The 144179-nt window shown below is 30.2% G+C and overlaps 15 protein-coding genes across 22 annotated transcripts in view; 8 read left to right on the plus strand and 7 right to left on the minus strand.

Annotated features, from left to right (window-relative positions):
* The first annotated feature begins 10125 nt into the window (after positions 1–10125).
* Positions 10126–21097, plus strand: MLH3 (MUTL protein homolog 3). Of its 5 annotated transcripts, XM_083066743.1 has the most exons (26): positions 10126–10426; positions 10507–10558; positions 10684–10731; positions 11664–11818; positions 11911–11968; positions 13653–13710; positions 13823–13915; positions 13993–14158; positions 14265–14280; positions 14402–14622; positions 14913–14982; positions 15069–15149; positions 15383–16756; positions 16877–16958; positions 17052–17161; positions 17620–17693; positions 17796–17993; positions 18922–18966; positions 19039–19092; positions 19193–19299; positions 19558–19606; positions 19774–19833; positions 19932–20004; positions 20351–20388; positions 20481–20566; positions 20647–20786. In XM_083066743.1, exons 1-25 carry the CDS (start codon positions 10301–10303, stop codon positions 20529–20531), a joined length of 3459 nt encoding a protein of 1152 aa, XP_082922869.1. In that variant the 5' UTR covers positions 10126–10300; the 3' UTR covers positions 20532–20566; positions 20647–20786. The 5 variants fall into 5 exon arrangements, with proteins under 5 accessions (XP_082922869.1, XP_020216010.1, XP_020216007.1 ...); XM_020360421.2 differs by lacking the exon at positions 20351–20388 and having other exon boundaries at positions 10129–10426; positions 15072–15149; positions 20647–21097; XM_020360418.2 differs by lacking the exon at positions 20351–20388 and having other exon boundaries at positions 10130–10426; positions 20647–21097.
* On the minus strand, positions 20644–23782 carry LOC109799794 (phosphatidylinositolglycan-like protein). The gene is made up of 7 exons (XM_020360423.3): positions 23634–23782; positions 23237–23361; positions 22697–22874; positions 22510–22594; positions 22299–22353; positions 21747–21885; positions 20644–21581 (listed from the first exon to the last, which is right to left on the minus strand). Exons 3-7 carry the CDS (start codon positions 22871–22873, stop codon positions 21486–21488), a joined length of 552 nt encoding a protein of 183 aa, XP_020216012.1. The 5' UTR covers position 22874; positions 23237–23361; positions 23634–23782; the 3' UTR covers positions 20644–21485.
* Positions 23783–26027: 2245 nt separating this feature from the next.
* On the minus strand, positions 26028–32080 carry TRM26 (RB1-inducible coiled-coil protein). Its single transcript, XM_020361527.3, has 6 exons — positions 31772–32080; positions 30746–30950; positions 29823–29899; positions 28007–29716; positions 27728–27896; positions 26028–26962 (listed from the first exon to the last, which is right to left on the minus strand). Exons 2-6 carry the CDS (start codon positions 30825–30827, stop codon positions 26328–26330), a joined length of 2673 nt encoding a protein of 890 aa, XP_020217116.1. The 5' UTR covers positions 30828–30950; positions 31772–32080; the 3' UTR covers positions 26028–26327.
* A 20516-nt stretch (positions 32081–52596) lies between these two features.
* Positions 52597–64082, plus strand: DAW1 (Transducin/WD40 repeat-like superfamily protein). Of its 3 annotated transcripts, XM_029271728.2 has the most exons (25): positions 52599–52793; positions 55652–55776; positions 55944–56028; positions 56171–56224; positions 56582–56673; positions 56765–56868; positions 56972–57044; positions 57179–57569; positions 58059–58379; positions 58491–58694; positions 59280–59375; positions 59485–59545; positions 59662–59786; positions 60263–60509; positions 60676–60830; positions 60927–61051; positions 61199–61322; positions 61402–61460; positions 61651–61747; positions 61835–62021; positions 62295–62396; positions 62747–62868; positions 63564–63623; positions 63759–63879; positions 63998–64082. In XM_029271728.2, the coding sequence occupies exons 1-24, from the start codon at positions 52752–52754 to the stop codon at positions 63858–63860; spliced, it is 3153 nt and encodes a 1050-aa protein (XP_029127561.1). In that variant the 5' UTR covers positions 52599–52751; the 3' UTR covers positions 63861–63879; positions 63998–64082. The 3 variants fall into 3 exon arrangements, with proteins under 3 accessions (XP_082923298.1, XP_029127561.1, XP_020218072.1); XM_020362483.3 differs by having other exon boundaries at positions 52600–52793; positions 63759–64082; XM_083067172.1 differs by lacking the exons at positions 63564–63623; positions 63759–63879; positions 63998–64082 and adding an exon at positions 63005–63260 and having other exon boundaries at positions 52597–52793.
* Positions 64083–64148: 66 nt separating this feature from the next.
* Positions 64149–65987, minus strand: LOC109800047 (uncharacterized). Its single transcript, XM_020360728.2, has 6 exons — positions 65917–65987; positions 65764–65848; positions 65595–65682; positions 65048–65132; positions 64727–64883; positions 64149–64481 (listed from the first exon to the last, which is right to left on the minus strand). Exons 1-6 carry the CDS (start codon positions 65956–65958, stop codon positions 64366–64368), a joined length of 573 nt encoding a protein of 190 aa, XP_020216317.1. The 5' UTR covers positions 65959–65987; the 3' UTR covers positions 64149–64365.
* Positions 65988–67162: 1175 nt separating this feature from the next.
* Positions 67163–71521, plus strand: LOC109794313 (tail-anchored protein insertion receptor WRB-like protein). The gene is made up of 7 exons (XM_020353767.3): positions 67163–67413; positions 67678–67757; positions 68264–68334; positions 70016–70074; positions 70173–70254; positions 70460–70509; positions 71276–71521. Exons 1-7 carry the CDS (start codon positions 67300–67302, stop codon positions 71345–71347), a joined length of 528 nt encoding a protein of 175 aa, XP_020209356.1. The 5' UTR covers positions 67163–67299; the 3' UTR covers positions 71348–71521.
* A 2360-nt stretch (positions 71522–73881) lies between these two features.
* On the plus strand, positions 73882–80575 carry REP (Rab escort protein). Its single transcript, XM_020360727.3, has 9 exons — positions 73882–74699; positions 75816–75938; positions 76055–76154; positions 77080–77118; positions 77225–77471; positions 77556–77631; positions 78811–79003; positions 79373–79453; positions 79917–80575. Exons 1-9 carry the CDS (start codon positions 73996–73998, stop codon positions 80046–80048), a joined length of 1695 nt encoding a protein of 564 aa, XP_020216316.1. The 5' UTR covers positions 73882–73995; the 3' UTR covers positions 80049–80575.
* A 623-nt stretch (positions 80576–81198) lies between these two features.
* Positions 81199–83679, minus strand: LOC109801101 (pentatricopeptide repeat-containing protein At4g13650). Its single transcript, XM_020362091.3, has one exon. It carries the CDS (start codon positions 83592–83594, stop codon positions 81294–81296), a length of 2301 nt encoding a protein of 766 aa, XP_020217680.1. The 5' UTR covers positions 83595–83679; the 3' UTR covers positions 81199–81293.
* Positions 83680–95400: 11721 nt separating this feature from the next.
* Positions 95401–100766, plus strand: RKD5 (RWP-RK domain-containing protein). Its single transcript, XM_020362167.3, has 5 exons — positions 95401–95736; positions 95893–96142; positions 98625–98872; positions 99553–99767; positions 100320–100766. The coding sequence occupies exons 1-5, from the start codon at positions 95682–95684 to the stop codon at positions 100530–100532; spliced, it is 981 nt and encodes a 326-aa protein (XP_020217756.1). The 5' UTR covers positions 95401–95681; the 3' UTR covers positions 100533–100766.
* Positions 100767–105786: 5020 nt separating this feature from the next.
* On the plus strand, positions 105787–108391 carry LOC109799876 (putative serine/threonine-protein kinase PIX13). The gene is made up of 6 exons (XM_020360522.3): positions 105787–105903; positions 105982–106271; positions 106506–106641; positions 106736–106878; positions 107612–107735; positions 107836–108391. Exons 1-6 carry the CDS (start codon positions 105864–105866, stop codon positions 108198–108200), a joined length of 1098 nt encoding a protein of 365 aa, XP_020216111.1. The 5' UTR covers positions 105787–105863; the 3' UTR covers positions 108201–108391.
* A 4323-nt stretch (positions 108392–112714) lies between these two features.
* LOC109801051 (putative serine/threonine-protein kinase PIX13) lies at positions 112715–115823 on the plus strand. 2 transcript variants are annotated; one of them, XM_020362021.3, is made up of 6 exons: positions 112715–112936; positions 113101–113393; positions 114412–114547; positions 114664–114806; positions 114976–115099; positions 115205–115823. In XM_020362021.3, the coding sequence occupies exons 1-6, from the start codon at positions 112885–112887 to the stop codon at positions 115525–115527; spliced, it is 1071 nt and encodes a 356-aa protein (XP_020217610.3). In that variant the 5' UTR covers positions 112715–112884; the 3' UTR covers positions 115528–115823. The 2 variants fall into 2 exon arrangements, with proteins under 2 accessions (XP_020217610.3, XP_029127559.1); XM_029271726.2 differs by lacking the exons at positions 112715–112936; positions 113101–113393 and having other exon boundaries at positions 113401–114547.
* A 2020-nt stretch (positions 115824–117843) lies between these two features.
* LOC109801651 (dirigent protein 2) lies at positions 117844–118774 on the plus strand. Its single transcript, XM_020362768.3, has one exon. It carries the CDS (start codon positions 117917–117919, stop codon positions 118508–118510), a length of 594 nt encoding a protein of 197 aa, XP_020218357.1. The 5' UTR covers positions 117844–117916; the 3' UTR covers positions 118511–118774.
* A 3526-nt stretch (positions 118775–122300) lies between these two features.
* LOC109800610 (phosphoinositide phosphatase SAC7) lies at positions 122301–132989 on the minus strand. The gene is made up of 21 exons (XM_020361395.3): positions 132800–132989; positions 132325–132490; positions 132100–132183; positions 131413–131540; positions 131235–131326; positions 130180–130237; positions 129523–129579; positions 129389–129422; positions 129222–129302; positions 128289–128395; positions 127078–127164; positions 126924–127001; positions 126662–126732; positions 126457–126555; positions 125995–126094; positions 125801–125909; positions 125584–125656; positions 125106–125199; positions 124571–124663; positions 123921–123987; positions 122301–122812 (listed from the first exon to the last, which is right to left on the minus strand). The coding sequence occupies exons 2-21, from the start codon at positions 132470–132472 to the stop codon at positions 122685–122687; spliced, it is 1788 nt and encodes a 595-aa protein (XP_020216984.1). The 5' UTR covers positions 132473–132490; positions 132800–132989; the 3' UTR covers positions 122301–122684.
* Positions 132990–138722: 5733 nt separating this feature from the next.
* Positions 138723–140051, minus strand: LOC109799859 (uncharacterized). Its single transcript, XM_020360496.3, has 2 exons — positions 139246–140051; positions 138723–139097 (listed from the first exon to the last, which is right to left on the minus strand). The coding sequence occupies exons 1-2, from the start codon at positions 139625–139627 to the stop codon at positions 138871–138873; spliced, it is 609 nt and encodes a 202-aa protein (XP_020216085.2). The 5' UTR covers positions 139628–140051; the 3' UTR covers positions 138723–138870.
* Positions 140052–143279: 3228 nt separating this feature from the next.
* Positions 143280–144179, minus strand: part of LOC109800474 (uncharacterized) — a 3788-nt gene continuing 2888 nt past the window's right edge. Inside the window, exon 2 of the mRNA XM_020361254.3 lies at positions 143280–144179. This exon is cut by the window's right edge and continues 1156 nt beyond it. The gene's annotated coding sequence lies outside the window, so the exon portion shown is untranslated.

Below are 144179 nucleotides of genomic sequence, written 5' to 3' on the forward strand. Positions count from 1 at the left end.
TTTTTATTTATAGATGAATTTATTTTAAAATATTAAAATTTAATTCATAAATCATTATGATAAGTAAAAATTAAATCAGATAAAAAATAAAAATATTCTCATAAAATAATCATTCATATTTAATATTTTATTGATTTAGCAAAATTATCCGTTAAAATAATTGATAAACATAATAATAAAAAATATACCTGTTTATACTTTCATAAAAAAAAACTAATTGGTGTATTGATAAAATAGTTTTGGGTAATCAAAATTTTAATTTTTAATTCATTTGAATTCTTATATTTTTTATTTAGAGATCGATTATTTTGGTTACATTTATAATTTCAACTATTATATTTTTCATATTGTATATATCATGTTTATAATACTATTATATTTTGGTGAAACAAGTTTTTTCACTTTAAAAAATTGTTTACGGAACTTTTAATACGATGATAACAGTTGTTCAGTTAATAAAAAAAGTTAGAAATAGTCACTCACACACTTTCTTTAATACATCTTTCTTGATTGAAATCTATTAAAATTATAATATATATATATATATTAACATAATATGTACAATTTTAATTATACTAAAATATAAATAATTTAATTATTTTCAAATTATTGTTAACAAAATTTGACATTAACAAACAAGATAATATAAAGTTATAATTCAATGGTTGAATCAACAAAATTCATCATATTTATTATAAAGTTATTGAATAGTATAATAATTAGTAAAAGTACGTCAATATCATTTGATCTCTCTCCACTAGGGGTGTTCACAAAACTATTTAAAACTAAACTTTTTAAATAACTAAACTAAACTAAACTAAAATAAACTAAATTATTTTTTAATAGTTTAAACCAAACTATTAATTTTAGTATAGTTTATAAAACTAAACTATTAAAATTAATAGTTCAGTTCACTAAAAGCAAATAGAAGCACTGAAGCAGCGGAGACTACAGTACCAGACTACCAGTTCGGACTCGCGGAGACCTGAAGCGGCGGAGACTACAGTACCAGACTACCAAACAACAAAGACTTTTCCAAGTTTGCCAACTGTTTAAAACTATTTATCATATTCACACAAAGATGTGTTTTTGTAACATTGTAAAAAAAAAAAAAAAAAAAAGAAGAGAGGCTGATTCAGTAGCCAGAACGGGCCGTTCCCAAACTGGAACGGGCCGTTCCACACTACTGAATTGAACTACATATTGTAGTTGAGAACGGGCCGTTCCGGGAAGGAGAACGGGCCGTTCCGGAAGGAGAACGGGCCGTTCCGGAGGGAGAACGGGCCGTTCCGGAGGGAGAACGGGCCGTTCCGGAGGGAGAACGGGCCGTTCCGGAGGGAGAACGGGCCGTTTCAGAGGGAGAACGGGCCGTTCCAGATGAGTCCCGAAACGGGCCGTTCTGTTTTCAGAACGGGCCGTTCTGGACGTGGATTTTGTGCGTGATCTGGGAGTTCAGAACGGGCCGTTCCGGTACCGGTACGGGCCGTTCTGGCCACTCCGGATTGCCTATAAATAGGGGGTTGGGGGCCTTCAGGAGTTTTGGAGTTTTTAGAGAGAAGTTTTAGAGAGAAGGTCTCTGGGTCAGTGAGCTCCTTTCTCTCCCAAATTTCTCTGTTTGACTCCTTTTCTCCTCTAGATCACTAACTCCTTCTGACTTTTCTTGAAATTCAGATTAGAAAGCTTGTTTTGGAAGGACTGAAGTTCCGAGTTGAGCCTCGAGGGGAAATTATACTTTTGTTCAGTCTTTGGCTATCTGAGCCAATCTTCAGGTAAGGGAAGCTAGATTGTTTACATGTGGCTGAATTTGTTAGTTTGGATGAGAGTTTTGAACTCTCTGAATAGTTTTAGGCCGGGCACAGGTTGAGCGTGTCAGGCGTGGAAGAGCTTAGAGCTCTTGGGTTGGTGTTAGGCCAGGCGCGAGTTGACGACACTGTGCTTGAATATATTTATGAATGAATTGATGCTTATGCATGTTTAAAGTTGGAGTTTAAGATCATGTATGTATGATATATGATGTATGGTGAGGTGTGATTCATATGTATGCTTTGTGATGATATATATGAATGTTTGAATATGATATGTTTATATGGTATGTATTGATCATAATGGTAGGTAGACCATTTATGATGTATGATGCATTATTGCATGTGATGTCTTATGACATGTGTATGGTTGTTGATCATGATGGTGGGCAGACCATTATGATGTATGATGCATGATTGCATGCGATGCCTATGGCATGAGTCTAGCCTAGGACTTGAGGAGAGGAAAAATATTTTCGAACTGGAAGAGCTCACATAGAGTCTCTTGAGAGTGGTGCTTGGATAGACCACTGATTTATGAGAGTGGTGCTCTGGGAGGCCACTGGATTTGGGAGAGTGGTGCTCAGACAGGCCACTGGGTTGGGTGAGTCTCCTCTAAGTCCTTAGCTAGTGTTGGAGCGGGGTATGAGGTCGAGGGTTATTCCCTTAACCAAGTACTCGGGAAGGTGCGTGGATCCTTGCGGATAGTCGGTGGGCGAACTCCACAATTGACTTGGTCAATGCATGCCAAGGTCGTGGTAAGCCCGTACCCAGCTGTGCTATACCTGACGGTGGATCTGGACTTCCAAGTGTGTAAGTGACATCATCCGAGTAAACCCGAGTGAGGATTATATATCCTGTTTAGCTGTGACCGAGCAGGCGCATTGGGCGTGAAAACGGTTGGGGTGGTTTCGGTAGGATGGAATGTCACTTATACAGCTCTATTGTTGTGGAGATCTCCTAGGTGTATGCGTGACGACGCATTAGATGATTGATATGCATTGATATCTGTCATGAGATGCATTTATTGTATGATTATTAATATGATGAAGTGTGGTGTTTGACTTCATGATTGGTGGATTGTATTTTATGCATGAGTAGTATTGGATAGAGTGTATGGTGTGACTCTATGAATACGATTGTGTAATATAGATTATTATGATTCATTTGTGAATTCTAGCTTACCCTTCTGTTTTCCATGTGGTGGAACTGCGATGATCATACTTGGTATGGGAGCAGGTCAGGGTTAGCTTGGGAGTAGAGATGATCGTTGTGAGACGAGAAGCTGAGTCTCGTGTTTTAAGTTACCATTCTGGGTAACATTATTTTTTTTTTTTTTGTCAGTGCTTGACCGACACTAAGGAATATTTTGGGATGACTGTACATATATGGTGCTATATTTTATATACAGAAACTTAATTATTTCGATCTTTATATTTTTGTCTGTATGTATGTGTTATCCAGTTTAATATTCTCTTAGTTAACTAATTGTAGTGCGATTCCACTAAGTGTAGAGACCGTGGCGGGTCGTTACACTTTTAACTGAAAATAATATTAGTGAGATATTAATTATTTTTTTTAATTTAAGATTAACTTTTTGTTGTTGTTGTCAGGGTATCCTTTGATTGAGAATCAAACACTAATTCCTTGAGTTGCAGAGTATATAGGTTCATTCACACAAATCTTTCAATAATATAATAAAAAAACAATATTTTTTTTCACTAAAACACTTGACATAAATGAAAAAATATGCGGATAATCAAATAACATAAAAATATAAGGAAGGATCCACTTATTCTAAAAGTAAGTTTACCTACACTTATTTCATTCAATAATTTATTTACTATATCAAGTTTTAATGATTTAATTATTAAATTAAAATTTCTTAATATATAGATAAAGTCTGCAAATTTATAAAAGTTTAAAAATTATTTGATACTTTATTTCATAAATTCAAATTAATAGATAATCATAGAAATATTTTATGCGTTAATTTGAATTAATGAAACAAAATACTAAGCAATTTTCAAATTTTTAAAAAAATTACAAACTTGAACTATACACTAAGAACTTTTAATTTAATAGTTGGATCATTGAAATTTGATGTAAAATATGAGTTATTGGGTGAAGTAAGTATATGTAGACTTACTATACTCAATAACTTTTGTTGTATATCAAATTTTAACTATTTAATCATTTAATTACTCATTAATTCAAATTTGAAAATCATTTGATACTCCTTTTCAACAATTCAAATTGACAGATAGATCAAATTACTCAAAGAGTAACTATTGTTAAAATTATTTTACTTAATAACTTATTGTGTATTGAATTTTAACGATTTAACTATTAAATTAAAAGTTCTTAATGTATAGACCAAATTTATAAATTTTAAAAAGATTTGAAAACTACTTGATATTTCATTGCATAAATTCAAAATGATGGATAATCATAAAAACATTTTATACGATGATTTGAAATTACGCAACGAAGTATTATATGGTTTTTAGATTTTTATAAATTTTTAGACTTGATATATACCTTAAAAACTTTCAATTTAACACACACTATGAGTTATTAAGAGAAATAAATTTATCAAGAGTTATTTTTAGGGGACATTTGACCGATGATGAGATTTTGTCATACTTAGGAATCATGATTCATGAAAATTACAAATCCCGAGAATTATAATTCATGTGAATGGTTAAAACCTGTTTGATTACTCATAAAGATTCTTGGAAATATTCATATAAAATTTTCAAGAATTAAATATTTTCATGTTTTATTACAATAGGATATTTATGGGTATATAAAATAATTTTTTTACAATAATACCTTTTATTGAAATAATCTCATTAGATATGATTATTTATTCAATTCTTATTACAAATATGATGTTAAACTATTTTGAAAAGTTAAAAATTTATAGTTAAAATTATTTAAATACAAAATTGAACAAAAGAAATAAACAAATAAAAAATGTTACATAACACATAAGAAGGATAAAAACATATTATTTCATTTCATTTGAATATAATTAAATAAATAAGTGTTAACGAATACCATTAAACTATAAAAATAAAACAAACTTTAATAATATTATTAAAAATGACAAGGTCAAAAAATATTGAGATACAAAAAAAAAAAGATATGGGAGGAAGAGATATAGGGGGAGAGAGGAAGAAAAGGGGAGTGAAAGTGAGAGAGGGGGGAAAGAGAAATAGAAGGAGAGAGACAGGGAGAGTGAGATAGAAAGGGAAAGGCGGTGAAAGGAAGAAAGGAGGAGTGAGAGTAAGAGGACAAAGAGAGGGAGGGAGAAAGAGAAATAGAGGGACAGAGAGGGGGAGAAAGTGGGGCGGGGGAGGGGGGGTAAGAGAGCGAGAGAGACAGAAAGAGGGACTCTGTTTTAAAAAGAGATTTTGTGATTTTTTTATATATAAATTTTTCTACGTAATTTTGGAAAGTTGGATTCTTACTCCCTTCATGAGAATTTTTTGTGAAAAAGTGAGATAAAATGGTTCACAAAAAACTATATTCCTATAAAAAAAATTAAGTAACTACCAAATATGGGAAATCAAGATTTTCAATTTAAAATTTATAGGAAAGTAAAACATTTTGCATACCAAATACTCCCTTAAAATAATTTAATTTATCATATCTTTATATATCTATTCATTTATCTATTTATATATATTTAAGTTGCAAATTATATTTAATGGACTCTTTAATACTTTTGTAGTTTCCAAAATAAAATTGTCTATAAAAAATAGTTTATTAGTAAAAGTGTATTAAAAAACTGTGTCGTAACACTCATCAATAAAAAAAATAGAAAATAACTATAAATATGTGTGAAACATACTCGGTGTATTTACTAGACAAACTTATTCTAGTAGTATGTAATGTCGTGTGAGACACTACTTCATGCAATGTTTAACTTCTAGTTTTTTTATGTTTTATTTATTTATACTTTTAAAATATTTATTATTTGTACTTTATACATTTTTTTACATAAGATGTGGTTTTATTATCATACTAATGTAAATATTATTGTATATTTTGAAATATTTTAAAAAGTTAATTTATTCATAAAATTATTTTAATTTTAAATTTAAATTTAAAATAATTATTTTATTAATTTCAAGTTTTAAAGTCTAATTAACATTAGTTTTAATAAGATATAATAATATGATTATTGTAATTTTAGTTATTAAACTTTGAAATTAATTATTTTTAATTTTTGTGATTAATTATGATCACAATGGTAAGTATTTTCCTTCTATAAATACCAAAAATCAATAGAGTTAGATGTATTGAACATTGTTATCTTTTCTCTATGTTCTCTCTTTTTGGGTATTCTAATCCCTAGTCTAGTAAAAAAAAATATTGTTATATTATAGGGGACTTGCATAAGAGTCTGTGGATAAGTCCATTAGCACATCTTAAGAATTCATATTAGTTTATGCTCTCAATATTTTATGGACAATAGTCTAAATGACTTACAACTATCCATTGAAATTTGTTTGGCATTTTGTTCAAACAAAATCATTTACACGCTTTAGAGGATTTAGGATTTTTGATCAAGTCATTAGTGTGAAAGCTGAGCACGGGATTGCAATGGCGAAGGAGAACGCGATGTACGCACTATTGTAGCTCTTGCAGATAGAAGAAAACAAGACATCAATTGGATGATCTGATGTGATTTTACTGTTGGTGAGCCTCTTAGAGAGCAACGAGTTATTGCCAAAGCGCATATTCACACTTTTAAACTTTATAAAAAAAAAAGTTTTGTGGATGTGTTAGGAAATTTACTCCTGAGGAAGTACACATGTTTAACTTATTTATTGTGTATGTACATGTTAAAGTTAACCTATAAGAAAAAAATATGAGGTGCGGTGAACGAGTGAAGAAAATAATTGCGAAATGTCATTTAGATAACGGTGTAGGTAATTAATATTGGAGAATATCTCTCTATATAGTGAGAGGAGCTATTCATTATGAATGAGAAAAGGTAATGAGCATTTTGCTATGAATTTTAGAGATATTTATGATTATATGTTTTATTTGCTTTTGAGATAATATGTTGATCCGTATGGCATAACATAAGAGATAACTAGTTACAATTGAGTATCATTTAAGTATCCTAATTAAATGCGTAATCGTATAATAAATGTTAACTTTATATATATTACTCCAATTATCACCACCAAATTAACTTTAGTAGTACAACTTAGCTATATAAATATATTCACTTTCAAACACATTCTTGTATTTAATGTTTATATTATAATTTTTTTAAATGATTATGCGGTATAATTTTTTTTTCTTCATCCAATTGATATATATATTCATATTGTCTTTAAGTTAGGTTTATTTATTCCGTATGTATTTGAAATGTAGAAAAAATCATATCTTTATTTTGTTTTGGATGTGAGATTATTGTTTTCTTAAATCTTTGAGATATTGACATATTTGCACAAGAAAAAAATTGGTTGGAGGGTCCAGAGTGTTTGAGAAAAAAACATATAAAAAATATAATTGATGCAATTAAATAAGATCATAATAAATAAAATGTTCTAAAGTTGATAAAGTGGAAACATGGTAGTGTAAAAAGTATAAGACTTGGTAATGGACTAGCATCCATTAGAGTCAAATGAAGAGTTGTTTGTCACTTATATCAATGAAGTTAAGTGGTGAAGAGGTATATAATTAAGAGGGATGAGACAAGGAAAATTAAAGAAAGTTAATGGGGGCCATGGAAACGGAAGAGTATAAGGGTTGATGGGTTAAGGATAAAGATGAACATGTAGGAAGAGAGTGAGAAAAAAGGTAAGTCTTGCAACCACATAAACTAACATGGATTGTATTTAAAGGTTTGTTTTTCATTTTCTAATAGAAACATATTGATGAGAAAATAGGTGAGAAAGGGGTATATAAGTCATGAGGTTTTGTTTGACACAAGTTGTCCTAATAAAATTGTGTTTAGTTTTGAGTAATGATATTTGAATATTTCAAAATTTTAAACACTTTATAACATAGGGAAAATTCATATAGCTTAAAATGTTTTCAACCAAATTTAAAATATAATAAAAAATAACATACATTTAATAAAATACCTCTAAATGTTTTATCCACGTATTCCTACATAAGTTTCTTAAAACTAAGGATATATAACATAGAGAGAAGATAGTAGTGTTCAATACACGAGACTCTCTTGGTTATTGGTATTTATAGAAGAAAATATTGATCATTGTCACTATAATTAATTATAAAAATTAAAAAAAATTAATTTTAAAATGTTCAATAATTAAAACTACGATGATTATGATATTATATCTCATTAAAATCAATATTAGTTAGGTCTGAAAACTTGTAATTAATAAAATAATTATTTTGAATTTAAATTCAAAATAATTTTGTAAATAAATTAACCTTTTGAAATACCTCAAAATATTTAATAATGTCCTACATATTTAAAAAGGTTTTAAAAAATTATGAATTTTCATATAGGATGTGATGCATTAGACATGGTGTATCAAGCTATTAAACCAAACCTAAATTGATAAAATTTAACATACAATGTAGTGAGTGTAGCAAACTATTGAACCAATAGCACTTAGTGTGTGTTAGAGGTTAATCAATCATAATACATTCCTACAATCCTTGTCATTATTGTTGTGTTGCATTTTAAGGCCATATGCGTGCTCGACATTCATGATTGTTCCAAAGATTTCACCAAGATTTAATGCAAGTAGATTCATTTGACATTCATATAGGTAATTTCATCACATGTCTATTGCAAATCATACTCCGCCAATAAGAGATATAAATATCATTCAATTTTTTTTTATAAGAGTTTGAGCTTTCTCTTAATCACACAAAGTTTTTATCACAAATATTGTTCTATTGTTAATATGCAACTTTAACACTTTCTCACACCATAGGTATTAAAATCAATTAAAATTAATTTTAGAGTGTTAACAAAAGTAGCACGTGACTTGTTCTTCCAACTAAACATTCTTCATAGGATCTCCAATTACAAATGTTAAGTTACGTTCACTATTTGTTTCAAGGAATTTTTATTATTCATTGAAATTACGATGACAACATCATAATTCAAACTTAAGACTTATGTATTTTAACTCTCCACCACTAGGTTAGTTCTTAATGTTCAAACTTTATAATCATTTCTATAATATTTTTAACTATAAAAAAGTTGATAAATTACTAATTTTTGTTTCTAATTTATAATTATGAAGAGAAAAATTATGGTATTTATTTTATATGGAAATGATAGGACTAAGATGATTTCTTTCCCTTTCCTCTCGGGAGTATGTTTGGGAATAGGAAAGTGAAAAAGAAGAAAGAAGTGAAAAAAAGTGATGAGAAATTAAAAAATGTGATGTATACTAATAAGAAAAATAGGTAAAGTATTTGTAATTTTTTATGGGCCCCATAAATCAAAACTTTCCTTTAATATATTTATCTTCAAATATAAAGACAATCTCCTTTGAATTTTGAAAAACATAAATATGTGATATTCTCCTGTGAAGTTCAACCCAAGTCGATAATTTCCTCCAATATCATTAGAAGTGTGTGGAAATCATTGTTAAACGGGTATGTCAATACTTATGTTATGTCATTATTATTTTTTATTTATCAAAATTTGTACATGAAAAATCTTTCACTATTAAGTCAATCCTAATAATTATGTTATGTTATTTATATTGTAAAAGTATTTTACTTACTATTTTTTAAAAATTATTTATAAAAAATTGATTTTAATTTTTTATTATATTTTTCATGTATTTATTTTATTTTATTTTTTCTTTATTTCTTATATATTTTTATGGATTTTTCAGACTTTTTCTCGTTATTTATTTTTTCTTTGCGCAGCATTATCAAAACAGGAACTATCTTGGTAATATATAAATGTGATATTCTTTTTGGTAACTATCTTAGTCTCCACTTTTTTAGATCGTTATACCCTTTTATTTTAAAAATTTAAAAAAATATTTTTTAATTAAATTTAAAAACTTAAAACTAATAAATTTATATTAATATATAAAGAAGATATCACTTTCAATAATTACTTTTAATTTTTTTTTACATAAACTATTTTATTTTTTATATGTAATTTCTCATTTATTTATTTATTTATTTTAATATAATGGCTGAAGTGCCTATTTTCTGCTAGTAAATGATAATGACAATTTGCTCCACCTAAATAAAGAACTGAAGCGATATAGTACGTGTCAACGCATCAAGGATTCAAATGACATTAGGCAAAACCTTTCGCGGGTGAGAATATCATACCCTCCACGTATATAAGCGGCACACTTCCCTCAGCCGTTTCAGTTGGCACGCTTCTGCAAACCGCCATTTGTGCAGAATTCGAAAATAGAAACAAGGTGAGGTCTCTCCGATCAAACGCCACCGTCCAACCAGAAACCCTAGGATCCGTTTGGGCATGTTCGTTGTAGTCGCAGCGGCGGAGCTTGATGGCGAGCATAAAGCCTTTGCCGGAGGCTGTTCGTAGCTCACTGCGTTCTGGCATTTTCCTGTTCGACTTCACTCGTGTCGTCGAGGAACTGATTTTCAATAGCCTCGATGCTCGTGCTACAAAGGTACCACTCGAAAGAGAGGGAGGGAGAGAGAGAAGTGAAAGTGCATTAGCTTTGAAAATTCGTGTTGTTTTTTGTTTCAGGTATCGGTGTTTGTGAGTACTGGGAGCTGCTATTTGAAAGTAGTTGACGATGGTAATTTTTTTATATTCATTTTGTTTATAGAAATGTCTGTTTATCTTTTTGTGCTCATAATTTAAAGCTGTTTGGCAAATTGAGGTTTTCGTCTATCTTTATGCTTTTGATAAATGTGTTTGTAGGAAGTGGAATTACTCGAGATGGGCTGCAATTGGTGGGAGAAAGATATGGTATGTATTTTTGTGTCTTCGTATTTGTGTGTCTTCGTTTTTATTGCTTTCTTTTCTACCTTGTGGACTTGTTAGTTGTTACTAGTTGATGCATTTGTCGTGCATGCATGCTCCATGTTCTGGTTGTCGATTCCTGCATGCAGCGGTATCAAGCTATGTTAAAAAAATAAATATCGGCTAGTAAAAGATATGTCATGATTAGAGGGGGGCACCAACAGACATTTTTATTGCCTTAAAATTTCCCTACTTAGTTTCATGATAAAATTCTCTTTCTGTTGTAAGCCAGAAGAGAAGACTGAGTAACTGTGCCTGTTATGTGCTCAAATTTCTTTTGTTGGGGCGATTATAGGTTGTCAAATAATTTAGGCCTTGTTTGGTTAGACTTCTCAATAAGCATTTATAATAGAAGAAAATAACAGTAAAATAAAGTAAACTTTTCCCTCAAGTTAAATTTAACTTATACATTTCAACTTCTATAAAAGCTCTTCCGTTTAACTTCTCCAAAATTCAAGGTGCACAAGATGATTTTAGCTTATGGAAGAAGTTTGATTCAGTTTGCTTTTTATTTATTTTTTTCTTATAAGTGCTTATTGAGAAATTCATCCAAACAAAATCTTAATTTTTTAAATGCGTTTAGTTTGTTTATGCAGCCGTCCTTGGGGTCAGTGTTAGGAAATTTGTGTTAAAAGGTGTCTGTTGTTTCTTGATTCTAAAAATATTAGTTAATAAAGGTAATTGCAATGATGAGACTGTTGCAATATTTTGCAATGTGTCAAACTCAACACAAAAAAGCTACCATGAGTGGTAGGCTGTGTAACATAAAAATTAAGCAAAAAAAGGATATTTTTTTTAAATTTTTTTTTATTATTCCGTGAATTTGAGTTTCCTTGCTGCTCCTTTGATAATGTTATACATGTATATTGAACAAGCAGCAACATCAAAATTTCTTAATTTAGTTGATCTGAATGCTGTGAGTGAGAACTTTGGTTATCACGGGGAAGCTTTAGCTTCCATTTCTGAAGTCTCTTTGCTGGAGATTGTCACAAGAACATTTGGAAGGCCAAATGGATATCGAAAAGTGTTGAAGGTGGGGATAACTTATTCTGGTAGACATTAATCATATAGTAGCTGCTATTGATGCAAAGTTTGTTTAGGCTTATGTTTCTAAATTGACTGCAGGGGTGCAAGTGTTTATATCTTGGTATTGATGATGATAGAAAAGAAGTGGGCACCACAGGTAACAATTTTGCCAAATCTGTTGATTACATTTTTTTCCTCTATATGTCCGAAAATGACACTTACTAAAGCTTAGATGGCTCATTTTCCCAGAATTTAAAGGGTTCTTACATGATAGAAAAGGATTTAGAGTCATCAAATCCTTTTTTTGTACTGATTAACCCCCTTTTGTCTTTGCACTTTCAATTTGAGCTAATTAAGATCCCAGTATTATCATTCTATGGTTTATTGCTCTCTCATTTTTCTGTTGGTTTTCCAGAGATATCAGATATAATATATATATATATATATATATATATATATATATATATATATATCTTTTTCTTATCCTTTAGCATATATTTCCATAAATCTGCTGCTTTTCATGGTTAGTTAGTTGATGTATATTAGTTTTACTTAATTTTATTTGTGGATGAATTTTGTTATTCTTCCTTTTGCTCCACATTTCTACTCATTGTCTGGTTTTCATTTAGCTAGGGTTTATGGGGTTCTTCAATCTCCCTTCTCTTCCTCTTTTCTTTCATAAAATATAGTTGCCATCTGAATTCTGAGCAACTAAATTGTATAATCAGTTGTTGATCACATTGGTCGATACATATTGCAGTTATCACACTTGTTTTGACTTGTTGGTATTGGTGTATTGCTACTAAATAACTTGGGAGCTATGCTCAAGGTCTATGAAGCATAGACTTTGACATGAACATCAGATACAACATGGACATGGACACTCTAACATGTTTAATGTCCAAAATATGGGACACTGGGATGCTTCATATACATACACACGCTCAAATGAAGTTAAATATGGGCCACATACGTACATATCAAATGGTCTAAATTAATAATCAAGATTTGTTCTAGTGCGTGTTTGGTTCAAGTTAACTTGAAGAAAGAAATAATAACTTAATATCTCAGTGAACATTTGAAAAACAAGCGATTAATTTATTGGAAATAAATAGTTGCCAATCCTACAAAATCCTACAAAATATTTAATATGGATTTGGGCTTAACTAAATTCTACAAAATCGGTTTGTAACATGTGAGGTGTGAATTATACTCTACTTATATAACATTACTTTAATCTTATGACTAGTTGATGTGAAATCTTTAACATATGACATTCTGATTCCTCAACCCAGGGGAGTGTATGTGCTTCATAGCTCGAGATTCTTCTTCATGAGAAAGTTTCCTAACTTTTACAAGATTGTTTCACTGTTTTCCACTTTTTTCCATCAACTAGAGGGGGAATTTTGGAAGCTGGTTTTGCAGACATAATATTTCCTGAAAGCATTCCTTCCTTAATTATTATTCATTTTTCATGATTCCAGATCCTTTTGAACAACTCATTTTTTGCTATGAATTGCAATTTTATTTGTTAAATCTCATCTAGTGAATGTAATGGCGGTTTAATTGGGACCATTGATTGTCATTATTTTGCAATTTTTACTTGATGGCTAGATTAGACAAATTTTAATTTGTGTTCTTTTCCCCACTTGAAAATTCCTTTTGCTTGCAATTAAATTATTTGCTCTAATAATTTCTCTCCCTCACCGACCAATCTTCAATATCTGCCCACATTCAATATATTTATCTGGATAGAATTTCCTTTCTTGATGATGACAATTTTTTTATAATTCTTTTTAGCATGATGACTTGATTACTAATTTAGGCCTTGTGTCTGTCAGTTGTTGTCCGTGATTTATTTTACAACCAACCAGTTCGGAGAAAATACATGCAATCCAGGTTCTTCTTCTCTTATCTCACTATATTAGTGATATGTATTACCTTGTATGAAAACTATTGCCATGTTTTGAATTTTTGGATTGACTGGTGAATTCCATCTCTGAAATGGAAGCCCCAATAAGGTTCTGCAATCAATCAAGAAATGTGTAATGCGACTTGCACTTGTGCGTCCAAATATTTCCTACAAAGTGGTTGATATTGAAAGGTACAATATATCCCTTCAAAACAAGTTGCATCTTCTTTTTCTTGGTTTATTAACATTCTTTTATTCCTTACATGTAGAGGGGATGAGCTCTTTTGCACACATTCTGCTTCTTCTCCTCTACCGCTTATAACCAGTGGCTTTGGGGTAGAGGTCACTAGCTCTCTTCTCAATTTAGAAGTTGAGAATGATATTATAAAGCTTTCTGGATACCTATCTAGTCCTTGCAATACTTTGAATGCGAAGGTTATTCATGTTTCTAATAAAGTCAACTGTCTATCTTATATGACCTGTAATTATAAGTAGATTCTTTCTGAGTCCTCTCTCCTAACTTTTGGTGCGTTTTTTGCAGGCCTTGCAGTATGTATGTATCCATGTGACTATACTATTTTAAATAGTGTATAATTGGTACAGTGGACATATTGATGTTTGAAAGATTCAAATACCTTAAACAGTTGTACCATTGAGTATTGACCTTAACATGATTAGATGTTAACTCACAATTCGTTTGCAATGGCCCAATTCATAAACTTCTGAGTCAACTGGCTATTAGCTTTGAGCATATGAACTCATGGAATGCTGATAATGAGTTCCGAAACAAGAAGAGAACCAGGTCTCAACCATGTCCAGCTTATCTCTTGAATTTAAGTTGCCCCCGGTCTTTGTATGATTTGGCCTTTGAACCATCAAAAACTTATGTTATATTCAAGGTATAGCTTTTCTTGGCTTCCTTTTTCACGACTCATTGTCTTGTCAGTACTTCAATGAGGTGAGACTGCATATTTGTTTCCTTAAATGATTTTTGTGGGGTTCTAGTCTAGATTCAGACTTTTATGTTATACTTCAGGTACTCTGAGTGTGGTAAATTAACTCCAAAAAGGAACAATGATCAGACATTTTGAACTTCCTTTTTCCCATATTGGAATTTCACTATGAATTATTTATCACAACCATGCACACTATGTAAATCTGATTGTCTGTTATTCCCTCATATTTTAAGGATTGGACTCCTGTCCTAAACTTCATTGAGAAGGCCATCAAAAAATTCTGGGAAGAAAACATAGCTTGTGGTATACCCCCTCACTGCATCATATTTACATGTTTTACAATGAATTACTGGATTTTATGCTTCTACTTATCTCTGAGATGCTTGCAGTAGAGCCCTCCATTCAAGCCGCTTACATGGTAGAAGATCAACAAGAGAAAGCAGATGTCAACATCATTTCAGCAGTGTCAGGTAAAGTTTGTAATTTTGATTATCAAATAGTTTCCTTTGCAATTGCACTAATATAGTCTGATCAATTTTGACCATTTACTTTTGCAGTTTTGCCTTTCTTCATGTCATATATTTAAGATAAAAATTAGGTCCTTATTTAACAGAAAAAGAAAATTGCTTAAATGACTTATAGGCTATGGTGGTTTGCTTTTTCTTTTAACATTTGAAGATTGTGGTCAAAATCTTTGATGCAGATATATCAAAGTTTAGAAACCAAAATCGTAAGGATTGCCAAGACCTCTTCTTTTCCACTTCAGACAAGATAATTCAAGATGACCATCATCAATCCAACAGGGAAGATGCTAGAACCTCCTTTGATTGCTTACATCAAGGGGCCATGATGTTCAAAGAGCAACAAAGTAAGGGAGACTTTCTTTTTCAGACTGGTTATTCTGGCAACTTATTAGATGGCTCATATGCCAAGTGCATGTCCACTGTGATGAGAAAACATAACAGTTTGATGTTGTATGATAACAATAGTTTATTGGAAAGAGATAACTTTTTTGATGCTGAAATCCCCACAGTAGAAAGTTTTTATGATAATGTACCTTTTGAAGCACCGAGTTCTTCACATGGAAGAAAATTCCATAAAGTAGAAGCTGATGTGGTCAATGAATCATTTGAAGACGATTTACTTAATAACTGCAATGGGTACAGTTATGATGTAAAAATTAGTGGGGATTTGCAAAAGCCTTTTCTAAAGAGATGCTCTACACTAGGAAGTATCCTGCATGAGAAGGCTTTGCTTGTAAATGATGAACATGAACTCCAAACTGATAGCTTTTGGAGCAAGCAGAATATTGGGGAAGATTATAGATGTGGTAAGGATTTATATGCCCATCCCTATCCAGAAGTCACAAAAAAGTTGAAGATGTCTAAAGATTCTGGTTTTCTCTTAAGAGTGTTGGCTGAAGAAAATTGTCTCCCTCCAGATTCCTGCGGTTCAGCAGCACAAATAGGAAGCACTGGGTCAGATGATCAGTTATTAAATTTTGAATGGTATCCTGTCTACCAAAAACCCTCATCTCAAGCATCTGCATCGGGTGTTTATCATACAACTGATATTAAAGATGATCTCGGACAAGTATCTAGATACTATAAAAGGATCCATGGTACAAAACGTTTTGGTGACAGAGAAGACAAGTGCAATTTCAACTACAATATGTCAAGGAATACCAATCAACATCACTGTTCATCAAGTTTTGCAAATAGTGGACTTAATTTTGATATTGCTGGTGATTGTGGTGAAATATTCAACAGACTAGTTGACTGGCCTGATTTCAGTGATATACATTCTACGAAATGGTCAGATATTTCAAAGGAGGAGGCAGACTGGCTGTTGCCTGGGTCATGTGTTAAAAGCTGCCAGAGACCTAACAAAAACAAAGGCAAAAGGGATCAATTTAGAAATCCAGCTTTGGAGGAGAATCTTGAAAGATCTAGAAGAAGCTTTTCAGCTCCTCCTTTTCATAGAAGCAAAAGGAGATTTTTCTCTTTAAATCATCCTTCAGAAATTATAGCCCAAAGACAGATTGGCCAAATATCAAAACCTGCTTTCAATCATCGAGGTTTTTTTTTTTTTTTTTTTTTTTCATTTTCTTCTGTTGTTCTTTCCTCTTTTGCTCCCTTTTGTAATATAGCAACATTTCCCAATAGCTCAACTTGGACTGATGCTTTGGAATCTGCAGAAGCTAGTGATTTTAAATATCCTCTACAGTCTCCCGTTGCTCTTCACCAAAGCACTAAAGATCTCTCACTGCCAGAATTCAAGTAGGATATATCTTATGACCCATAAGCTACTTAAATGTTGGGAATAATTTGATTAATTTCTTACTGACCCTTGTGGCTTTTCCCTGATCGCAGAACTGATGTGAAGCAGACTTCAGAGGTTCAGGGAGATATGCAGTTTAATGACATTTCAGAGATTGATGGATTTGAATGTTTCAAAATTCAAAACAGTGCTCCATTTGGGGGTGAGTTCAATGTGTTGGTAAAACTTTAGTCTGATCTGATAAGATGACCTCATTTAAAATACCTTAGTTTTGACTGAGAGTCATGTTCAAATTGCCCAGCCTTGAATTTGGAGTGATGGGAAAATCTATTGCTTAGTATCTGGCATATCTTTTCATATTATTTTAAGCAACTAATTTAATTCTAAAATAATTAGTTTCTTTACAATTAATTTCTTTTTGCTATGTAAAGCTGGATGCTGCTTTGTTTAGCATTTTCTGTCAAAAACAAAGGCCAACAAATGTGAAAGTTTTGTAATTCACTCACACCATGTTCTACATCAAAAAAGTTGTTATTCTATTTGGGTTATTCTTGCAATTTATTTCATGTTTATACGATCAATAGTTGAACATGTTCCGAAGATTTGTCTTATCATTCAACTGTTAATTTGCTATTGAACCCATTATATTTGGTATTTCAGAATTGATCTCTAAGAACGTGCAAGATTCCATAGATTACGGGACTAAATGGAGGAACTCCTCACCCAAAATTACAGTTATGTTGTCAATATTTAAGGGCCTATTATGTTACATAGAAGACGTTCATTAGTATGGAGGATGACTGTTTGATCTGACTATTAGTATGACCTTTACACAGAAGAATGATAAATTGGCTAATATTCAAAGTCAAAACAAAATACTTGACATTTCTTCTGGATTCTTGCATCTTGCTGGAGATTTGTTAATTCCTGAAACTATCAGTAAGAAATGCCTTGAGGATGCTAAAGTTCTGCATCAGTTGGATAAAAAATTCATTCCAGTCGTGGCTGGCCGAACCCTTGCTGTTATTGATCAGGTCTGTCTATTGCACATTATAGCAGTATGGTGGAATTTTATTTTTTAGGTGCACTGTAGCCGTTATTGAACAATGCTAAACTGAGGATAAGGATAGTTTCTAAATGGAATTGTCAATGTCCAGAAACTGTATTAGGAATCATACAATTCCTTGGATCTTAGAAGTTTGGCTGCCTATCAATTACTCTGGAACACTTCTATAATATTGTCCTAGATACATGCAATTGCATCTTTACACATGGAAAAATAAGTCTTCCTACGTGTATAATTATTTGCAAGATATCCTGAATGTTCAGTTTATCTTTATTTTGCCCTGGGGGTATAAAGAAGAGTGATGGTTTGGCGAGCCATGAGAAAGACCCAACTTAAGGGGTAGGGATTGCCATTGTGCCTATGTGTGCCACCAATACGGACGATTTCATCATTTTTAAGCCCAAAGTTTGGAGGTCCGTATACCCTTAAGAAAAACAATCATGACAAAATTTTGCATAAACTACAAAGAATAAAAGATATTTGCATATAAATCAATCCGAGTAACCCATGCAGTTAAGTCCCCTCCTGGTTAGCCTAAATGTCTGACCAGTCTATTACTAGGCAACTCCCTCGCGTAGCTCAAAGCATGCAACCCACAACTATTAATTAAACTTTCATTTCACTATCCTTTCAAATGGTATATTTGTCCAACACTACACGGCGTCTTTCCCTCACACATTCTTTACCTTTTCCATACAGATTCATGGCTCCTCTAAAACTTCTCTTTCTTCTTGGACCTCTCAGCATGGCTTTATATCATTACAACAAATAATTAATAAATAAATAAAGCTTTACAAATGCTGCTAAGTCCTAACACAATAAATGCACATTCTCTCAAACATCAAGAACTTAGAACCTCTGCAGGAGGTAAATTAATAGTAGTACTCTTTTTACAGCATGCTGCTGATGAAAGAATCAGACTGGAAGAATTGCGACAAAAGGTAAACTTGTTCGTATTTGACTATGTCAGAAATATTCTCCAGTATTGCTTACGAAACTAGTCAAATACTCAGGTATTGTCAGGAGAAGCAAAAACAATAACCTATCTAGATGCTGAACAGGAACTGGTATGCATCCTATGAATTAGAGAATTTAATGTGAATGTCGATTATGAAATGTTTCCTCAGTTTTAAGATTCTTACACTGCTTGTAAGATGCATGATACAGGTACTGCCAGAAATTGGTTATCAACTACTTCATAGTTACAGTGAACAGATTAAAGATTGGGGCTGGATCTGCAACATTCATGCTCAAAATTCTGAATCCTTTAGAAGGTATCTGGCTTCCTTGAGTGGTTGCATATTTACCGTTACCAAGTTTGTCCGTAAATAATTTATGTTACAGCATTACATAGTTTTGTGATGTCTGTTATTTATATGAAAGTGGCATGCATCTCAGCTCACATAAGATTTCTACCAACCAACCAAACTATAGTTTGGGCTCAAATTGAATAATTGAATAATTTTCTGTGTCAAACTCTTTCAATTTGTTATTCTGGTTTCCTTGATTTATAATTTTGATTACCTTTGCAGGAATTTGGATATTTTCAACAGACCACAGATGGCCATCACACTTGTTGCGGTCAATACCGTTTTCTATTTTTTTCCTCTTCAATTTTTCTTTTCACTACCTGAAAACATATTAAATTTTTCAATGTCTGCATTTTTTTTTGTTAACTTCGTTTTAGATCAGCGCCATATGCCTTGCACATTTTTCATATTACTGATTTTAATTGCAACTACTTGTAGGTACCATGTATTTTAGGGGTCAAATTAAATGATGTTGATCTTCAAGAATTTCTTCAGCAGGTAATAAACATCCTGATCAGAGCCCTGTCTATGTTATCTCCCTTTAGAAATTGGATATTTTACGTCTTTTTAACTTCCAATTTGTCATTACCTTCCAGCTTGCTGACACTGATGGATCATCAACAATGCCTCCCTCTGTCTTACGAGTGCTAAATTTAAAAGCATGCAGAGGTATGTGTCTAATCATATTAACCACGACAATTACATACTCAGGGTTTGGAATGCCTTATTGTGCTTACATGTCTCCCTATACTAGACAAGGGCCATTTCTTCGTGAAAGTAAAGCGGGCTCTGTACATAATTACGTGCAAAGCTGTCTTGATAGCAATCCCACAGACATGAATTATTTGTGGGAAAAGTTTCTCTATTTACGCGTTTTCTGTGTACAACAAATTTACCTTAAATTATTTGTGATAAATTGTGATTGAATGACTGTAAAATTATTTTACACTGTTAGTATACAGCTTATTTTCTTTTTAAAAAGTATGATATTTTTTCCATTATTTTATCACAATAGCTTGCATGAAAACTCCCATCTGTGGGCAACCTGATCCTGTAAGATTTCCTTATTTCTTTGGGAGGTCATATTGCAGCCATCGGTAATTGTAATATTCCTTTAATTGTATCAATAATTTTTGTTTCTGAAGGTGCAATTATGTTTGGTGATTCGTTGCTACCATCAGAATGCTCCCTTCTAATTGAAGAGCTAAAGCAAACATCACTTTGTTTTCAAGTAAGATATATGTTTCCAATGTTGTGCATTTATTGAGAAGAAAGGCAGCGCTCACAATAAATTTGGGATTTGCTGTGCAGTGTGCTCATGGGCGACCAACAACTGTTCCTCTAGTCAACTTGGACTCACTGCATAGTCAGATTGCCAAGCTTCGACTGATGAACGAATGTTCAAGTGACGAGTGGCATGGATTACATAAACATAAAGTGAATGTTGAACGTGCTACATGGCGTTTAAATTCTTCTAGAGGAATTTGAGCCGTTGGACGAAATTGGTTCTTACTATTACCAGTGGGCAGATTAGTTTGACGAATCATTCTTTGGTAATTGAGTGTACAGCAACATTGAGGGAGTAAATAATGCAGCAACCTTGCTACAGTTGCTTATAAGGATATTTACTAGATAACATCATTTTTCGCGAATCTTATGCTCCTGTTTGAATTTGATAAAGTTTCACAGCAATAATATAGATTGAATATGAATGCAAAAAAAAAAAAAAAAAAAATCAATGTTTTTTTTCCTTCCCATTAAATGTACCTTTGAGCACTCTCAAAACTCATTTAATTTTCACTTTGTACTGTGTAAAAATCAATTCAAATAATTTATGAATCACATCTGTGAAATCCAGCATGATAGATACTTCAACAACTTAGGCTATGGCCACTATCATGTTTGAACCTGTGCTCTACGTCATGATACAAAAAATTTCCTACTCCTAGTAGTCCTATGTCATGATACAATTTCCTCCCCTAGTTTTACATAGCTATTAGCTACCTAGTTTGCAGTTCAGAAAGTAGAGTCAATTGGCCTCTAAATTTGATGCCTTGAAGCGCTGATAGTTAACGCGCGTCCCAAACTATCAACTTGAGAGATTAAATCGTGGAGCTCAAAACATCACATGAACCATAATTGTCAATTGTTCATTCTGCATGTGTAAAAGTCTCTTCTTTACTACCAGTCGCAGCACACAGGGCCTTCCAGACATGGACCAGCATTTTCATGGGTGGGCGTAAGTTCTAGCAAAACAGGTTTAGATATTCTTTAGTTGGGAAAATAATTCAAAACAACCCATCATAATTATATCCCCAGTTAAATGCCTTATTAGGCTATTAATTCTTCTTTCAAAAAGGAAGCATCTTTAATAGCGAAAAACTCGCTAGTTAGACGGAAACTAACTTTACCTTGAAAACTAACACCATTTCTGATTCCCCACGAATAATCAATGACAGAGTCCAATAACAAGTCACCGGAGTCACACATTCTATTAGAACAGGTTTAAGAATCTTGTCAATGGGAACAAAGCATCGGATGATTTTTCCACTGCAGCAAAGTATCCAAAGACAGAGTAAGTGTTTAACAGTATCAAATATGGAAAAACCATGCTGGGGTTACAAGCGTCACTATGAAGGACAAGCAAGGTACTAGTTAAAAGAGTTGAAAACAAGATTTGAAGCAAGATACTTTCATCATGAGCCCATTATGTATTTCAAAAATCAACTATCCATGACAGATACGAAACAAAGCGTACATTATAATGTTTCTCTAGTATGAACAGAAAAAGAGACCAAAACTAGCACAAGGGTTCCAATGTCCAAGCTTTTTATTTTGTGGACAATAACTACAAAGTAAACAGTCCTTTACAAAACCAAATGTATATTCCTGCATTAGGCTTTACGCGAGCTCTTAACAAATGTTCAATGTTAACTGAATAATCAATCACCAAAAAGCATTACCTCACATAATGAGTCTCAAGCTGTACTCCAAAAGCCGGCATAATCACAACAGACTCTGCAAGAAAAATTACAAGCATCGTGAAAATGACAAAATAAAGTTTTAAAATTAAAACATGCATCAAATGAATATATTTCCTTTTCCTGTTTACTATAAAACATCAGTTAATCTTTCAGAACATCAAACCCTAGTGGCAGGTAGGCAGGTCCTCACCTTTCTTAACAGGCTTCCCAAGTAACAACTTAACAAGAAATATGTCAAAAAGCAAGCTGTAATACACAAGACTAATTGATGTTTCCTGTTAATAGAAGGGATATAATCAAGCAAAATAGAAGTAAAGGTAAAAGCCACAATCTTCAAAATCCTTGAGCCATTCGAAAACAAGTGCCGGAAGACATACCTTAAGAACACACAGATACAAGGCACAAGCTAATACAAGAAGTGCTGTAGCGTACACAAAAACATATTTAGCACTACCACTCCTCGAAACTATATGGTGTATGTCAACATCTTCAGAGGGATATTTCTGATCATGCACATAAGTATATCTGCCATTACTTATTGAGAATATGACCATCCTGAAAAAAAAAATGAAAAAAAAAAGTCCAACATTTTTTCTTATACTTGCACGCATAGTTATCAATTCCAAACAGCGGCGAGGAGTGGCCAGCCCCAAAACCACTAGAGGGATAGCACATAGCAGGATGACCACTATTTTGAAGATTATAATTTACAAAAACAAGTTAAATGATCAAAAACAAATTAAAAGATCCAAGATTAAAGACATATTTATAAGCTAAACACCCACAAGTGAATAAGAACAAAAGTCAAAGGATAGAAAAACATAGAGAAAAGTGATGAGATCAAAACTCATTAGAACTTAGAAGACAAAAAGAAGAGTGAAATTGCTTGACAGAGAACAGAGAGGATGCACTCTTACTTGCTCACTTTATGATTTTATTCTAAAGGCAATGTCACTTCTTCACAGGAGTTAACTCCCACAGTCTTCATAAGCTAATGTTTTAGTTTTACACCATGGTGCCAATAGTGATAAGGCAAAGGTTCCTGAAATATGATGGATCAGATAATTCATTTCCATCAAAGCCAAATTAAAGTTAAAAAGTATCAAATTATATGTGGCAGGCAATCCTCATTTTCGTGAAATTTAACACATAACAATGTCCTCACAACGAATATCAGAATGCTCAATAAAATTACCCAAACCCTCAATTAATAACAGAAGAGAAAATAAGTGAATTTGATCAAAACACCCTATTCCATGTTTCAAACAAAAAAACGCAAAGAAGGTGAGAAGAACAAGAAAGTGCGAGACTTGCCTTATGATCTGCTTTGGAAGAAAGGAAGCAAACGGCGGCGAAGGGAATGTTTTGATGTCCGACACGACAGTGGAGTTCGATGCAGCCCAAGTGTTTATTAATTTTATTTTATTTATTTCGTCTGTCTTTGCATAATTAATTAAAAAATTAAATGAAGAATAAATTACCAATTAATTTTTCTTGAATGTACTTGCCAGTATTATCCTACCAGAGTTTTTAAATATATACAAAATATCAAAGTGTAAACTGAAAAAAGATTTAACGATAAATTATTCCCATTAATTTATCCTATATTGTAAAAATTTAATTAAAATGTAATAATAATGTAATATTTTTTATACTGACATTATATTAAAATTAAATTTGATTGTATATTTAATGTTGGGAATTACCATATATAGTTCTTATATTGTAAATATAAAATAGTCATTATGTAAAAGCGAAAATAAAAATAATGACGGGAAGTATAACACAATAATTTTTATGTAGAAAACTTTTTTAATTAGTTTAGGATTTAGTAAAATAAAGAGTACAAATAATGTTTTTCTTGTCATTATTTTTATAGTTTGATAATGAGGTATAATTTATTGTTATCGAATTAACTCTTATAAAGAAAAAATGATAAATTTAGTCATAATTTAATATTCTAGACAAAGATTGAATCTCATTCTTATCACTTTTATAAAAAAGTTAGATATAATATTTTTTACATTAATTTTATTTTTAAATAAAATACACATGAAAAATAAATATTTTATCTAAAATTAATTAACATGAGATTATTTTATCTTCATCATTAACATCTAGCTCAAATATTAAGTATGTAAGTATGTTAGAATTACCTCTCAAAAAATAAATCCAATCTTTACCAAAAAATGAAAAAATAATCGGATATATTTCAATCAATTTCTCATAAAATTAACAAAACAAATAATACAAAAGTATTTTTTTATCTATAAAAATTATATTGACAATAATAAAGTTTGAACTTATGAACTTATCAATACTATTCCTAATTACACTGCAACACCAACCCTATGAATTTTTTTTTTCCACTCTATTATATTGATTATTGAGTCACCAACAATAAGTTAAAATGTTATCAATATGTTAGCCTTTTTTTTCCCATTCGTCTTAAGTTACCAATATGTTTAGTTGAGACCCTCTTACAAGTCTGACTTGTCAATAAAAGAAACAATTTATATATATAACAAATCATAAATATGCTAGAATATCAGTAATTTATATTTTCATTAACAATAAGAGTATTTACTTTGCTCATAGATACTCCATTTATTTGATGGAAACGAATATGAAGGAAAAAGTAACATGTGCTTGTGGTGAATGGTATCCATCAGCCAACCTTGCAATTGATTGCATTAGAGTTGGACATAAGCTTACTGTGCATGTTTGTCCGCCGCCACAACACTTCATTTGTCTCCCGCATATTGTAAGACAGCCAGAGACACTATTTTTAGTTTCGGAAATACTAGAACACACTTATCACTATTTTAATTCATTTCTCTTACTTTACATTATTAGCCTTAGTTGGTTCATGAGGAGGCTAACTTCTCTGTTGTAAATGCTTGCTCAAAATTATTATGCATAATTTTGTAATACCAAGTTCAAGAACTAGTATAAACTCAAAATTCTAACTAGACTGCTGGATCCACCTATGGAATTTGCACTGATATAACTGCAGAGTTGTGTTTTAAGAGTCAGGGTTATGTAAATGTTTGAGACACTTGTTGATTAACAGTATGTTTGGATTAGCGTGTATAAATCACATCTACGAGAAAAATTACGTTAAAGAAGCTACAATGCCTTAGTTCTATAAAACATGGATCAAGATTGACGTGATACTAAAGCAAACATGTACTAAGTCATCATCCAAAAATTAGAATATTACCCCTTCTCAATTTTTTGTGGTGACGCACTAGCCTTAGTCCAAGATATCTTGACATTTGTATCGTATGCATGGTTATTGAATCAAGATTGTTGAAAGAACTATTTTACAAATCGTGAATTGTTATGTATAATGAATCGTACATACTAGATAGGTAATCCTAATAATTCACTAGAACATGAAATTATTCGCAAAATAGGAAACTTTGGTCTGTTATGCAAATCCACTCCATGGATTTCTACATGTGGAAGGTCTGCCAGATGGATCTACAAAGTGGCATGTTAAACATTTTCAAATCTGTACATCCACATAAGTCAATTTCAATGGAGCACGTTATTGTCTAGCACACTAATACATTATATTTTTAATTAATATCCAAGAATTGTTACCATCTTGTATCAAAACTGAATCAAATTTGACTTTCATTCACGATACATAGTACATGCAGATGCCTCTCACACAATTCATTATTAGTAATGGTATTTGACTTTCGTAAGAATAACAGTTTAACACATTTACCAAAATTGAAAAAATATTATAACTACAATCATCAATCAATTTTCTGCTTTGAAAAAAATAAGCCTAATAATTCCACTCATGTACAGTATGTATTAACGCAACTCGATGCTTCTATATAACAAGCATTCACATCAACTACTATATATGTACACAGCAATATCAATTAGGTGGTTATCTTCAAATTTCAGTAATCATGTATAAGCCTTGCTCCATGTGCAGAATTCTTTATTGTCACAATGATAATGTAAAATGGTACTTCTCACTACCTCTTAAAACATATCCTTTGTGAGTTCTTCAACCAGATCATCAGTTATTAGCCATTCTATATCTCTTTCCAATATATTGATCTCGTCATTTATCAATCCAGACCAAGGGATGGATCCTAGGTGTTGAGCCACCAAAGTATCAAGTGAATAAGTAGATATGTCAGATGGAGGATATAAAGAAACACGGATAATGTCCCATACTAAGTTCAACAGTTCCTTTCCAGAAGGTGGTAGCAACATGGAAGAGTTGCTTAATTTCCTTCTGAATCTAGACAATGTCAAAGGTGGACCAAGAACAACTGAAAGTGCCTCATTTAACAAATCAAGCAAAACCTTGTGGTCATGCTTATTCTCACTCTGATCCTTCATACAGCTTTCATCATTTTCGTTGACCCGTTTCTTGCGAGATTCTTCCACTTCTTGAAAAACAGAGTTGCCAATAGGCTTTGCAAACGTGTCCCCTCTTAATAAAGATTTATCCCACGAACCAAAGTAAAGACCAGAAGCAACAAGTAGATCTCTTATGTAAGATTCTGCTGGATCCTCTAATTGATCTAATTCAGACTCAGCAGGCTCCTGTTTCACAGTGAAGTCCTCACGACCATTGGATTCAAGTTGATTGAGTTGTCTCCTTAGCTCTGTTGCATCAACAAGCAAAGAAATGTATTAGCAAAAATTTGACATCTAAACAAAGTGGGAAAAGATATTCACACTATTGAAAAGAAGAGCAGAAAGAAAATTCATCCTTTCTTTTCTTGTCACCTTCATACATGGAAAACTTTTCTCATCTCTCATACTTTCTAGACAGTAACACCAAAATCAAATCAAAACACAGGTTGATCCCTTTGAAATATGAATCCGTCTATAATGTTCATAACATTCAAATCCAATTCCACAACATTAACAAAGTTTTTTTACTAAGCTGATCGGTGCCATACGAAAGCAAAGAACTTTCGCTTTTTCTGTTAACCTCTTTCTGTAATTATACCAAATTAATAAGTTATCAACTTCACACATACCCAGTTCTTTAATTTTTTGAGCTTTATAAGATATATAAAAAAGATCCAGATATGACAACTCATGTCACAGGTGGTGAATGAAAGAAAAAGTTGGAAAAAAAATAACATAACCAGATATATATACACATGGTTGCAATAACAGAAATTATATTGCCCTTAAATTGAAGCAATTTATCCCAGGATGGAATTCTGAAGTGAACTTAATATAAAAACCAAACTCTGACCTTGCAAACTAGTTCAGTAGCCATTTGAAGAAAAGAAAAAAGGTTGTTTATTAATACAACTTCATATTGCACATGCAGTAAAACCATAATAAACTACCTTTTCATGAATCAAGTCTATGATATCATTGCTCAATGTATGAAAGTTAGAATTATATCATACCATTCAAACCAGAGCTGATATCTCTGAAAACTTGGGGCACAACATTATCGTCTCTTGAAGACACGTCAGGAGTTGATATTGGACTTAAATATTCAGTCCGCCTCCAAAAGTCTTCATGAACACTGCTACACACAGATGCAGGACTCGGAGGTACCTCAGTGGAGTTCTCCTAAAGAGCACATGACAGAAAATCTGGTGATTAGATAACAACAGCATATGAAATATAATTCAAAAGAAAGTCATCATTGAGAACGGTAAAAACATATATGACAAACTTACATGCCTCTCACCACAGTTCATGAGAACTGTTGGTCCACTTGTGACATCTCTCACCATAGGACCATATTCATTGCCATGTGATTCTACCATTGACTGAATCCTTCTGCCAAAAAGCCTCCTTCTTAGAGCAAGACTATATCTAAAATTGGAGACTCTTTCTTTAATATTAAATCTGTCCTTTTTTGGTTTTTTGACATCAACAGACATGGTTTCAACAGCTTCAAGCTTTCTCCGAATCTGAGCACCAGTTAAAATGTGGCGGTCCTCTAGAAGAAGCTTCCCAAATGATGTTCCTGATCGTGATACAGGAGCAGACAAGGATCTTACAAGGTTCCTTGGGGACAACTCCTTGTGGAGCAACATATTCTCATCCAGTTCATGCCTGAAAGATCCTGTTTGTATTGATGTGTCCTCTTTGGAAATTTCCCAGTTACTTGCATACTTCCTAATATCCCCCATTTGCTTTAGTCTAGCTTTATGGTTGTCTAATGCAAGTGACCTTGATTTTCCCTCAGGAATGTCAGCACGTGTTTCATTTCTCATTACGTTTCTTAGCCTCTCTGACCAGAACCTCCTGGTATCTCTGCTGACAATTTCTGGGGAGCTTGGTCCATTTAACTGCATTTCGCTTTTGTATGATCCTGTTGATTCTGAGGGGAGTAAATTTGTTTCAGCATCTCTAGCCACACTTTCTTTGACTTGCTTTACTATATGACGGGCTATTAGTTTAGGATTAGATGGTTTTTCATTGTAAGGTGTCTCAATTCCACTCCCTCGAATCACAGAACCCTTTTTGACAATTTTCCCTTGCAGTTCACATTTCAAACGCTCTTTCACCTCTTCAAGAAAATCCTCTATACTATTTCTCCCTTGTATAGTTTCTGAAGAAATGGTCCAATTCTCTTCATGGTTGCAAATGCTATCAGGACCAGGCTTCAAGATAACAATCCTGGTGGGAGAAGATGATATGTCTAATCTGTTGCAGGATTTCATCATTAAGGTCTCCTCAAAGTCTCTACTTAGTGTTCTACTCCTTGGAGGAAAGGTTTTCCTTTGCATAGCTGGGATTAAGTCCATCATGTTACCATGATATTCTGAACTATAACTGTCAGGTGTCTTTGTTTTGAATGAACGGCTGTCAAGATCTGCAAGTTTCCCTGCTCCTGCCCTTTGTAAAACTGAATCATTATGTGCCACCTTTTCCTTCTTCAGGTTTTCTTGAGCAAGCAATCGTCTAGGAACACTACCAATATCAACAACCTTTGAACACTCCAGAAACCTTGCTGATTGATATGCTTCAAACTCTTCCTTGAATTTCTGGAGTTCCTCTTCTTGAGGATGATCTCGTGGCCTTGGTTCTCCAAAACTATGATTCCATCCATCATCATCATCATCATCTATGTCTACATATAATGATTCAAAATCCATCTGGCTAGAAGAGTTAAAGTTGGAAGAACCCCAACTAACTGAACCCCTTCTATTCATTCCTTTGTCTGAAGACCTCTTCCCCTTATTTTCAATTATTCTTTTATCTGATGGAACAACATATTTAGTCTCCAGTGGCATCGAATCTATCCCCATCAACCTTGCCACAAGGCTTGGCGCATTTTGTCTGGTGCTTGATTGTTTGGATAGCTCCTCATTGATCAGTTTTTTCATTGAACCCACATTTGAAGAACGATTATTCTCTTCTTCAACTTGATAAGTGTACTGAAAATGCAAATAAGAGGATAATTCAAGTCGAGAATACATGAAAAGAGGCAGGAAATATGATGGTGTTTTAGAACCTTAACAAGACAAGAAAAGAGAAACTTACTGGTAAGTCTCCTTCTGGTCGGTAGTTCTGAGGTGTTTCTACTTGCAAATCTAGACTATTTCGAGGAGCATCCAGACCTTGATTACACAATATAATTACAAAATCAGAAACAGCATGCTAAAATCAAGACAGAACTTTCAAGACTTCTTGACTGTTGAGACAAATGGGGGGAAACCCTGAATGTCAGAAAGATATCTCCAAAGTTATAACAAAGTAGTCAGCCTATTCAATTAAATTGTTTTAGTTAGATTTCTTCTTAGTTCATCTTTAAAACCAATTGGCATTAAGAACCTATTTCAATACAAGTTTAGAAGAGCTTTTGAGAGCTTCTTTATTAAAAATAGTTTTTTTTTTTTTTTCGGTAGAGAAGTTTTTAAAAACACTTCTAACTTGTATTCAAATAAGCTTTAAGTGAAATTTCCCAATAGATATTTAAGTTACATCCAAGAATTGACGCATGCGATGTAGGACTTTCCAACACCCCCTCCAAATATGTCTCAAGACAGGTGATGCTTACCAGAATAGGCAATACACAGAGATAGGCTACGAGCTCTAATACCATGTTAGATTTCATCTTAAAATAAATTAGCATTACATGAAATTGTTCAGCAAATATATAAGCTGCACTACAAGAATCGAGGCAAACGGTGTGGGTCTTTCCAACAGTTTCATCATATCAATAACCTTTCTAATATTGTAAAATGTAAATTTGGTAGACAAATTAGCTATTAGCAGTAATGAATCATAAGAAATTGTAATACTGTACATCTTCCACTTGCAGTAATGATTCATAAGAAATTACTGCAGAATTGAGCTTCCTAATAGTGTATGCCCTCAGTGGAATATGCAAGAGGCATAAACGTAAGAAGGTTTTTCGCAGAATGAGTGAAATTTTTCTTTATTATAAATAAAATAACACCTACCACCAGGATGTCTCTTACGAGCAAGGACTTTTTTGGCCATCCTCCCCTGATGGAATTCAAAAAAGTGTAATAAGCCTCCCATACAGACAGAGGGTCTCCTAAAAGACTCTCATGTCGTCAATTTCATCTTCCATGTCTCACTCCATTAAACTTTCACTGATCTTGTTTTTCTTTTTGTTGGTGGTACTCCTGTGTAGTTTGTTTCCTAGAATGCGACGTTTTAATCAGGTATCAGTTAAAGAAAAATAAGCAGTCTGAAGGAAAAACATAAAAAATCATAACATCTTAAAATTACACAAAAAATAAACATAAGATTGATCTGAATTGCATTAAAAGCCAAAAAAGAGAAAAAGACCTAAAAGTAAAATAGAAACCGATCTACATATGGAAAAGAAAAAGGCACATGATGACTAATTATGTTTAGCAGACTAGTAAAAGGATGGGTTGGTTTACATGAGGCATGTAAGCCTCTAGGTCAATTCAGATGCTATGATCACACATTCACACACATTCAACAACTGCTCTCTTTTGCAATTAGAATGCTTTTATAGATGGATGACTAATCAGCTGCCGTATGACCTATTAGTGATTGTAGAGCAAAACTAGCATAAAAACTGATCAATAAAAACAATCAAGTATTAGGGGTAGCATGAAGACCAATATCTTCCGGTGTTGCATAAAACAATGAATTGTTTGAAGATTCATGTGAAGAGGTCAAGCAAAATGTGAAAACTGTCTTTCATGCTGATCCAAAGGAGAAAGATGCAATTGAGTGATATAAAAGCATCCCTGATGACTCAAAACAGTTTCATCTTCATAATTCACTCACGAAAAGCCAATCAGAGAAACTGAAAAACCCAATAGAAGGTTTCTGAGAAAATGCATGAACCCAACGAGTCCAGAACTCTGAACATTGAACAACAAACATTGCTGTACTAAACAAGTGATTCACTGCCTCAAATCCCCACAGCTTTCCAAGGAACACAAAATGCAAAGATGAGAAAAATACAGAACAAATAAGCATACCAGTGAGTGTTGAGAAGATTCAGAAGACAGAACGTACGGAGAGGCAAAGCATGACCTCTGAATCAATGAAAAGGAGAAGATGGGTGAGGTTGAAAAGGAATAAAGCTTCAAACTTTGTGAAAAGATTGTAATGGGTAGAAAAATTGAAAGTGGGATGAATGGTGTGTAGTGAGAGATTAAAAGTTTTATGAAAAATAATAAGAAGGGTGATGATGACAGAAGAAAAGGCTACGAGGTTCATAGCCGGAAATAATCATAAGTGTACCAAACCGGACCTTCTCTCTCTGCTGTGCTATTTTATTTTTACTCATGCAATTCTTTTCTTTTATTTCTTCTTCATAAGAATCATAGCTATCATACTCGCATAGCCCCATAGTATTGTCTTTTTTATTATTTCTTTTCTTTGTTGTGATAAAGATACCCCATTAATACATGTAAAGGGAGACATGTATTAGAAGGATGGTTTTATTTAAATAACAAGAATAATAAATTAAAAGTATATTCACTTACTCCAAAAGTGAGTATTAGTTAATTTATTTAACTCAATAACTTACAAATTTCTAATAGATAGATAAAATTTACAATTTTTAAAAATAATATTATTAAATAATTCATTTTATTAATTTAAATTGATGAATAATTAACAAAGTATTTTATATGTTGATTTGATTTTTTGTTAATTTGAATTTATATCATGAAATATTATATAAATTTATATTATACAAAAAGTTATTAATGAATTTTTTTAATAATCAAATCCACAATTTTTTTTCAAAATTTAAAAATGATAATACTATACATATTTGCTAATTATCGTTGATTTTATCAATAATTATGTTATGGTGATTTTGGAGTTAATTGTTAAGAAACTCTCTAAGAAATTAGAAATTCTTATGAGTTTTAGGTGTTTAAGATCTCTAAATAAAAGTAGAGTTTGACTCTAAGAGGAGGGTATATAAGATTTTATTTAAGACTCAAACTTCATATATTCATTCTTAAAAAAATTAAGAGAGATAAACTAAAGAAGTGCCTCGGAGTCGGTGGAAACTCATTTCCTTTACTAACCTTTAGGTGATTATAGGATCCTTCTTCTAAGAGTTGTGGTTGTTGGTTATTGATTCAAAGCTCAAAGAGTTAAGAATCAAAGTTGGTGCAGAGCTTCAGTCTTAGCTTAGAGGTGTTATGTATGTGATGTGTTAATTGTGGTATTGTTCATGTGCTATGTAAAATTGTTGTTGAATGGCATGGTTGTGGTGTGAGTTGATATGTTCTAATGTGGTTAAGTTGTTACCTTTTTAAAGATGTTGAATGTCATATTGAGGTGTTATGGTTGTGTTATGTTGTAACTTGTAAGTCATGATGTTGTGGTGGTTGTGTGGTTTACATGTTAGCATTGGTTGTATAGTTATTTTACTTCTATACTTATTATATATTTATTCTTTTGAATATCAATTTACCCTTATATATTTCCTGGTGATTAGATTGTAATAATCATATTTATATGGAAATAAGGAAGGATTAGGCTAAAGATCTTGCTTTTAAGGCCATGTTTGATGATGACTATAATGATCTTTTTGGGTCACTCTAACGTAACTGATTTAGATATGTTTTTTAATTGACAACTTAAAATATTTATTTTTTAGTATTGAATCATTATACATATTTATATAAGTATAGTGTTATATTTTATTTTAGTTGTTGAAATTTTACACGTATTTATAGTATTGTGCATATATCATATATTATATGTATTTATCCTAGGCATTAAATATTTGTCTGCTACTAATAGTTAAACTATTAAATATAAAAATCATAACAGGTTATTATAAAAATTATTTAATATTTTATTTTATTAATTTAAATTAATTTAAATATATATAATAAACTATTATAATTTTTCATAATATATAATTTAAATAAAATATTTATTTTTATATAAGTAGTGATTACAATAATTGTAACAATTTTTAAACATATAATTTTGTATATACTAATTTATCTCGCTTATCACTAAATAAATCTGAGTGATTATAAAATATCTATTTATATACATATATAACTACATAAAATATATATTTGCAATGTAAATAAATCATGAAAAATAAAAAATAGTTAAAAAAAACATGATAGTAATAGTACAGAATGAATATTAGATATTAGCATAATTATGTTACATTATTTGAAAAATTGTCTGAACCGTGTTTCGAATAATTAAAATAATAATATTTTTAAATAAAATTATTATAAAAGAATTATTTAATTTAATATTTTATAATTTAAATTATTATTTTATTTATTCGGAAAGGATTTGGCATAACGGTCACAGGCGAATCATTTTCCATATTAGCATTATTATTAAATAATAGATTAAGTGAGTGTGAGATGGTACAAACTAATTATTGTGACGATTAGTTAGTTCACGCAACACAAGTAAACAGAACAGCTCAGAGGTGACAGAGATAGTTGCTTTTTGCAGTCTCCATTTGGATTCTTTTATTTCTCTTTTCACTTCTCACTTCTCACTATCTCCGTTAGGGGTGAGTAACAGGTGGGTTTGGTCGGGTTCGGGTGAAAAATGTCCAACTCATTGTAAATTTACTTTGAAAAAATAAAAAAATATTTTCATTCATTTATTTCTTCATATAAGTTTTTTTAGATTACTATAATATTCTTTTTTTCATAATAAGACATAATTTATACAGTAGTATATTGTGAGATTTTTTGAATTTAATTGTAAATTTGAGTGAATATTTATATAACTCTTCCATCCTCCATTATAAATTTCATATACTTATTTTACGTATTAAAAAGTTTGTATACAAAATAATAATAAAAAATTAAAAACAATTGCGGGTGGCATGGCCCTTATAACTTACAAGTAAGGTAGCTTCAGCCATATATGTATGTACGTAAGTACGGGAACATGAGAAAATTATGAAAATGGCTACTTTTACACCTTAACGATGTATATATACTTTTGATAAAATAAAAAGTAATAAACATGATTATATATATATATATATATAAGTGTAAAAACTAATTTAGAAAATAAATACAAATCTTTTAGAGAATTATGAAATAGGTAAAAAAAAATAGAGTTGAGAAAAATAAATAAAAGAGAAATAAGGAAGTAAAAGTATATTAAAAAATAAAATATAAATTTAGTTATTTAATTTACAAAAAAAGAAAGAGATAAATAAAGAAGAGAAAATAAAATAAAAATATATGTTTTTTTTCAATAAATACAGTAAAACATTAATGTGATTAACGTTAGCAAAATATTAATATTTATTTTTCATTTAACATTACTTGAAAAATTAAATAGTAATGAAGCATAAATAATAGTTTAAGTTGTATTTTTTTTGTCTTTTTATTTTTTGTTGATTTGTTATTATGGTCTCCAATTTTAAAATACAAACATTTATTCCTCCTATTATAAAAAAAAATACAAAATTTTAATTTTATTATTAATTTAATATTTTATTAATTATTAAATTTTAATGTTGTTTAATAATTTATCATCACTTAAGTGATATAATATTTAATAACGTCATATAAAAATAAAAGCTAAAAAATAACATATAAATTGTTTATATATATTTTTATGAGTGATTGATATTTATTTTATTAATAAAATTTTATTTATATTTTTTAGTTTTTTATTTTTAAATATCATGTTATTAAATATTAGATTACTTAAGTATAAATAAACATTAAAATTTAACACTTAAATGCTAAAAGTTGATAATTAATAAATGTTAATTTATATGAAAAACAAAAATTTCATATTTTTAAAATTAAAGATATTAAATGTCTATATTTTAAAATAAAGAAAAAAATCATAGATAAATAAAAATAGAAAGTACAATTTAGTCTAAATAATATTATATATATGTGAAATAATAAATAACTAATATAATTATAGTTTTTGTAATTTGATAATTATATCTTTAATTTAAAAATAGTTGAACAATTATATCTCAATTGTTTTAAGAGATAAATATTGTTAGTACAAACATTTTCACTTTTATGTATAAAAATTTATAAATATTGGATAAAACAGATAAGTACTATCCCCACCGTCCCATTTTGGCATGCATAAATCATTGGTTACATACATGCAGTAAAATGTTATGATAAAAAAATAGATTTGTATGTACCCAATTCACTTTGCAGGCAAATCATGTGAGACCTATCAACGCATTCAATTTGTGTCAGTAACTAATATGGTTTATTATTATACAATTGATTTATATAAATATGATTATTTAATTATTTAGTGATTATTAAATTAATATTTCTATTATTATATTATTAATTTAAATAATTTATAATATATTTTTAATTTAAAATTATATATTGATTTATATGCTTTAATCATTTTATAATTTAGTTACTCTATTAGTTTTATATTAATTATAATTTTTTGCAAGGCTCTTTAAGACAATATGATATAAATTTTATTGAAATTTTGTAGGTAAGAAATATACACGATGTAAATATTAAAAAAAATTATAACACAATGTATTATTAATAATTGTTGATTTTATTAAATTATGTATTATGATGATTTATTGTTTAATATTTGAGAAACTTTGGGAATTTTCATGAATTTTAGTCGTTTAGGAGTTTCTTTGAGTAGAGGTCAAGTTTAACCTGTTGGGAAACAATATATAAGATTTTTCATAAGACTTGAGCTTCATAAGGCTTGCTTCATAAGCCCATTATTAAGAGAAACATTGAGAGAAGTTAGAAAGATGAGCTATGGATCCTGAATTTATTCTTTCTTTTCCTATCCTTCCTAAGAGTGTAGATGACCATGGTTGAGTAGCGAAGTAGTGATATGAAGCCCTTGGAAGCTGAGAATTAGAGTCTTCAGAATCTGAAAGACCTCACTTTCTTCTTCTTCTACCCCTGATTCTAAATGATTTGGAGGTAAGGGAAACTAGAACTTGATTCTTTATTGATTGGTGAAGTTAAATGTTGTTTGAATTTACCAAAATCATGGTTGTGTTGATGATTAAGAATCAAATTCTTATGTTGTGGGGTCTTAAGAGTTTCAAATATTTTGGGGAGATTTTTTGGGTGAATGATGATCATCAATTCATAATTACATGTAGTTATTTTGGGGAGAAATAAACTACTTGTGATGTGTAAAGTTTATTTTTGGCATTGCATGTTGGTTTTCTCGAGTTTCAGGTACAAATTGAGCTAAAACATGAATCTGTCAAGTGTAAAATTCATCATTATGTCAAGCGCAACTTCAAGGTGTTAGACATGATGTAAGTCAAAGGTTTTCTACCTCACTAACACCAGGCGTGAGATTGGTAGCGTCAAACATGAGTTAGAGGAGAACTTTATGACTTAGTCACGTCAGACGTGGAATGTTTTTGGAGTTCTTTGACTTGGTGACGTTAGATCTTAGTTGAGTGATGCCAAACATGATCAAGACAAAGGCTCTCTTCCTGAATGACATCAAGAGAGCGTTAATGAAGTGATACCGAGTGTGAGTCAGACAAAGACTTTCTACCTTAATGAGGTCGGCTTGGGTTTAGCCAAGTTAAGTGTGATTATCACAAGGGCTCTATATTCATGTTGGGCATAGGTAATTTGGTGTCAAGCATGAGCGAATTAGAGGCTCTTTAACTCAATAATGTCGGGCATGGAGAAAATGGCATTGGATGTGGGTTGCATGTCGAAAATGTGTTGATTTCTTGTCAAAGTGTTGAACATGTTGTATGTTGATATATGATGATAATTCTTTATACATTATTCTAGAATAATGTATATTGATGATTAAATTGTTGAGAGTTGTAAGTTGAGTTGTATGTTGTAGTGTCAAGGTGGTTGTATTGAAAATGCTTAAGGCATTATGTGGAGTCGTGTTGATTGACTTATAACTAGATGAAATGTTGTTTTAAAATTTGAATATCCTATTATGCAAATATGGTGTTGTGATACTATAAGGCCATTTGTTAAAAACCCTTTTTGAGGAGTTGACTCTTGAAGTTGATTGTTGAGTCTCTCTATTAGAATCTTAGTTGATATGGTATGAGGGCAATATTGAGTCATATTGTCTATAAGAAACCACAATATAAGGGTTAAGTCGAACTATATTGATTATAAGCAAACAAATGGTCTATATGGGGGTTAAGTCGAGTTATACGTGTACAAAGCGACCAAAATAAAGTAAGGCACAAGGTTAGAAGTCAAAATCCCTAACTAAGTGCTATAAGGGATGTAGTATTTGACGGCTAGTCAGTATACTAATCCCATAGGAGGTTTAGATATGCATGTCAAGGTTATGACAGGAATATTAGATTTTTCTAGTTTAAGTGGCAAAATTCGACAAATCATATTATGTTGTGGATATATATCCAAATTAGCTATTGATCTAGCTAGCCCACAAAAATCACGGTTTTAGTTGATTTGGCAGGATCAAATCACATAGACAGTTCACCTATGTTGTAAGAGATTTATTAGTTGAATGTGTGACGGTACGTGCATGTAGTTATTATGTTGTGCATATGTGATTGAATTGTGTAGTGCATATGCTATGTTGTTAAGTGGATAAGTTACAATGTTGTTGTGTTGCTCAAGTTAAAAATTGTACTGTGTTGTTCATATGTGATATGCCACGTTGATTTATTAATGGTTGTATGGTTGCGTTGTCGGTTGAGAACTTGTTGTGTTGTGTAGTTATGTTGCAAAGAGATAAAGGTTGGTGTATGCTAAGTTGTTTAAGTTGTACTATAGTTAGTTAATTCTTCTTTACTTGTTGATTGTTTTTGAATACTACCTTATCAGTTCATGTTTCCTTATAGTTAAATTATGATGATCATACTTAGTATGAGAGTAAGACAAGGATATATCGAAGGAAGAGTTATTGTGAGAGTCATGCTTAAGGATGACGGTGTTGATGTTTTATTAAGCTACTCTTATGTAACTATTTTGTAGTGTTACTTGACTGATAACCTAGGTTTTGTTTTTAGTCTTAGATTGTTGTAGATATATACATGTACAATATATGATGTAGTTCCATTGAGGAACGTTTCTATTTTCACAAATTTTATTTCTTATGCACGTGTACATACACACACATATTGTTGCATATATATTTAAGAATGTTTGCATATTAATCTTAGATAGTTAGTTGTTTGTTTTTACGCTAATTGTTGAGTTATAAAGGATATGGATCTATCTAGTCGTTACAAAAATTAATAAAAATCGAGTTATACAATTTAATTAGTGATACATCAGTTGACTCTTGACCTACTAATTTGATACACTAATCGATTTGATGATCGGTTCAATTTTTAAAACATTGATCAAAATATTATCATATATATATATATATATATATATATATATATATATATATATATATAACAATAGCCAAAGATTAGTTCGTGGCATCGTTGCGACTTAGTGACAAGTCTCTCTAGGTGTGTTCAAAATACACTCTTCTGAACCAGAAGATCCAGAGTTATCCAGTCGATAAACCATTTTGTAAAAGAAAGTTTGCAAATGTTCTAATCGAGTAAATATGTATGATAACTTTGTTTCCATGGTGATCTACGGTCAGCGTATAAACTTCTTGGTCTTACTGTCTCTCCATAGGTTTTACTGCCTCCTCCCAATCTTTTCAAAATCGTTGAAATTGATGCTTTCGACATTGGTTATGGTGGTATCCTCAAACAGCGTATGCATAATTCTGAAAAGTGCATTGCATTTACTTCAAAACACTGGAACAAGGCCCAACAAAATTATTCTACTATAAAAAAGGAAGTTTTGGCTATTGTTCTATGTATTTCAAAGTTCCAATCTGATTTATTAAATAAAAAAATTTTAGTCCGGGTTGATTGCAAATCAACCAGAGAAATTCTACAAAAGGATGTAAAAAATCTTACATCAAAACAAATTTTTGCCCGATGGCAAGCAATATTAAGTATTTTTGATTTCGAAATAGAATATATCAAAGGCACCTCAAACACCTTACCTGACTATCTTACCCGTGAATTTCTTCAGGGAAAAGAGTGATGAAATGTCACCGAAACTTCGGTCAAAGGTAACCTCTTCTAGAGGAAGAGGTAAAGGCATCTCTCTGGGCAGGTCTTCTCGCTCAGGCAAGTCAGTATCCTCTACAGATGAGATTCAATCTGAAAAGGCCTTGTCTAAGGCTTTGAAAAAGAAATCTCCACCCATGGAGACAACACAATCTAGGTCATCTACCCAAGCTGGGTCATCTACCCAGAAATCAACCAAAGCTGGGTCATCTATTCAGCAAACCACCATATATATATATATATATATATACCTCTTTTTTAATCAAAAGTTGTCTATATAAGCATTTGACACTTATATTTCTTAAATAAAAATAAAAATTTAATTTTTTATTTTTGATACGAAATCATTGTTAAAGGTTAATTTTTATCCTAAAATAAATTGTATACGGAAAAGAAAAATTCACCTCTTCTTTATCTAAGAAAGAGGATATATGATAAACTTATGAATCATCATTTGAATTATAAAAAAACCAATACTTTTTGTAGTATATATTTTAGGCAATTTTTACCGTTTTAATTATTTTAAAAAATGCATATTAAAAAAGGCTAAAAAGTTTTTTTTATTTTTTTCTTCAAACCTCTCCGTCCTCCATGTGCAAGTGTGACCCATTTTGCACGCTTCATTTCATTAGGAAGCTTGTACGACAAATCTTTCTAAAGCTCGAGTTCACACTTTTCTTTCTTACTTTTTTACTGAGAACATGACATGATTGAGTTATTAATATTGTTAATGCTATCAACAGGTTTCAAACAAATGAATCTTGAGATGATAATAATATGTACATTATTGTTATTGTCACTGTTGGTATTATTCTTATTGTCATTATTTGAGATGATAAATGCATATTATTATTATTTCAAACAAATGAATTTTGAGATGATAATATACATATAAATGTTTTTATTTATTTATTATTATATTAAACTAATATTCAGATTTGATAAATAAGTATTTACATAAATACAGAGGGTATGATTTTGAAGATGAGATAAATTGATATATTGTTTTGTGTTCTTTTATATTTATAATATATAATTATACGTTAATTAATGTAATTGTATATTTTTGACCGGCTTTGGAGATTACTGTTTCATGATACCAATTTTCTACTAATTATGTTAAATGATTAAAATTTATAGTTAGAATTGATGTTTTGTTTTTAATATTGTTTAATTACGACTTATCTTTAAAACTTTGAATGACATTAGGTTGTGTTTGATTTTTTTTAATGTTAAATTTGGATAGTCCCTCCACATACAGATAAGTATTATTAGTTTAAAGTTAAATACACATGCTTAAGAATTGAAGAACATGCATACACAATCTTAGAAGTTGAATGCAGACTACGTAAATGAGGGTTTATACACTTTTCCGAATTTCAACGGTTTAAATTTTTTGTAATTTCTTTTTATGTAAGAATTGAGCTCAGTGTACAACAACTCAGGCATATTGGTCAAACAATTGAATTAAACCTTTTGTTATTATTTTTTTTTTTTATAGTTTAAGTCATGAATAAATATGTTACTATGAACCTTTTAAAATATATATAAGTCATATAAAAGTAAATATGTTTAAATATATTATTTAATTCTGCCAATAATTAATTAATAATAGAAAGAAGAACTTTATGTCGTTTTTAACGTGCTAAGAGATCTTTTCAGACAAAGTCGATGTCTAAAAGGTTGGCTAACAACTCCTTGTTCTCCTGAGTCACAATCAGGGCAATATACAAACCTTTTCTACCCTATGGAATCTAAAGTATTATAATTTAATTAGGTTTGGCTATCATAGCCATAGTATTATAGAATAATATTACTCTATTACTCAGAAAAAAAAATATTCAGCAAATACTATCATTATTAGATAATTCATAATTTATCTTCTAAGTATCAACTAACTAACGTGCAAATCAATTGGTATAGTTTTAATATAATAGTTTTTATATTTGAATCTCGAATATATAACTGAATTAAATATTTGAAGAAATTATATATATATATATTTAATGATCAAGATTACCTTATCTGAAAGATTATATATATGTATATTGTTTAAAAAAAAAATATCCAGAGTCAAAATGCTTATATCACTTGATTATGACGGATGAAGAAATGAAGAGGATCATATATCTCAATTATTGCTTCCACAATTTCATATATTATTAATTAATTAGCGGCGCGCATGATGAGGAATTAAACATTTCTATTAAATACGCTGTATTTCAAAGGAGCGTATACAAGACGTACACGTTAAGAGAAAGAATAAACATTTTTTGAGAATTAAACATTTCTATTTACTACACTCTATTTCATTTTATGTGTAGTGAAATCTTAATTTTGCAAATCTATATCAAAATCACATGTAGGTATACATTAAAATATCAATTAATCTTTAGTTGTATACATTTGTAATGTTAATATATTTAACTATAATTTGTAATCTATGGCAGTATAATTAATTAAATTTGATATTTATAAAAAATATTAAATAAAATAAGTTTGATAATACTTATTTAATAAATGAATCATCCACTTCATTCTCTCCTTGTGTGTGACACACACACACACAAAAATCACTTGATACGTGTGTAAATTCCAATTAGGTGGATTAAATTATTTTATCTATTTAAAATTTGCCTTAGTATTATTTTGTATTTGTGCCAAAATTCATTTCATTTTCACAAAAAAAAAATTGTAATACAATATACTAAAGGTTTGTTTAGTTCAGCGTAAGAGAGGAGAAAAAGATAGGGAAGAAGAAAAGAAAGGAGTGAAGAAGTTAGAATTTTTTTTTACTTGAGATAATTTTTTTTTTTTGGTTTTATTCACAAAGAGAGTGAAAAGATTTTTTTTAGGGGATTGAAAAGATTTTAAAAATCAAATTATCTTTATAATTTAAAATTGGTTAAAATATTTTTTTAGTTTCTATAGTTTCACTTACTTTAATTCCTATAATTAAAAACAATATTTTTTAGTTTATATATTTATCTTTTTCAATTCATATAATTTAAAATAGATTTTTTTAGTCTTTATACTTTTAATTTTTAGTCCTTTTAGCATTTGTCATTAATTTTTAGTTTTTGTAATATTATTTCTTTTGTGTATTTACATGACATAGGTATCAATTTAATTTTATATATTTAATGTTAAATTTATTTTGTTGGAGTTACTTTAAATTAAGTTTCTTAATGTTTTGTATTTCTTTCGTTTCCTCACTTATGATGCTTATTATTGAGACACTTTTTTTTATTCTTACAAAATTGAAGACCTCTTCTTCATAATATAAATCAGACAATGTTTATAAAAAAGATAATGATATAGATTAAAAGGATTAAAAAACTATAAGTATAGAAATTTAAAAAAATTATCTTAAACTACAGGGACAACAAATAATTGAAAAAGATAAGCATATGAATTAAAAAAAATATTTTAAATTATAAGGGCTAAAAGATAAAGTAAGTAAAACTATAAGAACTAAAAAATATTTTAACCTTTTAAATTTTAAAACACAAGTAAAGATATTTCAGACATTTTACTATAAATGTTTTAAAATTTCTCTCATCTCCTTCAAATTTTCCATATATTGGAGAGTAGGTAAATTTAGGTTAGGAGGGATTTCTCTTCTCGTAAAATTTGAACCAAACAAGATAAATTTTTAAAAATCTCTCATCCCCCTTCCCCTCTCTTCAAACCTACCACCAATGTAATGTTTTATCTAGGTTGAAAATGAGTTGAGTCGAGCTTAGTTTAGTTTGACTTGACTTGATAACATTTAATTTAATTTGTAACTCAACTTAAGTTCAACATTAACTTTTTTTTTTAATCTTAAACTCAACTTGATTTAAACTCGCTAGTAGCTCTTTAACTCGAATCACATGAACTAAAATTCAAATTTTTTTAATCTTAAACATATCAAATTTTCAATTTAATAATAAATTTTAGATAAAATATTTATTTTTTAAAAGAAAAAATATATTTATTTTATTAGTTTTGCAAAGTTACAAGGTACAATTATAAGAAAAAACATAATTACAATTAAAGTCTATATAAATTGAAATTATTCCATCTTGCATAAAATAATAAAAAACCTAATTCATCATCATTAAACTCTAAAGTATTCATTTATTTTATTATTATTAACTTATAGCTAAGTCTTGAAAGTTGTTTTAAATTTAAATAAGTTGAAATTAATAGAAAATTAATTATATAAATTATATATTCATATGTCAAGTCGATTCATGAACTAAATGAGTCGAACTATAAACAACTCAAATTCAATTCATTTATTTATTAAGTGCAATCTTGAACTCGAATACAACTCATTTAATTCATAAACTAAATTCAATAAATTAATTATTAAATCAAAATTTTAACTAATTTTGAATTAATTGAGTTTATTCCCACCCTAGCTTCACCTCATGTACATGTACATGCACAAAAAGGTTTGGATAATATGAAAGTGAGAGTTAAGGGAACAATTTTGATATTCGTTTTAGTTTTCTAAAAAATGACTTAAATTGGTAAAGCTAAAACCTTTTGAAAGAAAAGAAGTGGAAGGGGCACATGAGGGCCAAAAGGGGTCAGTTCTATCTTAAAATAAAGTGAGGAACATGGTTAGGGGTGTGATTCCCCATGAAAAAGGGAGCCCAACAATAGGACCTAGGTTGTAAAGCCTCTCTCTTTATCCTAATTATGTTGAGAACTGAGAACCCATTATAAATAGCTCTTCACCACCAATATGAATCATTGGGACCATTCGATTTATTCTATTATGCCAACTTTAACCACTCTCACGTGCCTCCATAACTTTTTCTTCTAACTGGGGTATACCCTTTTCTCATATTTTGGGGTCTTTCCAAGGAGTTGCTAACTCTTTTTGCTCCTGCTTTGGGACACTCTTTCCTTGTCTTTTCCTTTGGGTGCTTACACTGGCCCATTTGTAGGTCCATCAATATTCCTTAATTATTATTCTCCTTTCAGCTGGCCAAGTTATGCCTTATTCACTTAAGAACTTGGGCTCAAAGCCCAACTTTTGTTTACTGCACCCCCATTCTTTCTTGAGCAAAAATAGAGTTTGATAATTCTTTGTGGAGATCATTTTTGTACCCTCTTTTTTTTCTTCGCACTTTCCTGTACTTTCTTTTACACTCCATAAACTAATTTCTAAAATAAAAGGAGGTGCGCAAAAAAGGGGTGAGAATAGAATTCCTCTTTTATGTTGTTGGAGTTGGAGAGAGAAGCCCAAGAGTAATACTAGCACCGGGCCTGTTTAAGAATAATCCAATACAGCCCACATCCGATGTATATTTCTTAGGAATTCAATTGTTTGAATTATAGTTAGAAAATAAAATTGAGTTATATTTAATTTTTTAAACTTAAGTTTAATTAAAAGTGGATTTAATTGGACTTAATTTATGTTAGTATATCTTTATTCTAAAATATATATATATATATATATATATATATATATATATATATATTTATCAAAATAGAAACTTGTTTGAATTATTGTAATTAAAAGTATTTTTAAATATGTAATTATTAAAATGGGATGGATTTTATAATATAATACAAATACTATTTATTTCATTATTTTTCAATTATTTTTGAATTGCTAATATATTAATAATAATAATAATAATAATAATAAATGGTAATAAAGTTATAAATTAAATTACAAATAATGTTTAAATAAGTTTATAATAATTGAATAGCACAAAGGCTAAAAAACAAATCAAATCAACATTATAAGTAAAAAAATAAAATAAAATTAACAAGTCAGTTCGTAAAATATATTTTAGAATTCGTTGGATAAATAATATTTGCTATACAAGTACGCTGTAACTGTAAGCCCCTTTCTTAAAAAAATGTTATACAAGTTAACGTTTAACGCAGAAGCAACGTGTTACTTCGGTTTTTGTGATTCAATGACATATGAACGTCTGTTTAAAAGTTTAAAAGTTTAAATGCTGAATCAAACATATATACCCTTAATGGGTGGATCTTATCACACTGTACATAAATAACAAAAAAAAAAACTTGTAGTAAATTTCATTGAATCACAAAATATATTGACAGTTGAAAATGACTCAAATATATTTATGTAATTTAAGATATAAATTCATTCAAAATTCATCTTATCTATATATCTATGACTATCTATATATTATTAAAGGTAAAATAACCTCTATCAAAAATTACTCATTCAAAATTATATAACTTGGGTTTATTTTATTTTAAAAAAACTTTTATCTTTTAAAATTCAAACCTTTCTATTCATAAAAAAATTCAATTATTAATTATAAAATAAATTATTATCATTTAATAAATTTAATCACATCAATTAAACACACAAATAATTTTGATTTTTCTGCAATAGAATGGTCTCCTATCATGAACATTCAATTTTAAATTATTATTATTTATAAGAGATGTGCATCTAAATTGTAGAATGTAAATATTGCCTACAATCTATTATCACTTTTTGACATCTTGTTTAATGAAGTTTTTATTAACACTAGAAATTAAGGAATCACAAAAAGTAAAGACTTCAAAGAAATTGGAAAACACAAAGACTTCATGCAAAATTTTCACTTTCCTACATTTTTCTCTTTTTCATTAACTGTTATTATTATTATTTTTTTTATCAAACATATGTTTTTAATGTAGCTGGAAAAGTTGTGAAATCATAGAATAAAACGTAGGTGGAAGAAATGTGAAATTGTGGCATGCATAATTTTTGTCATGTACACAAATGGGAGACTTCATTCTTTGTTTTGCTTTATCTTGATAACATGCTTAATGTTTATTTTCATGTGTGGTTAGGAATTATGGAATTGTATAATACAAAGAACTCATGTAAGTATACTCTCCACTTCCCTGTAATTTTCTTTTCCTTTTCATTTTCTACCTTATTGTTACACATATATATGGATAATATTTCAAAAGAACAAGTTCCACATTACTTGAACAATTCAAGTGTTAAGTATTTATATATTAAAGTGCTCATAACGCTTCAAAGAGACAAGTAAAGGATGGTGAGCTCACCCACTTGAGAATAGACCTTGTAAGCCTATTGTAGTTTAAATTTGATGATTTGCTTCTCCTGTGCGAAAAACTTTAACTAAGGAACTTAAGACTCTAATTTTTTCCTTTAAGTATTTTTAATGGTCATAAATTGTATAATGTTGCTATAATTGATTTTAACAAACTAATAATTTGAAATTTTATTTAATTGATAGTTATATAATTAATTAATTAAGAAACTGAATTTTATTACAATTCAATTATAAAAATCAATAAATACTATATATTTATTATTAATTGTGAGACCCGTGAACCCTTCCCTCTCACTTTTCTCCCTTCTCTTGCACTTAACTCTCTTTCACTCTCTTTTCTACTCACTTACCCTCTCTTCTTCCATTTTGCTGGTTGTGTCTTCATTTCCTTGTGGTGACTTTGGATTGAAGGTGCTGAGTAGGTGATTGTTTCTTTCGGAGTCGTGCCGTGCGGAGCTTCCCATTCCTTCTCTCTTTTCTTCCGCTTCTTCTTTCCGGAGCTCGGCATTCTTGAACTAAGGTAAGGGAAGCTAGCTTTCTTCGCTATTTTTGGATGTCATGGAGTTCAAGTAACTCAATAGTTGTTGAAGAGGTTGATTCTTGGCTGTGATTGAAGAAAATTTTCGTTTTCGGGTTTCCGGGGTTTGGGTACAAATCTTGGGGTTTTCACTTGTTGATGGTTGCATGTTGGAAATGAAGTTTTTTTCTTGATGCTTGATGAAAATTCTGGCTTTTGGATGGTTTGCATGTTGATTTCCTGGTGATTTTTGCAGGTTTTGATGAAATTTTCGAAGTGTTCCTGTTTGAATTTGCGCCGGGCGCAGTTCTTCGCGTCGGGCGTGAGTTGAAATGAGGAATCCCTAGGTGAATCATGGCGGGCGTGGATATATAGGACCACGCCGGGCTCACTATGCGCTGGGCGCAGGATGATTGAGCCGGGCGAAATATACCTTGGTAGGTCTTTGGTTGAGAATTGCGCCGGGCGTGATTTTATTGCGCCGGGCGTGTGTTTTTCTTTCAGATTTTGACTTTATAGTCTTCATAAAAGTTGTGGCCTTGGACGTTAGCTTTCCAATGGCGCTGAAATTACCCAAAAAGGAGTTTTAGAACTCTATATATGGCCGTTTTAGTGAAGAGGGGTCAAACTGCCAGCAATGCTTGTAGCTGTTGCGGTTTTTAGAATTTTTAACATGGTTAATGAAGGAATTAAGACTTTGTGTCTTCATGAGAGTTGTAAGAAATTTTATTATCTTTCATATGAGATAAGGATGAGCATGATAGAAGTATTATAACTCCTGATGCGCTGTTTTCTGTGATGGCTGCCATTTCACATTTAGTGATTTGGTTAAGTTGAAAGTTGTTTTAGGTGCCTAGATTGATTGGTGTCGTTTGGGTGGGAAATTTGACAAGATAGATGAGTTGTAAACAAGGTGGATGAGCCGTATTATGTGTAGGATATGCTGTATGTCGTATATGCTGTTAATGATGTAATGCTACGCTGTAATAGATATATATTGTCATGCTGAGTTGGGCTGTCATGGATGATTTTCATATTGAATTAAAATATTGTTGTACTATAGACTGTTGAGCTGAATGGTGAGTAGTAAGCTGTGTTGTATTCTACCTAGTTGGGCTAAATACTGATATTGGTGTGCTGCGCTGAGCGTGACCCTTGTCGTGCTGGGCGTGAGACTCCTTGGGAGTCTCTGCCTTGGGGCGCTGGGCGCAATTGGTATTGCGCCAGGCGTGAGTGAGCCTTGGGCTCTCTGGCTGGGTCCCGCCGGGCGCGGGTATGCTTGCGCTGGGCGCGCTGGCCCCATGGTGCTCTCTGGTTGCACTGCGCTGGGCGCAACCACGAGTGCGCCGGGCGCGGAGATGTGACTTCACTAGTGAATGTTAGAGGTTGTTTATGTTGAGTTTAAGTAGAAGCTGTTGATTATAATGTGATGACTTGTGGTTAACGCTGCTTGTTGATGTTGAGTTGTATCAGTTGTAAATTGTTGTAAGTTGATATGTTGAGTTGTATCAATTATAAATTGTTGTAAGTTGATATGTTGAGTTGTATCAATTATAAATAGTTGTAAGTTGATTATGTTGAGTTGTATCAGTTGTATATTGTTGTGAGTTGATATGTTGAGCTGTACAGTTGTGTTGTACTGTGTGTTGATATTGGATGTTGTAGGCCGAAAGGCTGAGGTGTGGTAGGAGATCTCCGAGTTGATATGCGTGACGACGCATTGTGTGCTTATTGCTGATTATGCTGTAAAATCGATGAGTTGTATGCTGATGATGTAAGATGTGTGTTGTTATGGCTGAATGTTGTGGTATTTTTAAACTGATTTTGTTAAGCTGATTGATGTGTTGATTTGATGTGCTGATAGGGGTAGTTGTTTACTATTCATATATTTATATATATATATATGTTATTTCTTTTCACTAGCTTACCCTTAGTTGTTTCCATGTGGTTTGGACTGCGATGATCATACTATGTATGGGAGCAGAACAGGGTTAGACTGGTGATAGTGGCAAGTCTGCAGCTGGCAAAGGGAGGAGTCTTGTTTGGAAGATGTTTGTTTGTTGGGCCACTATTTGGCTACTTTGATTGTATTTTGTTTGTACACTCTAACTCTAGTCGGATTGGAACGTTGTATATATTTATATTCTAGATCTTATATTTATATACTCGTTCTATTCTATCTAGTGTTTCCGGTGTGCTGTGATTGTAAGTGTAGTGACCGGCTGGATCGTTACATTAATTATAAGCAACAGAAAAAAAAATTTGTTGACCAAAAATATAATTTTGAGATCATTAGTATTCATTAACTGATAATTTTGTATTATATATATATATATATATATATATGTATATATATATATATATATTTGTGATTATAATAATGAAGAAATTGACTTTGATTAAATTCTTAGTTACAGAAAAATATTAAATATAATATAGAAGTTAATATTAAATATAAAACAATATTAATTGTAGTATAAAATAACTAGTAATTTGAAATTAAATTTAATTATGTATATTAATTAATAAATTTAATTTAATTATTTCTCAGTTATAGAAAAATAATAAAATTATAAAAATTAATATTAATTATAAATAACAATAAAACAACTTTTTTGACAAAAACTAATAATTATTGATTAATAATTATAGTAAAACAGTAAAGCAATTTTTTTGGGTAGATAATATATAATTATTATAGAGTAGATAATAATTTGAAAATGTATTTAATTAGTACTATATATATAATAATTATTATTATATTAATTAAGAGATTGAATTTGATTAAGTTCTCAGTTATAAAAAATTATAAAGAGTATAATAATTAATATTTTTTGACAACATATAATAAATAATACTAATTATTATACTCAGCCATTACATTAATATAGTGGTTAAATATAATAATTAATATTAGTTATAAATAACAATAATACTTTTTTTTCAAAACATAAAAATATAATCACATATCTCAATTAGATTTGAGTATTATCTATTTGAAAATAACAAAATTAAAGAGTTACATATTTTTATCAATATTTTAATTTGATTAAATATTGATACAAATTTACTTATAAATTAATTTTAAAGAGAATATTTTGGGCCTAACTCATTGATAAGTCTCGATAGACTTAATGATTTATTATCAACTACCATTCAATATCATTATTATTATTATTATTATTATTATTTTTTTTTTTTTTTTTTTTTTACATAATAGGACTAGACCCAAAATGAAGAGGATAAAGAACCTTTTGAAAATGTATCACACATTAGAAAAAATAAATAAAGAATGACAAGGACAATATCATAAATTTTAAAGTGAAAATATCGATATTTAGTCTATGTTTTGTAAGCAAGTCTACAACTCGATCCTCCTCTCACAAAACATGTATTCAGAGCAAGTTTCCTTCAGCTTTATAAAACAACATCATTAATTGATATGATGCAATTGCACCAATTATAAATTTTTTTTAACCACATTTTTTAAGGTAATTGGTTTTATAAAAAAATAATCTCATAATATGTCAACTCAAACACTATAAAACTTATACAAAAAAAATGATAATAATTATTTTTTATTTAAATAAATTTGAATATGCATATAAAGTTATATATTTCCAATAAAAATATTTTATTTTAAAAAATATAGATTTCATTTGAATAAATCAGATTAACTACAAATTTTAAGTTTGAAGTAAAATATAAAATATTTGTACTCTTTTAAAGTGACAAACGTGATTTAAAAAAGCATAGAAATATATTTATTAATTAAAATAATCATATTTATTCATCAATCGACATTAATTATAAGTCAATTATTTGTAAGGGTAAAAAAATATTAACAAATTAATATCATATTTTTAAAACACTTAAAGAGTATAGTTATTTATAAGAGTCAATTATATTTATTTGGTTATTAAATTTAGTTATCATAAATTTAGTTTATACGGAGAGAATTAACTTTTGAAAATTATGTTATATATTTTGCTTTAGTAATCTAACAAAAATATCTAAGATGTAATTATATTTTGTCTATGTTGTATAATTATAATATAATTAAAATATTTTTATATATTATATGTATTTTAATTAATTTTTACATAATGTAGTAATAATAATTATCAAATGATATTCTTTTTTCTATACAAATACACACTAATCTCTTTGTCATGACATGTATATATATATAAATAGAATGAAGTATAACATTTTAACATATAATTATCAACCATTTTAAACAAGTTAAAATAATCTCGATCGAGTATTCAACCAGTTAGTAATAAAATGTAGTTAAATAATGTCGATGGGTAAAATATGAACAGTGAATAGTAAGATTTTGACAAGTGAATCATATATGATCGATGGATATCATCTTACAAACTTATCTGCTGCCACCTTATTATGAACATGTTTTAATTTGTATTTAATATTAAAATTCCCTTCTTATCTCAAGTAGTTGGTGGGAACTGGGAAGGTGCACTGCTTTAGATACATTTATTTCTTAACAATCTACAATTTGTAAGCTTGACAGAATCACTTCAGTGCCATATCATATCCATTTTGATCATCATGACATCGTGGTATTGACTGTTGCCAAGCCTTGATATTTTTAACAACTTTTTTCACTAATCACTAGGAATAAAGTAATCGAGATTTCTTGCAAGAGTGATGTACTTAAAGTAGAACAAGTTCAAATTTCAATGCGTGACGTGCGATTAAGGATATATCATTTGCATTATGGTTTTTTTATTCAGCAGCAAAATTAGCCTATCTTTTTTCTACAATATTTTTTTACTCAAATTCAAATATTGGTGTAATTGTTGTAAATGGGGCAAATTATTCATTTCCTTTCGTACTTAAGAGAAGAAGCAAACTCGTTTGAGTGGTGCCACGTGCCTTTGAAAACTACTTATAAATCTCCTCTCCCACGTGTCTGAGGAAAACGGTAACCCTAACATAATTGTTTCCTACTTTTAACTGTGTTCGTCTCAATTCTCAAACATTTGTTTATTCCTAGTCTTTGGCTTTTGTTGGATGCAAAGGGTAATTAAATTAATTAATTAATTAATTATTTAAGGATCAAGTCAAATAATTTTCTTTATTAACCACAGTAGGATCCCAACCGTCGGTTCTTTTGTCTTTTACTAAATGTTTCACTTTCGTCCATTCCCATAAGAGAAAGAGAAAGCGGAATAAACAAAAGTTACGAAACTGCTATGTGCTAAATGCTTATACATGACAACAACTCTCTTTCGGTAATCACAAAGCACGTTTGGCTTCACATGTTCTGACTTCTGATTCATTATTCTCTACTCTCACTCTCAGATCCTTCAACCATGTTCGTGAAGAAGCTCGTCGAGAAAGCATCCATAAAGAAGGTAACTCTAGCTATTTCTATGCCTCGTCACTTTTTTCATTATTGTTTCATATGAGACCTTAGTTTTTCTACTTATCTTAAGGATTAGTTTCTCATTTAAAATCTCCGAACAATTGTTTGATCAATCGAACTAAATTACATGAGAAATTAACCGAGTTTTGTCCAATTGTATGAATTTAAGACTTCAAATATGAGGAACCAAACACGGTTTTAGATGCATTTGAGTTTACATTTCGTGAATGATTCAAATAAACAATCGGTATATTTTACTTTAAGAATTGATTAAAATTGTAGACGTCAAAGTGCACCCTCTCTCTCTCTTTGACTTTTGTGATCAAATTGCTATCTGTTTTTGTGTTCAAGAGGGAAAGAATAAAACAGAAATGGATACCGTATGAGCATTTCATACATGTATGGTTACTGGTTAGGTTATCTTTATGTTTTATTTTTGTCTTGTTGATATTTTCTTCTTAATTCTGAAAGCTCTTCCATGAGTGGTTTTTGGTAAGAAATTAACCGTATTTTTTTAATAGCGCATTATTCTTATTAATTCATCCAATCTTTTCATTAATACAATGAAAATATAGATAGTTTAAGATATTGTCCTATTTTGTATTTACCACCCCAAGACAAAATGTTGCTTGAAATGGAATATTCCTTCTTTTTTTTTTAGATACATCAATTTCTTTTCGTGGATAAGCAGTTAAGTGTATGTAAAAATGTGATTCGGATACACTCGATATTTCTGAAATCAGGGGCCCTTTAAAGTTGTGTTTGAATTTACTAATGTATATACGTGAATTTTGAATATACAACCAAACATAAATAAAAAAAAAAAAAAAAAACTCACACACACACACAATCATATGAAAGAAAATCATGAAATAATGTCTCCATTGCTATTTGGTTTTAAGGTAAAAGCAAAGCAGTATATCACTTTAGCAGAGACCAAACAGTTAAAGGGATAAAAATTTCAATAAATAATCACAAGGTCGTTCTAAATAATAATTGGCTTTATAATACAATACAATGTTAGAGGCCGTTATGTTTATTTAGTTTAGTTTAGGCCGGTGAGAGGGTGCAGGGAACCTCAGAACTCAAAACTCAGAAGTCAGAAGTCAGAGAACAATAGTTCGTGGAAGTGTGATACTGCGAATCTGCAGACTGGAATGCAACTTTTGCGTGAACTAATTTAATGCCTGCTCTTTTTTTTTTTTTTTTTTTTTTTTTTTTTTTTTTAATGAAATAATTTTTCATTTTGAATTTAGTTCTTTCATATTACTTGTATTTGGGTTACACCGCTCTTTGGTAAAACGAATAAAAAAGAGGAAACGACGAATTTGGCATCTGAAATTAAGGAAAAAAATCAAATAAGTTGTTGAATATATATATATATTTATTTATTTCATTGAAGTCTCGAAAGTTAATCGTTTTTCATTTTGGTATCTAAATATATTATTATTATTATTAGTAAAACTAAGGTATTCTGTGCTGTCATAAATGAATGAAAAGAATAAAAAAAAAAAAATTAAAAAAAATGCAATTAATTTCAAAATAGTGAGATAGTTATATAAATTAGTTAAAGGATACCAATACATTTCATTAAATTAGTTAAGGGATAAAAGAGTAAAAAAAAAAGTGAATACCAAAATAAGATATCTCCTTTATTTATGTTATTGATTATAGATATAGGCTATTATTATTATTAGGATGCAAGTGATATAAAATAAAAATAAAGGTTACAAAATGCAAATGCGGGAATACCTCTTCAAATAATCACTTTCATCTTTATTTTTTTTTTATAACTTTTTTGTCCATTCAATTATGTAATAACTTCTTATAAATAAAGAATAAAATAAATATTATAATATATATGCAACTGTATATGTAATTATTAGATGTACAAAGTATTTTGCCCTCTCTAATATATAATTAGAAAATATAAAAATAATATTAAATAAAATTAGAGACAAAATATACTTACAAAACAAGAGGATATTTATTATTGATAGAATAGATAATTAATTATTTTATACATATTTTTTTCTTCTATTTCACCCTTAAAAGATATGATGGTGGAAAAAATATATAATAAAAGATATAAATGTCTAAATAATATAAAAACCAAAGGGAGTTGTCCCCTGATTTATATATAGTAGAGATATAGTATAGATTATTATTATTTTAGTCCTTAGATGAAAAAGAGAGAGTTAATTTAAGGACTTAAAAAGTTTACAAATTTATTTGAGTTTTTCGTAGTTTCAGAAATTAATAGCACAGAGATGTATAATTTGAGTTTTCTGTAATCTGAATTTCGAAAACTTGGAACATATCCGAGAGACCATGACAGACACTATTTGCTTTTTCCTTGCGCGTTCAGTAACAATCTCTAGACTTCCCCCAGCACGCTCACATAAATTCAGTTCACCATTTTTCGTGATTAATTTTAATTTCACATTTATATGTAAGCTCAAAATAGCATAAATGTTACGATTTTGTGATATAGTAAATTAGACAAGTAAATTTGTAGCAATAAAGAGATGCAGTCAAAGTAACAAGATTTAGTTTTCTTCGATAAATATTCATCTGAATTGCTCATTCTTTATTTTCCACCTATAAGGTGGGCTTAAGAATGACATGCAATAATGGATAAATGGTTATTTTATTTTATTTATTTATTTTTTTCCTTTTTCCCCTCCTCATGTATCAAAATGAGCTGGTGACGTTACTTTATTATAATCTGGAAAACTTGCATCACTCACATTGAGCTTAGAACTAGAAAAATCGGTGAACTTCATCTAGGAGTATGACATATGCAGCTAGAAAACTAAAAATCTCAGTTATAAATTTGCGTTGCAGACTGCATCAGATGGGTTAAAAGGTAGTGATGTAGATCCATGTTTGGTATTTCATCAAGGGGTACCATCTGGTGGTACCAAGTTTGCCTATGACAATATTCAGAAGATACTGGCTCTTTCTACCAAGTATGTTCATCCTTTGTCAATTTTGTGATGTACACTGTCTTTTCTGATGTCTAATTGACAGTAAAAAAATAAATAAAATATATATATATATATATATATGATGCAACTCAAGCATAATTTGAATTTATGCTTGAAATAGAAATTGAATTTGTTGATATTTTTTTAAGGGATGGACGGATTAAACTATTTGGCAAAGATAATGCTCAAGTGCTGCTTGAATCTAAAGAGCCAGTGCCTAGCAAGTTTTTACAGGTTATACATATTTTGTCTTTTTCCTGACCAAATTTGTCTTGTTAATAAAAATGGCTATTGATTTCCTTGATGTCGTGAAAGATGTTATTTTTCCGTGAAATTAACAATACTAACGTAGTTAATATATGTATGCACTCTGCAGTTCATTCAGAATGAAGGGATTCTCATAAATGTCACGTTCAATAACCATATTGAGGTAAGTGTATCTAACTATCTATGGACTTTCTTATAATTCTATATTTCAAGTTGCCTTTGCATTTCGTTACTAGGTAGTGTTCCACTATTAAGATTTACCATGTCAATATTTTATTCAAATCATGTTCAAGCACGTTATTCAGGAAAAAAAGAGTACTAATAACACATTCTTCGACGAATTTCTTGTAACACACTCTCTCCTAGATTTATATTTATTAAAATTTATGTTGATCCACAAATTATGATTTCTAATAAATCAATCAATAAGAGGGACTGTATTTAAAAGAGCATATTAGAGAGTGTATTTTTAGCATTTATCTTCAGAAAATTCGCTGTCCTAAAGATATTTCTCACTTAGGTTTGGGACATAGACAAGAAACTGTTGTCTGACGTGTACATTGTTAAAGAAGAAATCACCTGTTTTTCAGTCATTCAGCATAGCTTCTTTATGTAAGTTTTTCAGTCTACTTTGAAATAAGCTATCAATAAATTAAATTTTGATGAAGCACAAAAAGTTATGAGCATGTATGTGCATTGACAGGTATGTTGGACTTTCTAATGGCAATATTTCAGTTTTGTTGATTGATCCAAAACCATGGCATGTGTTACGGATGAAGTACACCATACCCCTTTCAGCTTCTTGTGGTGAGATTTTCTATACCATCAGTTCAACTGGAATAATAATTAAATAACAAGTACCTTCTAAGTATAGCTTCTTGTCATTTAAGTTTCTTATTAATTTCTTTAGGAAATTTAACTGAAGAATCTGATGATACTGTTGTGACACACATACTGCCTCAACCAGCAGCCGAGAGTCAAAGGTGATATGCACAAAACCAGCCTTCATTTAGGACATTCCTATATAATTAATTTGGTGCTTACTTTTGCTTTTACTTGATCAATTTTTTTTATGTGAAATTTTTCTAACTTCTGTTCTCTTATGTGTTCACTGCAGAGTTCTCATAATCTTTAGAAATGGTCAAATAATATTGTGGAATATTCGAGAAAGCAGATCCATTTTTAGAACTGGTGGAAGAATGTCACAAACACGTTATAATGAAACAAAGAAAGTATCCACTGCATGTTGGGTGTGTCCTTTTGGAAGTAAGGTGGTTGTAGGTTACAACAATGGAGAGCTTTTCATTTGGAGCATCCCTTCTCTAAACACCGGAAATAGTTTAGCAACTGATTATAGTAGTCAAAACACTCCTATGTTCAAATTTAACTTGGGGTATAAATCAGACAAAACTTCCATAGGATCAGTAAAATGGATTTATGCCGAAGGAAAGGCTAGCCGGCTATATGTCATGGGAGCTTCTGACTATTCCCCTTCAAACTCTTTGCAGGTATTTGAATACTTTGCTTACATCATTAAAAGATACATGTTAACTTGTTCTTGGTTGAACTTTCTGTATCTATATTTTTCTTTAGGTTCAATCGATCATTTGGTCCTTAAATTTGCGCTGTGCTAGCTTTTCATTTTAGTCCTATGAACAATTTTATGTTTTAGTTCCTATTGTTAGTTTTTTGGATGTGTAAAACTACCTTAGTGATTAAAACATAAAAAAATATCTCGTTCAGATACTAAAACAAAAGGCTGGCACATAAATATAGACCAAATGATTAATTAGACTTTTTCTTTATAATGAGCTAACGATGAATGATAGTTTTTCTTTTTCTGGGAAAGAAAGCCTGAATTGAGTTCACTTATTACAACTTATATGAATTTGAGATTTTTGAATGGTTTGCTTTGTATTGAATTGGTTCAATGAAATTGAGCTAGGCTTAATTTGGTCATTTAAATAACTACTACCAATCTGCATTATGTGAAGCAGGTAGTGTTGTTGAATGAACATACAGAATCTCGCACAATTAAGATGGGACTTAATTTGTCTGAATGCTGTATTGACATGGAGATCATATCAACCTCAAGCAAACATAGACAAAATTATTTCATATTGCTAGGGAAATCAGGCCATGTATATCTCTATGATGACAATTTGATTGAAAGATATTTACTGCAAAGCCAGTCGAACTCTAAGTCCACTACTTCACTGCCAAAGGAAGTGGTTGTGAAATTACCACTGGCAGATTCAAGCATCACGACAGCAAAATTCATCTCCAACAATCTCAATATGTTTAGTTCTGAAGATGAGGTAATGGGGTGGTGAAACTGTTCAACTGTACCATATTTTTATTATTTTGACAATTTAATGCTTCTTTATGATTCTATTGATTTTAATTTATTTTATTTTATTTTTGGTCAGTGTTACAGTCAGCTGCTCAAGAATTATCCACCGCTTATTCCCATTGAAACAAATCTGAAAGATGGGATTAACTTCAGTTCTGTAAATTTCACTGGATTTTCAAACGTTAAAAATTTGTACATAACTGGACACAGCAACGGAGCTGTAACATTTTGGGATGCGTCATGTTCCCTTTTCACCCCAATTTTGCAATTAAAGCAACAGGTAGTAATTTTATTCAAAACTAGTTTGTGTCCAAATGTTGGCTTTATAACTTTGAGTGGTAAGACAATATTGGTTTCTGTCCAAATATTCACAACATTATATTCCAATTTGTTGTTGGAAAAAAATCGCCCACAAAATGAGAATTTTGTTTTCCCTTTATTTAATATAATATATAATATAAGATAGCATGAAAATCAGTAAGAGTATATGTTTCACAGTTTCGGTTTCAGAAAGGAGGCTGCTTTCATGTGTGTAAGCCAGCTTATATGCCTAGTTAATAAAATAAAATAAAATAATCTTGATTGTACTAGCTAATCAAAGATGATTTGTTGAAGTCCTATTGAAATTAGTCATAAATTGATAACAATATTTAGAAATATGTTTATAAAGTACCTACAACAAAATAGGCTTCGACTTTTGAAGACTCCAGTATGTTGTATTATTTAGTCATTGTTTTTTAGGTCCTCTCTAGTAGTATTAATGCCAGTTATTTTCTTTCCTAATGTATTTAACAACTATAGGAATCATTTACTTTCTCTTTCACGCGTAATTATTCCTTTATTTGTTTTCTTCATCCTAATGCAGAGTGAAAATGATTTTTCTTTAAGTGGCATACCCTTGACAGAATTATATTTTGATAGCAACTCTCCACTCCTTGTTTCTGGTGACCAAAGTGGGATGGTGAGTTTCATTCAGTTATGAATTTCGTGAACTGTGATATTTTCCTTTTCTTCTGTTCTAATCACTCATGCTTATTTTATAGTACGTATGATATAAACATGTTCTGCAGGTTCGTATCTATAGATTCAAACCTGAACCATATGCCTCCAACAGCTTCATGTCTCTTACTGGTATTGTGTAGCATGTTACTTAGTTTTCCACTAGTTCCTTACTCCTTAGTTACTCAACAAGCAACAGAATTTTCTTTTTAGTAGATAGTGACTTGCATTTGCATTCCCTTTTACAGGAGGTACAAAGAAAGGGACTGATGCAATCCACAGTATGAAACTTGTGAAGACTAGTGGTGCTGTAATTTGTATGCACTTAGATCACAGTTCAAGGCATCTTGCTGTTGGTTCTGACCAAGGAAATGTGAGATACTTTTCTAGCTTTTTCTTTCTTTTCTTTTTACATTTGGAAATGCATTGTTAGAATACTGTTCCATAGAAACAAGTTTAATATGCGAGGCAAAATATTAATTATCTGGGACACAGATTAATATGAGACTAAATTATCTTATAAGTTATAACTTTTAAGATCCATTGGAGTTGCCAAGAATTCATTGAGAACATCAGCAGTAAAACAAAAAGTGAGCACATTGTGTCACTGCTTTAAGCAACTCGATAGTGGATTTATGTAGTATTTGGGAAGCCCGGGATTTCCATTCTATCCCTGATGCTGATCATATCTTTGGTCCAGCTTATCATATTGCTGCTTCTGCTTGATGAATGATTATCAGATAGTATGTGAAACTTAACTAGCTATGTTAGGCTCTTTAGATTTGAGTGTATAGATTTTTAATATATTCACAGTGCTAATTTGTGTGATGATGTACCATTTTGTTACAGGTTTCAGTTATTGACTTAGATGGTCCATCTTTGTTATATCGAAAACATATTGCAAGTGAAATTGCCAGCGGTATCATCTCTCTGCAGTTCAAAACCTGCAGTTTGCATGGTTTTGAGAAAAATATTTTAGCAGTTGGAACAAAGGACTCATCTGTTCTAGCAATAGATGGTGAAACTGGAAACGCATTGAGCATCGGAACTGTTCATCCAAAGAAGCCCTCTAAAGCATTATTTATGCAGGTGTTGGGTAAGAGTTTGCACAGTCAAAACAATGATCAGTTATAAAAACAGATTGATTTATGATATCAATGATCTAAACGCTTACTATGTTTAAGATTCAAGTTCAAATACTATTTTTTATAGCAATGAAGAATCTGATGGAAAAGAATAAGACCTTCTATCATGTTATACAGATGGACAGGGAGAATCAATCACAGGATCAGTTACAAAAGATGGCCTAGACTTGAGAGAAGGGAATCGTATTGAAGATGCAACAGCAAAGCAATTTTACATTTTGCTGTGTTCTGAGAAGGCTTTGTATGTCTATTCTTTTGTGCATGCTTTACAGGTATTGTGTTCTTAAATCTTTACTTCTGTCCTTACTCATGAGTAATGACTAGAATATTAGCTGATGCTTGCAGTTACTCATTCTCATATGTTTCAGGGAGTAAAAAAGGTGCTTTACAAAAAGAAGTTTCATTCCTCTTCTTGTTGCTGGGCATCAACAATTTACGGTTCCTCTAATATTAGTCTCATACTCCTTTTTACCAGTGGAAAAGTAGAATTAAGGTGCTTATCTATTTATTTATTTTTTTCTGAAGTCTGCACATACTTTTTAGAAGTGAAGGGCCAACAATTTGGTGTTAAAATTCAATCCCCATGTTGAGCATTCTTTTTTTAAATTAAATGATTTAACAAGACGTGTTACAATTTTAGGTCTTTGCCAGAGTTATCTCTGATCGTCGAGACTTCAATTAGAGGTTTCACGTACTCACCTCCAAAATTGAAGCCATTTTCTGATAGCCAGATATGTTGTTCATCCAAAGGGGAACTTGTTTTGGTATGATTGTAGCTTTCACTAGTGCAACACATTTTTAAATATATTTATGACATTAAATTAAGTCAACGTCAGTGTACAGGTGAATGGTGATCAGGAAATTTTTGTTCTCTCGTTGTTGGCCCAGAGGAATATATTCAGGTACATAAGCCTAGAGAATGGCATTTGGAATCTTGTTATCAATCTTCACCACATAAAAAACTTCTGCCTGGCTATAGGAAAATGTTTACTACAGGGAAAGATATTTGCAGCCTTTTATCTTCTTTACTATTTTTGTTTAGAGGTAGAAGAATACTAGTCTCATTGCACATTATGCTTGACTTTGTTTTAGGCTTTTGGACTCTGCTAGCTGCATCTACAGGAAGGAAAGGATACCATCACAAGAAGAGCTTATTCCTGGCCCTGTCATCCATAAGGAAAAGAAAAAGGTAAACAGTAACATTTTAATAACTTCTACAACTATAGCCACCTTCCTTGTGACTGAAGGTATTTGGTACTGTTTTCCGGCATCCAAGGGTATATTCAGCTCCGTTATCAAAGATTTTACTGGCAGTAAAGAAAAGCACGTGCCCCTCATGGAAAAAGAAGATCCCAAAGAAAGTATACGGGAACTGTCAGCAATATTCTCAAATGCAAACTTTGCATGTAATGAAAATGATGATAAGCCAACGATGAATGACAATCAGCTTGAGTTAAACATAGGTATAACAATGCCTCAGATGTGGTTTTGAACATTTGCTTTAAATTTTTGGCCAACAAAGATGAAACTTGCCTTTTGTGTCAATCAATCCATGCTGTCTTTTTTATTGGCGATCTGACTCTGCTAGTCGAAAGCATGCATGTTATAATTTATAAACAGGACTAAATTACAGCCATAGATTAATTTGCTTTCTAAGGCATTTCCTGTAGTGTACTTATTGGCTTCCTTGAGTTTGTGGTAACCAATTTGAGGTGTTCTCTTTTCCTCCCATATAGATGACATTGACCTAGAGGACCACGGAGAAAAACGAAAAGAACAAAGCATATTAGGAGCTCTTAATAAGAAGAATTTGGCTGGCAAATTTCAGTCTCTGAAAGGTTTGTGACAACAAGTTAAACTTTATGCAAACTGATTTTCCTTATGTTTTTCATCATGTGACCTAAGAAATAAGCACTTGAACTACTGTGGATGGAAGAAAAACATGTGACCTAAGAAATAAGCACTTAAACTACTTTTCTACTAATTTGTATTCCCAGTTTTGTAAACAACTCTGGCAATTAAAATTGCACTCGGTACAATTTAGTAAACTACATTGTGTGACCGAAGAAAAGCATTAATTGGTGCATTCTAAGAATTTTCAATCTCCTACCAGTCTTCTTTTGGATTGAAGGTAATTACAGGTTTTTCCTAATCGCTAGCTAATCTAATTGAGCATTCCAATATACAGGAAGATTGAAAGAGATGAAGGGAAACAACCAAAAAACCTCAGATAAGGAAGTGCAACAGGACGAAAAAGATGGTTCGCTTGATCAAATTAAGAAGAAATACGGATTTTCTTCTTCCGCCAATGTAAGAATATATCTGTCATATGCATTCTCATCAGCTTGACTTTTCTACCACAACAATACACTAGCATGGCGTTATATGTGCTTATTTACAAGTGAAACATGTTGCCTAGGCCCTATAGCTAATTTTCATTTTGTAGGCATCAAGTGTATCTGTTAAAGCAAACACAGATTGAGGATCAGGATTGACCATTACCAAGAATCTTTAACCTACGATTTATTACCTACCAATTAGAGATTTTAATCAGTTGTACTTTCTTTAAATGTTCTTTTTCATTTTTTTTGCGAAAAAGGTAGCACTTTATTTAATTCTTTTCTTTTACTTGTATATTCTAGCATGCTAAACATTGTACGAAGTTTAATTTTGAATTAGATAGTGCAAAATTTTAAGATACATTTCAGACAATTCTTCTATGACATCTTTGTTTGAAGCTTGAGACTATATATGGTTATTATGAACATCGTTTCATCCTACACGCTTTATGATTTTATCAATGAATTTTCAATCCTCAAAGTTATGTGACCATCAAAATTTTAGGACCTAACAAAAGACATTCTTAGTTTCAACAAAATAGATACCACGAAACTAGTAATTTCCATCGTTGTATAATTAGACAGTTTCCATATATTTAAAGCTTCGTTTTCTTTTTGCTCAAATATGAGTGCAAACATTAATCAATCATGAATCTGGTGCTACAGGACTCAACCGTTGCTAAACAGGCACAAATCAGGCTGCATGAAAACACAAGGAAATTGGAGGTATCTTTTACCTAGACAACAAAACGAAAAAACAGTTTGAATTTCGTTATCCTATCCTATGCCGACGTACACAAGAAAATTTGGAAGGAAAAAAAATCCAGAACTTATTTGTTTACATATCTCCTATCTTGGCAGGGTATCAACCTTCGTGCCACAGAGATGCAAGTTAAAGCAAAATCATTTTCATCATTGGCAAAACAAGTGCTGCGAACTGCTGAGCAGGATAGACGAAGTTGATCAGACCTCTTAGTTAATGGTTTATACTTAGGCCATACATTATTTTATTTTTTAATTGCACATATATATATTTTTTAATATTTTTTTATAAGTCAGTTTTGTTCACAATTATGTTGAATTCTTGCTTCTTTTTACAGTGACAGTGGCACCGATATGCTGTCTGAAAACTTTTGTTTTGGATCGATAGTGTTCGAATGTGATCATGTATTATATGGATTAAGATTTTCAGTTTCTACCCTCTTTTCCTGCGGAAGTTATTGTCCATAATATAGACACACACACAAGTCATTACAAAAGGACTATCATGCAGATAAGTCGTGCATATTTCTAGCAAAGCTCAAACCACTGAATCTGTTCTGCATTCCATGGTTATTCACGGTTCAACTAACTCACCAACTTATTTATGGCTCAATTTCTTCTTCTCACTAAATAGTATTAGCCCATCATAACTCATTTAAAACTTGAAATCTACACGGTATGAGTTCAGACCACAAACTTGCAATGACTAGTGTTTTATCAGCAGATCTTCCAATAGCGAGCGTATCTGTTCTCTAACAGCATCTCTGTTACTAACGCTTAATGTAAAACAAGTTGCTCCTGCATGATTCCGCAACCTTGCAACTGCAGAAATCGATAACATTAGTCCTTCACAAGTTCAGCAAAGCAATTAGCTAGAGCGTTGCTCCAAAATCCTCAAAACATCTCTTCAACAGATCTTTGAGCTTCGTGCCTATAAGGTCTAGTGACAGATTTCATCCTATCTTGTTTACTTGAAGATTTGAGAAAAGGAAATTTGTACCTAGGATTTTTCAGAAAGAAACAAGATGCCGTTTGAGAAAAGGAGAAAACTATGGACAAAAAATTACCTTCAGGTATGTCCCTGCCAAATTTCGGAACTGGAATGGAAGCCAAAACTGGGATATTTGACTCCAAAACTCTCAGAACTGCAGGGAAGAATGATGAACTGAATAACTCCATCTTACCAACTTCGTCAATGATGAACAGATCAGTGTCTTCTCTAACCTATTCATTGAATGCGTATTTTAAAAGCTCAATGGCTGATCTAATACATGGGAAACAACAAATAATACTTTCAACATCCTCAATAACAAATATGGAGTAATCCAATCTGCTACTTAAGTTAAGAAAAAAGCATAAGTAAAAGACATTAAAGAAAGAAAGCAGACCTGTAACTCGGGCAGTGCTAGTGACTCAAAGGATGCTACATCAGCTTTATACTTGCCAACACTAGGCCATCTGAGAGTCTCAACGCTGCCAAAACCAATGCCATCAAATGACACCATCTAATCCACCAAATAGGTAGAGTTGTAACAACACTGCCAAGTTATGTCAAGTAGGATTTTTTTAAGTGTGTTATTAGTGTGAAGTATGGAAGATAACTAATCCTTATTGAGAAATTTGGCTAACTACTTTTAGTGGGGTCTTTCCTCCTAACGCCCTTCACTAAAAGTGTCTGGTTTTCAGCAAACATTAATCATCGCAAAGTCTCTGAATATTTCACATCCACAACAGAGTTACGAAAAAAATAGTTTTTTTTAACCTCAAACAGGTAGGATTTACTAATTCATGAAAGCCTTCCTTGAAAAATGAATAATACCTCAAGCAGCATACCAGGAAATACAAAAAAAAAAAAAAAAATCACATAATCCTATCTAACTAATAGTGGTAAACAGAAAATTGGGATGTTTATGGTGTGGAGCTAAAAAGTTGTACGTTGAAATGTTGGAGGCAAGTGGGGCAGTGCGACCATCGAGAGTGACCACTTCAAAACCAACCCTCTGGCCATCGCGCCTAACTTCCCCTACGTAATCAACAACCATTTTGGTAATGAATATGTGAGATGGTGGATGAAAGAAGAAGAAGAAAAGAAAGTGAGGCTTACGAGTGTAGAAACCCTGAAGCTTGAGGGAAGGATTGACCTTGAGGGACTCGAACACTCTCATGATGAGAGTGGTTTTTCCCACACCCTGATGAGATCATTGAAATCAAAAACAAATAAGAACAAAATGAAGAGGGAGAGGTTGGGTTTACTCACCGGAGTACCAGTGACGAGGAAGCATTTGCCGGGACCAGCCATCGTGTCTGTTTCTGCGTGTTCTAATTTCATGTGACAAGTTTAACATATATGATTATTATTTATATATATAAAAAAATTAACGCAATATTAAAAAAGTTATTTATTTGTATTAATTTTTTTTTTATTTTTATAGTATTTTTTTAAAATAATTCTTATTATAAATGTCAGAAAAAAGTAAAGTAATGTATTAAAGGAGTAATATTTTAGAAAAAATGTTATTAAATGAGATAAAGAAATAGTTAAATTTGTTTATATTTAAAAATAAAAAAAATTATATATATATTTTTCATAATAGAAAGGAAAGAGATTTTGTCAGGAATAAGATTTTATATTATTATTATAATTAAATTATTTTTTAAGTTGGTATTTTTCAATGTTAATTTTTCTAGTATCTATCAAAATAAATGATTAATTGTAATTGTTTTATCATTTTTTATGTATATATTTTGCATTGATATATCAAAATTGAGAATTTATTATTATTACTATCAATATTATCACAAATTTTACTATTATCATCATTATATTGACAATGACATCAAAATGATATTAATAATTATAATTATAATATTAATTATTATTATTATTATAGTTATTATTATTATTATTATTTTTAATGTTATTATAACTATTTTTTTCAAATACTCTATTATAAATGTGATTATCATTATTATTATCATCATTTCTTCCTCATCATAATTATTATTTTTTATTGTTACTACTATACTCCCAGGTGGAAAAAGTAATTATAATGATAATTAAATTTTAATATTTTAAAAAGTATTAATGTTTAAAAATAAGTTTATATAATATTATAAATATTTATTATAAATCTAAAGTTTAAATATGTTTTCAATCTCATAAATATTATAAAAGTTTACACTTTTAGATGCTTGACATTTTATTAGTGTTCTTTTTTAGTTCTTATTATTAACTCAAGGTAATTTAACACTAAAATAGTTAACAAATCATAATTATTTTTAATTTCTAACATATTATAAATGGTATTTACAAGACTCAAAATATATTAAGAAAATGTAAAAAAAAATTAAAAAAAAAATATTACGATACACTAAAACTAGATTAAACATATTTGCATGAATTAAAAATATATCTAAACCTAAATTCAAATATATAAGGATAGGGAAGCCAAGTAGGGAAACTTATAATGTTGGTCTTGATATCCCAAATTTCCATACTCAAAGCCTATGAGTTATTTAAGCTCTTCTATTTCTATTTATTTCCCCGGATAAATCAGAAAGTAGGGAGAAAAAAAGGAAGAAAGATAAAGACACATTGAAATTAACTCTGCGTAGATCTTGTACCTTAAAATCGTGAATAATGGGAGACGAAGCAACCCAAGAACGCGAAAGGTCCTTAGCAGCTCCTCTCATTTTTATCATCGTTGCTGCTTTTCAATTTGCATACTATCGCCTCGATCACGTTATTAAGAAGGTTTCATCTTCTTTTCCCCATTCTATTTTTCAATTCAACCAAAATTAATCAATGCTAATTAAGGTTTCCCATTCTCCTCTACCATTTGAGAACCTCAAATTCTCGTGATAAACAAATCAAGAAAAGGGATTCATAGTGAGAATTCATTCCTTTGCCATTAAGAAATTTTCTTCCTCACGTAATTAGCATGTCTTTGTTAAATTGAAAACCCTTGTAGCTTGTATGCGTTGTAGCATTAACTCTACTCGTATGATTTTTCTACAGAGTGGATCCGATAGTGAAAAAGAAATTCAGTTGCGCGCAGAAATAAAACAACTTTTGAAGGAGGCAAGTTTAATGTCGCAGTAAGTAATGCTTTTGGAACCCTTTTTGTGTCGAGCTAATGTTACCATTTGATGAGTTCTCATTGGTGTCAAGCATTTTGCTACGTTTATGTGTGTCTGTTTGTGGTTGATGATCGGAAATTAAAGGGTAAATCTACAATGTTGTCCAAAGTCGACTATGACAAGTGTTTTACAGTTTTTTTGGTAGGAAAGTTACATATGAAAAAGTATTAGGAATGAGAAAAATTGAACTGATATGGGGTCATAGACTTATCGGTATTCACTAATATGTTAAAGTTAATTTCAATTTTGAACTAAATAAATTGATGAGAAATATTTGCCATTATTTAAATTAGTAGAACAAAGAAGCAATAGCGTTGACAGGTATAAAATTGTGGGGAAATTCAAATAGAGAAATCGGATGGATATAGGAGGAATAGAGAGTGAATATAACACGAGTACTGAAAAAGAGATGTTGTAAGATATGATTGCAAAATTTATGCATGTGTGTGTTTGTGTCCTCTCAGGCCATCAACCTTTGCACAAGCAGCAAAACTCAAAAGGCTTGCAGCTGCTAAGGAGAAAGAACTTTCAAAGTGTGAGTTTATTTCTTGTTGCAAGATTTTTACTTTCCCTATTTTATCCTTTCCAATGTACATTAAGTGCAATGTGCTATATGTCTATGAGGACTTTACACGAACAGTATAAAATGAAATTTGATGAAAGGAGTAACTAAGCAAGGTCATCTCAATTTTAATGGTAAATATACTCTCTGCTAAGAGAGTAAGAAACTTGTCTCTGTAAAACTACAACAAATAGTGAATAAAATTTAATTCAATTCGAAGGTAATTGAACTATCTGTGTGATTAAAGATATTATGACAGTGTATATCATGGACCTATAACACGCCTCTTCGTAAATAACCAAGTTTCAGTATATAATAATCAAATTTCATGCAACTTGTTGATGGTCAAGGGCTTCATGGCAGAGAAGAGAAGAGAGAGAGCGAGAGAGTCTGAATTTTTTGTCCATTGCGTTCACATATGAATCTTACATTAGAAGACTAAGGCAATGTGCCTTATCTACATGGTCCGAAAGTGTAACAAACTAAAAACAATTTTACAACAACTTGTAACCGCCTAATTATTACAAATATCAGCTGATACAACTGTGTTCCTTGTATTCAAATACAAACAACTAGTCTAATGAATATTATCATGTATCTGTACTTCAAATAGTTTACTGCCTAGATTAATATTAGTAGATAGTAGATACTTGTTTTTTATTCAAGAGGAAAAACACGATTGAAGATTGAACCAGACATTTAATCCTTATATTTCTTACAAGTTAGGCCATAAGTTTCAGGAACTTGACTTATTCTCGTTACTAATTGAATGTTGTTTGTACCAAAAAAATATGTTGGGGTTGGGGAACAACAAACTCCTTCACACAATTAGAATAAAAAAAATAGAGCACACAATGACGATGCTACAACATAAAAATAGCTGAAGAACATAAGTTGTTGTGAATCAACACTTCCTGCTTATGTCCACATCAACATCTCAATATCTATTCATCATCTCAAATCAGATTACAACTTTTGTAAATAAACTTGAAAAACCCTAATTATTTATAAGTTTTCTAGAGAAACTTGAGAAAGTCATCTCATTTCAAGTTCTTTAAACAAACATGAAAAACCCTGTTTTATATTATTTCCTCTCATTTAGGGTGATGATCACTTTTTGAGGACAAGTGACTCTTCTCCTATCAAAAACCTTTATTTATAGATCTTACATCATAATTTTGAAATAGGAAACAAATGTCTAATTTAAAGATAATATCTTTAAATCTTTAATAATTAGATAAATATCTTTGAATTTACCAACAAGGTGTGATATTGTTGGTAGATAACTTTATTCCTTAAATATGTGATTAGAAGTTTGATTTCTGGTCGATGTGTATGAAAGCATTTGTTAAGATATATCAACTTTTTAAATGGATATCATTATATTGAGGGTTTAGTCCTTAACTTTCAGCTAGGAAATACTTTGGTTTACGAAGAAAAAGATAATATTTTAAAATCTGAATGTCATTTTAAAAATTTGAACTTTGAAATTTGAATTGTGTTTCCAACAAAATATTATATGAACAAATTACTTCATAATATTTCCCCCTTCGTAAATAAAGTTTATCCTTTATTTAAAGTTGGTTATTTAATTAATTAAAATTAATTTTCCTACCCTCTAGTTTGTTAAAAGGATAGTTTAACTATTATGCAGACCAAAATTCATCTCACAAAGATAAAGCTTCGTTTACAAAAGTGCTGCTCATCTTAAAGGTACTTCAGATATATATATATTTTTCCTTTTTAAGTTGACAGGATTTCTTTGTACAGGTTTATATAAAGATGCTTACCTATTTTTTCTGTGCGTGTAGTATATAACATATGGAGTGCTGCTTATCTGGTTTTGGCGTGTTCCCGTGGCTACCATACCTGAGCAACTTGTTCAACCATTTGGTAATGCAATTATGATTATATAATACTTTAATTTGCATAATAAATCCTTTCTCTTATCTTTTAGCATGCGATCTATTTTTAATTTTGGGTTTCTAATGTTTCCAAATGAAGGCCTAACAGATAAATGGCGTGTCTTGTTATTAGAGATAGAAGACACAATAAGGTTTTTGATTTGAGTTTTGAACATATTTGGCACTCATTGCAGGGAGCTTGTTATCTTGGAAGACCGTAGGAGTTCAAAATAACAGTGTAACGGTAAGTAATTGCTCCTACCTTCCTTGCTAATTAAGGTCTCTCTTAATGCATACTGTTGCTGATAGGATAGCTATTTCTATGGCTACTGCTATGCTAAGAAAACTACCATTAGAGCTATGAGAGAAGATAAAAGGCTACATTAAAGCTAAGATATAAACATGATATTTCTTCATTGATGCTTCTAAGTTCTAAGGGCTAAGGGGATACAAATTTATAATCTAAAAGCTACTAATGATGACACTAAATGTGTCATCATCCTATTTTAGTGAATATAAAATAACATTAAAATTAAATACAAAAATATACTAATATTCTAAGTTCATTCAATATAATTTTTCAGTTTCAGCCATTTAATATTCTTTCTTTTGGACTTAGAGCCCATCCTAACAGTTGCCATCATTTTTATGATTATTTGAAAGAAATTACAGTTTAATGATTAAAATGGAGCACTTTTTGTGTTGATTACTCAAATTAATTTTGGAAAAACATATTACCATTTAGTCTAAATTATATTGTTGTCACCTATAACTATAGAATAGGTAGGGTCCAGCCGTTGGGCCAAACATGAGAAATGGATTGGTCTGCCCTGACTTTTTATAAGGACCAAGTGTAATACTTTAACCATACTACACCAATTTCAACTCATTCACCTCTCATTATACAGATCATATTCAGGAATAAATTATAAAATTTTGCAATAGTATGTAGCATTCATTTTTATTTTTTAATTTGTAAGCTGTTTCTAATTGTGTTTTTGTCATTGCAGATTGGGATAATATCTTGGTTAGTAGTATCTGCTAGGGTTTGCAGATTTGTCCGTCGAGCTTATAGCAAATAAATAAATAATAATTAATTTTATTGTGAAAAAAAAATACTAGCTGCTTCAAATCCTGGTTTTGAAGTAGAATGAACAAGTTTGTGCTCAATAGACATATTACAATTGTATGAAATTTGTTCTTATTTTCTTCACAATCTAGTTGATCATTGATTAGTTGTAACTAGCTTGCGAGTATTTCAAATTGTTTTATGTAGATATAGACAACGTTTTGAAACTCATCTTCATCATATGCGCATAATGTGATCGGCAATGCTTCATTTCTTGAAATAAATTTAATGATTGGTGTAAAAAAAATAATATTTGGCAATTCTTTTTATCGTTTAATAATATTATCAATTGCAATTTCGTAATCATATTATTTCTTAAATTAATTAAATAAACATGTACTACTTATTTGTGACTCCTTATAAAAATGTATATTTTATACACCTACAATATATTGAAGTATTATTTAACAAGTTTGACTGGTATAGTTTAACTAATTATAAAAGCGTCAATTAGCATAAGCTTAAACAAAAATATATAAATATACACTTTGGGCTCTTAAAGTTTAAGCTCATTTTAATTTAGTATAAGTAAAATATTTTAAAGAAAAAAATATGACATTAACATCGTACATTTCATAAATCAATTAGCAACTTTTTTCTTAAAAAAAATCTAATTAGGATGGTATAATATTTTATTTCTAATTAAACTACTTTCTTAGAAATGAGTTTCTCTAGAATATAATTATATAATTATACAATTATACACATATATATATATATATGTTATTTTATTTATCTTTCTAAATGAATTGTAATTAATCAAAGAAGGAATTGAAAAAAGAAAGAATTTTAAAAGAGAGTGAAAGTAGAAAGGGGGAAATTTCAATAAAATAGAAGTACAGTGGTTCGCAATAGAGAGAAGAAAATAAATAAATATGTTACTAATTTATTATATTTTAAATGATAAAATTAAAATAACTAAAGTAAAATAAGTTAGTCTAATGAGTTAAAGTTTCTTTTCTTTTCAAACCTCTTCGATATTTTTGAGAGTCAAAATTGAATGAAAGGGAAGATTTTGGTCCCCTGCCACTTTGCTCATTCAATTACATATGTATTTCATGTTTTGTTACCTCTCCTCTTAGACAAGTCGAAGAGTGGTGAAAGACAACTAACCAATTTGAGAAGAATCATACCATAGTCACAGTAAGGGGATGAATATAGAACTCAATTGTACTAGGATTATATTATATGTTGGTTTTAAGAGACAAGTGCAGCAACAAAAACAAAAACAGAGCACAAGGAGAGAGAGAAGAAACAAAGTATGAAGATGAATATATTATCTCTGGAATGAAAATAATGGGAATTCAAATCTACTATTCTGACTGCCAATACATTTATAATGCCTTGCAGAAAAAAAAGAAACTAACTAAAGTAACGTGGTTACTTTCTCCTAAAGTCTAGGGTCACTAGGACTAAGTGGTTACTTTCTCCTAAAGTCTAGGACTAATTCAAAACAATAAGAAAAGTAAATAAAACTAAATAAAACTGCTACGTGTGCAAGACAAAATCAAATATCTAACATTATATTATAATTTTCAAAGGTAACATGGTTGTGGAATGGCCTCGTCCTACTACAATGGCGGCGAAGGTAAATATAGATGAAAGTTCTCTTGGTAGTTTTGGAGCGGTTGGTTCTGGTGATATTCTTAAGGATAATCATGAAAATTGGATAATAAGATTTTTAGAAAGTTGTAATGTTTCTTTTAGTTAAAATGACAAATTTATTATCATTTATCATAGTTTGAATATAACTTAGAGTTCAGAATTTAGATCTTTAATTTATGAATCTGATCTTAAGATTGTTTTGAATTTGATTGACAAAAATGTCATTTTCATTTATCCTTGTGTTCCTGTCATACAGGAGATTAAGTCTCTCCATCAATGAAATTGGTCATTTAGCTGATATTATGAGAATTGAAACTTTTAAAAAATTCAATTAATTTTCTATTTGTTTGTTTTGTTTATATTATAATGCATTAAAAAAATACTAGATTAGCATTTTGTTTTTACAAAAACAATAGTACGACAAGGATCATATGAAATAATAAATAAATTTATTATTTGTGCCCAAATTTATTATGATACCTATTTGATACCATAAAAGTTAAGTATAACATTTATTTAATTTGTTATAATACCTATTTATACAATAAAAGTTAGTTTAACATTTGTGATCTTCATTTCATTTCTTTAAAATTAGTTTTTTTTTTATAATAGTTATAATGATACAAAATATTTACTAACTTTACATTAATATTTGTTTAAAATTTAAGGTTTAAAGTTTACTTAAATATATTTTAGTGAGACCCTATTTTTCAACCATGTTATTCACGCCCACATGTTAAAATTCAAGGATTAATATGATATCCTTTTTAAATTAAAAAATTAAAAAAATAAATAATAAAAAATAAGAAGTAATTGATTTTTTCCCTAAAAAATTAAAGAGTTATTAAAAAAATCATTAGAAATTCCTCCTTAAACGTCGGGTGATCTCACCGATAGCAGAGGTGAAAATCATTATACTAAGGCAACCGATATTCAATTTCCCACTTTTTCTGGCACGACACAGACGGCGATTAACCTGCACGCGCCGTCGTCGCAATGACCGAACCCCAAGACCCCTTCTCCTTCTCCTCCTACCCTCCCATCGACCCCATCAACTTCGATCTCATCGTCATCGGCACCGCCCTATCGGAATCCGTCATCGCCGCCGCCGCATCCGCCGTCGGCAAAACCGTCCTCCACCTCGACCCCAACTCCTTCTACGGCAGCCACTTCGCCTCTCTCTCCCTCCACGACCTCACTTCCTACCTCACTTCCCCCCACCACCCTCCCCGCGCCGCCTCCGGCGGCGACTCCGACTACTTCGGTGTCGACCTCGTCCACCAGCACCCGTGCTCCGACGTCGAAATCGCGTTTTGCGACGATGAATCCGAGTCATTTCTCCGCGAAAATTCGCGAAAATTCAACATCGATTTGGGAGGTCCGAGGGCGCTGTTCAGCGCGGACAAGGCGATCAATCTGTTGATGAAATCGGGTGCGTCGCAGTATATGGAGTTCAAGGGAATCGACGAGAGCTTCGTGTACGAGGCGAACGAGGGTTTGGCGAACGTCCCGGATTCTCGCGGAGCGATTTTCAGAGACAAGAAGCTTTCGCTGAAGGAGAAGAACCAGTTGATGAGGTTCTTCAAGCTCGTTCTGAAGCACTTGGACGATACTCAAGAGGAAAAAATTTCGGAGGAGGATCTGGAGATTCCGTTTGTTAGTTTCTTGGAGAAGATGAAGTTGCCGCCTAAGATAAAATCGTATTCACCATTTCTGTTTCCTAGTGAGATTTGATTTAAGTTTCCTTTCTGCGCATTATTATTAATCTTAATCATAGGGGATTCACTTGGCCTTTCATTGTTCCCGGTCTGATTCAGAACATTTTTACTTGTATTTTAATTTGTTGTTGAAAAAATGTAGACGTGTATATATGCCAAATGAAAGTCTTCTCTTGGAGATTCTAGTGAGATGGTCATACTAGTGTACATAAGTGTGACAATTTTTTCCTTAAAAGACAGTTTTGTAGGGTTTAGTTAGGTTCAATCCCACTTTCTTAAGATGATATTAAAGTCTATATCCTAGCAAGTGTGTTATGGCTATCGTGCCACCTGTTGTTGTGCCAGTATCGGGTTATCCGCAAATTGTCTATTCCTGTAAATTTCATGCTTGAGATGTTTGATACTCAACATGAGGCGATATGTTGGAATTCTCACATTGACTAGTGGTATAACAAAAATAAGGAATATAAGTAGGGAATTATCTTTACTTTATAAACTGATTTTGTAAGGATGAGTTAGACTTGAATCCATTTTTGGAACTTTCTTAAGATCTGGCAGTCAGCACTAGTTCTTTAGCATTTTAACAATTTTTAACAAAAGCAGAAGAAAATATTGTTCTGCCTTTTGTTTCTTGCTTGGCAATGAAATTTTTAGTTTCTAGTTTGATATTTTAATATTATTGCCTGTACTTTTATGTTTCATTGTCATTTTTAGAATATTCTTTTTTACACTTTTGATATTTTTCCCCCAGTGTCTGAATTATATTAATTGTCTCTCCCCCTGAAGCTGTTGCTTTTTATGTTCTATGTAAGTGAAATCTGATAATTGGATAAAATAGTTGAAATTTTGAAATCTTTGGTAGTGCTCAGTTTGTTTGATGTGTGTGCTTAAACAGTCTGACAGGGGATTAGGTATACTTGTTTTGAATAAGTGAAGTTGATCATCATCTTTTGCAAGGGGGATAACTATTTCTTTCATATTTCATTGACACTGTTTGAATAAGGTGAATAAAGTGTGTCAACTAAAACCGTATATAATGCAAGCATAACCTGTTTACCAGTTAAGTATACTGAGGTAATGCCTTTTTGTTTTCCACAGGATTCTTTTGTATGCTATAGCCATGGTAGATTATGATCAAGACAATAATGAGGTTTGTAAAGATTTACTTAAAACAAAAGATGGAATAGATTGTTTAGCTCAGTACAGCTCATCTGTTGGAAGGTATTTTTTTTATTCTGATTGTTTCATGTATTGCACTTGCCTCTTTTTTTTTTAATTATTTAAGGAATCCTGTTTAATTTTTCTTTAAGAGATACTTGTAATCTTGTTTCACCCAGATTTCCCAATGCTCCTGGGGCTTTGCTATATCCTATTTATGGTGAAGGAGAATTACCACAAGCTTTTTGTCGTCGTGCTGCTGTCAAAGGTTGCATTTATGTAAGTTCAATGGATTTATGGTACTATTGGTGAGATAATCTAGTTACTGTAACGTCTTTAAAGTGTGCGTATTTTTGTTTAAAAACTTGTTTAATCCTTTCTATCAAAATAAGAACATTGTCTTATATGTTGAATCTATATATGAAATCTATCTCTTCCATTTTTACACTGTTACTTAAGTGCCATCATATTATATGTATGATGTTGTCATGTTTGGCATTTCATGGATGTTTCTTTCTGAATGCCAGGAGTGTAGTTGTGGTAAATGGGATGAATTCAAATTTTGCTAGACAAGGTAATAGAAGCCCCAAGATACTTTAGGTCTGATTGTATTATTGGAAATAGAAAACGGAGCTGATACAGCTCTTACAAACAAGGGAAAACAGTAAACCAGAGCATATAGCTCCTCCGATAGATATTCTCCTAGCCATCCAATACTGTTCTCTTATCCTCCCTCACTATCTTCTTAAATCCCATATTTTAACAATCCCCCTAATGCGGTATTCACTGTCACATCTCACATCACTAACTAATTCTCCCTTGGCCCCACTTTATTTCTTCTAGAATAAACTCTACAAAGTATGGGCTTCTTTGGGCTCAAGTCCAGCAACTGATCCAATTCCTGCCCTGCATCAATCTGTGCTCCACAGGTCCTATCACAAGGATACTTGATTATTTGTTATTCCATTTAGTGAAGCCACCATCTATGTGTTTTGTAGTCATTGTAACAGTATATTTCTTTTGGGTTAGGATGAAACTCAATTATCTTTGTTCTCTTGATGTTAATATTTGGATGGTTTATATTTTGTCAGCAATCTAAATGATATTGTTAACTATTTTCCAGCTTACATGTTTTTAAAAACATTTTTTTTATTGTTTTGTTGGCCATGTACACTTATTTACATCTTATACTTTTGTGATTCAGGTTCTAAGAATGCCAGTTATTTCTCTGCTTATGGAAAAGGTGCAGATATATATCTTTGATCTGTGTTTTCTGGTTCATTTTTGTGAAAAGATATAGCTTGAAGTCAAATGCAAAAGATTTTGTCATTTTGAAATCATCACTGCAGGTTACTGGGCTTTATAAAGGTGTTAGGTTAGCTTCAGGTCAAGATTTATATAGCAACCAACTAATCCTGGATCCATCCTTCACGGTTCCATCACTGCCATCTTTGTCTCGAAGAGATGTTCTCACTGAAAGGCTCCAAATGTTGAGTCAGAGAGATATTAAAGGAATGGTGGCCAGGGGAATATGCATCACAAAGAGTTCAATTAAACCAGATGTATCAAATTGCTCAGTGGTGTATCCTCCTCGATGTAAGAGATATTTAAACACTGCAAATGTAACTAGAGGCATATTAAACATTTGTAAGAAATTAACATTTTCTCTATTCTCTCTAGCTTTGTATCCTGAACAGGTGACATCAATCAAAGCTCTTCAGATAGGATCAAATCTTGCTGTTTGTCCTGCGGGAACGTAAGTTTATTTTTACTAAATAAATGCCAAAATGCTCATTTTTCCTTTAAACTTCTTTTCTCTGCTTCTCTAAGTCTTCTGTTTCTTCACTTTAGTTTTTTGTATCATTTTGTGTAGGTTGAAATTTGGTAAGCGTAAGCATTATGTAGTTGCTCAAATAGCTTATTTAGTAAAATATAATACCTCTGATTTATATATTTCATTATTTTTTTCATAGTCCAAAATATTTTACATTTTTTGGATCTTATGTTCACTTGATAAAAAAAAAGAGATTTTTTTTTTCTAGGGGTAACCAACAACACCCCCCCCCCCCCCCAAAACAAACAAAAACAATATTAAAAACTAGTGCAGAAGATCCACTGATATTGTGCAAGTTACCCCCTAATACCCAGACCATTAACGGACACTAAACACTGTAATCCCTGACTTCAATTCATGCCTCAAATTCACTAAATGATATGCACATGGCTAGTCTATCTAAACATTTCAATTTCTCTAAAGCAAACTCCAAATTTCAATAACCAAAGCATAACCGTGATGGAAGGGAGACTAACCCCTTCATAATAACAACTTTCAACAAATCAGATTCTACATATTAAAAAAATTTGATAAGTCTTAGTTAACTTCAATCAATGAATGAACCTCCAAAGCTCTGCTGGAATAAAGGAGTTAAAATCAATATTGCTGTCAAACCCCACAACAAAATCTCCATTGTAATTTTTGAAAAATCCCTTCGCAAGTGGCTTGCATTTTATTTTATCAAAAGGATGCATCCAAGACTTGAAACGGGAAAAATGCATTTTGCTAAATAAATAAATAAATAAAATAATGAGTGAAGGACCCAAGAAAAATGGTGGGCTTCACATTTCTAGTGGTTGGGCTTTTTCAAATTGTGCCTATTATTCATATGGATGAGGCTTAAGAACATTAAAAAATAAAGAAAAAGTGAATTGTTATTATTATTTATTATTTTGGTTGGGTGAGAAGTTACTATTGTATTCGCAGGCTTCTTTTTATTGTCAATGTCTTGTTGATGTGGTTCAGGATAGTGACAGTTATTCCCATGATTTACCTTAAGTTTTGCTGAATGTTACTATATCCTTATTCAACTCCTAGTAATACCATTTATATTTCCCCAATGTGAATTTAAACTGACTATGTGTGCCTTTTCTTTCTCAGCTTTATTTTATACTTTTCTACTTTGTGCAATGATGCCGATGAAGGAAAGAAGTTACTAAAAGCAGCCATGAATGCTCTTCTTACACTGCCTGTATCTGAAAACTCTGAAAGTATTCCGAGTGTCCAAAGTGACAGTGCAGACATAAAACCAATTGTGATCTGGAATGCATTTTATATTCAGAAATTAATTACGGTGTGCTTCTAATCCTGACTTGTTCACAGATTTCTTTCTTCAACGATGTTTACTTTTTACCTGCATATCGGATGTGCACTTGTTTCCTTTACTGCATCACTCATGACTCATTTGAATTATTTTTTATCATTATCGAGGCTCTACCCTCAATTCCCTTCTATTTTATCTTTTAAAATATTTGTTAATATTAAGAAAGTATCAGGGGCCCTAAGACCACATTACATTTTTCAAAGAACACAACCACTGGTAACTAGGCAGTTTTTTTTTAAGAGTTTTGTCATGACAAATGTGATTCAAAATTCAAACATGTGTAACATTGACACGGATTCCATTTTCTTGATTATGGATATACTGTGATCTCCTTTTCAGAGTAAATTTGAATTTATCAGCTCCACTCCTACACCGGATGGAAATCTGAACTACAATGACCTTTTAGATGCCACCGAGAAGGTTTGTCTTTGTTATTCTTCTTTTTTGAAATATAAATTTTTTCAGTATTTCAGTCTGACTTGTTGCTACTACTCAAATAGCTAGAAACGTAACAAAGTCTCTTGACCCAATGGTCATAAGGCTTGTTGTGTGATACAGGGGGGTTGACTTGGTATTCCAAGATCGATTTTTTGCAGTATAAAAATAATGTTTGGCCAGTGAAAATTATGTTCCATGGGCACAGATTAATTTTTAGTTGTTAGTTTTAAAATTATGTATGAAATATGTCTATGAACAAAAAAACCAGCTAAAAACCTTATTTCTGGACTAGTTTCTTGAGGAAACCAAATGGGAAAATATTTATGCACTCACGCATATGCTTTGGCAGAATGAATGCGTAAAGACCAAAAGAATTACATTCCTTGATTAATAGTAATTAGCCCTGTAACTGATGCTTACTAGTTTGGTGGTGATACTCTCACAGCTATTTGGTCAGATGTACCCCAATGAAGAATTCTTTCCAAAGGCAACATCACCTGAAGATCCTAAGGATGAAGATGAGGATGAGGATGAGGATGATGATGGGGAAGATAGTGGGATAACTCTGGAGAGCTAAGCAAGGTGAAACTGGGTGGGCATCTCATGTCAACTGCAGGAGAAAGGAATTTGTGAAAGATTTGTATATGCCTCGAAGAATTGAAGATGTGGGTTAAAATTGTTAATTATGGACGTAAAATGTCATAGTTCCTACTTTTTAGGTGAACAGATACAAAAAAAGGTCCTCAAGGCAGGAAAAAAATAGTGGTTACTGATTCTGAAATTTTTTGTCAAACATACACATGCGGTTTTTGTGCTGTGTATCCACTTTCGAGCGTTTGTTCGGCAAAGTTGTGACTTGTTCAAGATACGGGAAAGTGGAAGTTTAACGTTCGCGAAGTACAGCGCTTACGTTCCTACATCTTCATCTGCAATTTGTATTTTGAAAACTATTTTGTATAATATTGCATTAGGACGTATTTGAATTTGTTGCAACATGGACCAACATGAATTATTGTAGGTTGTACGAGCTCACCTAATTTTAGGGAAAAAAACTTCGCCTTGTAGAACAACAGAACGAATCAAATGCATTTCCTCTTACTATAATTTTGTTGGTTGCCACAAAATGTCGGGCTCAAATAGTTCTGCCATCAGAAAAGGTGTCGCCCCCTATAGAGGCAAATAAATTTTTTGTTGTGCTTCCGACCAAAATAAATATAATGATTATACATGTGTGATACAATGTGTCTGTCTCAATTGTACTCGTTCAGGCTACAGATAGATAAGGCACAGGATCAGTCATTCCAATACAGCGTAGGAAGAATCTTTATGGTAATTTTATTCCAGCATCAAAAGAAAAAAAGAAAAAAAGATTCATGTCTCATTAACTATTGAAAAGATCAAAATAAGGTATAATAAGCCAAGGATAACCTTTACATATTGGTTTTTGTAAGATTAAGACACAAATTTACATTCTAATCTAAATTGATATTAGAGATTATTTTAAAATGATATTAGAGTTTATTCTAGATTTATTAATTAGTCATCTACCATATTATCTACAAGTGGAAATAATTATTTTCGTTAGTCAGGTTCTAAGATTAACATGTGTGTGTCTCTTTTCAGTCACTAAGCAATTTGTAGGGCAAGAATGCATTGATCAATCAGACTTTACATACATGGAGGCAAACACTGCCGTACTCGCCGAAATATGTAAGCATGGAATAAAGTATCAGAAACTTTTATATTTTTATTTTTAAAAAATGCACTCCAAAAATGGTGAGTTATTAGTATAAAAACATCCCCTACTGGGTCTGAGTAATCCTCAGATCAACCAACTACTTCCTGGATCTTTCTTCACACGAATCTTGGCCATTTTCTCCCTACATTTAAGAGCTTCTTCCCATTTTCCCTCTCCAATGTAAATGTTTGAAAGAAGAATATACGAAGCATGATCAGTGGGATTCAATTCTAACATCTTCATTGCACATTTTTCTCCAATTTTTGTGTTGTTATGATTCCTACAAGCACTTAGTAATGTTCTCCATGCTGATTCACGTCCATCCTTTTGCACTATCCGGTAAGCTTCCTCTAGCCTTCCAGCCCGGCCATAGGCATCAACTAAGCACGAATAATGCTCAGACTCTGGCATAATCTTGTATTTGTTGATCATCAATGTAAAAAAATACAAAGTATCTTCTACATAACCCGAGTGGCTACAAGCTGATAGCACAGCTAAGAAAGTTACATGATTAGGGGTCAAACCATTCTTCTCTAACTTCTCGAATACTTCTATTGCTTCTTGTGCTTTTCCATGATGAGCATATCCACAAATCAAGGCATTATAAATTACTTCATTTGGCTCTACTTGCTCACCAAAAACTTTCTCTGATTCCTCCATGGTTCCACATTTAGCATACATATCTATAATGGAACTTCCAACATATACATCATCATTGTACCCACACTTTATAGCAAAAATATGGAGTTGTTTACCCGCATTTAAAGCTGAAAGTTGTGAGCAAGCCGAAATGCATAGTGGAAGGCTATAACTGGTAAAAGTGATGCCATCAGCCAACATCTCTCTGCATAGTTCTAAAGCTTCTGATTTCATCCCATTTTGTTTGTAAGTTCCAATTATAGAACTCCAAGAACCATCATCTTTATAGACAATGTCAACAAAAGCTTTAAATGCATCACCAATTTGTCCACACTCGGTGTACATGTGGACTAATGCATTACCAACCAAAGTATGATGACTTAGACTTGACTTCACTATAAGTGAATGAATTTGCCTACCTGCAGGCAAATCTGATTTATTCTCGCAAGACTTTAAAACAGCAACTAGGGTGGCACCTTGAATTCTCAAAGTGGTCAACGTGCGAAGTTCTTGTAATAGTTTCATAGAGGGACCAGAACCCCACCCCGGCCGAGCATGAGCCAAGATCATTGTGTTCCATGCTACAATATCTTTATCAACAATTCTTCTGAACAACTTTTCCACACCCATTAGTTCACCGAAACTAGCATAGAGAGTCAACAACACACTTGCTACAAAACAATCATTTTGATGCCCACTTTTTATCATTTGGCCATGCACTTGAATTCCTGTGTTCCAGTCCTCTAGTTCAACACAAGCTTTCAGAGTACTCGATAACACATGCTGATCTGGTCTCACCCTTTGTCTACACATTTCCTTGAAGAAATTCACAGCTTCCTCCCCTCTGTTATTCATGGTATAGCCTGAAATGATAGAACTCCAAACAAAACTATCCTTCTCCTCCATGGAGTCAAAGACTTTCCAACAAGAACTCACATCCCCACATTTGGCATACAAGTCAACCAGAGCACTGCCCACCACAACATCAACTTCAGCACCAAACTTAGCCACAAGCCCATGAGTTTGCTTTAGCTCTTCCAACGAAGAACAGCACTTGAGTAAGCTAACAAAGGTACTATCATCAGGCTTCAATCCTTGGACCCCCCACATCTCAGAAAACAACCTATGAACCATGCTAAAGTCACCAACATGAGCAAACCCAGTAATCATAACATTCCATGTAACAAGGTCTCTCTCCAACAAGTCATGAAAAGCACGACATGCATCACCGAGATCACCACCATTGTTAAAGTACATGTACACAATAGAGCTCCCAGCAAACTTGTCTCTCTCAAGCCCAGAGCGAATGAGAAGGCCATGAATCTGCAAACCCACGTTCCACAATGAAGGAGTGGCACAAGCTCGAAGCAGGACAGAGAATGTGTACTCATTGGGCCTCTCATTCGCTGCACGCATGTGATTGAACATCTCAAAGGCTTTTGGAAGTGACCCAGTTCGGAGATGCGCGGAAATTAAGGTTGTCCATGTGACAACGTTCCGGTGAGGCATTTTGTCGAACAGGAGGTGGGCATGGCGAAAGTGGCCAAATTTGGCGTAGAGATTCAAGAGGGTGTTGGTTAAGTGAGTTTGTGAAATGCATTGGGAAACTATGAGCTTTGTGTGGATTTGGTTGCACTCCCTTAGCGTTATGGGGTTTGAAGTCTTTGCAAGAGACACTAAAAATGGTTCAATCACACCACGCCCTTTGATTCCCACTTCTGTGTCAAACGCTGCGTGCCGGATCATTCCAATTCCGCGATCATCAAAGTTTCCACTTTACAGGATTTTGAATGTGAATGTGTCCATTTCTCAAAATGTATTATTCAGTGGCAAAATCCCACTCGTTGTCTATTTAAATGACATATTTTTTTAAATTTTTTAAAAATCATTCACTTTTTTTTATAATAAGGTCATAAAAGAAATAACTTATATGTATGTATATATGTTATACATGTGTATATTATTCGTTTCTAATTTACGTATAACAATGCTGTATTTTTTTTATAAAAAATTTTATTGCTCTTCAATTTTAAAAATAATAAATTTTAACCTCATTCTTTAAAATTATTTTTTAAAGTTAATATATTTTTTAAATTACAACACATATAATATTTATGGTATAATTTGAAAGTTAAAATTGAATAAAAGAATCAAGAATCATTTAATTATTGGTGCTTGTGTTAATAATTTGTTATACAAATGATATTATTTTATTTAAGAGATTGGGTGTATCACTAAGATAAATAACTAAATAAGAGAAGTCAATGTCCACTTAAAAGTCAAATGAGGTTAGTGCAATTTTTTCTTATTAAATACATGTAAATATGATATTATTAAATATGTATTATTCAAAATATATATAAATATGTATTATTAAATAAAATATTTAAAAGAGTCCAAATCACTTGAAATTAGATATGTATGATTATAGAGTGTAATATAATTGATATTCAATTGAATCGATTAAATTTATATTTTATAAAAAAAATATTAAAGATGCCATTTATTAATTTGAAATCATCGTTAATTTCAAATCATGTTGCCAACAAATCTTATCTTTTTATATGTGAGTGTATAAAAAAAATCATCTAACTGACCATATTTTTAAGAATTATCATATATAGTTGATCATCCACTAATAATAAATGTTAACCTCATTGTACCGTGTTTCAAACTTTGTAATAAAATATTAACAAAGTGTAAACGTGATGTATTTGAAGGGAGGAAACTAATCATCAAGGTCCCAAGATTTAGAGACATAATTCGTGAAAAAAATTACTTGGAGATAAAATTTGTCAAAAGAAAATAAGTTAAAAATACAAAGTGCAATTATCATTTATGGTAATATTCTATTTTCTTTTAAAGAAAACCATGCCACTTGAAGAAAAAAAATACTGTAAAGAGTTACATCATATATATTATATTAGCACTCTATTAATATTTTGACAGATAATTGACTAGACAATATAAATAACTAAAGTTCCAAAGTTTAAAAACATAATTTGTGAGGAAAATTATTTTAAAAAATCGTCAAAACATGAAATTTTAGAAGAGAAAAAATGTAATTAAATCTAAATACTTTTGAAAATTTCTTTTAATATCTCATCAATTTTAATTTTTTTAAAATTTTATATTAATTATCTAAAATATTATTAATAATTTAAAAATGTTCTTATTATAGTATAAATTATTTATTATAAGTTTAAAATATAATTCATATATTTAAAAATATTTATTTATTACAAATTTTACTATAGTATAATTTATATTAAAATAAGTTATTTATTATAAATTATAACTATATATAATAAACATTTATAATGTGCATTACGTCCATGCTAAAATGTTAATTGATAATAAAATAATATAATTATATATAACTATCAAATGATTAACTTCAAGATACTTAATAATTTTATTATTATTAATTACAAATCTTATATAATCATATTTATTTATTTTTAATTGATAAAATTAATTAATCTTAATTTAATAATTATAAGATATGTCTTGTGATACAAGGAGTTGATCTTGTGTTTTTAGAATTTATTCTTGAAAGTATTTAAATAATATTTTGTCAGTAAAAGTCATGCACTCATGTCTTGCGGGTGTAAGTTAATCTTTGTTGATTAGTTTTGAATACTACAAAAACTATGTTCATTAACAAAAGAAAAATATTTATGCATGTAACTAATTGTGTGTGATAATTAATAATCTCATGAAAGTATTGATCCCTTATGCCATAAAATTAATCATTATTAAGAACTTCAATAAATTTGTGATACTATTAATCACTTATTAATAATTATATTTATTTTTTCTTAATTATTTATAAAATATTTGTTGAGAAAGATTAACCCCTTAAATGAATTTCAATACTTCAAGAACAATTATAAATCTAAGACCCTAGGTCAATAGGCACAACCTTGAGTCAATAGGACAATTTATTTTAAAAAATATTTTTTATCATACATATAAAAATAAAGACATAATTGTTAAAATAATAAAATTTTAATATGTGATACATATGTAAAAAAAAAAAAAGAGATTTTGGCTTTAAAATGAATATTTAGACAAAAATATAAAAAAAAAAGTAGAATAAGAAATATTAGTAGGTATATTATAATTTTGTAAATATTAATATTAGTAGCTAGATTTCAAAATAATAAACATATAACAAGTATAGAAGTAAAGACGACTATATTAATCACCAACACCAACATGTAAATAAAAAAATAAAGTATCTCATGGTTCATAACATATCAACACAACAAAACAACTCAACATGGCATCATTAAGTTTGAAAGATAAACAATTCAAGCATATCAAACTTACACCACAACCATGTTATTCAACAATATAATCATCAAAGCATATGAACAATACCAAATCACACATCATATGCATACACCTCAACTAATGTGTCATCACGCATTCACTTATGAAGATCTCCTACACCAAGATGAGCGATTTAAGTGATTTGATCCTACTGAACTAACATGATCTTTTTCACGCCTTTCATGCCTACTAGATCAACAACAAGTTTGGATACCAATCGATAATTACTTGATTTATCAGATGTCATCACTTAAATTATGAAAGTCCAATACCATTGTTAAGTATAATATAGCTTGGATATGAACTTATCATGACATTGACATGTATTAACCAAGTCCCTATGGATTACAATCCAACTAACTATCCTCATGATACCACACATATCTCTAGTAATCAGTTAAGGGTTGTAGCCCTTAATTTCATACCTTACTCCAACATTAACAAAAGATCTATAGGAGATTCAACAATTCACTCCAAGAGATAATGCCTACTCAATGAGGGTTTCAACAACTAGGCTCGTAGAGTACCACACTTATATCCACACAATGAGATATCCAACTTTCAAAAATAACCCCTCCTTTAGTCCTAAGTCAATTAACATACCTAAATATTTGTAGCATTCTTAACATCTCCCAATTTCATTTCATTAGAGAGGATATTTTGGTAACCATTGTGGGTTACCTTCGTTTCATTTTTGTTGATATTGCATGAGTTTTGATCTAGTCCCCCATGCTCATTTGTTTTTTTTTTTTTTTCTATTGCTATATATTTTTCATGTGTGTGCTATAAATGATTGGTAGACTTTGATATGCTAATATTGTTGGGATGTATCTCTTCTATAGTGATATGTTGCACACTTAACTTTTTAAAAAAAAAAAAAAAAAAAGAATTCTAATCGATGACTTATTGTAAGATTTATATTTTTCTTTTTAGCAAAATGACAATGTGTTCCTAATTCGTTTCCTTAATTGTTAATTAAAATAAAATATTATAAAATTATTTTAAATCTACTACATATTTATCAAATCATTGTTTCTAATTATTATTAAGTGTGAAATATATTTAAAAATAATAATTTTTTACAGCATAAAAAAATTAATTCTTGAAAAAATAAATTTGGGCATAAAATTATAATATAACATTCATGTTACAACTTAATATTAAAATTAATAAATAATTATCGATATAGTATAATAAATTTCATTAATGTGAGCCATTCGATCAAGCCTTCATTAAATATAATAGGTCCATTAAAATTCATTAAATTCATCGACTATTATAAAAATTTAAGTTTCCATCAACAATTCTGATTACTTCCAAGTCTAGTTTAAACACATATAATACTATTAAATATTAACTTAATACGATTTAGTAACTAATTTATACTTAATTAATAAAAAATTATTTGTGAAATAAAATTTAAAATTAATTAGTTTTTAAAAATTGAATATAAGCATTTATTAGAAAATCTCACTTTGCTCTCTTAAAATATTTTTATAACCCAAATTAGTCATTCTAATTAATAACTTTTTACATTGTTAATTTTTTATGACGTGACATTTTCACAACTTGTCACATATTACTAAATTCACTATATTAGAAAGATATATTGAGAAACGAACTAATTTGATCTAACATAGGTATTTAAAGATCAAAGTGAGACTTTTAAAAAATCTAACTGAAACCTAAAATAAAAATAAGGGACTAAAATTATATTTTTTTAATTTTTATTATTTTCTTATTCTGAAATATATATTATTAATATTAATATGTACATAGGTATAAAATTTATAATAATTATATATTTATATTTATTTAGGGTTTAAGATTTATTGGATTAGATTTACTCTTGTACAAGCCATTTATCAAACCTCGACTTTACGTTAGTCGTTAGATGTAATCAATTATATTTAATAAAAAATTTAAATATTCACATTAATGATATTTATGAAGAAATTTAACAAATATTAATTCAATAGTTAATATTCTTAATGTAGTATTTTTTTTAAATATGTCAATAAATATTTTTATTTAAACAATATTAGATATTGTATTATTAAATATAATATATTTATTGTAACGACTCAAACACTTAAGAATGAGAGGAATTCACACAATTAAGGATGATTTAAAAGAATTAAATTGTATTATTTATATCAACAAGATGCATTTATTTTTTGATAATTCATTATTTAAAAACTTCATAATTAAGTATGTTTGTCTTTTAAGAGATTTAGGGATACATGACTTTTTAGGAAGTTTTCCAAAGTGTGCGAGTAAAAATAATGATTTTCTGAGGACAATCATTAATCCTAAAAACGATCAGATATCTTAAAAAAGACTATCTATTAAAGGTTTTGATCAATGAAGGATTATGAACAATGAGAAATTATATGAAATGACATCATGTTAAATATCATGAAGTGAACACTATAAAAAATGTTACATACAATGACATACAAAAAGTGTCATTATAGGTACAATATACGTAGTTATATATCTATTTGATATATAGTTACACATAATTCAAGTGTTGATTTTGAATGTAGTTTAACATCATATTTTGTGTGTCATTATAGTCCATACCGACACTTTTTAACAATATATCAACATATATTGTATTTAGTGTGTAAGTAAAAATATTTTTTAATGATACGTATTGTGTTACTATATGACAATTTTCTTGTAGTGAAAGTCAATGTGATGTCAATTTTGAGGGGTGTTATAAATGGTATTAAAGCCTAGTTCACTCTCTTAGTATGATGTAGATCGAAGACGAACCAAGTAGAAGATGGTGGGCTTATAACATCCCAAATGCACTAGAAGAATGAGAGAGTCCCGAGAGATTTGTAACTATAAGATTGTGTAGTTGAGATGACTCAAAAGAATTAATTTGTATTACCTAAATTAACAAGATGTATTTACTTTTTGGTAACTCATCACTTAAGAATTCAACAACTAAGCATGGTTGACTTGGAGCGATTTAGGAATAAGTAACCTTCTAGAAAATTTTCTCAAAAAGTGTTCGAGTAAAGACATAACACACTAAAAAATCTTTTGTTTATGTTACGAGGACAATCATTGATCCTAAAGGTGATTTGACATCTCAAAAATGATTTTTCACAAAAGATTCTAAAAAAAGACTAGCCACAAAGGATTCTTATTGGTGAGTTATAACTAATAATAAATTATGTGAAATGTCTCCGTGTGGAGTGTCATGAAATGAAACTGTTTAAACGTTAAATTTTAGAGTGTTATATTTATTATATTTAGTATATAGATTTATTAAATATATGACTTTTATAAGATTAATTACTATTATTCACGTTGATATTTATATATATATATATATATATATATATATTAATATTATATATTTCAAAATAAAAAATAAAAACTATGATAAATAAATACTATTATATTATTATTATTATTAAATATTATATTAGTTTCAACATTCATTTTTATAAATATTTATTTTACATTTTATTTTACAATGATCTTATTATTATTATTATTATTATATATATAAACTAATTATTTTAAACAATAATGTTTTTATCGGCTATTTTTCATTGAGTGTTTTTGAATTTTTCTTAACTTATTGTTGCTTTTAATTTATTCTTTTAGGGGGTTATATTGGAATTGAGTTTAAAAAAAATTATAATTTTTATTCCATGTAAAATTAATAATTTTTTATTTTTATTTTAATATTTTTATTTTTATTTTTTATCCTCTAAATTTTATCTATTATTTTTAATCTCAATAATTGTGTAATTATTTTTATTTATTTATTAAAAATTTAAGTGGATTGATTCAGACGCTCTTTTCCTCATCCATGCCGGGTGCAAGTGGATTGGCATCAGATGTGAGTGAGACAGAGGGACCTCCTGTCTCAATAGCATCGGGCGCGCAAAAAATGGGGTCAAGCATGAGTTATATGATGGAACTTGTATGATTTATGATTCATTATGCATTGATTCAGGATAGTGTATAATGAAGTGTTGAGATGGTGATTAAATAAAGTTAATTAAGTTGTTTAGACATGTGAGGTTGTGATACATGTCTCAGTTAGTTTTGGTGTAGATAATTGGTTAGTGTTAATTGAATTGCTTAAACATGTGGTGTGTGATACATGTCTTTATTGAGATGCATAAAACTATAGGAGAGAAAAGTATTTTCAAAATATTTTCATATCCCATTGTGTGGATACCAGTTATGGTGTTTAGAAAGGCCGAATTTGAGAACCTATAAGAGTAACTGGCTCCATAACGGTTAGTTATTTTAAGGTGTCTCCTCTAAGATTTATGTAGAACAATATGGAGCTTTGGTCGATCCATATTGTAGCTGAAGTGACCTATTAAATAAGGTATGCAGTTAAGTGTTAAAATCAGTAACTGATTATTACAATGGTACGTAATACTTAAAGGGTAGTTGATAGACTATTCCCATAAGTGGCTTAGTTTATGCATGCTAAGGCAACGGCAAGCTCACACCCAAGCTATTCTACCTTGACATTAGTACTAGATTTTCCTATTTTAAAACATGAGAAATCAATCTAGCTTATACTAGCTATTGTTTCTAGCCTCTATGTTAGTCGTTAATTTTTGGCCCCTATTGTGATTCGATAGGATCAAACCACTTAAATTGTTCACTATTGTTGTAAGAGATCTCAATTAGATGTTACGCATGACGACACATTTGTTGTTAAGTTTTTTGGCAATTATTATTGGTGTTTAATAATTGCTTCATTTTTAACTATTGCTTAGTTGTGATTAAAATTGAAAGGTGTTGTGATGTGTTTGAAGCTATTTATCATTCATACTTGTTTGTTAGTATGATGATCCGTTGTTAGCTTATTCATTAGTGAATGATTTTGGTTGATGTTTTATTTCAGTTAACTATTATTTAATTATTATGTTTATTCTTTCACAAGCTTAATTTTTCTCTTCCTTGTGGTTGAAATTGTAATGATCTTACTTGATATAAGAGTAAGGCAAGATTAACAGGTTTTCTTGGTTAGTTGGTGGATGCAGGTGTTGGCCCAATTTTGGCGATGGTACTCCAATGTAGCTTAGTCTTGTATAGATGCTTAATCGGTGATTGGTGTTTTATTTTATATACAATGGTGTATTTTATGTATATTGTATACATGTGCAAGGTATATATGTAACCCCATAAGAAAATTTTTGATTTCCAATCATGTGCAAGAATTATTTTGGTGTTCTTAATGAAAAGTTGAGAAATTGATGATTTTCTTGAGATGTTGTTGATGCATGTGTATTCTCCTTTAATTTCTAAGTTGTATGGTGTTAGAATTGGAAGATTTAGGGGTTGCATGTATGGATTCTTGCATACGTTGAGAGGATTTAGAGGTTGGAATGTTCTTCATCAATGCATAAAATTCTAGGTTTTTGAGGCTGACTGTGGGTTAGCATGCTCAACATGAGAATTGGGAAGTGCCTTTGGAAGCTTGAGGCTAAGTATGAGATTTCACGCTTAGCGTGGTTGAGGCTAAACCTAAGTTTTCACGCTTAGCATGAGGGATGGATGTGCCTCTGGGTGGCTGAGGCTAAGCGTGAGCCTCACACTTAACATGAGAACTCAATTTTTTTTTTATATAACTCTCTAGAAGTCTAACACTGAGTATGAGATTCCATGCTTAACGTGGGGACTTAGTCAAGTATTTTCCTTTCTAATTTAATTGATTGTTTACTTGATGGATGAATTGGGTGATGAACACTTGTTGTTGGTGTTGTTTTATGGCTAAATGATGATGAATATGTTATATGTAGTATGGTAGTAATAAGCATTGGTATTATATATTTGTATAGTTGAAATGGTGATGAGCATTGATACGGCTTGTGTGATTGATATGTTATTCTTGGTTGACGTATTGAGCATTAGTATGTTGTACATGATTGTGTGATTGATCTTTATATGCATTGACCTATGGTAATGTGTATAAAAGATGTATTTTGAGGATTTGATGCTAAAAATGTTGTAGATATTAAAGCATGTTGATTGACTTAGGACTAGAAGAGAAAGTGTTGTTTAAAAAACCCTCCTTGAGTAGGTGTGAAACTCTTGGAGTGGATTTTATTGAATCTCCCCTAGGTTCTTAGTCAATGTGGAGTAAAATATGAAGTTGAAGGCACAATCTTTATCTGATCATTGGAAAGGTTGTGTGGTTCCTTGCGGATAGTTAGTGGACCAACTCCACATGTGACTTGGTAATGCATGCCAAGATTGTGGTACGTCTATATCCAACTATACTATTTTTGACAGTGGAACTGAGCTTTTTTAATGTAAGTGGAAACACCTAAGAAATCAAAAGTTAGGGATTGATATCCCATTTTAGTTGTGATCGAGAGTGGGCACATTTTGGCATGAAAATGATTGAGTTAGTTTGGTAGGGTCAAGTCACTTAGACTATTCTAGTGTATTAGGAAATCTCCGTAGGTGAATGTGTCATGACATATTAGTTGAGGCATATACATATGATGTGTTGTTAATTTGTGTGTTCATATGCATTACATGGAATATAGTATTGTATGATATGTTTTGGTGCATAGCTTTCAAATATGTTGATGTTGTGTTGTTTGGTGGATGTTGTAAACCATGATGTGTGTTTTGGTTGGTTTACATGATATATAGTAGTATAGATGTTCTTTCCTATAATAGTATATTTTTGAAATCTAGTTAATCCTTGTGTGTTTTCCATATGATATGAATTGCGATAATCATGATTTTTATACAAGCAGGACAAAGTTAGCTAAAGAGCAAGCTAGTAGAATTGGTGGGCCAAGTATTGATTAACGATATAATTGATAACTATTTTTATAAATTGTATAATAATGTTTGACCGACACTTAAAATTTTATATTATTTTATATTAGATGACTATACATATATTATATATATTATATATATTTATAGAATTATTCTTAGTTATATTTATATACATGTCATAATGTACATTTTTATGTAGAGTGAAATAAAATCTTAAATATTTGAGTAATTTTATTATTAATTAGTAATTTTATAAAATGTATGATTATGACGAGTTGAAACATCTATTATTTGGAAGAAAAAAAATTATATTTTATTAAGGACGCTGGACGACTTAAAGAAAACGCAGTTAATGAAAATGAAAAATTAAAGGACGAATAATTAATGAAAAGAAGTAGAACTGTACAAGTAAGCGAAACAAAATTGATTCTTAGTTATTCACGGAACTGATGTGATTTTAAAGCATGCGTTAATCAAGTTAATAGTCCTACTATGCTTTTTTGAAAAATGCTACATAACGTTTATGCCAAATAATCTTTCGGATTATTTAAAAGGTGATATCATTTAATTGATTTTAGTATAAAATATTAATTTAATTTAATAATTGTAAACATTTATAAGTTAGCAGATTATTCAGTTTTCGGAAGTCGAAGCATTTTTCTTATTTTTTTTTACTCAAGGTAATGATGTTCATTAGACTCATTTATTTTACTAATTATTTAGTTTATAGTTTTTTTTTAGGTTAGATTATTATTAAATTTTTTATTTAGCACTTTTACTTTCCTATAACATTAAATTTATAATTTTAATTCTATAATTTTAATCCGTTTTAAAATTCATAATTTTATCCATTCACTAAATGCTTATATGTTGATTCTTAGAATTTTAACATTAATAAACAATATTTATTATTAAATAAATGATATGATTATTAATATTCAGTGATATTTATTTAAATTAATTTTTTTATTTTACTTAAAAAATAATAAAATGAAATAAAATTAATAAGTAAAAGTACAATATATCACCATCATTAAATTTTAATAATTATGTCATTTATTTAATATCAAATTGACAATAATATTATAATTTTAATACTCAACATATCAATATTTAAAAAAAAATAAAAATTACATAAAATTGAGAGATTAAAATTATAAAGTTAAAAATATAAGAACTAAATTGTTAATTTAATATTATAGGAGATTAAAAGTATAATTTATTTACTTTTCAATAAAATCCAAATAAAAAAGTTATGATAGTGGGTGATATAATATCTAAATAAATGCATAATAATGACAATTTATTTTGACAAATACAAGTTTTCGTATTTTTTTAATAAAAAGTATAACACCATCTTAGTATATTTTTTTATTAATATTAATTTTAAATAGAAAATAATTTGTTTCATAAATTTGGAATGCATCATGACAATTCATCTATTAAAACATGTTAAGTTTGAATAACATGTTTACACGCTGTTTTAAGGCTATGTTTAAATAACTATTTACACGTTAAAACATGTTAAGTTCGAATAACATCCTCACAAAAAAGAAAGAAAAAAAAATGCTAGATTGATGTTCATCTGTTAAAACATGTTAAGTTTGAATTATTACCATTTACACACCATTTTATGCGGTTCATGGTGACTAATGAGAGTGGTAAATTGACGTTTATGGTTAAGTTTGAATAACCACCAATGACTTAAAAAAAAATTATGTTCATCAATTAAAATCTTTAAGGTTAAGTTTGAAAAGCCGTTTAGGTACCGTTTCTTACAAAATTCAACGTAACTAAAGAAAATGGGTGAATTGACGTTAAATTGATTTTATCATAAAATCAAACATACACTTCAAGCATTTATATTTGGCCGTTTCACCAAAGAATTTTATTTAATTTTTATATAATACATTTCAAGATTAAAAAAAAAAAAAAAACACTTGCAGTCATAAAAAATCTTAAAACAAAAAGCGGTTAGTAAAATGGCTCCGTGAAAATGCGGTTTGATGCTTTCAATAGAGACAAGACAACATTCTACGTTATTCTGTGTTTGTATAAACAATTTTATTCATTTTTTGTTGCAAAAACAATTTTATTTCTTTACATTGTGTGTTATTTCCTTTTAAAATAACAAGATAATTCTAAATGTGCCTTTTTTTATAATTAATCAATTTTAATACTTTAATATTTTAGATTTCACAAAAAAGAATGAAATTCACTAATTAGTAATTATATATAAAAAAATATAGATTAAAATCACAATTTTTGAAATATGAAGAATAAGACAAATTTTGACTGAAACTGAATTCTTTCATCAGATTTTTTTCGCACATAGTTTAAAAAACAAATCTTGATGTCTGTAGTCGAAAGATCTGAGTATTGAGTTTGATTGAGAAGGAAATGTATTGATATGATTAAAGGTTGCAGAATAAATTTGCAGCTACACAAGAGAACCAAAAAAGGAGAAGAAAAATAAATGAAGAGAAAAAGGAGAGTGAGGAGGTGACAAAAGAAAAAGACTAAAGAGAAAAAGAGCCAATTTTAGCTGGGCATGATTCTAAACTGATCCGAAACCAACGAAAAAAGCGGAAGATCATGCAAACTTGCACTTAAAAGCTCGTATTTGCCTCATTCTCTTCCTTCTATTAGTCCACGCTTCATGCTTCCTACCCATTACTCTCACTCTTTTCTCATGCCATCTTCATGGACACCTCTTTGCTCACCCACCTACTACTCCTCAACAACACCCTCCAACCAGGTATCTGCCCATGCATCTCATCACCCAGATTTTTTTCACTTGTCATTTTCATTCTAAGTTTCGCTTTTCATTTTAAAAAATGATTTTTTTTTCCTGGGGTGGCGGAATTTCGTTGTTTGTTTATTTATTTCCTTTGTGGGGGTGTGTGAATTGCAGAGTTAATGAGGAGCGTGCATGTGTACCGCCAAGGGGAGGGGGAGGAAAGGGAAGTTGAAAGAGAGTTTGTGTTTTCAGAGAGTGGTTCCTATGGGGAAATGCAGGCTACCCCAATTTTTAGATTGAAGAAATCTTGTGTTTCTGAAGTGTGTGAAGGGTACCGGAATGGAGTGTGGCTTTGTATATTTGCGTTTCATGTTGATCATACACCTCAATTTTCAGGCATTCCACCCCTTTTGTTGGTCACAAGGTATATCTGCTGGGCCCTATATTTTTCTTTGACATTAGTACAAGGTTTTAAAAAACAGTATGCGGCTGAAACCATCAAGGCTTTTGGTGTCACCACAACCTCAATAGCCAATTGAGGCCATATCAGCCACATTTGTATGCAATTTCTTACAAAATTTGCGACGAAAACACAATCACCAGCCAATTGTGGCTGTATCAGCTGGTTGACCGACTGATACACAACCACCAGCCAATTGTGGCTGTGTTGGCCGGCCAATTACAGTTGTATCCGTCGGTTGTATCAGCTGCATTTGTGTGCAATTTCCCACAATAACATCAGTGACGAAACCATGACCGTCAGCCAATTATGGCTGTGTTGGCTGTATTTGCCTCCAATTTCCCATAACATTACAACGAAAATACAACCGCAACTGCAATTTAAATGTTGTATTAGTCCTTCTTAGTTAGCCTTGTTTGCTCCTTACTCCTTTGAATTAGATAACACCCCCCCCCCCCCCCGCTTGTGAATTGGAATTGGTCCCTTTGGATTATGTGATTATGTACTTAGCTCTTAGGTCCCACAAAGATTTCCCCACCTTAAATCAATTACATTTAAAATTAGAGACGCAAAATGTTGTAATGTGTGCTAATTGGGTTGATTAGTACATTTTAACACAAAGCTAATTTTGGGCTGTGAATTTATGATATATAACGGGCAAGTGATGTGGATTCTCTGTTTTTCTTGGAGAACATGAGAGAGTTCTCTTCTCTTTTGAGAATAAAAGTTATTAGACACTATGACATTGAACTGGTAGACCTCTGCACAAGTAACTGTGGGTCACTCCCTAATAAACAGTTTCTTTCCATCTCATGACATTACTTTCTCATAGAATATCCAAATTCATTTACAAGTTCAGTTTACTGTAGTAGAGAACTTTAGCAGTATCCTAAAATTTCTTTATGCATGTAGCAGTTAGTCACTGATTATTCCAGAGCATACCTTTGGTTATGATTATGAGTTGAGTTCTTTGTTTGGAAAAGTTGAAATAGCAGGAAGTGGGAGTGACCAAGCAATGATATTAAATTTAGAAAATGTATCCCTCCATAACTTTTTATATCCTTATTTTATAAGAGTAATGTTGTTCTCACTGCATAGAGAGATAAGAAAAAAGAGAGAAAAGTGTGAGAGTTAACCATTAAGGTGGTGGAGAGAGATGTAGAGAAAAAAGTATAGTGGAAGTTTTAAGTGGGAATAGCATTAATGCTATTTTACTAATAAGATTCATAACAAACAGAACAAAGCCAAGGCTTTAGACCAGAATATGTTTTTGGACTTACCATTAGTCCTGGGAAATAAGCAAATGCTAGTAAATAACAGCATCATTGGTTGAAGCAACTGATGTTTGCTTTTACCGAAACATACATCAGATGTGTCTTGAGATGAAAACTAGGCATGACCTTTCCCCAAACACCCAAAAATTGGGAGATGCATTCACAGATCTTCATGTAGAATTCTTCCCCCTCTATTAGTAACATTTTGTTTCCATGTGCAGAGACAATGTAATGTAATATGTTCACTTAACCTTTTACTAATATGGCATTCAGATTTACCTTTCCTGAAATAATCTTATATCTATATGACTGGTTTACTGAGACATAAAGGAATAACTAACACTTCTTGTTTACACTTTAAGGAGAAAAGGGAATCAAGAATAAAGTTGATTCTTTTATGTATGAAGCAGAAATACATGAATATATGCTTTGCATTTTATTTAATTTTAAAGAAAAGAAATGGAATGGAATAGAGTAGACCAATTCCTTTCCAAATCTCTATTATCCTCATAAAAATTTGTTTTTTTTTCCCCTTCCAAATTAAAGGGGAACAAGGTGACATTAAAAACATATACTATGTGTTCTTCAACAAACAGAAGGTATTCTGCATATTAATATCAAATTAAGATGATGATATACCTTAGTACCTTTAATTTCTGGAACGGGACAGAAAACGGATAACTTTTTATTTTAACTTTTCATACCTTCTCTCCTTCTCCCTAAAATACCCTAAAGCTCATCCCCTATTTTTCTTCTATCATTTGCTCATTATTTTTTCCCTTGCAGGGTTTTAAACCTTGTTTATTTCATTTTCTTCCTGTCCATAGTGGAGTTAGAGCTCATGGGTAGTTCTGGATTTCATTGAACTTCCAGTGTCCTATTTTATTTTGATAGGAATGACATTATCAACAAATTTCATATTGAACATCATGATGTTTGATATGACATGCCTATATTCTTAATAACTTTATCTTGATATCACCATTTCACTGTATCATAAAACTTTGGGTGATTAAAACCTTTACTACTGTATGACTCCAAAATATCTCTCTACATGATTGTGCCACCACTTTTACAAGTTTTTAATTTTTTGAGCCTGTCCATTATTTTTCCAAGTACTTCTACAAATTAACTTATCACATATTCAACTCTCTTATTCTTTTAATTTTCAGAAATCCAAAGCTTCAGATGATTCCAAATTTGCTTAATGATCTCCATAAGATATACAAGTTGGACCAGAAGGAGGAAGACAAAGATATACCGCAAGACTCCACAGGGGAAGAATGGCAAGGAAACAACAACATTTCCGAACCATCACAAAAAGTCTTTCGTGTTCTTGAACAGGATCTCAATTGTCTTCCTTACGAAGAAGAAGAGTCTGAGTTACTGGACAATGACACAGATGTTGAAAGCTCACCAGGTTGAGTCAATGCTCTCAGTTATCTAATAGACATAACATAACATATTTAGCACTAAATGATAGGCACAGTTTGTTCTGCAGCTTTGATATTATATGGCCATATTCAATCTTTAAATTCACTTGGTGAAACCTAACTGTTACAATATCTCCCAGTTTTGACCGTCATAACTATATCATTGTTGCAACTTGGGTCTACGGTTCTGAATGTATAAGTTCTGAATTGGTGATCAAATAGAGTAATCCTCTTTGATAATCACACACTTAATGGAACTTTGTTTTTAGGTTTTAAAACTTATGTTTTCCTCTTTTAAAAGATTGATATTATTAATCCCAATCTCGTTTATCATGTTTTTCCCAATTTGGAATGTCATTATCTGTTTTGTTCCCACAGCTCAGTCTTAGGTGTTACCACTTCATTTATTAAAATCGAATTTCGGATACTATATGTTTAGTGCAGTACATATGTTGTGAAATGACATTTTCAGTACCTCCTTAAGTTAAATCACCTATCTTGACTTTGATTTGTTGGGGCATAAGGTGGTTCTTTGACCCAAAAAAAAACGATTATTTTTCCCATCCTTTACATAATTTTCCTACCCGGTTTGTAAAGCTTCCTAATGTTGAGTTAATAATGCCATGCATAAATATTTGTATCTAACAGATAAGGTGAGAGTTTGCAGGTTTGATAGAGAAGAAAAAGAGGGCACCGAGTGATCTTGTAGCAAAAATTTCTTTATCAGATTTGGTCAAGTACTTTGGTATGCCAATTGTAGAAGCATCAAGAAATCTAAATGTTGGGCTTACTGTTCTCAAGAGAAAGTGCAGAGAATTTGGTATTCCCCGCTGGCCTCATAGGAAGATCAAATCACTAGACAGTCTCATTCATGATCTTCAGGTCCTACTTCACCTTTTTAATTACGATGACTTTAACACTCTGTATTGAGCTTTATGTATAAAAATGTCTAGAAAAAGTCTATCCATCTACAGCTATACGCTTATATTTAAATAAATTATGGTGAGTTATTTGTAGCCAACATGGTTGAATAATTAAAAAGCACAGTCCATGATAGTTAAAAAGTTCTTTGAAGTTCAATGCACGGTGTTAGCTTTCACATTTTAATGAGATGGAATAGGTGAAACTAAAAAACATGAAGTGCACTACGTTTCCAAAGATGGGCGAATGTCGACATCAATGCTTAATTTTAAGTGCGGTTTATTCGATATTGTTTCTGTATGTGATCTATTAAACATTCACCTTTTGCTTTATTTACTTCTATGTTTAATATACATTTTGAGTAAAATATTAATTTTTTGACAACCTTGTAATATCTTGTAATATTCAAATTTGAACACCTCTTACACGGTACACACAAAAAAAAATAGTACTACTTGTTTCAGTTATTTTTGGGCAACATTGACTGATTTAGAAGGAGTGTGATATATGCAGGAAGAGGCAAAGCACCAAGAATTGGAGGACATGGAAGCAGCCATGGCAGTGACAAAGAGGCAAAAGATGTTGGAGAATGAAAAGGAAGACATAGAGAAGAGACCCTTCATGGACATACAAAGTGAGACCAAGAGATTTAGGCAAGATGTTTTCAAGAGAAGACACAGAGCTAGAGCTATTGAAAAACATAATTCTACAGTATCCACCACATAGCACCTTTTAAAAGAGCCAAAGGGCAACAAAAACCATAGTTTGCATTTGCAAGTTGTAGAACGACAAACCTATACACCTTTTCTAATTGGTCATTTTGGCCTCATAGATTTACTTTTGACTTATTTGTGGATTGCAATATCCAATCCAAAGGCAACTAACTTATAGCATCTAGAGTAATCAAGCTTCGTATCTTATTCTCTTTTTCTTTTTTATTCGACATCATTGCTTAATGCTTATGCAATTCTTTCTAGTTGTATCATGTTCAGATTTACAACACTAAATAGTAGTAAGTATTGACCCGGAAAATCCAACGTGAATCACACAATTCAGTGGTTTTGGAAAACAAGCAACTATGAGTTGTTTTGGGTTGAACACACTTCTATCATGCCAATCTCTTATATCCAGGTGTTAAGGTGATGTGTTAAGCGAAAAAGCTTATAGAAGATCCTCATTTCATTGAATTCAGTCGTGTTTCATGTATGAATAATTATGCTATTTCCTCGAAGCCCAATCATATGTACGTGCGCTTATGTTCCCATTAAAGTAAACGATGGTCACTTTTTTGGTTAAGTTCAAAGTTGAGGATTATATAATGTATCTGTGCAACGCATATTTGATGTCTTTGCCCACTTGCTTAATTTGTTTTTGGTTAAATACAGCTCTTGTTTCTGTGTTCGAGACTTTCTTCATTGATAGCGAAATGTAGAGAGAAAACACATGTCTTCTAGTCAACTTTTTCTGGACCACGTTGCTAGTAAATTTCTTCATTTAGAAAAAAACTTTACGTTGATGTCACGCGAACGTTTTGCTTTGTTCACTGGTTTATAAGTTAGCCAAAAATTTATAAATTAGAAGAAAGTTTATAAATTATAAGTTAAAAGTTGAAAAGTTTGAAGCTGATAAGTTAATTGATTAAATTGAAAGTATTTGATAAGTTAGGTGGCTAACACACATGATTTTAATTCTTCAATAAAATTTATTAATATAATAATATAATATACTTTTATTTTAAAATTGAAATTTAAATATATAGCAAAAGAAATTGAAATTTAAAGAATAAACAATGAGATCATAACACTTGGTCATGTTAATTATTTTTTACTAGAGAGGATCTAGTCTCTAGTAAAAAGACTAAATTTCTTTTTTTGACAACCTAGATTAAATTTATTAAAAAATTATAAAATCATGAGTAAATCCAATTAAGTGAGACATACAAAATTGTGTAATTTTTAATAAATTTGAACTAGCAAGAAAAAGTTGAATATTATCTAATATAAAATAAGTTTTAATAAAATTATCAAATAACATTTATTATTATTTTTTCATGGACATGAGACAACTAAAAACTAATTTAGACTTGTGAGATATGATTTTCATTGATGAATCATTATTTTAACAGCTGAAATTAACAATGGATTTTTTTGTATAAAAAAATATAAACTCTTAAATTAACTTTTAGATTATTAAAGAGTGATAGATAACTCATAAGAAGAAGCATATTCTAAGCAAGATAAAAAATAGAGCACAATTCACTTGGTCTTTTTCAACGCGTTGAATTCGTTAAATTATTAGATATAAATAAATCATGAGAGTTACATTTTTTGTACTACATCATTGCATTCCTTTTTCTATCTCCCTGTAGAAAAAGACCTTTGTGGATTTCACCATCAAACACCAAGACTATATAAGAAGAAAACGATGGGCCAGATAATAAATAGAAATTCTATCCAGAAAATGTGTTGGGACCAGTGAGAGTATTCATCGTACCAATAAGATAAGTTCCTTAATGAAAAGAAATTTGATTTTGCCCCGTTGGATTGGAACTCACTCGCTGACTTTCCAACATTATGAGCACTGCACCTTCTTCTCTGGTAGTACTTCATAATTGTAGCATTATTCAAGAATAAGAATATAAATAGTACTCGGACACAGGGATACGCGTCAAAGGTTGTTGTTTTCTGTACAAAAATTACTCCTATTTATCTTACGTTGTTTCGTAGAATGCACATATAATGCCAGAATGACACGTGTGCATACTCTTGCTAAACTCAAAGTTGTTAATATACGGTTTTTCATTTGTTTTCTATAATTAAAGATTTGGATTTATCCATCACTTTGATATAAAATCGTTATTGAAGACATTACTTTATTTTTAATAATGTACCGACCTGTATCTATGTAAAATTATTAGTCACTGTATATAGATTATAGATATTAGGATTTTTGTTTTAACCAAGGTGGATTAAATATATTTTTATCAAAATTTATTTATTTTAAAATATTTAATATATTTTTATAAATAAATATTTTATTACTTTTAACTTTTTAATCAACATTTTTAGAAAGTTTGTTAGTAATTTTTTTTATCTATAAAAATTAACACCAGAATTTAAACTTTAAATTTTGTGTATATTACTCCACTTCCAAATTAGTTTGAACTTTAGTTTTATTGCATCATATTGGATCAACTTGTTTTAAAAAAAAAAAAATTTAGAGATATTTTTTTTCTTCTAAGAAGTAGATACAAGATCAGTTTTTTCTAAAACTGAAAACAACGTTTATACAAAAAGCGTTTCATTTTTTTTGAGAAAAAAAAAACTTCTAAAATATTATTTCTTTTAAGAAATAGATAGAATTTGTTTCTTAAAAGGAAAAAAAAACTGCAGCTTAAACAATCTTACTAAAAAGCATAAAATTATTCATTTTATTAAAATAAGCATTTTTTATGAAAAAATTAAGCAAAGGGCCCAAAATTTGTTTCTTAATTAAATAAGCAGAAAAGTATTTTAAGTGTTTTTTAGATAATAAATAAAATAAAGAGTAAAAAATTATTAAAAATTTAAAGCAAAAGAAAAAGGTTTAAATAAACGGCGTTATTATTTTCTAGTTCTTCATAACATGAAATTTATACATAATCAATTAATTTTTATGTTACATACAATTACTACAACAACGACAACACTAATAATAATGTGCAGTCAATAAATAGGATCTCTATGAGAGCTGAAGTTGTTTATACTTAACCTGACTAATAGGTCAAATGTTATGGAAAGGTAGTGTTTAGCTACTTAAATTGTTCACCTCTGTTGTAAAAGATTTCCTTAGTTGATATACGTGATGATGCATTAGTTGTACATTGTTGTATGATAACCATGTTGATGAGATGAAGTTGTTTAAGTTGTTTTATGTTGTAAGATGTATGAGTATTATTGGTAACAAGTTGAAGTTGAATGTTAAGATTGATTATGTTGTTTATGTTATCCATGTTGACATTGATGTTATGCTTGCATGTTGATTTTTTTTCACAAACTTACCTTGCATTTTTCTTATATAGTTAGAACTGTAATTTGGTATGAGAGTAGGGCATGATTAGTGAGATTACTTGATTAGTTGGCGAAGAGTCATGCGGATAGATGAGTCCTATTGTGATGCCTTTTAGTGGTGACTAGGTCATTGTACAGTCGTTTGACCGACGAGTAGAGTTATGTATATACTTGGTATGTTTTGTATATATTGTATATGCATACATGATATGTTTTTATCTTTCTTCTTTATACGTATAACAATATGCATGATAATCCTAGGCTAATTGTATGTTGTTTTACCTTTCCACTTTGTAGTAGTAGTTATACTATAGTAAGTGTAGAGTGACCTATCATGTTGTTATACTTTTATGGTATAAGAGTCGATCAAGTTTTTTAGGGACACTTTGTGAGAGTGGACTTGTTGAGCTTCTGTTGTATGGTTGTAAGTTGTATATGTTATGTTGTGGTTATTATTGTTTGTTGAGAGTGTTACTTAAGGAAATTATTGATTGTTGTAGAAGATGGTTGTCACAGTATGATTAGATCAACCATGCCATGGAGAGGATGATCATGGCGATGCAATAATAAAATATCCACTTTGCTCAAGTAGAGGCAAATAAAGTTGTAGTTGAGAAAGAACACCATAAATATAAAAGATGTAATATTGTAAGAGAATCATATAAAATATTATCATCACATTTTATAACTATTTTAAGTAATATAAAGTAAAAAAATTTGAAAAATTTAATTATATTTTTGTATTTTTTTTTTCACTTTTAGTTACTTAAAATTAACCAAAGATAGATTAATTGATATTAATAGCAGTCAAAAAAGAGATTGATATTAATAATATTAGAAAGCTAATACCACTGATCGCAAAAAATTCTCATACTAAGTGATCCTCTAGCTCCCTAAATTAGTTAAAAGATACAAATTAGTTAAAATTAAGGATTAAGATTTAAGATTCTTTCTCATTGATCATTGAGAATCCTCATCATTTAACTTTGTATTCACAAACTTCTTTATCTGAGATTCAAAAACTAAACAACGAGAGTTTCTGTATTTAAAACTTGAAGGGAACAAACACAATGACGTTTTTCATCCAAATCTGCACATACTAATTTCTTATTTATGACGAATTCATCTATACCAGATTTTCACCGGTGCCACATTAGATATGTAACAATGAGGGGAAAAAAATAAAATTTAAAAATAAAAAATAACAAACCAAATACTATACATTCATAGGTAACATTGAAAAGATGAATAATGTGAGAATAAAGAAAAATTGGATTTATATGGATGCTTTTAAAATTATCCTCCGGTCATTAAGCCAATCAAGATAATAATAAATTTAATTGTAGTTAAACTAGTGTTAAAATAATAATAATGATTGAGTAATATATAATTAAACTAATATTAAAGAAACATAATTTTATATCACTAAACACTAATTTAGAGGTTTTACAAATATCTAAACAAAATATATCATAATATTTATATTTGAGTTCCAATAATACACAACAATGTCAGATAAAAATAACAAGTTTATATTTAAAATAAAAATTCTAGTCGAAAATTTCCTTTTTAAGAAAAATAAAAAAAAGGTCATGTTATACATTTGTCATTGATCCGTTGATAATCAATTTTGGTCGTTTTGGATCAGTTATTCGATTCTTTTTGGTTGATTTTTTTCTCAAAGTTGGTTCAGTGATTTATTTGGACTAAATACTATAGCAAATTTACTTATGAGACAAACCAATTTGTCTCCAAAACGCAAATTTAAACATTACAAGGAAAGTCTATTATTCATTGTAGAGATTGAAAATAGAGCACGTGGCATATTTAGTTTTGAACGCTGGGCGTGCGTAGAAAAGGGTGATGTGAAATGGGAACGCGATTGCAAGTTGCAACACGGCACCGCAAACGAGACTATAAAGATGAGCAGTCAAACACATAAGATAAATAAGATACCAAGTTCTTGTGTCTTTCCGCAACATTCTTAATTTCTTCGCTATTCTCCAACATGGGTCAGTGCTTCGCTTCTCTCCTTCCCCACCATTCAGGCAAGTGCATATCAAGCAAGTACTGTGTACAAGAGTGGGATTTGGGAGAATCAACTAACCTGATTCGTTAATTTGTAGGTTCAGCGCGTGCGGCAACATCCTTGGGGAGCGTGGAAGAAAGCAGTGGCAACAGTGTTGTTTTTCCGGGCGTGGAAACGCGCCACTTGAAGGAGTTCACTTTCGCGGATTTGAAAGCGGCGACCAAGAGTTTCAGGTCGGAAGCATTGCTGGGAGAAGGTGGTTTCGGGAAAGTGTACAAAGGGTGGTTGGATGCCAAGACGCTCACACCAACCAAAGCAGGTTCTGGAATGATGGTCGCTGTTAAGAAACTCAAATCCCAAAGCACGCAGGGTCTTCGAGAATGGCAGGTACTTTTTTCTTTTTCTTTTTCTTTTTCTTATCCATATATATCACTCCACTCAACAAAATTGTTAATACTTTCTTGATGGAACCTTAATTTTCGGGGCCTATTTTAAGTGATGAATATATATATATATATATATATATATATTTTTTTTTTTTTTATTAAAATGCAAGTTTTTTTATTTACTTTTTATTTTTTTATATTTCTAATATCTTTTTCTGTTTATATGATAATGCAGTCCGAAATTAACTTTTTAGGAATGATTTCTCATCCAAACCTGGTCAAGCTTTTGGGTTATTGTTGTGAAGATGCTGAATTTCTCCTTGTGTATGAATTCATGCCAAAGGGAAGCCTGGAGAATCATCTATTTTGGAGTATGAAACTAAAGACAATTAATAGAAACTTGTTGCTCATGGATTTGATTTGAGTTTTAGCTCATTAATTTTGTTTGTTTTTGTTTTCTATTAGGAAATACTAATGTAGAACCACTTTCTTGGGACACCCGACTCAAAATAGCTACTGGTGCTGCTCGTGGTTTGGCTTTCTTACATACCTCAGAAAAACAAATAATATATAGAGATTTCAAAGCAGCCAACATATTACTTGATGAGGTATGTTATTTTTGCCTACTTAGTCTCTTTTATATATGTTTGTCTTATATATTCTACCTTTTACCTTATAATCACAAATGATGACTAGGACCTTATAATGACCTTATAATCACAAATAGATCAATCATTTTTATAGAAATTTTATGTCGATATTCACATATTTTTTACTTACATAATTCCAACTTCAAAAAATTTATTTAAATAAATTGAGTTCAGTTTTATTCACATAATGATTTATTGATTAATTTGAGCTAGTAATATTTTATCTATCTTCGTGAGAGAGTCGAAATATTAATCTATCACATTTATAATTATTTATTTAGTCATAAAAAATTAAAATAAAATTTAAATGCTCTTTAGTTGTATCAAAAAAATGCTATTTTAGTCTCTATAATATTATGAATTTTACTTTTTAATCTTTATATATTATTTATGTGTTCTATTAGTCTTAACACTTATTGTTATAAGGATTAAAATATAAAATTTATAAAATTATAGAACTAAAAAAATTGAAAAATAGTATGTTTCAAAATTAAAATAAAATGCTTTAATTATAAGAACCGAAGTTAGAGTTCTTAAAACTATAAAAACCAAAACAATATTTAAACCTTAAAATAATTATGGGTATTTTGTAAAAAAAAATTAATATAATAAGTAATTCAAAATGAATTTCATGAAGGATCATACGAACTTCTCAAAAGCTTAATACAATGACGATGTTTGTCCTTTGTAGGATTATAACCCAAAAATTTCGGATTTTGGTCTGGCCAAATTAGGGCCACCTATAGGAGATTCACATGTGACAACTAGAATTATGGGCACACATGGCTATGCTGCTCCGGAATACATTGCAACAGGTAATTAATCATCACACAAATTGATGCTTTTTGAAGATACTAGTTGTTGAAACACTTTGATCTTACATGACTTTGGATTGTGTCATGATTAATTCAACAGGCCACCTGTATATCAAGAGTGATGTGTATGGTTTTGGTGTGGTGCTGCTTGAAATGCTGACCGGATTGCGTGCACTTGATAGAACCCGTCCCACAGGACAGGAGAATCTAGTTGAATGGATTAAGCTTTCTCTCTCAGATAAAGCAAACTTGAAACACATTATGGATGAGAAAATAGAGGGTCAATATTCAACCAAAGCAGCATTTAAAACAGCACAACTTATTTTAAAGTGCCTTGAAAATAACCCTAAACCACGTCCTCATATGAAAGATGTTGTGGAGACATTGGAAAGCATCCAAGCTATCGATGTTAGAAGAAAGGAATGCAAGAGACGTAAGTTTGCAACGAAGCTCAATTTGCAATAGCCAATTATCATCCTTATGTTCGCCGCGCCAAGTAATGTTTAGGAACATATTGTTGTCAATATATGAAACTTGTGTTGAATTGTAACATGATCCAACACATAATATATAGATGTATTCTTAAAATAAAAAAAATTGTTAGTTGCAGGGATAAATGTTTGACAGCTTTATAATTTTATTTTTCTTTCTATTCATGTTAAAATAATTACATTATTTGGAAGCAGGTACGGATCTACTTAGACAAGAGTGGGGCAATATATATACATATATTTTTTTATTTAAAAAATATATATTTAAAAAAAATTATATTCTAATTTTAATAATATATATATATATTTAGTATAAAATATAAATTTAAAAAAATTGTTAATTTATTTTATATTTGTCAAACTTTTGAAAAAAATTAGTTCTCATATATGATAAAGAGTATTCTTTAATAACAAAATAATTTTTTTTTAAAGTTTAATTATTATATTATCTATATATATATATATATTAATTCTCACATATATAATGTAATATATTAAAAAAATTAATTTTTAATAAAATAAAATTTGTAATATGTACGTTTACCTTTTCTGCTTTCTATTTATTGTATATATTGATTAAAAAAAATTAAAATAGTAAAATTTGTAAGATGTTGATTAAAAAAAATCAAAATAGAAAATATTATAATATTTATGTTCTATTTATAATTTATTAGAAAATATGTTTTAAAATAAATTATCATTTTAAAATTTATATTAGATATTAAAAATATATTTATATCATAAATAAATTAAGCTTAATTTTTATACAATTTAATATATTTAGTTTTATGTTTTTATTAATATTAAATTATTATAAAGTAGGTTTAAGGATTGTAATTCTAACTAAACATTTGAAAAATATCTATGACAGATAAATAAGTCATATTTAAAACATGTATTTTTAAAAAAAGTTAGGTTCAAACCTTATTAAATTATAATATAACCTAATTTGACCTAATTTATTTTCATCATTAATCGTAATCGTAGATATAAAAACTTATAAAAAAAATAATTATGATATATTTTTATACTTTTAAAAGTTATATGTAAAATTTTTAATATTACAAATATATGAATAAATATTGCCCCCACTATTTAAAATTTTTGGATCCGTCACTGTTTGGAAGTAGGAAATTATTTTGTAATTAATGTGCAAGTGTAAAAGAAAAATAAAGAGTTTTTTTTATTGGTTTATGTCACCGTCAAATAACTTATAAATGTATATTGTATGAACCAAATTCATAATTTTTTATTGGTTTATGTTGATGATTTAACGACTAATTAATTTTAATTTTGACTATAAATGTACATTGTATGAACCAAATTCATAATTTTTATTTTTCATGACAAGAAGAGTTTTACTTGATATGTCACTATACGTAAAAATGTGTTAGAGGAAAGATGTACAATCAAAATGAGAATTATTGTTTTTGTGAGAAATAAGGATAATTAATGAAATGTTAGATTTTATTTAAAGATTATATTTTATATATATATATATATATATATATATATATATATATATATATATGTTTTGTTAGACATATCTTTCAAGATTTTTATGTTTAAGAAAACTAAAAAAGTATATAAGAGGAAGAATCAAATGACATCAAGAAAAATTCTTGATAAAGTTATTCCATTTAATAATTTATAGTATATGTTAAATTTCAACGATCAAATCATTAATTAAAAGTTCTTAATGAATAAATCAAGTCTACAAATTTTTAAAAATTTAAAAAATTATTTAATACTTCGTTTTGTTAATTCAAATTGATAAGTAATTATAAGAATATTTTATACATTAATTTAAATTTATATAATAAAATATTATATAATTTTTAATTTTTTTAAAAATCTGTAAATTTAATTTATATATTAAATTTCTTTAATTTAATTATTTAATCGTTAAAATTTAACATACACTATCATTATTGAATCATTATTGAGTAGGATAGTTTTATCAAAAATAATTAGTCTTTTATCCCTCCTCAATATATAAACAAGCCATTATATATGATTTAATGAATTTCTAGATCTTCAAATCCACGCACAAGCAAATAAACTTCCACTGTTGCATGTCAGTTATGAAGAAATTGTTGAAACATGAAACCATCCATGTTAAGAGAGCACTCATGACAATCTTGTACAAGTATATTCATCATTTACTGTTCATGCCTATAAAACTTTTATTATAGATACTAAGTAGTAAATAAGCTATTAAATCTTAAATAGCCATTTAAAGGCAGTCCAAACTTCAGTAGCACAGCACATTAAATTTTGACCATTTTATATATATGTTCGAATGTCCATGTGACTTAGATTCATAATTGTTTTTAATATAAAAATCTACAAACATGTCATACATTATTTAAAATTAGCTGAAAATGTAAAAAAACTTTATACCTTAGCTAGCTAGCTATATTTGTTATTTATTGTTGAGAAATGAGAAGAGTCATGTTCTAAACAAGATGGAAAATATAGAGCATAATTCAATTAGTCTTTTTATACCTTCAATTAGGTAAAATATTATTGGATATAAATTAATTGTGAATGATCATGTTTGATTAATTATGGTAATACATTTCATTTCTATCTTCCCTTTTCCTCTCCAAATGTTCTCCCCTAAAAAAAAAAAAAAAAACTCTTTTGTGGATTTCACAGGCAATATCTGGAATAAAAACAGTATAAAAGGCCAGATAATAAAGAAGTCCTATATATGTTAAAAGTTTGTAGTTATTTATGGTGTTCTTTTTTGGGTCCCAGTGACTGTTGAGCGTGCAAATTGAATATAATATGAAAAGATTTAGTTTTTAAATTCCCTCGTTGAAAACATGCATGCAAGTTAATTGAGGCAAATTAAAAGAGGGTTCATCCTCGAACCTTCTTCTCAATTATAATTATTTTAGCATTTCTCTAGTAAGAACACTGAGACAGGTATACGCGTGAATGGTACTAGTTGTACTTTCTATACAAATTTGTTCAAAAAGTATTACCTTTGTTTCGTAGAACGTACAGTAGATCCATAATATATATATATATATATATATAGATGAGAATTCAAATAATATCAGTGTAATTTTTATTAAGTATTACACTGTTTAATAATATTTTATATTAAATGTAAATTTTATAAATTCAACCGTCAAATTATAACTTTATATTACTTTATAAATATTTATATCAAATTTTGTTAAAATTAAATAATAACTTAAAAGTAATCAAAATATTTATATTTTAAAATGTATATATTAAGTCAATTTTATTTTATAAAAATAAAGTATCAAATCATCTTGAAATAATATAAAATTTTGTATATAAGACTTAAATATAAAGAATTTTCAACCTAACAGTTGAATTTATAAAATTTACATTTAATATAAAATTATTGAGCGATATAATATTTAATAAAAATTACACTAATATCATTTAAACTCTCTTCATATATATATATATATATATATATATATATATATATATATATATATTTACTTCAAGAGTAAGTTTATTCAATTCAATAACTCATCAAATGTCAATGATCCATATATCTATTGAATTAAACATTTTGAATGTATAGATTAAGTAGACAAATTTTTAAAAAAATTAAAAATTATTTAATACTTTACTAATTTAATTTAAATTAATATATAAAATATTTTTATAATTATTCATTAATTTAAATTAATAAAATAATAAGGTATCAAATAGTCTTTAAATTTTTTAAAACTTTATAAACTTAATTTATATATCAAAAATTTTCAATTCAACAATTCAAATATTAAAATTTAATATAATTCATAAATTATACGATGGAATAAATATTGAATTCAGAGTTCCTGTTGCTCCTATTAGTTCCACCAATTAAGAAACCTACTGAATTTACGTCTACAACTATTGGGCTGATCAAAAGAAATTATATACTGATCTTTTTGCCTAAATTAAACTTGACTTATTTTATGTCAACGAACCGAGTACAATCATTATTTTATCACGTGCATTCACAATGGATGGAAAGACTGCACCTATACTTCAAAAAGTTTTAGCTCAATCATTGGATCTCCATTACAAGAAAAATATCAATTAGCAACTGAAATTAGCAGCCAAAATTAATTAATTTGCAACCAATTTAACAATGAATTAAGCGGACCAAATGAGACATTTAAAGTTTTTAGCCATCGATAGTGGGTTGCAAATTATTGCAAAAAAAAATGGTTAAAAAGTGAGTGGAATTGATTGGATTTATTTTGCGATGGAATTGTATCGGTTGCTAATATATTTTATTTGTGTGCTACCATTTTGCTAAATTCATTTATGTAACTGAGTCATTATGCATAGATAAAATATTTTCCTGTGTAAAACTCTCTGACATACCTTAAGATTAGGTGAGAATCAATACTTAAACTTTCTAATAAGAATAAATAAATAAGAGGAATGTGAAATGAAACGCGAAGCAAACACGGCAAAGCTCACTATAAATAGCAACAATCAAACATAAACATAAACAGTAACGAAAACGACCCATGTTATGTAGCTAGCAATAGTACTTCTGTCGTCTTTCTGCAGATCCTCAACAGAAGAACATCTTCATTAATTGCTGCTAAGTGCTAAGCACCCATTTTTGTTTCCTATTCATCCTCTTTAGTTTACACTAAAAACTTAACATGGGTCTCTGTCTTGCTTCGCTCGCTTCCCACCAAACACCTTCTAAATCAGGCAAGTCATAAAGGAGCGTCTTTTATTCCAAAAAAAGAAGCAACAATTTATGGGTTCTTTTATTTGTTACAAATATTATAACATTCTGAAACACATTTCTTTTGATGACAACAAGGTTAGATTTCAGTATTCCCATATGATTGAGAAAATGAATTGGTTTGCAGGTGGGTCAGCACGTGAGTCCTTGGAGAGTGTGCATGTTGAAAGCAATAGTGTTAATGGCACTGTGTTTCCGAGTGAGGAAATGCAAAACTTGAAGGTGTTCAATTTTGCGGATCTGAAAGCTGCAACGAAGAGTTTCAGGTCGGATTCATTGCTGGGAGAAGGTGGTTTCGGGAAAGTGTGCAAAGGATGGTTGCATGAGAAGAGACTAACACCCACCAAAGCTGGATCTGGAATGGTGGTTGCTGTTAAGAAATTGAATCCTCAAAGTTTTCAAGGCTTTCGAGAGTGGCAGGTTAGTTTAATTTCCAACCTTTTTTTTTAGTATTTTGTTAATCGCACACTGTGTTTCATAAACAATGTTATAACTATTAATATATACTTAAATACTATTAATTAATGTATTTGGGATCATGGATCACACCTGTTGAGGAATGGTTGACAGCAAAGATACTTTTTGGATGGATAAACTTCATTATAAATATTTATAAGAAAATTTTTTTAAAAAAATGAAATTAATTGAGTTTTTTTTTCTAAGTTAAAATTAATTTCTATATTTATTTTATTTAAATTTTCAAAAAAAAAGTATTACATAATTAATTTTAATTTTAAAAAACTCATTATTTTATCTTCGTATTTTAATCTCGTATAAATATACATTTTTATTAAATAATTTATACAAACATGACCTAAATCTTAAAAAACAAATACTCGAGTTTTGAGGTAGTGTTTAATTTTTTTTGAACAAATCTGAGGTATTGATTAATAAACATTAGGCATATCTTCTTATTCCGTGGTTGATCTTGATCAGCATTGTTTGACAGCAAAAAAAAAATAGTAAGTTTTGGTCTTTGAGGTATTGATTAATAAATAAACAATTAACATATATTTATAAATATTTTAATTATTTAAAATGATTTTATTAATTACTGTCAGATAATGGTTAAAGATAAAAAGAAAATGTAAATTTTTGTTTCTTAATATATCTACTTGGAAAGATGATACATGGTCAATAATAAAATTAATATATTTATATATTTTAAAAATATTTTGAACTTCTTTTCCCAAGTTGGATTTATCATGTTAATAATTTTACTCATAGGAATAATTAAATTTTTTATTTTTACATTAAAAAAATTAACAAGTTTTTTTTCTTGAATAATATTGTAATGTTCTTCATTGTCTTTAATCGCAAAGTCTAACCACCATCCATATCCATTGATCAAACAGTATCATGTTTTTTTGCATAAATTCCAACCTAGCTAGCTATCATGACTTTGTAATATGTTACTCTCTTTTACATGAAAATGCAGTCAGAAATCAATTTTTTAGGAAGGATTTCTCATCCAAACCTGGTCAAGCTTTTGGGCTATTGTTGTGACGATGTTGAATTTCTTCTTGTGTACGAGTTCATGCCAAAGGGAAGCTTGGAGAATCACCTTTTTAGAAGTAAGAGCTTATGGCAATTAAATTACATAAATAAGAGAGAAAAAACTGTTGGTCATGGTCCCCGTGACTTGATTTGACCAATTTAGCTCATTAACTTTGTTTTTGTTTCCTTTTAGGAAATACTAATACAGAACCACTCTCTTGGAACACTCGACTGAAAATAGTTATTGGTGCTGCTCGTGGCTTGGCTTTCTTACATACCTCAGAAAAACAAATCATATACAGAGATTTCAAAGCATCAAATATACTACTTGATGAGGCATGTTATTTTTGCATACTTTCTCACTTTCATTTTTGTCTAACCTTCTCCCTTATCGTGAGAAATAGAGGCTAAAACAAATGATGTACCCTTCTTGTTGGACTGAAAAAACTATAAAAATTACAAGAGATTCTATACTAATAGGGAATCCACAATTTGTGTTTTGTAGGATTACAATGCAAAAATCTCAGATTTTGGCTTGGCCAAATTGGGCCCTTCTGCGGGAAATTCACATGTGACTACTCGGATCATGGGCACATATGGCTATGCTGCTCCAGAATACATTGCAACAGGTAATTAATCATCAACAAATTGATGCAATGTGAAGATACTATTTGTTGAAACACTGTGATCTTTTTGTTTGTAACATGGCTTTGGATTGTGTCATGATTCAACAGGACACTTGTATGTGAAGAGTGATGTGTATGGTTTTGGTGTAGTGCTACTTGAAATGCTGACAGGTTTGCGTGCACTTGATAAAAATCGGCCCATAGAGCAACAGAACCTAGTTGAATGGGCAAAGCCTTCTCTCTCTAATAAAAGAAAGTTGAAAAGCATTGTGGATGAGAGGATAGAGGGTCAGTATTCAGCTAAAGAAGCATGGAAAATGGCACAACTTACTCTAAAATGCCTTGAACGTAATCATAGAAAACGTCCTCATATGAAAGATGTTGTCGAGACATTGGAATGCATCCAGGCTATCAAAGATAAAAGGAAGTAATTCAAGAAACATTGCACTAACTTTGCACAATTTCCAATAGTCAAAAAAACTTGGTTGAATATGACAAAGATGTTGCATCAACATGTGTAGCTAGCAAACTAGTCTGAATCCAAAGTTCAGTGTATAACTAACTTGATTTACAGTTAGTGTAAGTAGTTAGATATGTTACTGCTTGAGGATTAATTTGTTATATTTGAGTAGGTGTACCATTGTCTCATTCTAGCTTAGTTTTAGTTTCCTATTCTATAAATACATGTAATTCTTTTCATATATACTAATACAATGAGTTACTTGAATTTTTTTGTGTGTGTTGAATTATTTTTTTTTTTTTGAAGCATGTGTGTTGAATTACTTGAATTTCAATCATAATTTTTGTGATATATGGTCTTTGGGGTCAGTTGTATGTTTAGTTAGTTGTATAGAAAATTTCGACAAACATTTAACAACTTTTATCTATTATTTATTTTCTATTTTGGTTGAATTAGTCACATTATTGAGAAGTAAGAAAATATTTAGTATTATAACTCTTTCATAAAAGGTAATGATACATTTATAATAAATATTATACAATATCACTTTTTTAATTTATTTTTTTATCATTACTATTAAAAAAATTTATTGATAATAAATAAATAAAGTGATTGAAAGAGATAAACACATAAGTTGTTGTTATACAATTATATTGTATATGTGTTATTATTCTTTCAAAAATACAAAAATGGGGGTGGAAAGATTAAGAACAAAGAGGTGTAAAAATCAAGATCTGTGGAAACAAAATCAAACCAACTATGGCCAACGCATAGGCCCAACTTTAGTAATTTCACATTCCACACATAGGTCTCTGGGCTTTCTTGAACCGCCAGTTTTTTTTTTTTTTTTTTTTTTTTTTAAACTGAAAGATTGGCTTTGTTTACTGGACTGCAATCGAAGACAGAATCTAGTTATTATTCGGGATTATTTTTGTAGCATCCTTTTTCTTTTTCTAGTCATATCACTTTTTTATATTATTTTAAAAATTTAATGTAGAAATGTGTAATTACTTTTCGAAGATTCAATTCCGGATTGGATGATTTAGAAATCATCGTCCAAAATCAATTTTTCAAAAGTGTTAAATACATTTTGAAATTAAAATTTCGGAAGTTGTTTTAAATTTTAAATACTCTCCTGGAATCAAAACTCTTGAACGTATGAAATATAGTTTCCAGATTAAAATTAGAAAATAATGTGAAAAGGTGGTTCAAATAGCAAAAAAGGACAGTGCAAAAAGTAAATCCTTGATACTTACCCCATTTGGTCTGAAAGGTGGCTAATGTTCACTCGGTAGAATCACCTAGCCCTTTTTCTTTGATAAGAGAAAAATATTAAAATTGAACTGAATTTTCTGTTTTGTTGGCAAACAATAATTATAATAGAATGGCATGTTCCACTTACCACTCAACTAATTACGTGACTGCTCTGTTTTGAAAGACGCATCTTACCTAAGTTCACTTTACAATTAAAAAAAAAAAGGCAAACAAAGACAGATATAATCATACGCTCTTAATTGCTCCCCAACAAAGGGAACATCAAAATGCAATTTGACTCTTTCTACATTGTTTCTGGACACACACACACATGCTACAGTTAAAAGGTCTTCCATGGTTCACCCAAATTTTATTTTGTATACATCAGAAATTCGGAACCAAAAAGAACACATACTAGTTAACATTAAAGGTTAGTTCGTAAAAGTTGTCCATATTAATATAATGATATTGTTACTAAGTAATTTATGATTGTAAATGTTTTTTAAGTGTTTCTTTTTAGTCTTGAAACTTTTGAGACTTGTCCTAATTTTGGTGAGATACATGAATTCAATTTGTGGCCGAGTGATCTTCGAAAGATAAATTATTAAATAATTTTGTATTACATGATTTTTAATTAAAAAACATGTAATAATTGATTGAGATTATAGACACTTAATAATTTTAGACTACTTTTTAGTGTCTGTTCTAACGTTGTTAATGAATAATTTAAAGGATATTTTTTAAACTTCTAATCTTAATAAATTCTCGAGATCAATTTAGGTAAACTTTTTCTTTAATTAAAAAGAAGTGTAAAAATGAGAGGCAATATAATACAAAAAAGAGAAATATGAGAAAAATAATGAAAGTTATACAGTGTTTGATGTATAGGTTTCTATATGGATAAAGAAAAACGACCATTAATTAATGACTTAGCCATCGATCGTTTTCATTGATGGCAATAGCTGCCATGCATGCACCACACGGCTTTGAAGTCTGCAAACTAACTTTTCACACTATATATAGCATAAAACGAGTACTCTTGTGTCATGCATATACTGAGATAACCCCCTCTTAATTTTCTGATCAAAACATAGCTAAGTAACAATATGGCGTTTGCATTGCATAACTATGCTCTTGCTATGCTACTTTTGGTTTTAGCCATAATCCCATTTGAGGCCACTTGTGACTCTCATCACCACCACCACCACCGTCGTCACCGCCGCCCCGCTCCCCCCCGCCACAAATCTCTTCACATGTCATTGTTCCAGCATGAAACCATAAACAAAACAGGATATGTCATAGTGAATGGCGTTGAAGGAGGAGCAGAAACCACTGCTACCACGACCCCTTTTGGTACCCTTTTTGTGTTTCAAGACCCTTTAACTGCCAAAGCAAACAGATCCTCCAAACAGCTTGGAACTGCAGAAGGAACTTCCATCACTTCTGGTCTTGATGGACTTAGCAGCATTTCAGTTGTGAAGCTAACTCTACGTCTGAAGGATCGCAAGGGCTCTATTTCCATCGTTGGAGGCACAAATAACATGAAGCGTTCAGATCATCCAGTTGTTGGAGGCACCAAAGATTTCTTGTTTGTGCAAGGCTATGTTACCTCTTCTCCAATTAATCTCAAGGGTTCTACGGTTGTCTACAAGATTGGTCTGCATCTTTACTGGCCTCCATATCCACCTCAAGCCTTCTAAAAAATGGATACTTCAGTTGCAATATGGATCAACCTCATCTTTTTTTTTTTTTTTTTTATCTTCATTTTGTTATTGATTTTTAACCGAGCCTTGTGTGATCTATATACCTAACCTCACCTAGTGAGTTAAGGTTTGTTGTTGTTGTATTCTTCTTTCTTTTAGTTCTCATTTCCAGTGTGACTTTCTTGCCAGTCATGACATGCATGTAATTTGTTCCTTCTTGGGGGTGCAGATTCACATGGAAAAGAATATTCATTTTTCTGTGTTTTTGTCTATTTTTTTTAGTATTAATTAGAACTCTATTGGTTCTTAGTTGAATAATCATGTATTACAAAGCTGCCTAGGTGCTGTTTCTGAAATAACGAGTTAACAATATAAACAATTTTAAATCCATATACTTTATGGTTCATACTCATACATGTTTTAATTGCAATTGTTAGGAACACTCCTTTTATAACTTTCTCTGCCACGGCGTTTGATTTATCATTTGTGAGATATGGGTACGTTGCTCTTGCTCCCATTGATAGTATCATCAGTTATGCAGTAATGAGTAATGGCAATGTAAAATGTCTAAGGCTGTCAACGACGGAGAGGAAAATGATACTTATTGATTATCCAAATCCAATAGTAAATGACAGCAAAAACAAGATGAGAACTACAATGTAGGCATGTGGGCAAGGCAGAGATAAATATGATTGATTCTTCACATAATTGTGAGTGAGACAGGAAACCAGACTATATTCGGTTCAAATTTAGTGCTATTTATTAACATTAATCCACGAGCTGCTCAAATTTACAATTAATGCTATAAACTTCATAACATTGTTCTATTGTGTGAACAATGACTTCAACCAAAATCTTGTTTTGATCGTACTGTATACATGCAAAATATAAACATCAGCATATTAATTTGATCATTCAAAATCGTGGGTAATAAATAGCCCTAAGTAACATGTGATCGACTACGATTACATAATATGTTTAGTTGTGATCACAATTTCCATCTATAATCAAACTTAGCACAAAAAACTAACTTGTATTAGCCCAACTAGTTCAAGATTCTTCCAAACTTCCATTTCTCATAATGTAAATTTAACATCCTTTACGATCTTTAAAATTTTATTTTCGTAGACATACTTACTTAAAAGAAATTTATGGCGTTAAAAGTGAATTTTCTCTAATAAATCTCTACTAACACTCAATTTGACAAGTAAAGTTCTAAGTTAAATTGAATACTACTTAGTTTTGGTTAATTACTAAGTAGATAGTGATGTTTGATTCGAAGATTACCAACATGTCATTGACTTTTTGTTTAGTAATCTTGTCTAGCGATGTATAATTATATTATTTAAAAATTATAAGGCAACGTATTTTTTATGGAATAAAATTAATTAATAAGTGCTAAACTTTATAAAATTACATATTTAAAAATATTTTACAAATAGTAAATTTTATAATGTTTCATATAATTTAAAATTTAATTGATTTTTCACGTCATAATATTATTTTAGCATGTGAAATGTTATTTAAAATGTAAGTAAATATATTTTATTAATTTACCATCTATAAATGTTTAAATTTTATATATAATCCCCAAGATAATATCACATAATTTAATATTTATAATAATAAAATTTAGTCTTTTACATACTGTAATTAAAAGTATAATTAATTTTACCAAGTTACTTGATCTTATCTCTTTTATATGAAAAAAAATTAATTAAACTATATGTTAATTTTTTTAAGAGGAAAAAAAATGAGGGGGAGACCGAGATCGTCCCTAATAAGAGGTTTCTTTTACATGATTTTACTTAACCGAGGTAACTTTATGTCTTTATAGTTTGACATATTCACGTAAACCTTTCTTTTTTTTCCTAAAATAAAAATATTATTTTCTTTTTCTTTTATGGATGAACGGGGTAATCCAAAACACTACCAGTGTCTCCCAAGAAGAGTCCGAGAGGTCAGCTAATACTTGAACATGGGACCTGATTCATTGATCCTGAAGAAATGTGTGTAAAGAAAAACCTTAATTAGTTTATGGTCAAGGGTCAAGACATGTTACGAGATTCATTGTATTAAGAAAAGTTAAATTAGGTGATACGGAGATTACCTTATTTTCATGGTCAAGAGCCAAGAGATGTCATAAGATTCATCGAGGGTTTATGCTTTCAAACAATCAGCAAAATCAAAATTCAACCCAATACCCTTTATATTGACGATGTTCATTCCTATCAATTTCACCAACTAGTTATAAATATACAAAGTTTGAAAATAACTTCATATCGATATCTAAGATGAAAGCTGATCTGTGTTGTTTGCACTTCTTTTTTACCACATTTTATGGAATAAACATTAGCTTTATTATGGAACATTTTTCTCTTTATTACAATATTTTACGTTGAGCGAAATAAAATCCTGTTAAGAATATTTTAATATTTATTGATAATATTCAAGAAAGCTTCAATTGAATAATTTAGAAAAATAGTGAGAATGAATGAAATAAATAATAATAATCTCAAGAGTGTTGCTATAAATTTGTTATTTCTATATTACTATATCCCCAATTTAGGTAAAAAAATAAATGGTTATTGTATAATCGAATAAAATGACGAGTATTTCATTTATTTTCTTCTTATTTTTTTGAATTATATTTAAAATTTAACTAAAATATATTTATCTTATAATTCTATTTATATTATTAACCAATGATAGATTTTATGCATGGTAAGATCGTTCATTTCTGTGATTATTATTTTATAAGTTAATTTTTATGAATTGTCAATATTAAAATATTACATTGATTGTGTAAAATTGTCTTTAACATAACTTTTAAATAATTATCTCTATTTCTAAAACATTGAAACAATAACTTCTTTCTTTTGTCAATCTTATCAATGCAGTCATACTCATATTCAGTAACTTCAAAAAATTAGGAATAACAATAGATGGGGACGAATAATAAGGCATCCCTCCCTACTTCGTCGGATAAAAACTTATCTTGTATTTATCTCAAATCCATACAAGTATTTGTTAAATAAGTATACTCAAATTTTATAAATAACTATAAATATTCATATACATATATATATATATATATATATATATATATATATATATATATATATATATATATATATATTTGTAAACTTTTAAAAAAATTTATTAAAAAAGATATTACAAATAACTTTAAATTTGTATTTGATGTTAATTATATTGAAATATTAAAAGCAAATAATTGACATTAATATTTAAACTTGTAATTAATGTTAATTTTAAAATATTAAAAAAGATATAATAAAAAAATATTTAAATAATTTTACTTAATAACCACTCGAGAATATAAATACTATCCCGCCTTATTTATAAACAAGTACAATAATACTCAAAGCAATTACTCGCAAATACCTATTTAGGATACCCATGGAAACTCAGTTTTAAAACTATTCCCATAAGGGACCTGTTGGGTAGATAGTAGCCACAACTGCTATTGCTAACGTCTTTACCAATAATTTATAATTATATTAAATAATAAAAAATTCTATGCATATACAGCGCAAAAAGATTTATTATTATTAATCAGTCGGAAATCATGATAATGAATTATTAAATAATTATTATAAAAATACAAAAAACATCATATGCAGCAATTTTTTATTAGTTGACGCCATAAAACATTTCCACGTTGTACTATTTTCTCATTAAAATAGCTGGTCGAGTCGCAAAAAATGCATGGCCCTGACTATGGCAAACATGCAATAACCATATTTTCTGAAATAAGAACGTAAACTTATTGCACGAATCAATAATTTTCTTAAAGAATAGAAGAGAATCGCATCGATATGTTTTCTGAGAACCTTAAAATACCTCCATAATCTTGTAAAGACAACGCAAATAGAAACTCAAATATACAAGGAGACGGTGCGTAAGAAACACCGGTGAAATAGCAATCACTTAAATGGACTATGGTATGAATATATATCTGGAAGCTACAATGATTACAAATTAGTAAGAAAGAATAAATATAATAAGCTGCAAGAAGGAGCCTCTCGTAAATGTTGATCGTTAAAGTGACTAGATGTAGAACTAAGGTCTCTGCCGGTGACTCCTGCTGCAGAAGCTGGACACTTCACATAAAAATTTCAATTGCTCAAACTGATTTCTATAGAAGTTTTCACCGGGGATTGTGTAGGCGAGGTCTGTTGCAGAAAACACGACCGTTGGCCCTCACAAATGCTGCTATACCCACACTAATGCCCGCCCACATTAGTGAAAAGAAGAAGTGTCGAAAATCGTATTGAACTGTCGGAATAATGAACAAAATATTTAACACTTAAAACCCATACATTACACACCATATGCAATATACATTACATTAATCCAGCACATGCAGAGACTCATTGGCCTAAAACTAGGCTAGCAAAGTCTGCGTACCAAGACAACAGACAAAATTTCCTTGGACGCTGATCAAATTTCAAAACATAAAATTTCAAGTGCAAGCCTGGGTAGAAATTCTAATGAAGTTTCATCTCACATTTCGCTCTAACTATCAAGAAACCCTGGGCTAGAAAATTGCGCAGCTAATCATCCTACCACTTTAAATAACTGTGATTAAGCCCACTAGTTTGTTTAAAAGATATGACCTAGACGAAGAAATATTTAACCTTCCCAATAAAAAAGATATGACCTAGACTAAGCACACCAAAAAATACTGTTTTATATGAACAGAAAAAGAATGCACAAATTCCCTAGAAAAATTAGGAGATCCAGGACTCTCCCTAGACAGAATACTAACTCACCAGTTGAATAACTCTTACTCTCACCCCTCTTTCTATTTATTGGCAACATGCCTCATTTATTTCTCCTAAGCTCAACTGACTTGGGCCCTCAACTAACAGACCTATTAGAGTCTAATTGAAGTATAGATTAAGAATAACAAAGATTGAAGTAGGTTTTATCTTGAGGGGAAAGGCGTGGAATAGGAAAACTTATTATGAAAAATACTAAAAGGTACAAAAAAATTTCACACAAAAATTCTATGCTATTACCCATCCGTGTTTTTCTGATTATCACTTTTATTTTTAACTTGTTTGATAAATTACACAAAGACACGTGTTTCATTAAATTTTTGTAATGTTTCTTGTACCATCCAACACAGCTTAGTTATCAGCCTATTTAAAGATTATTGTAGTATTAACTAATAAGTTATTAACCTATTTAAGGATTCATGTGTACCGAAGTTCACAGCTTCTACTGAGTGGTTACCCCTCCTATTTTCACTCTCTTCTCTATAAAACTCCCTCCCCCTCAAATTCTTAGTTTAGTCTTCAGGTATATTTGTATCGTATGTTAAACAAACAACAGTCAGAGGAAACCAGTCAGTTAAACAAACAAGCAAAAGTGAACTCACCTTGTCTCAATGACATGGTTGCAAAGAGAAAACCAGTCAACACCAGACCAAAAGCCAGAGGAAATGACTGCAAAATAAATGAGGTAATATTAATATCAATTTGCATTTAACGCAGAGCATTTTATATTAATGAACTGCATACCAGCAAAATATGCAATGCAAAAGAAATCATGTTAATATTCAAATCCAGCAACATAATCACTCAAACATTTCCTTTCTGAATAATCTGGTTGCTCATTTGAATATCAATGGTAATCTTTGAGTTAATAAATAAAGGTTTGAATGACTTGGTAGTTGGTTGCATGTATTTCACGCCTATGGCCCATTGCATCCCACCGCTTTTCTGTAGGGTTAGGACCAACTTTGTGTAAGCCTTAAAAGGAAAACATGTCTCACCAAACAATGAATAAATAAACAAAAGCAGAAAACTTATAATTTCTCCTTTAATTATTTTTTTCTTATGAGACAAGCCATATCCATAAAAATTAGATTCCAATCAATTTAAGTATAAACAGTATGAATTTAGCCATACATCATAGAAGTTAAAATATATTTGTAAATTGTAAAACTTTCTAAAAACTGTTCTTAAACCAAAATAGATTCCTCAAGCTTCATTCAGGAAAAGACTTCCATCTAAAAATTGTACTCACAGCTATAGCTTCAAGGCCTCCTTTCTGAGAAGTGGAAGCTGTATCTCGGCTGACAGAAACTATATAATGTCCTTGCAGGAGATCAATTGCATCCTTCACATAATTAAAAAAATGAACAGCATAAATCAATTGCAAATGAATTCTTAAATTAACCTTTAAAATGATTATTTCAGTCAAGATCTATTCAGCTAGCATTAAAGAATATCGCACAGACCATATTAAGATTATGATCCACAGTAAAATATGTACATGACAACTCAGTATCTCCTGAAGCGTAATTAATAATTATTACACAGCAGTAAAACTCTAAAAAAAACTTTGAATTAGGATGCAGAAGGGAGAAATCAAATATACAAAAGACAGAACCTAGATATGACAATGAGTTATGATCTCCTAGTGAACACCTAAAGATTCTACACAATAGCTAGACTGCCAGAAAGCTAGAGTACCCCATACATAATAATAAATGAGCTACACAATATCACCAAAAAAAATATCTATCACCAAAAAAAAAAAAACAATGAGCTACACAAACCTGCTTTGTTCCATCACAGAAATTATTGTAATAATATCGTAGAAGAGCATTACAACCATCTTGTATAACTCCTTGAACTGTGCGGTGCCCAAATCTGATTCCCACCAAAAAAATTAATTAGGTAAGAAACAGGTTAAATTCAAAATCATGACGAATCTCACCAGAATATCATAAGTTATTAAACCTCAAAGTATCAACATTTGCATAATTATGTTTGTTGTTATTGCTAATTTTTGTGATTCTAGTTGAATGACAGTTGATGAAATTAAACAGGAATAGAAAAAAAGCAAAGACTAACATGGAAAAATCCATTATTCAAAAAAATTGCACAATTACCACAATGGTAAAATGATAAAACCATGAAAGTATGCTAATTTAATTTCAACATAGAAGACCTATATGGGCTCATAATTTCTCGATCTTCTTTTCTGTGAGGAACATGAAAAGCTTTGGAAAGATTCATCCAAAAAAAAATTACCTGACAAAATCTCCTTTAAGAGCAGGAGTTCCAGAGTATTGAGTACTTATATCATCCCCATGATTAGCCCACACTGATCATTAAGAATCAGTCAGAAATCAAGGTTTCAAGTTCTATGAAATAATAAAAATTTGAATGTATTAAATGAAAATAACTACATAATATAACACGTGTGTGTGTGTCAAAGCACATAATCTGAAAATTAAGTATCACTTACAGATCTTAAAGCTTTCATCCAGATTTGGATGTGAACTTATGGTTTCTTCAGCACCAAAGACACCAAGCCTTCTAAGCTGGTATTCCAACATATTCCGGCCAATCATGCTCTGCATGAATATTTCAGCATAAGCAAGCAGGAAAATGATGTCACAAACACAGAGACATGCACATAGCTAAGTGATTTCAACCAACCTGAGTTACATTTGTACGGTCTAGGCAATCAATACAATTGGTCCTAACAACTCCAAGTTGCTCCTTCATTTTCTCTCCCTTCTCATTTAACAGAAGATATCTATAAATCCAAAACAGAATGCAACCCAGGGGTCAGATTTTTAATTTTAAACATCACATTTAGAATTAAATCCAAAATTTTATTATAAAGGGTTAAGGTCATTTTCTGGGGGAGGAGGGGGGAGCTTTGTTAGACAGCTCATGGCATTATGCTTAAAAAATGTCCAAGTTATTATAGCAGATGGTTCCAAATTAAGCAACATAACAAACATAGTAATATACATTATTGACATTTGTTCAAAGACTAGTAGTTTAACAAAAACACCCTGCACTAAAGCAATCAATATAACCGCTAATTAAATTATTAACTAATCTAAAGAAAGTCAATATCAAATAAGCTTAACCAATAAAAAAATTCCATACCCGTTTCTCTCAAGAAAATCTGATATTTGATCATAAAGGATTGAGAGACGATCAAAATGAATGTGCCCACAGACATGGTGAAAATCAAAGTGCAGATATCTACAAAAAAAAAAAAAAAAAAAAAATCAAATATGCATGGGCAACCCAAAAAGCCAAAAAGAATGTATGTATATTGACCTAAAAGTTAATTGAGAGAGATTTATACCTTACATCGTTACTAGCCACATGCTGCATTGTACTACCAAATTTTTCACACAGTCGCCCTTCTCCTCCATGCTGAAAAATACCAAGGAAAAGAGGACTCAAATGTATGCATGCTGATATATAACAATTTCATGCACGTCATCACACATTCTCAGGAGCATGTACAGCATATGTCTAATATTTTGGCTGGTGCAGATAGGTTGCACGCTTGTCAACCATCATATAAGTTTTCTCAATTCATTATGCAATGAAAGAATATTTACCTTGTTAACAAGATCAACAGCCAATACTGCTCCATATTTTTTCCTTAAATCTAAGAAATGCCTCTCTAGGACTCGTGGCTGCATTTTAAGCGAAAAAAATATAAGTGAAATACACAGAACATTATTCATAGGCCTAAAAAATACAACCACTTACAGCTTCCTCAGGTTTCAATAACTCGAACTTTGGTTTGTAAGTTAAGTCAACAATTTGCTGCCAGGGGAGAGGAATAGAACCACGGACCTGCAAAAGCTCAACCAAGATGACTGTGATATGAAATGAAATGCATGTTTAATTGACACAAAACTGGTGGTACATATACAGCTATCATTTATCTCACAAAACTAAAAGCAAGCATCGTTGCTCCTCTTGCCTTGCTTTTATCAAAAGCCATGTACTTCTGGATCATACAATATCATAAGTCACCCATTCTATAATCTAAGATAGTTGCAGTGATCTCCATGAAAAACCCGCTAATTCTAATTTACATCCAATTTCAATTATCACAATCGCTACATTCAAGTAAGTGCCCAGCTCATTTTTTTTTATAAATAAACTAAAATCCTACTAGGATCAAATCTTATTAGAGAGCCCGTATTTTATAATTGAAAAAATACCCAAAGATAGTTATGTCATAATGCTATTTTCTGTTCTTTTTAAAGCTACCAGTCGCTGGATATGGGAATAATTTGGCCTAGCAGGTATACATCAACCCATCATGAAACTAGAAAAGCAAATTTACAAAAATGGAACTTCTAATAAAAAAAAGTAAATGAACAAAATGTGGTGATTCTAACCAAAAATATGGATTTTTTCCTTTAAAAATGTTTTTTTATCAAGACAGTTTTCTGGAAAAAATGTAATTTTCCCAACTGGAAAGGCCATACAACAGTTTTCTGACATCAAAACAAAGATTCTCCACTAGGAAACTCCAGTGACAGAAAAACAGTTGCAAAGAAAAACACAACTGTTTTTTTGGGCATTATTTGGAAACCTGCTCCAGGTATCATTGGCAACAAAACAGGTGTGCTTTTCTGTGAACTGCTTTGGTGTAGTCACTAGCAACATTTTATTATTTGGATATAATTTGTTAATAACAAATGAAAATGGCAATTAATTTTTATATTATCTCCTTCAGCTTTTACTCTCTTACCAAGTATTAAGCAAGCAAACTCAATAATAGATACCAATTGTTTATTAATTATGTTTCTGTAAACATGCTTATAACCACAAAAGGTAATGTTCATTTCAAAACATTGGAAATGCTTTCAGATTAGGATCACTGCTCTCAGGTAAGTCAGCACATTCATATCTTGCATCGAACCCACCACATAACTGGTTCATGTCATACACATGGAAAGCAATACCTGAACAAATGAAGCAGTATACCCATTAAACTGCATAATTTGTTCTGTTTCCACAAAATTGGCAACATAGCCATCAGGATCAGCTCCTCTTCTCCACATCCGAGTTCCTTTCAATAAATGAAATCACATTTGTATCATCAGTTAACTACCCAATAAAAGATGATGACGACCATCTTAAAAATTTAAAGCAACCACAAATGACAATCCTATGTTTTCTCATACAAAAACCTTACAAATTGTAGATGCATAGATGGTACAAATAATTTTAAATCTTAGATATATAGTAAATCAAAGTATTAACATGTTTAATAAATAATTTTCATAAGGATCTTCATCTAGAATGAATTTTTTTCATTTCTCTTCTCAACAATTGTAATTAATAATCTTTTTATCGGTTCATCCAAAGCATAAGATCTGTGGTTTCATCAATATTAATTTTAACTAATTGATAAATAAATGTGGTTTGTGCTCCATTGATTCTAAATGGTACACACTAAAACATTGCTTCCACAGCTCAAGTTAATCTAGTTTGCACATGCAGAGGCATATTCCATTGTATCTATATCTATGGTCAAATACCAAAATAGCCATCATGTTATTAGGTATGGCCTTCATTCACAAATGCCCTAGTCTAAACTGTAAGTAACTAAAACACACTCTCTACCCTCTAACATCCATTTTTACATTTTTAGAGCGATATATTCTAGATCTACATTTTTAGTGCAACTGCAAAAAAATCTCATGATTGCTTTCACTATCACCACCAAACTAACCATTGAACTAATTTCATGGCCTAGAGATCTTGATTCTATAAATGGAAAGAAACATAAATACATTTGATATTTAAAAGTGCACAGACAAGCTGGAAACAACAGCTTTTTTTTTTTTTTATGCATGGAAATGACTAGAAATGTATCCAAAAGCTTTAAATACCATTTCTTCTTGTGCATCTCCTAGCAATCAAAGTGACATCAATAATGTCTATCCCAATGGCTGCTTGAAAGTGATAAAAGCCTATTTACTTGTTAAGGATAACCTTGAAAAGAAACAGTTACATAATTGCACAATAACGTTGCAAATAATTAATCAGATAAGGATACTGCCTTGGACTACAGGGAGCAAGTATGGTTCAAGCTGGAAAGCACAGGATTGCACACCTTATTGGTTAGTAATATAAAAATGCGTAAGTACTGAAGAAATTGAACAGGGAAAAATAAAATTGCCACAAACCTACCTTGTTATCTATGAGCACTTCTAAAATATAATTGTTCCATAGGAATCGAGGCTCTGCCTGTGATCAATAATTTAGTAACATAAGCAGAATAATAGGGCAAACCAGAAAAGTGCAGAAAAAATCAATTCAAAGTGGACATTTGCATAGACATCAGGACTCTGGAGTATCGATTTGGAATAATATTGAGAATAAAAGTATGCTGGGGGTGGGGGGATTAAAAAAATAATAAAATATCTCTAATAATAGCAGGCATGTGGCAAAACAAATCCACTATTAAAGAACAATTAAAGAGTATATAAGTAGAAACAAATCCTCACCTTACAAGTCAGTTTTGTAAGGTTGAGTTAAACTCAAATCCACTATTCTAAGATGGTATTAGAGTTATCCTAGATCATTAAAAATGATCATCTATCCTAGATCATTAAAAAGGGTCACCCACACCATTTATCCACGTACCAAGTCTAATAGTGCTAGATGTGAGAGGATGTATTGGAAAAAATCCAAGTCCCACGTCGATTAAAGATAAGACAATTAAAGAGTATATAAGTGGAGAGCAATTCTCACCTAACAAGCCAGTTTTGTAGGGTTGAGTTAAATTTAAATCCACTATTCTAAAAATATTAGAAGCATGTGGCAAAACAAAAAGGAAATAAATACCTGTCTCCAAAGAGGAAGCAATCTAGACTCATCACCCAGGTCATTCAACCGTTGTGCACTGCAAAACATAATATAATAAAAATATCACAATTTATTTTGATTATATAGATAGATAATATAAATGTAGTCCAAAAATATTTGACTAGGATAATAGTATCAGTAAAGCAACACAATACGTTGTTTAAATAACATCAAAATGACTTGAATCTTAAAAAAATTAGCAACCACAATTTTTTACGGCTATTTTCTAGAAGAAGAAAAAAGTGTCAGAATTCAGTAGTTAGAAGTCCATGACTGCAAAAATTCATCAGAGCAATCAAGCAATCATAATTCTCTTCAACAAAAGGGAGTTGTATGTGATAATCATTTTCTGGGAGAAGCCAACATTTTACTTTCTTTTCATACTAGAAAGTGTAGACAATTTGTATTCAAGATTAAAAATACTTTCCAACATTCATAACTTAGAAGTAATAGTCAATATTACCACTAAACTTATGCCTTTTAATTAAGATTGAAGTGACTGACAGCTCTACAAAAGTTAGATTCCAAAAATTCAAAATAAGTTCATTCCCTTAAAATCATAATATCAATAAAAGTGTATATTAAAATAGATACCCCTTAAATATGTGATTTAGAGGTTTACAACCAATATGGCCAAACATATTCTTATTAAAACATTTCATATCCACACCCCTTATGTAGTGATACCTTTCAAATTATGAATGCCATTATGCAAGCAAAAGCTCTTAAACGAGCACAAATTAATACTTTGGTCATCCAATGTCAGAATGATATAATGCCATCGTAAATGCCATGCAAAAAAGTTGTACATACTTCATATGAAAAAAGGGGGGAAAGTGCATTTTCTATAGGTTTACTGATTGCATGGTTGCACCTACTAATCAAAGGAAGAATGTATGGTTAGTTTCCTCTCTGTTGATAATTATATATGTACATGTGTAAGGTAGCAAATGTTAGAATCAAAATAAAACCATATCATATTTCAGTCATAAATAAAAATGTAAGACTGCCAAAAAATATTCAAAGAACTTCACCTCAGAGTTAAATTAGTTTCATATGAGAAGAACAGACCAGAGGTTTTCTCAGCAACATTAAGCAGCCCAGAAAATTCCATCTCTATTTTCTTCTGCCAAATATGGTACAGCAATTATGAGTTTCAAACTGGTAGTGGACATTAAATGATAGAAATAAGTGGAGCCGTAGCAAACATACCTGTTCAGCAGGGGTAGTTTTAAGAGAATTATCACATGGAAACACCTTCAATCTAGAAACTTTAAAAATTGGATGCCCCAGGTAAGATCCAACACATTCACGCTCAGTTATAACCAGCAAGTATGAACCTGGGGTGATAGAGAAATTTTGCAACAAAATATTTGCTCAAATTGAAGTCTTCCGTTGATAAACAATACAGTGTCTAAATTCTGAAGAAAAGTCCGGTATGTAAACTAGATCTCTAGAAAACCAGATATCAATATCAAAGTAACAAGTATAAGTAATGAAAAAAGAGGGTAATAGGGTGTATGGACTTATTTGTTGCGTAAGCCACAGGGATAAATGAACTAAACAGAATTCATACAAAATGGAAAATAAAGTTACCATGATCCTCAAATCCGCTGCTTTTTGTTAATTCAATAGATAAAGAAATATGAAAAAACAAACATATAATTTACCCCCAACATTGATCGTATTTTTATATTCAAATTTTGCTTTCACTTGTGTTACAAAACCAATCATCATAAATCATTAGTAAAATATCCCAATTCCCAGCTACAATCTCCCTCCAGTCTCCCCCCAAAAATACTTCCAACACACAGGAAATAAAAACTTACGGCAACATACAGTAATCACATATATCTACAATATCAATCATCAAATCACGATGGCTAAGTGATTGCTCACCAGCCAAGAGCCTCAACATCCCAACAACACCGAAAATTGTAAAAATCTTAGGAACTCGAAGCGAGCTGCACTCCGGAACCTCATCTGTCAAAGCAGGGCAACAGAAGAGTAAAACACATAACACAAAATAATAAGGATTGATCATGAATGAATTGCTGAAAAATCACAAGAGGAAAACTACATATGCTAAGAAAAGCACGAAGAGAAGTAACGCAAAGAACTAACCGATGAGCTTCATGGAGCCATCGACTCGACTAACAGCCAAAGAAGAACCAGAAGATCCATCCGTTGGTTCAATCACAAATTGATCCGGAAATTCCCAGAGTCGCATGCGCGTGTACAGCTTCTGCACAGAATCTGCCCTCTCCATCATTATTGAAACTCCAGCTCACTGAAAACAACACACACTCATCATTCACGTAAGCAACTAAACTAAGTAATTAACTACTGCATTCACGAGGAATCATCAATAACCAACGATTCAAATCTCAATTTATCGCTTGAGCTTCCACGCTTTCACGGATCAATTGGAGCGAGAAAACTATGCTCGAATAACTCGCAACTGAAAACTAGCTGAGTTCGATCGAATCCAAATCGAAAAACCAGTTTCCCGCTAAAAGAGTTAAGTGATTCAGTTTCTGGAATTTTATCGCGCTTTCTCGGCGAAGAAAACGAAGAAGGAAATGAGAAATGAGCGTACCTAGTTCGCAAGATCGAAGAACAGACGAAGTGAAGATTAAGATCCAAATTCGCATTCGCGTTGGGCTCTTAATACGTGAAGTGTGCGACTGCAACAACGAAAAAGGAATGTGCACCAACGTGCTATATTCCTTTTTTTTTCTTTTTAAAGCTAACGGCGTGTTTGGAAACTTCGGTATGGAACAGGATTGCAATGGGCCAAATATTTGTTCGGATTCGGGGTGTCCAAATGCGGCTTTAGGACTGAAACTTGGACCGGTTCCGCGGAAATGGTGCCGGAGGGAGTGTGTTATCCGTACACGTGGAGGTCTATTAGAGGTCTGTGAGACCGTGACCTACTACCATGGCGAACCCTGTGACGTGGTCAATAAACGAGCACGTATGTGTGTCGCTATCAGATCATCCTAGCCGTTTGATCTGAATACTTGACTCTCAGATGGACAGTCCACAAATATGGTCGCACCTTTAAATATTTTGCTTTGGTAAATTTTGCACTGATAAAAATTCCTTTCAAAAATTATAATTAAACTATGAAACTATTTGGTTATTTTAAACTATGAACTATTTGGTTTTCTTAAACTCCTGTAGACAATTATATTGTAAAAATGAAAATATTTCACCACTTTCACATCTTTACATTAAAATATACGATTTAACTTAATATCGCTAACATAAAATATCTTATATAATATTTAAGTATTATACTGTCCTTTTTTTTTATTAAAGTCTATAAAAGATTAAAATTTTCTCTTTTAGAATAATTGAATATTATATTATTACTTTTCTATAATATATTATATTAAATTATATAATCCAAAGTATTAAATTTAATATCATTAAATAATATTATAAAAAAATTTAAATATTTTTAATTAAAAACTTAAATATGTTTTAAATTTTAAAAAAATATTTTTCTTTTTGTAAAAGAAAATTATTTTTTATTTTTTAAAATTTACAACTATTACTTTTAATTATATTATTATGTAATTATTTTTAACTATTTCTTTATTAAAAGGTAAGGTGATTATATTATATATATTCTACGTCTATTAATCATTCATTTGAGTTTGTGATACCCTTAAAAAAATTTATAAATCTTTCAAATAAATATTACTTATATACTTTAAATTATCATTAAAGACAAAAAATAATAATTTTAAATTTTACATAAATGAAAAATAAAGAAAAAGGGAATAAGATAAAAATTTATTCATTTTACAAGAATCAAAAATAATAGTTTGTGCCCAAAGTGTGTGGGTGTCCTCCAAAGTCCCACATCGGGTAGTTTGTGTTGTGCCCAAAGTGTGTGGGTATCCTCCAAAGTCCCACATTGGGTAGTTTGAAGAAGGGAAGTGGTAGACTACTACTATAAATAAGGGGTGATAGTTTTGAGTCTACTCACCGCAACAACATTGGTTCCAATGGGTATATTGGGGACTTGGGTAGTTGTGTGTCATGAGAGGGTTTCCAAGTTTTGCCAGAAAACTTGTGTATGAAGGTTTCCAAGTTTTTCCATAAAACTTGTGGATGAGGGGGTTTGCAATTTTGTCCTTGTAAAAATTGCAAGTGGAGAGAAATAAAATAATTTGTTGAGTTTGTTTTTCTCTTATTGTGTGTGCTTCCGCTGTTTGAAGGCTTCTTTTCCCAACAGTGGTATCAGAGCCGATGGTTTGATCGGGTGACCAGCTTGATGGTGGAGCAGTGTACCAGGGAGGAAGAGAAGCAGTGTACCGAGGAGGTCATATGGAGGAGGGTTTCCAAGTTTCGCCATAAAACTTGTGAGAATGAGGGTTTCCAAGTTTCGCCAGAAAAACTTGTGTGAAGGGGTTTTCAAGTTTCGCCAGAAAAACTTGTGAAGAGAGGGTTTCCAAGTTTCGCCAGAAAAACTTGTGATAAGGGGTTTCTAAGTTTCGCCATAAAACTTGTGGGAAAGGGTTTCCAAGTTTCGCCAGAAAAACTTGTGAGAAGGGGTTTCCAAGTTTTGCCAAAAAAATTTGTGAAAGGAGGGTTTTCAAGTTTCGCCAGAAAAACTTGTGAAGATATGGTTTTCAAGTTTCGCCAGAAAAACTTGTGAGGAGATGGTTTTCAAGTTTTGCCAGAAAAACTTGTGAATGAGGGTTTCTAAACTTTGCCAGAAAACTTGTGAATGATGATGGATTAATGTGAGACTTTGGATGAAGGGAGGATATGTTGTGCCCAAAGTGTGTGGGTGTCCTCCAAAGTCCCACATCGGGTAGTTTGTGTTGTGCCCAAAGTGTGTGGGTATCCTACAAAGTCCCACATTGGGTAGTTTGAAGAAGGGAAGTGGTAGACTACTACTATAAATAAGGGGTGATAATTTTGAGTCTACTCACCACAACAACATTGGTTCCAATGGGTATATTGGGGACTTGGGTAGTTGTGTGTCATGAGAGGGTTTCCAAGTTTTGCCATAAAACTTTTTTCCAGAAAACTTGTGAATGAAAGGGTTTGTAATTTTGTCCTTGTAAAAATTGCAAGTGGAGAGAAATAAAATAATCTGTTGAGTTTGTTTTTCTCTTGTTGTGTGTGCTTCCGCTGTTTGAAGGCTTCTTTTCCCAACACTTTTTTCACACACTTCATTTCCTTTCTTCTTCTTCTTTTTTTTTTCTAGTTTTCACATGTACCGCATTACCTTTTCTCTATCCCTACTTATTTCGGCAGGTAGTTTTAATTCTTTTAGTTTTACCTTACTTTCTTCCTTCCTCCTCTTTTAGTTTACTCACTATTATCTTTTCCCTCCGTATTTTTAGTTTTCACACGTGCTTAGAATGAAGAACAAGTTTTTGACAACAATATAGGTATATGTGACTTTCTCAATAATGTCAAAAGTGTCAAGCTAAATGTGCATTTTTACTTTGAGTACTTCCCCCATTTACACGTTTAACAAACACAACATAAAACAATTTTAATATTTCATAAAGTACTTTTCGAAATAGTAAAGTTAATGTTACCGAAAACATGTTTCAAAATTGAGTTTTTAACATACTTTTGGAAAGTTTTTTTCGAAACATTAAATTTAGTATTTCAAAAAGTACATTCTGAAATAGTAAAATGTTCCATAAAGTACTTTTTGGAAGTATATTATTTTACTCAATTTCATAAAATATATTTTGAAACACTAAATTTATTATTCTAAAAAGAACTTTTCGAAATTATTTAAAATAATACACTTTTGAAAAGTACTTTCCAGAATAGTAATTTTACTATTTTGAAAAGTACTCTAAAATAGTGAAAATGTATTTTTCATAACACTAGCTTAATGTTAAGATTTTTGGAGGAGTGAAAAGAGAGGAAGTATTGGAAGAAAAAAAATGTATGTCTAATTTGGTAAAAATTGTTGAGGAAGTCATACGTAACTACAATGTTGTCATATACCAATTCTACAGTCTGCTAAAAAGTGAAAGAAATGAGAGAAAAAAAAAAGAATAACATAAAAATCAAGAGAACTAAAACTACATACTAAAATATGTAGGGAATTGAAGGAAGAAAAAATGGTGCATGTGAAAACTAAAACAAAGAAGGAAGGAAATGTGTGAAAAAGAAAAAAAAAAAAGTAATAAATTGAAAGTTAAAAGTGTAAAATTAAAAATTAAAGAATAAAAAAAATATAAATATTTTAAAAATTTCTTTTAAAAAAAAAGTGTACTCATAAAAAAAAAAGTGTATATATCATAAGCCTATAAGGCACATTCATTTATTTTGTAGTCCAACTTGGCCTACTGACCAGTTGGGCCAAACTAGCAAATTGCTTCATTTAATTTTTTCTATATTTATTTAAAATTTAACTTATAAAGAAAAATAATAATACTGGGTCAGATAGGTCCAATATTTCAGGCCTAGAAATTATAGGTTCGGCCTGGCCGATTAGTTCTCATGAACAAAACCAAATTGAACCAATTTTTTTTCTTCTGAAATTCAGCCTAGATTGTCGTGCACCGTTCTACATTTAGCACTTATAATATTAAATGTACTTAAAATTATATAAAAAATATATGTAAATGATGTATCTATTAGTAGCAATAAATAGTAAAGTTAATTGCATAGTAGCATTAAATATTATGTTCATTAAATATAGTCTCAAAAAATTAAATTAATATATTAAATATTATACCTATTAAATACAATACATTAACTATTTTTTATTAAATGTGATAAAATTAAATATTAATTACTTTGAGAAGCTGCTTTGAATAGCTTTTAAAGAAAAAAATGTAATTATAAATATAGTTTAAAATAATTATATAATTATAACCAAATAGAAAAAGAGTTTAACTAATTAATATACACTGAGTGTAATTTTTTTTTAACACAAACATCTTATATGAATTGATCATTCTTGTGAATGATGTGACCATAGTGAGTTAGCTAGATGTTTGTGTGAAAAAAAAAATTACGCTAACAATACATATAAATTAAATTAAAAAATAAAATGTTCTACTCTATAAACTTTCACTTTATATAAATACAGAATTTGAGTATGTTTAGAATAATTTTTTTTATTTTTTTTTATATTAATTATTTTATTAGTTTATAAATTTGTTTGACTAAAACTGAAGTATTTGGTAAACAACTTTATCCAACTAAATCATAATGATTTTTAAAACACTACTTATAGTAACGTGTAAACTTACAACTTTTTTTTTTTTACCCTTATATATATATTACTTTAATATTTTTTTATTTTACCGCCTAATCAATTTAGAAAAATTCCCCATGTCATATATTTATAATAACTATGTCTAATGTATTATTATTTCATCCCATCTTAATATTTATTAGAATTATTTTAATTAGGATGTGATAACATGTAATGATGTGTTTCTTTATCAGTGTGTTTAAGAATGATAGCATCAGTAGAATTATATTAAATATATGTATGGATAAATAAGTAACAAGATGATAACCATTATCGTTTTTATGAGGACTTACCAAGTTACCATGTATTCATATTATGTAGAAATATAATGGTTTAATTCGCATCTCTTCATTTAGTTAATTATGTTTATTCAAATCATATATATTTTTAAGAATCACAATCATTCAAGTCATATCTTTTTATGAAGAGTCATTAATATTCAAGAGATACTCTTTTATCAAGAGTCACATTATTCATGACATATCCTTTTAGGAAGAGTTGTAATATTTTTTTATTAAGGTTCCATTCAATTATAAGCTACATCTTCATGTATATTTACCATATGTCAAACATTAATTTATTATTACACATTATGAATATTTCAAGACACGCATTAAGGTACATTCAACTAATATTTCAATAAACCAATATAAGACCAACATTTAGCAATACAATTTCTACCATTATGTAAATGGGTTTGAATATTTCTAGGTTGTACACTTGTTAATGGTATCTTATTATAAGTAAAATAAAAACATAATACATCAGTCATATGTCTAACAAAAAAAAACATAATAAATTTGAGGAACATAGACAAAAGGTTAATGAATAATCTTCGCAAACACTATACTAAATGCTGATGATGAATGGAAATGACAAATGCAAGAAAGTTGGCTATGGATAAAGGTTGGAGTTGATAACGGAACAATGAGATGTTTCGACAGGAAAAGTCTATATTTATTTATCATATTTGTACTCTCCTATAAGTTTATCTTCATGTAATTGGATTTTGGACAACTTCATATAGATTCATTTGAGTACTTTCTTTGATGTAATTCGGTACTTACCTCATGTTCTCCATCTTTTATAAATACCTACAACCTGTATTTTATATATATATTACATGAACGCATGCAAATACACATAAGAACTAAGAAGTTGAACCAACTAGCAGCGTTCATGTACATGTATCTCTCAACATCTCAAACTCAATTGTTTATAACGCATTCCTCTCCAGCACCCATAGAACAACAATGCAAGCAACAACGAAACAAAGTTAACCAACATTTCATTACATATATATATTATATTAAACCAACACAAATATCATTATATCCTTGATATATATATATATTGATTTCAACATTATTAATTATAAACTTTAAACCCATAATTAACTTGAGATCGATAGATCTTCAGCCTTCATGATCTTCAGCAGGAGGCATTTCATTCAAGTCGAATCCTAGATCCTTTTCCTCCTGAACACCCTCTTCAACGGCGTGAGAGGATCCAAGTCCCTCCACAGGTTCATTCAGATCAAAGCCAAACAATTGATTAGGAGATGGTGTCAACTCTTTCCCCCCACCACTGTCAACCTCGTCAGTACCATCACTAGCGGCGTTAGTCTTCTTGGCACCACCACCTGATAAAATAACAACCACATATATATATATAATATAAAAACTACATGTATGAAAATTAATTAACACATAAAATAAAATTATCAAAAGCACACACATGCATGCACATATGACATAAGCATTGTTTGTTAATCAAGTAATTAGCCTTACCCTTGTTGTTGTTAGCACTAGGTGGTGGTTGATCTTTCGATGAGGATGAGGAGGGAAACGCTGGAGGCTTGTAGAAACCGCGGTAATCACGATTTGGGTGTGCACGCATGTGGCCAAACGCGGCCTTCCATGAAGTGAATTCTTTGTTGCAAACAGGGCAAATGGGTTTTCCCCTTGGAGGGTCTCTCACTTCGGAAGTTTTTCTTTTTTTGGGTTGGAGTACTCCCTCGCTCACCGGAGCCACAGCCACGGGGGTGGAGGAACCACCGCAAAGCTCCTCCAACACTTGCCAAGGGGTCTTCATGATCTCACCTTCGCCACCCTGCGGATTGGGTGCGTCATCGTTGGAGGGAGAATTCTCGGAAGGGTTTTGCTCCTGCATGGCAGAGAAACGAAAGTTGAGACCTTAGAATTGTGAAAAAATGGAATGGTTGTATTTATTATGCAATGGTTGAGTGTGTGTAAAAACTGCTTGGGATTGAAGGGATATATAATAGAGTTAACTAGCAACGTTTTCTTGATGTTGCTGCGTAGTACGCACCCATTTGCGAAACGATGAAACTATTGGTGCCTCTTCAGGAAGAAATATGTGTGTGTTTTTTACTTTTTTTGTCATATTTGTTAAGTTAAAGAAATTTTAATGAAATATAGCAGTATTTTGTCATATATAGTAATTTGATTGACCCCCAAATTCTTACTATATTAATTTAAATTTACATAATCTTGCCTAAATCTTGCGCAATTTTCTGATGGCTATGTTTGGAATGTATGCAAAAAGTTACTAAAATACATACAACTGAGTTAAAAACTAATTGAAAGTCGAAAAAAAAAAGTGAGTAAATGCAGTTTTCATATCATTAAACTCTCACACGTTACGATACAGTTAATTAATGACATGATTTAATTTTTTTAATGATTTAATCAACTTGCACATAATTAATAATTAATTATTACCTCAGATCAAAAAAATAATTAATTGTTAAGTTATGCGTATAAACGTAAATGAAAATATACGCAAATATTAACTAGCAAAAAAATTCTACTATATATGGAGTGTTGAGTTTTGGTGGAGGGGATATAGTCTTTCGACATGACTAACCAATATTCAACTTTTTCTTTTATGCTCACATTTGGTATTTGACTATCCTCTGAAACTCTTACGTATAAAAGATAATACTTTTAAGAAATGAAAAATCAAGAAAATATACCTAAACACTAAAAAAAATCATATAATAATACACACTCTATAATAATATAATATTTATTATTAAAAATTATTTTTATTTATACTATAAATACAATATATAATTATATATTATTAAAAATATAGGTATAAATTATAATGATACATAATCACTATTACATTTAACTTCTTTAGTAACATTTATAGACTTATATTTGTTAAAATGTTATTATAAATTAGGTTAATAGGTTATTTTGTAATTTTTTTCCTAAAAATAATACTTTAGATAGAATAACATTTTTTATTCCAATTTTCAATGCCAATATAAATAAATGACATATAATATATATATATATATATATATATATATATAATCATAGAGTAGTATTTAATTTAAATTAACTTTAATATTTGATATAGATTTTGTGATCACTATCGAATGATGTCTTCAACTTTAAATGACTTTTAAGAAATATCTAAATTAAAATTAATTAGTATTTTATAAGTTAACTAAAACTTATCAACTTTATTAATATGTTGTTAAACACTTTTATTAACATTTTTATATAATTAGACAATATTTTTTAAATGTTATCAAAAATCCTTTTTGTTATAATACTAAAATTAGACAATATTTTTTAAATGTTATCAAAAATCCTTTTTGTTATAATACTAAAATTGTATGTAAATATATATGTCAAATAAAATTATACTTATATATTATACTTATAATGAATTTTTTTTATATATTATTATATATATATAATATTTATTGTAGTGAAATAATTATATTTTAATACATATTATTTTTACATTTTATATTTTAACAATCATGATCATATATATACTTTTGAAAATAAGTTTAATTTTTTTATTTATTATTAATAAACTTACCATACAAAATATGTAATTAGTTAACAATATAAAAATCTTTTGCACCGTCTATAAATATTCTATTGACTCTATTTTTATTACGCTTTATATTATGGCAGTCAAATAAAACGTGAGAAAAACAATTTTCATATTTATAATTATATGGCAATGTTAATTTTATTTAAAAGCATATACAATTTTTTATTTTATTTTTTTACAGTAGTTACAATTATTTATTATTAAGAATTTAAGATCAAATAATTAATATTAAGTAACTCTATCATGTTCTCATACTTAATTCATTTAATTTTTTTTATAAGTAAAAAATTAAAGAAATAAAAGAAGTACTCCAAACCAAGATCTGCCAATATTAAATCCAAGAACTTAATGCAATTCAAGAAACTCATGTCCGAAAATGTTCTCACTCTCATTCTTTCACTTGATGCATTTTATAAGCAATCAATTTAAATTGAAAATTAGAATACAGGTGTTAAAACTATAACATAGTGCTCGACCCTCATCATTTATAAATGAATAACTTTTTCAATCTTGATCCGAATACGATTACACACGAGAGGCACGCTAAAATAAATTGAATTTTTAGTGGTATTTAATATTACTCTTTAGGGATAATAAAAATGATTATAAAATATTTTATCAACACATTTATTTGACAATTATTTTGCATGTTAAGACACTTATAATGGTTGAGAAAAATATATAATTTTTGTGATATTTTTATAGGTATTATTTAATATTTTTTATTATTGACACTAAAAGTTTAAAAAATGATTTTAACTTACATGTGTTTTTAGTTGTCTTATCTCTAGTTGATGCAAAACTTGTAAGGTGAGAGTTGTCATATACTTATATATTTTTTAATTGTCTTATTTTTAATCAACATGAGACATAAATTTTTTTCAATACATCACTTTCAGTCTAATATTATTGAGTTTGATATGTGAATAATGGGTGAGTGATATGATATTATCTTAAAATAGTGAATTATGAGATAATTCAATAATACAAAATTAATTTATAAGATGAGGGTTACCTTCCATTTATATACTCTTTAATTATCTTATCTTTAGTCGATGTGAGACTTTTGTTTTTTCTAATAAAATGAATTAAAAGTTACTCTTACTTTTTTACTGATCATTTTCAATAACTATTCTTATAAATATATTTTTAGTGACTATGATTTATTAGTCATTAATATTTTTATTAGATAATAAAATATAGACAATTAATTTATTATAATTAAATAATTGTAACTATTAGTAAATTTTTAGTTAGTGTAAATACATTTTTAATGGCTATTAATTATTAGTCATTAATATTTTTATTAGCTAATAAAATAGAGACAATTTTTTATTACCATTAAATAATTGTTGTTAATAGTAACTTTTGGTGTAGTGATAAAGAATATTAAACTATAGTTTTATTATTTAAATATTAAATTATTAATATCGTATAAGATATTGGATACAATTATATTTATCTATTATATATATATATATATATATATATATATATATATAGAGAGAGAGAGAGAGAGAGAGAGAGAGAGAGAGAGGGATCAAATGATATTATGTAACTTTTACCAACTATAATGTATACGACTCAATGACTTTCAATTATAAATTCACCATTAGATTGAAAGTTTCATTCTCCTAGATCATATATATATATATATATAATTTTATATTAATTTAAGATGATTTAATAAATTTTTCATATAGATTAAAATTGATCGATGTAATATATATACATTCTAAAATATACTAAAATATAAACAATTTGATTAAATTTTAATTTTAATAAAATTTGATATTAAAATATAAGATAATTTGAAGTTATAATTCAATGGTTGGATTGATAAAATTCATTTTTAATGTAAAGTTATTAATTGGTATAATAATTGGTAAAAATTACACTAATGTCATTTGATCACTTTCCATATACAAGAGAGATCCACTTACTTTAAGAGTAAGTTTACTTAGACTTACTTCACTTAATAACTCATATTCTACATTAAATTTTAGTGATCCAACCGTAAATTAAAAGTTCTTAATGTATATATCAAGTTTAACCCCAAGCGTGTGGTTCAGCGGTAGGGGTTGATCCACGCTTAAGCAAGGTCAAGGGTTCGAATCCTGCCTTGTGTATGCGGCTGTGTTAAATCTTAGGGCTAGCTATCCCACCCTCCGCTATCGGCGCTGGATACTCTAAAAAAAAATCAAGTTTACAAATTTTTATAAATTTTAAAAACTATTTGTTACTTTATTTCTTTAATTCAAATTGATGGATAATTATAAAAATATTTTATATATTGATTTGAATTAATAAAATAAAGTATCAAATAGTTTTCAAATTTTTAAAAAATTTTACAAAATTAATTTATACATTAAGAACTTTAAATTTAACGATTTAACTTATGATCTATATTAAATTTCAATAATTTAATTATTAAATTAAAAATTTATAATGAATAGATCAAGTTTATAATTTTTTTTACAAAATTTGAAAACTATGTAATACTTCATCTTATATAATATTATATAAATTTGAAAATCCTAAACCCTAAATTCAAAAGAACGTATAATATGCAATTTTTGGATATACATCAATTCAAAACTTTATAATATGCTAAAGGGTGGATAATATAAGAATAAGACTTTCTGGTGGAAAACTTCTTACTATCTATTATTGTATTATTCATAAGTTATGTTCATGTAATTGAATATATGAACAACTTCATCAATGTATTTAAGTACTTTCTTTGATGCAATTTGGTACTCATTAATATGTACTTCATCTTTTATGAATATATTATGATTTATAAAATAATAATATAAAATAATTGCAACCTATATAT

Source organism: Cajanus cajan, chromosome 11, assembly GCF_000230855.2.
Source record: "Cajanus cajan strain Asha chromosome 11, NIPB_CcT2T_4, whole genome shotgun sequence".
In the NCBI taxonomy this organism is placed as follows: domain Eukaryota; kingdom Viridiplantae; phylum Streptophyta; class Magnoliopsida; order Fabales; family Fabaceae; genus Cajanus; species Cajanus cajan.

What these genes read in the sequence shown, in the direction of transcription:
- MLH3 (XM_020360418.2), top strand. Translation starts at nt 10,301, where the DNA reads ATGGCGAGCATAAAGCCTTTGCCGGAGGCTGTTCGTAGCTCACTGCGT. An exon ending in ATTGGTGGGAGAAAGATATG is followed by an intron (nt 10,732 to 11,663) that starts GTATGTATTTTT and finishes TTGAACAAGCAG; the next exon opens with CAACATCAAAATTTCTTAAT. An exon ending in AAACAGTGCTCCATTTGGGG is followed by an intron (nt 17,162 to 17,619) that starts GTGAGTTCAATG and finishes TTGGTATTTCAG; the next exon opens with AATTGATCTCTAAGAACGTG.
- LOC109799794 (XM_020360423.3), bottom strand. Translation starts at nt 22,873, where the DNA reads ATGGTCATATTCTCAATAAGTAATGGCAGATATACTTATGTGCATGAT. An exon ending in TGTATCTGTGTGTTCTTAAG is followed by an intron (nt 22,595 to 22,696) that starts GTATGTCTTCCG and finishes TTCTATTAACAG; the next exon opens with GAAACATCAATTAGTCTTGT. An exon ending in TGGGAAGCCTGTTAAGAAAG is followed by an intron (nt 22,354 to 22,509) that starts GTGAGGACCTGC and finishes TTTTTCTTGCAG; the next exon opens with AGTCTGTTGTGATTATGCCG.
- TRM26 (XM_020361527.3), bottom strand. Translation starts at nt 30,827, where the DNA reads ATGGGAGGCTTATTACACTTTTTTGAATTCCATCAGGGGAGGATGGCC. An exon ending in GACCAGAAGGAGACTTACCA is followed by an intron (nt 29,717 to 29,822) that starts GTAAGTTTCTCT and finishes TTGCATTTTCAG; the next exon opens with TACACTTATCAAGTTGAAGA. An exon ending in TATCAGCTCTGGTTTGAATG is followed by an intron (nt 26,963 to 27,727) that starts GTATGATATAAT and finishes TTGATGCAACAG; the next exon opens with AGCTAAGGAGACAACTCAAT.
- DAW1 (XM_029271728.2), top strand. Translation starts at nt 52,752, where the DNA reads ATGTTCGTGAAGAAGCTCGTCGAGAAAGCATCCATAAAGAAG. An exon ending in GCCCAGAGGAATATATTCAG is followed by an intron (nt 61,461 to 61,650) that starts GTACATAAGCCT and finishes ACTTTGTTTTAG; the next exon opens with GCTTTTGGACTCTGCTAGCT. An exon ending in AAAACACAAGGAAATTGGAG is followed by an intron (nt 63,624 to 63,758) that starts GTATCTTTTACC and finishes CTATCTTGGCAG; the next exon opens with GGTATCAACCTTCGTGCCAC.
- LOC109800047 (XM_020360728.2), bottom strand. Translation starts at nt 65,958, where the DNA reads ATGGCTGGTCCCGGCAAATGCTTCCTCGTCACTGGTACTCCG. An exon ending in CTTGCCTCCAACATTTCAAC is followed by an intron (nt 65,133 to 65,594) that starts GTACAACTTTTT and finishes TGGTTTTGGCAG; the next exon opens with CGTTGAGACTCTCAGATGGC. An exon ending in TGGCAGGGACATACCTGAAG is followed by an intron (nt 64,482 to 64,726) that starts GTAATTTTTTGT and finishes CGATTTCTGCAG; the next exon opens with TTGCAAGGTTGCGGAATCAT.
- LOC109794313 (XM_020353767.3), top strand. Translation starts at nt 67,300, where the DNA reads ATGGGAGACGAAGCAACCCAAGAACGCGAAAGGTCCTTAGCAGCTCCT. An exon ending in GCAACTTGTTCAACCATTTG is followed by an intron (nt 70,255 to 70,459) that starts GTAATGCAATTA and finishes CACTCATTGCAG; the next exon opens with GGAGCTTGTTATCTTGGAAG. An exon ending in TTCAAAATAACAGTGTAACG is followed by an intron (nt 70,510 to 71,275) that starts GTAAGTAATTGC and finishes TTGTCATTGCAG; the next exon opens with ATTGGGATAATATCTTGGTT.
- REP (XM_020360727.3), top strand. Translation starts at nt 73,996, where the DNA reads ATGACCGAACCCCAAGACCCCTTCTCCTTCTCCTCCTACCCTCCCATC. An exon ending in AGTGGTGTATCCTCCTCGAT is followed by an intron (nt 77,472 to 77,555) that starts GTAAGAGATATT and finishes TATTCTCTCTAG; the next exon opens with CTTTGTATCCTGAACAGGTG. An exon ending in GCTGTTTGTCCTGCGGGAAC is followed by an intron (nt 77,632 to 78,810) that starts GTAAGTTTATTT and finishes TTTCTTTCTCAG; the next exon opens with CTTTATTTTATACTTTTCTA.
- LOC109801101 (XM_020362091.3), bottom strand. Translation starts at nt 83,594, where the DNA reads ATGATCCGGCACGCAGCGTTTGACACAGAAGTGGGAATCAAAGGGCGT.
- RKD5 (XM_020362167.3), top strand. Translation starts at nt 95,682, where the DNA reads ATGGACACCTCTTTGCTCACCCACCTACTACTCCTCAACAACACCCTC. An exon ending in CAACAACACCCTCCAACCAG is followed by an intron (nt 95,737 to 95,892) that starts GTATCTGCCCAT and finishes TGTGAATTGCAG; the next exon opens with AGTTAATGAGGAGCGTGCAT. An exon ending in CCCCTTTTGTTGGTCACAAG is followed by an intron (nt 96,143 to 98,624) that starts GTATATCTGCTG and finishes TTTAATTTTCAG; the next exon opens with AAATCCAAAGCTTCAGATGA.
- LOC109799876 (XM_020360522.3), top strand. Translation starts at nt 105,864, where the DNA reads ATGGGTCAGTGCTTCGCTTCTCTCCTTCCCCACCATTCAG. An exon ending in AGGGTCTTCGAGAATGGCAG is followed by an intron (nt 106,272 to 106,505) that starts GTACTTTTTTCT and finishes ATGATAATGCAG; the next exon opens with TCCGAAATTAACTTTTTAGG. An exon ending in CCAACATATTACTTGATGAG is followed by an intron (nt 106,879 to 107,611) that starts GTATGTTATTTT and finishes TGTCCTTTGTAG; the next exon opens with GATTATAACCCAAAAATTTC.
- LOC109801051 (XM_020362021.3), top strand. Translation starts at nt 112,885, where the DNA reads ATGGGTCTCTGTCTTGCTTCGCTCGCTTCCCACCAAACACCTTCTAAA. An exon ending in CAAATATACTACTTGATGAG is followed by an intron (nt 114,807 to 114,975) that starts GCATGTTATTTT and finishes TGTGTTTTGTAG; the next exon opens with GATTACAATGCAAAAATCTC. An exon ending in TCCAGAATACATTGCAACAG is followed by an intron (nt 115,100 to 115,204) that starts GTAATTAATCAT and finishes ATGATTCAACAG; the next exon opens with GACACTTGTATGTGAAGAGT.
- LOC109801651 (XM_020362768.3), top strand. Translation starts at nt 117,917, where the DNA reads ATGGCGTTTGCATTGCATAACTATGCTCTTGCTATGCTACTTTTGGTT.
- LOC109800610 (XM_020361395.3), bottom strand. Translation starts at nt 132,472, where the DNA reads ATGATGGAGAGGGCAGATTCTGTGCAGAAGCTGTACACGCGCATGCGA. An exon ending in TGGCTCCATGAAGCTCATCG is followed by an intron (nt 132,184 to 132,324) that starts GTTAGTTCTTTG and finishes CTGCTTTGACAG; the next exon opens with ATGAGGTTCCGGAGTGCAGC. An exon ending in GATTTTCTTGAGAGAAACGG is followed by an intron (nt 126,095 to 126,456) that starts GTATGGAATTTT and finishes TTGGATTTATAG; the next exon opens with ATATCTTCTGTTAAATGAGA.
- LOC109799859 (XM_020360496.3), bottom strand. Translation starts at nt 139,627, where the DNA reads ATGCAGGAGCAAAACCCTTCCGAGAATTCTCCCTCCAACGATGACGCA. An exon ending in TAGTGCTAACAACAACAAGG is followed by an intron (nt 139,098 to 139,245) that starts GTAAGGCTAATT and finishes TTATTTTATCAG; the next exon opens with GTGGTGGTGCCAAGAAGACT.